Source organism: Bombina bombina, chromosome 1, assembly GCF_027579735.1.
Source record: "Bombina bombina isolate aBomBom1 chromosome 1, aBomBom1.pri, whole genome shotgun sequence".
NCBI lineage: Eukaryota > Metazoa > Chordata > Amphibia > Anura > Bombinatoridae > Bombina > Bombina bombina.
Window position 1 is genome coordinate 505152904 of NC_069499.1, and position 144179 is coordinate 505297082.

Sequence of the window (144179 nt, forward strand, 5' to 3'; positions counted from 1 at the left end):
TCACAACGTTTGCTCCGGATCATCACTGTGTTTCTAAAGCAGTTCGCAATCAATGGGACATTCTACAGACTAACAAGAGCCTATCGAATTGGAGACTTAATCCTCCCCGTATGGCATACAGACGTGCCAGGAATATACGGGATATCTTGGTCAAGACTGACCCGAAGGATTCCTACCAAAAGGATACGTGGCTCAAATCCACTAAGAAAGGATGCTTCAGATGTGGAGACTGTATCAACTGCAATGGGATGCAGATGGGTCCCACCTTTCAACACCCACATCGCAGCAATCGCTATAGGATACAACACAGAGTCACATGCAGCAGCACCTATGTGGTCTATATCCTGATTTGCCTGTGCTCCCTTGTCTATGTAGGGAAAACCATCACAACGTTCCGTGAAAGAATGGCAAATTATAGACATGCCATTAGGGATGCCATCAAAAAGGGCACTTCAGATCAACCAGTGGCACGCCACTTTGCACAACTGAAACATAGTGTCTCTAGTTTGAGGACCATGATCATAGATCATATACCACCTCTAACAAGGGGAGGTGATCGTGGCAGAATCCTACTTCAAAGAGAAACCAAATGGATTTACACTCTTGACACTGTGGAGCCTAGGGGACTTAACATACAACTTGACTATGGCCCCTTTATAGGATAAAGACACAGTTTACAGAAATTGGTCTGTACAATACTAGTCACAAAACAGTGCCTGTCTGTTCTTTTTTTTTGTTTGTTCTTCAACTAACGCCTATCCCTCCTGTATCAGATCAATGTCATTTCTTATTTTTGATTGGCATGTATGATCTGTGGCGTATGAGATTCCAATATTTATCACAGGTTTATATCAAATGTTTAAGCATACCCTGCAACCCAGCAGCTTACGATGTATCATTTCTAGCCTTATATGAAACATGTACTATTTCAAGGATTTAGTGTCTCCTTTGCAAACAGTGCTTTGCTTTTAACATTGATATGGGACTTTTGCAGATCAGCACAGAAACGCATCCACTAGCCTGATATGTCACACAGCAGTGAAAATGCAAATGAGCCATGTGCTACACACAGCTCCGTTACCATGGTTTTCAACTTTTTTGGTGCTAGTTGCACCTATGACAACACACCATGAATCCGGAAGGGGCGTGGCTTCAGTGATGTGCACGTGAACGTGCACACACACAGTTGAACTAAGTTTGCAATCAAGATAGAATGTGTATATAAAGCTGCATTGTCTCATAGTTTTTAACCTGTTTTTCCCTGTGGATGTCAGGCTTTGTCATCTGCCTGAAGGAACTGTTTGAACCATTTGATAAAGGTGCTGCTTGGCACCGAAGCATCATGGGATCGTTTTAATCTTTGAAAAGTCTACAATAAAAGCTGTTTTATTTTTAAATCCAGTGAGTGCTATCTTATTAGTGACTGTTTTTGTATATCTTTGATATCACTCAAATATTTGAGGATTGGAGTGCAGGTCTTTACTTACCAAGTGATAAATATAAGTGATATATATATATATATATATATATATATATTTATATGCACACACACATATATCTATATTTATATGCATAGTATATGTACAGTATGTATATATGTAAATATTTATATGTGTGTACATATGTATTTATATGTGCATTTATTTGCAGACATATTTACTCATAAACACATAAATACATATGTATATATATATATATATATATATATATATATACAGTATATATATATATATATATATATATATATATATATATATATATATATAATGAAAAGTCACCAGTGCTAAACCTACTTATATAGTAATTTGTTATGTGTAGTTTTATGTTGTTGTTATAACCAAAGAAGGGGGTGAAGTTTCTTATTTAAAAGTAATTGATATTAATTGATAGTAATTGATATTCACTCCCTATTCACTCCCTATGATATTGAGTATTGATAGTAATTGATATTCACTCCCTATGGTATAATTTCACCATAACATAATTTGCAAATATAACACAATGTGCAATTGTGCTGCCTAAATATTGATATAGTGTAACCATACAGTCAAGGACTTAAAATACACTATTATTGATCATGTTCCTCCATTGGCAAGAGGAGGTGACAGGAATACTCAATTACTGAGGAGGGAGGCACGTTGGACCTTTGTGTTGGACACCCTAATACCCAACGGATTGAACACCCATCTGGACTGGCAGGTGTGCCTTTAACTAGGTCATAGATTAGCTGTACTGTTCTTCATCCTCTAGCCCTTTGGTTTATGCTGTGCGGGGGTTGCTCTATCTAAACTTGCACCCCCCCTAATTAGTACGGTTATATGATTTTGTATATATTTTGCATATCTTGTATATCTTGCAATTTGGGCCTATTCTTACATGTCTGCTATTTTCTTTTACATACCATGTTGGCTTAACCTTACCTATGTATGATGCTAACAGGTGCCTATTTTGTCCTAGACAGCTGTTATGACCTCTAATATTTGGGTCACCCCTACGAATGGAGAATGTGTATACATATCTTAGCATATATGACCTTTTGATACATATAATGGGCTGTTCTTGCCTGTCTACTAATTTTCTACCTACGTGACAAAATAATAGAAACCCAATGTCTGGTTGTGATGACACATACCCTTGTATGTACATATTTATTGCACAAATAATATACATGGTATGACTATTACGCACACTACTTTGCCTTGCTTTGTTACACACGGGCCCCAATTTTATTACCTTTGCTACTGCAACGAGTAAATACTGCTTATACACGACTGGCTTTCTATTTATAACTTCGTACGCCAGACGGACACAGCCTGACAGCACTTATACCATTGATGCTTTTTAGTATAACATTACACACTCCACATAGTTGACAACACACTATTTGTTGTATTATTATCTGATGATAGGAGTACTTTATTATTATCTTTGGCCCCCAAGACTGGTTTGCCGTGTTTGAATCTCTTAAGGATTGACCGGCTTCGCTATTTGTCTCGCTGCCATGTTGTGCACACCAATTTTGTTTACTAGCGTTACCATGGTAATGGCTCAATTCGTTGGTGAATATTTCCCGTTTTTTTGCATCGTGACTGATCCCATTCCACATGTATAGACAGGCGCTCATCTACTAGCATACTACACTATGACTTATAGGTTGGTTCTCTCCCCTATACTCTCCTGCTTGGTAGCTTATATGATCGCACAATATATTTATATTTAAGTTTCCAACGATATTTATACTGTATTTAAGTTTCCAACGATTCTTATATTTAGGTTTAGCCATTTTGCCTTGTATATCCTATGCTGACCCACTTGCTTAGTCGTTAGGTGAACACTTTCGTGCATGTCTATTTTGTTTAATTTTTCTGTTTAACTTTTCTGCTGCCGTTGCACCGGCCCTTAGACAATACAATATGAATTAGCTGCAATGTACAGAGAAAGGCCTGCTTTTCTATGACATGTAATACGGCTCGTTTCATCTGTTACCTGGCTGGCACATGAATGGATCAGTTCTAGATATCCATTTTGATTGTATATGTGCACATTCTTGTTCTCCTACACTAACATTCTTACTAATGTATAATTAATTATGCTGTGATTACTATGTATCATATGCTTATCTATTATGTATCTTCTCCTGCTGCATCATGTAATGTATATATCTATTTGTTTATTTTTGTAATCATCCACACAAGTTGCTAGGAATGGTGATGTCACTATGTGGGTGGCACCCTACCCTGGAGAGCGTGTGATTGGATGATGGTACTGTTATTAGGGTGTCTGGTGTGGGTTTATGCACATTGATTTTCTGTATGTCTGAGGAAGGGGCTAATCCCCCGAAAACATTCACATCTTAGAAAATAAATTTCTAAAAAGTCCTGGTGAGTGCACCCTCTCTTTTTTACTTGTTCTACCCTTTCTGTTATACCCCAGGCATTGGAATCCTGTTATCTGGAGTGCTTGTGTGTTCTACATGTATGTGTATATATATATATATATATATATATATATATATATATATATATATATATAAAGAAAAGTCACCAGCGCTAAACCTACTTATATAGTAATTTGTTATGTGTAGTTATATGTTGTTGTTATAACCAAAGAAGAGGGTGAAGTTTCTTATTGATATTCACTCCCCAAGGTATAATTTCACCATAACATAATTTGCAAATATAACACAATGTGCAATCGTGCTGCCTAAGTATTGATATAGTGTACCCGTGTCACTATTAAAAGTATTAGGATGAAAGCGAAAATCAAAAATAAACAAATGGCGCACAGATATGTATTGTCTCTTTTTTAAAAAGTCAATACATACTTTGAACTGCTGTTGTCAAATAATTAGTACAGTTCACTTCTAGAGGTAATCCTATTGCAGAAATCATATGATAATAAAGTCTTTCTGCTTACCAGAGCTAACCTAAATCTTATGAGGTAAGTTTCAAGCTTTGGGAGGGAGATGATGGTTAGGTACACCTCAATCGGTCTGATCCAGAGTTTGTCTGTCTTTACTTGGGTCTCAATGGAGTCTGCGTGGTATACTTGTTTGTATCAAATGGAATCTCTGGACTCTTTAATCTTTCATTCCGTGGTGAGAATCTGGCAGTGAGAATCTTGTCTGCCTCCAAAGTATGGAATATGGGGTGGGTAACCCCAATGTAGAAATGTATGGAATGAAAAGAAAGGAGAAATCACATAGCGCAACACTGTATGATAAGAATATTTTTTATTACATTCAATAGGTATTGCACTTACATCCAACAACCTCAATCCGTGATGAGGTAAGACTAAGTTTATCCTTAAATTATCTGAAAAGGGTAACCATTATAGATATACAACTCCTATGTTATGAATTCATAACTTATTCTAGGTTAATCTACACAATACACTTTAACAGAAAATATATACCCATCGAATAGAAGTTAATAACTAAAAACAAGTGCTCTTCACATGCACAATCTGTAGGATAGTATTACATGATAGTGTCAAACAATACTGAGTACAGATTGAATATAAGAGGGACCTGTTATAGTTACACTTTTATGTTATTTTGTTTAAAAAATGTTTACTATATTGAAAATCTTCTGAGGCTTATATATTATATAACCTATACAAATACATAGCAGTAGAAATAAGAGTTCATCTCACATTTCAAAAGAAAGACTAGTATCCCACATAAGACACACGGAATTAGTTGCTACGGCAACAGAGATCAACAAAAACCTCACAAACTAGGGAGCACAGATCCGCACACCAAATAGCAGATTTACAGGCCAAAAGGTATAAACATTAGCTCAACACATAGGTCGCTCAAATATGACCATATAAGACAGGTTTATATGTATAAATATAACACGGGTAACCATAGCAACATCAGGAAACATGTAAGATGCCGTGGGAAAGCGTAACGAGTGACGTCACACGCTTTCAGCAAAAACACGCCCACTTAGCACCTTTTAAAAAGCAAGCCGGATACCCTGTTTGTCCATATCCTCTGACGAAGAAGTACAGCATTACTTCAAAACGTGTAAGGACAAGCTATACTGGGCACTACAGGGACACTACTTTACCGGCAGCACTTCATTTGGTAACCCTTACTGTTCCCTAATACAACGGTTGGAGTTAAATGCTTTATATTGATTTATTTCAAGCTCTATTTTTATTTTAAACACTATCCTGTATGCATGGGGCATAATCAGAGAGTTGTTATTACCCTGTAATTGCAGGCTTTTAAACAGTACTAACACTCATTATCTGCAAAGGTATAGTTATATACATATACCAGATTGACCTTTTTTTTACAACAATAATCTAATTGTCACATAGAGTGACCTATCAACGCTATCAGTAGTATACACCAGTATTATATAGAAGAACAGATACTGGAATATATGGTCCCTCTATATACATACCAAAGACATCTGTGGAAAGCAAAGCCTTTCTTTTACCATCTATACATTATCCTGCTGTTTGACTGAAAAGTACAAATAAGGAAAACACGGGCCATTTATTCTAAAGCTTTAATCTTACCTCATCACAGATTGAGGTTGTTGGATGCATTTTTTTTTGTTCTCTTGATATTCTTGATATTCTTAAGCTAAACATAGGTAGGCTCATATGCTAATTTCTAAGCCCTTGAAGGCCGCCTCTTATCTGAATCAATTTGACAGTTTTTCACAGATAGAGAGCGTTAGTTCATGTGTGTCATATAGATAACATTGTGCTCACACCCGTAGAGTTTCTTATGAGAGGACACTGATTGGCTAAAATGCAAGTCTGTCAAAAAAAAAAAATAACAGTTCTAATGCAAAAATCAGATTTTCTGGAAAAGTTAAAAATTGCATTGGAATTACACAGTAAGAAAACTATTTAAAGGGCACGGTAGAAATCATTATAAAAGTACACTGCATACTCAAAAAAACACTGTAAAATTCTGATTATCCTAGCTTTGTGAAGGAATAATCTAGATTTTATTAAAGAGACAGAGACGAGTATTTTGCTATATATCTTTTCACTTTACTGCAGACAGCATTTTAACGGTCAGTAAATTTAAATAAACAATAAAGACAACAATGAATATAACATAGAAACCAATGAAAACAAGGCTTGAGATGTTATGGATAAAAATGACCAATGAGAGAAGTCCAATAATTCATAAAATGACCAGTAACTGTAAACTCCTCCTATTTGATCTTTGATGCGAAAAATACTCAGAATATTGTTAGAAAAAAATAAAACAAAAGTCCCAGAAACATCAGGATGAAGAAACACAGGAGAACAGAAGAAAAACAAACTTTATTGAAGAATCTTCTAAAACTTGGAACAGATGAAAACTTGCTTGAAGTTGAATCAAGTCTTGGAGATATTGATTGAAGTACTAGTCTAGAAGACTAAGAATGTTCCCGGAAATCCTGAAGAAGAATTTTGTACTAAAACAAAACATGAAAAAATAATATTAATAATTATAATAAAACCTTTAATATAGGGAGGGTAAAATCATAATACAAACATAATAATAATAAAATGTGGAGGGAAAATACTCCCTGTCTCTTTAATAAAATCTAGATTATTCCTTCACAAAGCTAGGATAATCAGAATTTTATTACAAGGACAGAGACTCCTATTTTTCTAGTTTAAAGCAAAGAACTTACGAAACTAAATTAAAGGAATAGAATGAATTGTTTAAAAATAAAATTGTCTAAAAACTGAATCTAATGACCAATCGGCAGCGTTAAGAATGTCTTGAAAGGAAGCAGATTTGGAAAATTCTTTAGAAGCAGAAGCTCCTCTTATTGAATGTGAAGAAAAATTATTGTCAACACCAGCTTGAGTCATAACCCATTTCACCCATCTACTAATGGTAGGAGAAGAAACAGGTAAATGTGGAGGAGCATATGAAATAAGAAGTTGATTATAGGAAGACGATCTAAGAAGAGAACTTCTTTGTTCGTATTCTTTGAGACAAAGAACAACACAAAGCTTAGGATGTTCAAAAAAATAAGGATAAAAAAGTTTTAGTTCTACGAGAAATAGAAAAAATTACACCCTATTGTAAAAAAGACTTAGAATTGAAATCAATAGCCTTAACATCAGAAACTCTTTTACAAGATAAAAGACATAGCAGAGTAGTCAATTTGACTGTAAGCTGTTTGAGAGTTAAACTTTCATTATTGGGCCAAGAATTAAAAAGAGAGATAACTAAATCTACATCCCAAAAGAAAGAATATCTAGAAGAAGGAGGACGTTTAAGACAAATAGATTTTAAAAGTCTACAAATAGTAGGATATTGACCTATAGGAATATTATTAATCAATTCATGTCCAGCAGAAATAGCCGATCTAGCTACATTAATGGATCTATAAGCTAAACCTGATTGAAAAAGCGAAGATAAAAAGTTGATAACTTGATTTAAAGGAGCTGAAATGGGATCCAGGTGTCTAAAATTGCACCAGCAAGGCCATTTAAGCCAGGAGGATAAATAACATTTTTTGGTTCCAGGGGCCCAGGAATCTTGAAGAAGGAGTCTAGCTTCTTCCGATAATCCATTGCCAGACCAGGATCCCCTGAAATCATCCAGGCGATTAGATGACGTTTGTCTTGAAGAATTAGAGGATGGAATTGGCCTAAAGGAACTGTTAAAAGATCTGACTTGGATGGTAGTAGAATTGGATGAAGAAATGATAATTCCAGAAGAAGAGGATACCAAACTTGGGTTTGCCAAAAGGGTGTTATTATTTGAAGAGAAATCTGTTGGCGTTTGACAAACAGCAGTGTCCGGAGAATCATCAAAAATGGGGGAAAAGCATATGCTCCCGAAATCGGCCATTGTTGAAGAAAGGCATCTATTGCTAGAGCCTGAGGATCCGGTCTCCAACTGAAATAAGGAAATATCTGATGATTCAGACGAGAGGCAAAGAGATCTATTGAAAAGGGACCTCTTAGATATTGAATTCTCTGAAAAATTAAAGAAATCAATTTTCAATCGCTGAAGTCTGTAAGGTATCTGGATCCCCAATCTGCCATGTGATTGTTTAAATCCGGAATATATTCTGCTTGAATAGATATATTCTGAGATAAACCGTCGTGAATAAAAAAATTGTTAAATCTGATAAAAATTTTGAAGCAGTACCTCCTAAATGATTGATATAACGAACAGCAGAGACATTGTCCATGCGAAGAAGAATTGTAATAGAATGTTTGTGTTTGACAAAACTCTGAACTGAAAAAGCTCATGCTAGAAGTTCCAAACAATTGATGTGAAGATGTTTCTCTGAAGGAGACCATTTTCCTCCTGTAATCAGAGGATCACATCTTGCACCCCAACCAGATTTGCTTGCATCTGACTCTATTATTAAATCTGTAGAGTTTCCAAAAATTGCTTTCCCGTTCCATGCTTCTATATTTAGGAGCCACCAATTCAATTCTTCTGAAGCTTCCTTGGATAAGGATATTTTGTGTTGATAGGAGAAACCCTGTTGAAGGTAATACATTTTTAATCTTTGGAGAGCTCTGTAATGAAGGGGAGCCGGAAAAATTGCTTGAATAGAAGAGGAAAGAAGTCCTATAATTCTGGCTAGTAGACGAATAGAGAAAAGATCTTTCTTCAGGAGATAACAAATTTCTTTCTTGATTCTTTTGATCTTTTCCATAGGAAGACTGAGAGAAGCTGAAACAGTGTCCACATTGAAACCAAGAAAAATCAAGTTCTGGGAAGGCACCAAAACAGATTTTTTGAAATTGATAATGAAGCCCAAGTTTTGAAGGAAATCCATCGTAAGAGACAAATGATCCTTCAAAACAAAGGGGGATTGATGATGAATAAGAAGAATATCGTCTAAGTATATTATCAGACAGATTCCTCTTTTTCTCAACCAAGCTGTAACTGGTTTTAAAATCTTCATAAAAGCCAATAATGCTGAAGAAAGGCCAAAAGGCAGACAAGAAAACTGCCATAAATTGTCTTTCCAAAGGAATATTAAAAATGTTCTGAAATTTGGATGAATGGGAACTGAGAGGTAAGCATCCTTTAGATCTAGCCTTACAAGCCAATCTTTGTTCTGAAGACAATCCCTTAAAAGATGAATACCTTCCGTCTTGAAATGATTGAAGACTAGGAAATGGTTTAGTTCTCTTAAATTTATGACAGGACGGAGTGAACCTTCTTTCTTTTTTACAAAAAACATGTTGCTGATAAAAGAGCCTTCTGAAGAAGGTGCCATTTCTAGAGCATTCTTTTTTATAAGATCCATAATCTCTGAATCTAAAAGGGATTGATCTTCGGGAGAGAAATTTATTGGAATAGGGCAAGAACTCTGAAAAGGAATTTGAATGAAATCCACTGGAAGGCCGGATACAGCCTGAAGAACCCATGGGTCTGATGTCATTTTTTGCCATTCTGCTAAAAAAAACATAAGTCTGCCACCTATTTCTAGATAGGAAAAATTTGTGGAAATAAAGGTGAGAGAACTTACCTTGGAATGGTCTTCTGGGATTCCTAAAGTTCCTGAAACCCCTGTTGAAGGACTGTTTCTTGATGGGAAGAAACTTGCATGGGATGAGGTGGAAGAGACAGAATTTTGGAAGTGGGACCTGGATACATTCGAATAACGGCTGGAATAGCGGTCCCTGCCTTTTCCAGCCCTGGGGAAAACCTTAGAAGGTTGTGTTTGATAGAAACATTTTCTGGTATTAGTCTTGATTTTATTGAGACTATTAAAAGTATTAACATATGAACTAAGCTGTTGTAAAGCAGCATCTCCAAATAAAAGGCCTTCAGCATTAGGGCCCATTTCAGTGTGGGCAAAATCCGAAATTTTTGGGTATAAACATCTTAAAAGTAGTCTCCTTCTTTGAGTGGAAAGAGATGTATTGGCATCCTCAAGAAAGTAAATTAACCTTTGAATCTATTCTCTAGATACGTATGGATCCAACATGGAATTAGTTGCAATTGCCTCTTCAGACAATTCAAAAAGTTTCATGATGGGGCCTAGAGAATCAATAAGTTTATCCTGACATGATTTTAAGAATCTGTCAGGACCTCTCCTCAAATGTACATTCTTATTACCTAAGAATTTGAGTAAATTTACATTGATATTAGGGGTTAAAAAGGTATTGTGAGGGAGCTCTGGGCGAGGGCATTCAGCTTTTAAAGTATTTTTTGCTTTTGAGGAAAGAGGTCTACAAATATAGAAATCTAAAAAAATTTAAACCCTTTTAGAAGGACTCCATTGAGACGATCTAGGGTGTTCCAGTTCATTAGGGTTCCGTGTAGGGATCCCCAAAATTATCAATAAGCTTTACTTTTTTAGACTTTGGTATGATTCTAGATTTTTTTGTTTTAGGAGAATCATCTGCAGAAGAAGAAATATCATTAAAATTATCTACTGAATCATAAGAAAAATAAATCTTTAGAAAGATCTTCAAAATCAGGATAATATTTTTCAATTTGCATATCTGAAACAACAGAATTATCAGATGAATCAGAAGAAATTAAAAGTTTTCTTTTTCTATTCAATCTCTTTTTTAAATTAATATTATAATCACTTTCAGAGTCTGATGACACATATTTGCGCTGCGAGGCAGGCTGGGAAATATCAGAGCAAAGCTGACGTGATTTAACTCTTTTATAAGGAACATGAGATTTATCATGAGATTTTGATTTCATATTTTTTGACAAATGCTTTGTTTTAGTTGAAGCCTTTCTGGGAATATTATCTCTCAATTCAGTAACAGAGTTAATTGCAGACTGAAATTGAAGCATCTGCTGTTTAAAAGGCTAGAGAGCTATTAATTAAATCTTTAAAATACTTCTCAGAATACTGAGACTTATTATCATCAGACATTTTAAATATATAAATAATTAACCAATTAATCAAATGTAATTAGTTGTATGTACTAAATAAATTTTAAATATAAGAATTTTTTTACTTAGAATTCTCTATAGACTAAATTCAAAAGATTAATGCAGGCATTAAAGCTACCAAAAACCTTAACTAAAATGAATAACTGTATGTTTGTGAAAAGAAACAATCTATGTGAAAAATAAGAGACAAATGTTGCCAATGTATTTACACTACTGCTCCGGACAAAGTCTTAAGTAAAACTGGGAGCGGTAAAGAAGAAACTTTGACTGACAGGGCTACAGGGGGTGGGAAAAAGACATCACGCAACCGGACATTGATGCGCAACAGGGAACAGAAAAAATTAAAGCAACATGAAATAAAGAAAAAATAGACTAAAAAGTATACTAATATAATAAAAGCAGAAGAAAAACTAGAAGAGGGGAGTTATAAAAAACGGAGCCAATAAAGAAATAACTGAAAAAAGTTATAATAACCTGATATGACAATAAAACTAGGAGAATAGGAAAATAAATAAATACTACAGAAAAAAATAAAAATAAAAATAAATAGAGAAATACAAATTATATTTAGAAAAACCAACTATAATAATAAGTAAGAAAAAACTTTTAAACAAAACAAAATTATATAATAATAAAAGAAAATACTCTAAAAATTGAATATATATTTTATTACAGTACAGTAACACAATATACTTATCTCTGTTGAGCAGCAAAGAGAAAAGATGAGGAGTTTACAGTTACTGGTCATTTTATGAATTATTGGACTTCTCTCATTGGTCATTTTTATCCATAACATCTCAAGCCTTGTTTTCATTGGTTTCTATGTTATATTCATTGTTGTCTTTATTGTTTATTTAAATTTATTGTCCGTTAAAATGCTGTCTGCAGTAAAGTGAAAAGATATATAGCAAAATAGGAGTCTCTGTCCTTGTAATAAAATTCAAATTTATATTACAAAATTCAAACGCCTAGATGGGAAGTCGCGCGCTGACTGCAGCACATTTGCGACATGTTTTTTTTCTCCTCCCTCGATCGTCTTCAACCTCGCTAGCCTCACCAGTCCTTATGTTATTAAATAGTAGAGGATAGCAAGGCTGAAGATGCTTGAGGGAGCCTAAAGAAAAAACATATTGCAATGTGCGCTGCAGTCAGCGTGCAACTTGTAATCTAGGCAAAAATGTATTGTTTACCTTATTGCAAAATGAGTTAGTGGGATGAACAGGAGCGTTCCATGGGTGTAGCTGAAATTTATTTGCCAGGTCTGGCGTATTCTCTGAACATTTTCCCCCTGCAGTTCTCACTGTTTTTTTCTCCCAAACGGAAAGGCAGCAAGATTGTGTCAAAATACGCAAAACTCTTATTACCCTAATAGAAAACATGTATACATAAAAAGAGAAGGTATTTTAAGATAGTATTTATAAAAGAAGGTATGCCCTGTCTCAAGTGCTCCAAGCTATGCTAATTTATTTATGGTATTTTGGGAGAGTGAATTTCTATCCAACACATCGTTTGGAGCGAACCTGTTTTAAAAGATATATAGATGATATCTTTATGATATGGCAGGGTGATGAGTCCCCTTTTTTAAGATTTTAAAACCAAATGGGTTAGAATGATACAAATTTGAAATTCACTTTTGAATCGAGTGGGGAAAAGATAGTCTTCCTAGACTTTTTTGTAGAAAACAATTCATTTAACACAAGAACACACTTTAAATCTGTTGATTGTAATAATTATATCCATGCAAAGAGTTGCCACTATGTTAAATGGAAGAAAAATATACTGAAAGGACAGATGTTACGGATAAAGAAAAACTGTTCACAAGATAAAGACTATTTTATGCAGTCCGAGACTATTAAGGACAAATTCATTCAAAGGGGTTACACAAAAATAGAAATAGAGGAAATAAGACAAAATGGGAAATTAAAGTATAGGGAAGAAATTATACACAAAGGTGGAACCCCTAGTACCTTTTATAACTTAGTATAAAAGCAATCATGACATAGTCAGGAAAATACTAAACAAACATTGGGGTACAGATACTCGTCGACTTACGACCTATGCGACTTACGGCCATCCGTACTTACGACTATCGGTCGCACTGAAGAGGCGATACGTGCGCAAAGGCGGTACTTGCAACCATCGGTCGCAAAGGCGGTACTTACGACCATCGGTCGCAAAGGCGGTACTTACGTCCATCGGTCGCGCTGAGGGTGATGCTTATTTGCGTATGTGCGTAAAGGGGCAAGGCAGTGCTTGTGTGCGCAAAGGCGGTACTTACGTCCATCGGTCGCACTGAGGGTGATGCTTATTTGCGTATGTGCGTAAAGGGGCAAGGCAGTGCTTGTGTGCGCAAAGGCGGTACTTACGACCATCGGTCGCAAAGGCGGTACTTACGACCATCGGCAAGACAGTGCTTGTGTGCACAAAGGCGGTGCTTGTGTGTGATGAGAAGTGACTTTAAGCAGCAGCCTTTGTATGGGTCTGACCATGTCGCAGTCCAAAAGGCCGGTACCGTGTAGTGGCAAAGAGGCTACAAAGAAGAGGAAAGCTCTTGATTTGGAGTTAAAAATGAAAGTAATAAAGCAGTATGACGAAGGTAAAAAAGTGAATGCGATTGCCCGTGATATGAAACTGTCGCATTCCACAGTTTCCACAATCATTAAGGACAAGGAACGCATACGTGAAGCTGTAAAAGGTTCCGCACCAATGAAATCAACAATAATAACAAAACAACGTCAAGGGCCCATTCATGAAATGGAGAAATTATTAATGTTGTGGATAGAAGATCAAATACAAAAACGTACACCCATAAGCCTTCTAACAATTCAGATGAAGGCTAAAAGTTTGTTTGAGACTTTAAAGGAGAAAGCTGGTGAGGATTACAAAGAGAATTTCCAGGCAAGCACTGGATGGTTTAAACGTTTTAGAAGAAGATTCAGTCTGCATAATGTGCGGGTTTCAGGAGAAGCAGCAAGTGCAGATTCAGAAGCCGCTGCAAAGTTCATTGACACTTTGGATGAATTAATCCAAGAGGGAGGGTATTTACCTGAACAAATATTCAACGTTGATGAAACGGGTCTGTTCTGGAAACGGATGCCTGAGCGCACATACATTCACCAAGAATCAAAAACCATGCCAGGATTTAAAGCATTCAAGGATCGGGTAAGCTTGTTACTTGGAGGAAACGTTGTTGGTTTTAAGCTTAAGCCATTTCTTATCTATCGCTCAGAAAACCCACGTGCATTTAAAAACATTAATAAGCACACGCTGCCTGTGTATTACCGGTCAAATGCTAAATCGTGGATGACTCAGGCATTGTTCACAGACTGGTTTGTTAACTGTTTCATTCCCCAAGTTCGTGAATATTGCTTAGGGAAAGTAATCCAGTTCAAAATTTTAATGATTTTAGACAACGCACCTGGACATCCACCACACCTGGGTGACCTTAATCCTGATGTAAAAGTGGTTTATATGCCACCTAACACAACACCACTCATTCAACCTATGGACCAAGGGGCAATTGCCACGTTTAAAGCATACTACCTCAGATCTACATTCGCCCAAGCCATAGCTGCTACAGATGCTGATGATGACATAACATTGCGTGATTTTTGGAAAAGTTATAACATTCTTCAGTGCATAAAAAATATTGCAGCAGCGTGGGAGGATGTAACAGAAAAGTGCATGAATGGAATTTGGAAGAAGTGCCTAAAACGATATGTGACCAGATTTGAGAGATTTGAAACAGAGGAAGAGCTCGATGAAATTCGAGAAAACATTGTAAGACTTGCAAACAATCTTGAATTGGAATGTGAAGTGGAAGATGTAGAAGAGCTGTTAGATTATGAGTCAAAAGAACTTTCAAATGAAGATCTAATAGAACTGGAAGCAGAGAGAGTTGCAGAGGAAAATAGGAGAGAGGAAGAAGACAAAGAAGAAGAAGAGCCAGAGAAGAAATTCACTGCAAAGGGGTTGGCTGAAGGCTTTACATTGCTAAATAAAGCTGTCTCCTGTTTTGAAAACATGGACCAGAATGTTGAAAGATTTAACAAGGTTGACCGTCAAATTCAGGAAGCTGTGCGTGGCTATCGTGAAATCTATGAGGAGAAAAAGAAACAAACGCGTCAAACAAAGCTCAGCATGTTTTTTGAAAAGAACACTGCATCTGAAACCCCTCCAGCCTCAACTCACCAAGATGATAATACTGTAACTCTGATGACATAACTGTAAAAGTACAGTAAAAGAAAAATTTAAGTTCAGTTACTTTTCTTAAAAGTTTAAAGTAAAATAAGTGTTAAAGTTCCTGCAAACTACTGTACAGGTACAGTAAATGTTATGTTATTATTTGCATAGTACTACAGGTAGAGTACAAAAAAATGTTATTTTATTACAGTACAGTATAGGTACAGTACAGTAAATGTCAGTACAGTAATAGTATTTGCACAGTAAATGTTATGTTATTATTTGCACAGTACAGGTACAGTACAGTAAAGGTTATTTTATTATTCATACTGTGATGATACTGTATTAGTAAAGGAATTTAATTTAAAACAACTCTGGTGTTATTGTTATTATTAATCATGAAATGTCAGCCCAACACATCACACAATAGACCATATTATTTACATGCCATATATTTTGTCCGACTTACGTCCAAATCGTCTTACGACCGGAAGGTCAGAACGTAACGCGGTCGTAAGTCGACGAGTATCTGTATATTAAAAAGAGATGAAAAACTTAGAGACATAATAGGTGATAGACCACGTATCATTTATAAAAAAGCTAATATTTTAAAGAATAAACTAGCACCCACTGAACTAAAGAGAAAAACTATTTAGATAAAGATCTTTTTGGGACAGAAATAAAAGGCTTCTTTCCTTGTCTTGCCTGTAAAGCGTGTAGGCATTCAGAGAAACAAACTTAATTCCATTCAAACAGCTCAAGTAAAGTGTATGTAATAAAGGATATTATTAGATGTACACATAGGAATATAGTTTATTTGATAAACTGCTCATGTGGCAAACAGTATGTAGGGGAATCGACTAGACCCGTAAGGGAGAGAGTGAGGGAACACATCCTCTCAATAAAAAAAGCCACAGAAGAAAGAAATAAAGACCTCCTAGATCCAAAACACTTTTTAAAATGCCATATATTTTGTCCGACTTACGTCCAAATCGTCTTACGACCGGAAGGTCAGAACGTAACGCGGTCGTAAGTCGACGAGTATCTGTATATTAAAAAGAGATGAAAAACTTAGAGACATAATAGGTGATAGACCACGTATCATTTATAAAAAAGCTAATATTTTAAAGAATAAACTAGCACCCACTGAACTAAAGAGAAAAACTATTTAGATAAAGATCTTTTTGGGACAGAAATAAAAGGCTTCTTTCCTTGTCTTGCCTGTAAAGCGTGTAGGCATTCAGAGAAACAAACTTAATTCCATTCAAACAGCTCAAGTAAAGTGTATGTAATAAAGGATATTATTAGATGTACACATAGGAATATAGTTTATTTGATAAACTGCTCATGTGGCAAACAGTATGTAGGGGAATCGACTAGACCCGTAAGGGAGAGAGTGAGGGAACACATCCTCTCAATAAAAAAAGCCACAGAAGAAAGAAATAAAGACCTCCTAGATCCAAAACACTTTTTAAAATGTAATAATTGTATTTTTTTTTAAATTATACTGCAATTGCAAAACAAAAACCTAATTGAAATTAATCTACGAGTTAGAAACCTTTCACCCAAAAGGTTTAAATATAGAGTTCAGTATATCCCTGTTTTTAAAGTAATTTTTTTTAAAAAGCTGGAAAGAAACTTTATACGTTATTTTAATACAACTTGAACTTATTTATAAGTTTCAGCATATATTTTATTAATGTAAGCCATTTAGAAGCAGTAAACATATTAAAGTCCAAAATCTGCACATACATTTGCCAAAATTAAGATATCTAAAATACTAACTATATTGTATGTATTTCATAGGTATAATTTGAATGTCATTGAATGTCATCAACTTTTATAAAATGTCTTTTTCCCGTTAATATTCAATCCCTCTATAAAAAATATATATTTATTCAACCTATATATGTACATTTAAACTATAGTATTGAGGTGCTTTGGAAACCATTTTAATACTAAAGAATATATTTAACATCACTACATGATCTATTTTTAGAGAAATAGTTTAGAACACATGCACAATTTAAATCCTTTATATATATGTATATACAAAAAATATTTGAAACAAAAGATTTTATGATGTAAACTGCATTGAAACATGTGATTTTAGACATCGCAGTTAAGTATAAACAAGGAGATTGACATCAAGTGTTTAACAAATGACGCCCACAGGGATCTGATTAACGTATGTCAAAGAGAATAAAAGACCAGTGAATACTCCTGTAATCAGACTGCTTGAGAAAGGCTGTGTCCTACAGCTGAAACGCGTAGCAGAGTCACACTGAAGTGAGAAAGGAACGGAGATGCAGTATAACCTTATCCAGGAAGCTCAAGAGGCCAGTATACACCCCTAGGAAGTCACGAGACCGGACCGAGCATTGTGGAAGTTAGACGCCTTCACATCATTCGCATTTGGCGGTCAAAGAGGTCGGGTACAAGAGGGTCTGAGCGTAAGCAAGATAAGGCTTGCTGGGAGTTACTGTTTCCTACAAAGCCATTACCGGTCATTTGCAAAAACATTTGAGAATCATCGTTTGGCCATATATATTCAAACTCACTACAGACACTAAGTGGGTCCTTCTTTGTTTGAAAGACTGTTTGGAAAACGTTTTTAAACACAGACACAAGATGTGCTTGTTTTTTACATGTAGATTGTAACGACTGATGGTACATTCTCTTGTTATTGCTACATTGTTATGAATTGTATTACATTGTTATGAATTTAACTGCAGGAATCTTCTACATTTTGTATTGAGTAAAGGATTATTATTACATATATCTAGTTTGGAAGAATATTATTATTACTTTATAAATATAATCTATAAGTATATCTATTAGAGGTTATGAATTAGAGGTTATATATTTTATTGGTATTCATTGAATGATATATTTGTATTTATATTTCTTATACCCAGCGTGGAACTTTATTATATTACACACATATACTGAGCTTTTAAGACTTTACTTAGGTGTAACAGGCGTACTCAAATACCCCTCCTTTTTTCCACATTTTAAGATAGTATACACTGAAAGCAGAGTAATCTGATTTGTATTGGCTGTAGGCTATTTAACCCCTTAGTGACCACAGCACTTTTCAATTTTCTTACTGTTTGGGACCAGGGCTAGGTTTGTGTTTAGCTGTAATTTTCCTCTTACTCATTTACTGTACCCACACATATTATATACCAGTTTTCTCGCAACATTAAATGGACTTTATAAAGATAACATTATTTTCATCATATCTTATAATTTACTATAAAAAAATGATAAAATATGATGAAAAAATTGAAAAAAAAACACTTTTTCTAATTTTGACCCCCAAAATCTGTTACACATCTACAACCACTAAAAAAAACTTTCATGCTAAACAGTTTCTAAATTTTGTCCTCAGTTTAGAAATACCCAATGCTTGCATGTTTTTTGCTTTTTTTTTTGCAAGTTATAGGGCAATAAGTACTTTGCTATTTCCAAAACATTTTTTTTTTAAAAATTAGTGATAGTTTCATTGTAACACTGATATCTGTCATGAATCCCTGAATAACCCTTTACATTTATATATATATTTTTTGTAGACAATCAAAAGTATTGATTTAGGCCCATTTTGGTATATTTCATGCCACCATTTCACCGACAAATGCGATAAAATAATATTTTTTTTAACTTTTTCACAAACATTTTCACTACGTTTCTCACTAAAATTATTTACAAACAGCTTGTGCAATCATGGCACAAATGGTTGTAAATGCTTCTCTGGGATCCCCTTTGTTCAGAAATAGCAGACATATATGGCTTTCCCATTGCTTTTTGGTAATTAGAAGGTCGCTAAATGCCGCTGGGCACCACACTTGTATTATGCCCAACAGTGAAGGGGTTAATTAGGTAGCTTGCAATGAGCTTGTAGGGTTAATTTTAGCTTTAGTGTAGTGTAGTAGACAACCCAAAGTATTGATCTAAGCCCATTTTGGTATATTTCATGACACTATTTCACCACCAAATGCGATCAAATAAAAAAAAAAACTTTTTCACAGTTTTAGGTTTCTCACTGAAATTATTTACAGTTAGTGCAATCATGGCGAAAATGGTTGTAAATGCTTCTCTGGGAACCCCTTTGTTCAGAAATAGCAGACTTATATGGCTTTGGCATTGCTTTTTGGTAATTAGAAGTCCGCTAAATACCGCTGCGCACCACACTTGCATTATGCCCAGCAGTGAAGGGGTTAATTAGGTAGCTTGTAGGGTTAATTTTAGCTTTAGTGTAGTGTAGTAGACAACCCAAAGTATTGATCTAAGCCTAATTTGGTATATTTCATGCCACCATTTCACTGCCAAATGCGATCAAATAAAGAAAATCATTAACTTTTTCACAATTTTAGGTTTCTCACTGAAATTATTTACAAACAGTATATTCATAGCGAAAATGGTTGTAAATGCTTCTCTGGGTTCTCTTTGTTCAGAAATAGCAGACATATATGGCTTTGGCATTGCTTTTTGGTAATTAGAAGGCCGCTAAATTGAGCTGCGCACCAGACTTGTAGGGTTAATTTTAGCTTTAGTGTAGAGCTCAGCGTCTCACCTGACACATCCCACCCCTGATCCCTTCCTGACCCCTCTCAAACAGTTCCCTTCCCTCCCCCACCCCACAATTGTCACCGCCATCTTAAGTACTGGCAGAAAGTCTGCCAGTACTAAAATAAAAGGCTTTTTTTCCCTCATATATATTCTGCAGTGTAGGATCCCCCCTAAGCCCCCAACCTCCCTGATCCCCCCAAACAGCTCTCTAACCCTCCCCCCTCTACCTATTTGTCACTATCTTGGGTACTGGCAGCTAACTGCCAGTACCCAGTTTGTAACAAAATGTGCTTTTTTCATGGAAAAAATAAACCCCCCATTTTTCTGTAGTGTAGCTGCCTCCCTCAATAAACTTCCCACCCCCCCCCTCCCAGATCCCTTTCCCCAACACTTATTTTCCCCCATTCTCACCCTCCTTCCCCGGAGCCACCATGAGGCTTCTTCACAGTAGCGGTTGTGTGCCCCCGCCTTTTTGTGCACGCTCCCTCTGCCGGCATTCCCGGATCCGGAACTCCTCTGCAGCGATGGGCCGCCTGCCCCCCTCCCTCATATCCCTCCCACACCACCAACAATTGGAACCATCGCTGGCCGCTGCAGAGGGGGCCACAGAGTTTATTAATAAGGGTATTGCACAATGCCTCAACATCGAGGCATCGCTGCAATACCCTGAAAGCATCTGGAAGCGATCACAATATTCTATTAATGTTATATATTTAGATCTATATCTCCCATATTGCCTATGTCTGAGAAAACATTGGGCTAGATAACGAGTTGCGCAAGTGATATCAGGTTTTTGTGCCCATTTGTTCGCAAGTTAAATATCGCTCTTATTAGGAGTTGAAAGTAAATGCAAACACACAAGCACAAACGCAATTTATACTAGAAAGATTACTGCTACTTGAAAGCTCTGGTTAACTTTTATGTGAGGCAAAATGTTGCATAAAACACATCATAAATACATTTAACAGTATAGTTACACTCATATTATCATTGTCTGATAAAAACGAATGCAAAAACAAATAACATAAAAAAGTTATAAGGGCTCAAAGATATGAGGTCTCAGGTCGGTGTTAGATAAAAAAGGCAAGCAAAGGGCTTTAACATAGAGATACTTACCTATACATGTCTATAACACTCGAGCGCAAGCTCAAAATTGCGCTCCACTCTTCATATTGTACTGTAAATATTGTACATTCCAATGTTCTTCACACAGGGGAATATCAAGCTCAAAATTGTAAACTACAAAAGAATATTTAGTAAAGCTCTCCTAAATAAATCTAATAATATTAACTATAGTGCAACCTAGAAAGCTATATATTTGAAAAAACAGAAAAAGAAAGAAGATTCCACAAATAAGTGCAATCTCAAAGTCTAGGATACAAAGCACATATAGAGACAGGACCAGTAAGTTCAGTGCAAAAACAATATATTTGAATATATAATGAACAATGAAATATACAATTTAATGCATTCAACTAACCATTCATACACACACATACATTCTTCATTAAAAGGGGTACCCCAATTAGCAGCAAAAGATTAACTTATTATCGTGGTGCACCACATAAGTCCAGAGACTGTAAATCACAATTGGCACTGGATGTTAAAGCCAAGCACTAAATACATGCAAACAAATGCGTAAGCCAGGTGTAATAAAGCAGGGATTTAAACATTTTGCAATGATTCTTCATGCAAGTTGGTTAGTGCATTAAACTCATGAATAACAGTCCCATCCAAATATCCTGTGCAAGCAGTAGCGTTAATAGCATGCAGTAAAGCAAAGTTCAATAAGATTCCTTTTAGTGTAGCAAAGTTAGTAAAGCACAATCTCTGCCAGAAACACTGCTATGCAGTAAATAGGTATAAATAATATATACGTCTCATTGGTGCATATTTTCTCTCAATGGACAAGAGCCACAGCAAATATAAAGTCACTTGCAGTCCGCAAATAAATGCTTAATAAGCACATCAAAATAATCACAGACAGGTAATCACATATTAGCCGCATCGAGCGGCATACTTGGTTGCAAAGACACCGTGATCCTCATCCGTCTGTGTATATGCAGCATCAGTGGCAAAACGTCCAAATCTTGGTTTCTTGACTTTTGCTTTCAACGGGGTAACTCTTCCTAATAGCGGGCTTGAAGTGTGAGGTAGTGACCTACCCTACCTATACATGTCTATAACACTCGAGCGCAAGCTCAAAATTGCGCTCCACTCTTCATATTGTACTGTAAATATTGTACATTCCAATGTTCTTCAGACAGGGGAATATCAAGCTCAAAATTGTACTCCACTCATCATATAGCCCATTATCTGCATTATATGCTTCCAGCAACAACAACAACAAAAAAACATTGACGGGGCGGAGCTAACCGCCATTCAGAGCAGACGTGTGTAAGTGAAGCTCTGCTGAAAAAACCTGATAATTGTCCCTATTGCAGATTAAATCTGATCATAAAGGTTGGATTTTGAGATACCCACTCTCTGCGAGACTACTTAGAAGAGTTTAGACTTGTTTGTGGAGCACTTTTGGTCAGCTATTTAGCTTTAATAGAGATTGCAGTGAACCCCGGCATAGAATGACTGATAGAGCGTCAGTTGGGCCTATTGACCTCCGGAGGGTCGAGGCTCCGTTCCGGGAGCCAGCTTACTCAAGAACCGCACTCCTGCTGGCATTACTTGTGCCCTACTCTTTGTAGCCTGAAGTTGAATCCCCGCAAGGTCTGCTCTCCGTCAGAAGTGAGCACTTTACCGGCATAGCAGAGGAACACTGACGGATACCCCCCTATACCTGACTACACCTACAGTCACTGCTCCGGAGGGTTGGGGCTCCGCTCCGGAGCAGCTACAGCATTACAACCAACACCTTAGATAGGATTGGGGACAAGACCGGGGTCCGGACTGCAGATACAGCCATGTGGCTCAGAGCCCTATTAAATCTACCACTGCGGGCCGAAGGAGCCCGACACCGGGGACGGGATCATAGGGCAGTTTACAGGGAGATTACACCACCCAGCAGCCCTTACAATACCCCACTCACAGTAGGACAGGAGGAACAGAGGGAGCACAGAGTGGCGCAAACGGCCGTCATCTTAGCTTTGTGGCCTACCGGACACCCAGCCCTCTGCCTTCCTGAATCTGTGGCCGTCATTTCTGCAGATACCCTTGGAAACCTTCCAGCTGGGGCAAAATTGGATGAGACCTACTCTTTACATCTCTATAGAACATATCCTATGCCTTCCACAATCTATTTATGCTACACGCATACATAAGACAGCCCCCCCCCGTTAAATACCCCAAGTGATCTGTGCCACATCTTGCACCTCTCCCTTGCCCCCCCCCCGTTATATACCCAAAGGGATCTGTGCCACATCTTGCACCTCTCCCTTGGGCCAATTTGAGAGCTAACAACATAAGGGTTCTAGCTGAACTGAGTTTAACAACTACCGCTTTACACACTAAGGACTTCCATCATATATATACTAGGTGTGGTGATGTACATACTGCCTTACATCATTGTCATCGGTACTGAGGCTTTTTTGCTCAAAAATCTATGCAATTTGAGGTACTGTCACAGGAACTGTTTATAGCCTAACAAGGGCACCCTACATATTACCTGACCGCCCTAATAAGGTGCCCTTAACTTTTCCATTTGGGACTGGCCACTCAAACTTATTGCTATGTACTGCAGGCATTTGCTACTGTGCAGTCCCATCCCCTACTTGCTGATACCCAGATCCGGGACATATTTACAAAGGCCTGAAGGGTAGAACCTCCACCTCACAGCTGCTGCGCCAGCTTTAATGTCTTTGGGACCTCACCTGAAGTGTAGTGTTATTTAAATGTATTCTCTACCTGGCTTACTGTGAACTGTATTGCTCTCCTGCATATTTTACTTGCATTGGGAAATTTAAGTGCAGATTGTGAGTCTCACTGGTGGAGACTGGTTGTTGTGGGCCCCCTCGTGCCTCCTCCTTTCCGGCCCAGCTTGTCTGGGTTGGTCACTTCCTCTTTCCTTTTCCCCTTCCTTATGGTCATATCCCCCTTTCCCTGAGGCGCGTGGTGGTCCGTAGTGACCGACTTATCTATGATAACTGGTACACTTATTTATATTTGGTGATACTATACGAAAGATGACATAGTTCAACTGCATGGGTGGTTTTCAGCCCCGCTCTCATTTTCATGCTGAATGTTTGTGTATTATATACCCTCTAAATAGATAGGTATAGGCCATTGTATCCCTTACTTCTTGCAGGCTGTGAAAAAGTAACTGTGGTGAAAAGAGGTCCCTATGCCCCGTTCTAAAATGCCGCACACTTCAAGGAGGCATTCCAAAACCCCTACAGTTGTTAAGAAAACAGTCCTGGACCATTTTTCTAAGTGTTCCACTGACCCTGTTCAGGTTGAGAGAATGGGTAGTGATCAGGACTCTCAGGATGAGGGCTTTCAGTCGAGCACCCAATCCACGGCCCATTTGCAACATTACATCACTGAAAACACCTTAAAGAAAATGCTTGCAGCACAGACTAAATCTATTACAACTGAAATTTAACGCAGCTCAGCAGAGCTGCGAAAAGACATTGCTGAGATAGGTGATAGGGTGGATACGCTGGATTGCTACTGACCACTCCAATTTACTCTCTTGTGCCGAGAATTTGTCCAACCAAAAAACTCAACTGGAGCTGAAGCTTGCGGACATGGAAGATAGAGCCAGAAGGAACAATGTTCGCTTTAGAGGTATACCAGAAAGCGTTTCCACAGGCAAGTTAGAAGGATTCCTTAAATCCCTTTTTTCAGAAATGTTGGGCCCACTTGAGGGTAACGCGCATGCCATGGAATGGGCACATAGAGCCCTTAGACCGAGATCTATGTCTTTGGAGAAACCACGGGATGTGGTGGTGTGTTTCCATAACTTTACATTTAAGGATCGCTTGATGCAGGCTGCATTCAGCAAACCTACGCTTTCTGACACTTTCAAGGACGTCCAATTGCTGCCGGACCTATCTGCCCATACTCTGCAACAAAGGAGGCTATACGCTCCCTTGACCATGCAATTAAGGAAGGCCAACATTAAATACAGATGGGGCTTTCCCACTAAGCTCATCATCACAAAGGATAATAAAACACATATTGTATCTTCTCCTTCACTCGGCAGTACCCTCTTGGCAAATTGGGGTATCCTGATTGATCCGGAACAGCAAGGGTCAGTGCCTTCATCTAAGTTAAGGGCATCAGCCCCTGAGTGGTCTCTTAGAGAACATGGGCCTAAGCGACAAAAGTCCAACCTATCGGACCAATCATTAAGACCTCAGGCCCTACCAACCTGAGAAACACTCACACCTCTAAAAGGGACATTTTGACTCTGAGTTATGTTTACAAATTGTTGTGTATTATGCCTGTTATAGTTAGGCTTGTTTATACTGTTTATACTGTTGTGATTTATTTAGGAGAGCGGGGCTGACTTTCTCAGCCTTAATTGCTAGGTTCACACTAGCTCCCCCCTCGATTTAGGTGCCCATACTAGGGTCCCACATAGGTTGACTACTTCCACCAATCCCCCTTCCATCCACACACCCCCTCCCCCTGCTATACCCCACTCCTAACCTTAACTGAGTGCCTACCCCCATCGACCCCACTTTGGTATACATTCCCCCTTTCTTAGTGCTGTGACCTCCTGGAGAACCTATGGTTCACCTCAGATTCCTCACACACAATGTTAGGGGTCTAAACACCATAAGTAAGAGGAGCCTTCCTGCCAGATCCTTGCAACACCACAGAGCGGATGTTGTGCTCCTTCAGGAAACACATCTCCTGGCGTGTGCCCAGCCCACAGTCATCTCTAGGGATTACCCCATTTTTGAAGAAGCCTCATACATTAAAAAAGCTAGGGTTTGGGTAGCTTGGGAAGACTGGGTGAGCGCAGATAAATAGGGTATAGCAGAGATTGTACGACAGTGCCGACATCCAAGGTATGCTTCGCCTTCCGCCCCGGCCGAACAATTTCCCCTTCTTCACCTTATCCCTCTATCTCCCCCCCCTCTTCTTTTTTTTTTCTCTCCCTTCCTCTCTCTGCCCTGTCGTCTCAGCACACAGTTCTTCTAGCATTCAGAACTACAACTACAAGTAAGGATGTATGTTGAAAGGTGTGTTGCCACGACAATTGTAAGAGTTTGTTCTTGTATGGCATTGCTACCTCAATAAAAACTACTCAATAAAAACTATTTAAAAAAAAAAAGGCTAGAGGAGTTACCATTTTGGTACATAAGAGCCTTTGAGCTCATCCATGTATTTAGAGACCCCCAGGCCAGATTTCTTAATTTGATATGCACCCTCGACCATGTCCCATACACTCTAATCTCTGCATACCTCCCGGACACACTTCAGCCTAGGTACTTGAAGAAAATCCTAGGGAAAATAGAACAACTCAAACAGGGCAGAGTGATCCTTGCAAGAGACTTTAATATGGGATGGGATGACAAACTAGACAGGAAGGCTAAGCCTGCCAACTCAAAACACCCTAAGGTAAACCCTGTAAGTGGTCGATTTTGAACTTTAATGACACAGTACGGGTATTTTGATATATGGAGGTCGCTCCACCCCTTGGAGAGAGATTACACCCACTTCTTCTTCATCCACATGCCACCTATTCGAGACTAGACTACAATTTCTCCCACGTGGATACCCTTGATACAGTAAATTTGCCCTCCATCTCTATCTGCCCCTGGTCGGATCACGACCAACTCCTAAATGACATACACTTCTGTGATGCGGCCAGGACCAGGCCTTCTTGGAGACTCCCCCACCACATCCTCTCAGACATCCCTTTTAGGGAAGAACTGAGAAAGGAAATTATGTTTACTATTAAGACAAGTAGGAATCCCCAACTCAGGGATGATATTATTTGGGGGGCGTTTAAGGCCACCATAAGAGGCCTCATCATCAATAAACAAGCGTCCTAGCGGAAACAGGCAGGTCTATCTCTATCACAGGTGTACTGCAAACTAAGGGAACTGGAACAGCAACAGCACACATCTGACACACTAGGCCTGAGAGACAAAATTAAAGAAATTAGGCTCCATATCGGTCAGATTGAGTTTAAAAAGACCCAAGCCAATCTCCTCAAACTTAAACAAACTATGTTTGCCAATGGCAATAAAGCTGATACTGTCCTAGCCAATAGACTTAGGCAGTAGGCAGGTGCCTCTCGAATCCATATTATTAAAAAAGGAGATCAGAGCTTTAGACTTCCACCACAAATAGGCCAGCAATTTAGTGATTACTATTCGCCGCTGTATAACATACGGGATAAAGAGTCCACTACTCCTGCCCTTTCTGAGGCTATAAGCTCCTTTTTAACCTCTCTACAACTTCCCTCCCTTAACACAGACCAAAAAGAGTCCCCTGATAATCCCTTCTCGCTCCAAGAGATAAAACATGTCATCAAAAATTTAAAGCCTCTTAAAGCTCCCGGGCCTGACGGGTATACAGCAATCTTTTATAAAACTTACATCCAGGAACTATCACCGCTGCTTCTCTGTTTCTTTAACCTAGCAAACACTGAAGGCATATTTCGCAAAGAGTTCCTTGAGGCGACCATAATTACGATCCTTAAACCATAAATATATGGCTAGGTAAGCCCCCTAGAATAGCGCACAAAACCCTCCAATATTCAAGAGAACATGGGGGACGGCCTCCTCATCCATAACCCGATTTTTCGAGGCTGGAAAGCTCACGCATATCTCACAATGGGGCGTCAATGACTCCAACAGTAAATGGAGGTCGTTAGAACAAGCCTCGCTACCTCACCAAGTTTCCTTGAAAGACCTTATGTGGACTCCTCCACATTGTAGACGGACCCTAGCAATTGACAATATTATCATAAACATAAAATGGGAACAGCTTAGGCACTATAAACACATAGCGCCCCACCCTTCCCCTATCACCTCTATCTCTGGTCTCCTGACGGGACTACCCGATTCGCATGCAGCCACATGGGCAAGACTGGGTATAGTTAGAGTTGCAGACGTGGTCACCTTCTCAAGCAGACTCATTTACTACACTTGACCAGCTTAGAGCCACAGCCCCGATCCCACCCTACTTAACCTTCAAACATACTAGAGTAACAAGTATACTATCTAGTTGGAGGTTTCAGCCCTCCTCAAATCGCCAACTCACTCTGTGGGAGACTAGGTGGAAGCAGGGGCTCTGACTAGAGAATCCTATGTCCGTCCATTATAACTTAATGGATGGAGCTGCGCCAGATGATAAAGTCTCCCACATTTTAAAATGGGAACAAAACTCAATATATCCATACCTAGTGAAGTCTGGCAGTGTACGTTCACACTCACAAAGCAAGCCCTGCATTGCATCACCATATATCAAACGTACTTTACACTCCTCACCCATTGGTACTATGTCCCGTCCAGATTAGCCAAACTGTCCCCTTAAACCACACCCCTATGTTGGAGGAATTATGGTCAGACAGGCGACATGACTCACATTTGGTGGAGCTGCCCCAAGATTAAGCCACTCTGGAGCGCTTGTTTATCCCTACTTTCCGGTTTAGGGATAGTATTATCTAGAACCCCGGAGATAGCCCTACTCCATATAGGTATGTGTGGGTTGCCTAAGTATCAATGATATTTATGTATTTACCTTTTCTCTGCAGTAAAGCTTTCAATAGCTAGATCCTGGAAAATGCTAAACCCCCCACCATGGTCTAATATTGTTATGCTTATGGCATATATGTACTCAATGGAGAGGAATATCTTCTTTTCCACTGGAAAAGTTGACTTATTTGAAATGATATGGGCTGAGTGGAAATCCAGGTATGACACCCATTGGCTCTCGAGCCTAGATATATAGGGATCTCTACAGCCTGATCTAAGAGAACTTCCCATGACCCTATGCTTATACTTGTCAGGAGTGTTACTACAATTAATTTCAATATTCCCAGATTGACCTAGACAGAACGTGGGCTGACAACTATCTGTTTCCCCCCGATCCTCCCACTATCCCTCTCCCCCCTTCTTCTTACCCCTTCCCCCCCACCCTCAAATGGAACATGTTTATATATTATTTCATATTCTTATTGTTTCTTACCTGTGTTCTGGTGTGTCACTTAGTAATTTTGTGATAGACGTAATGACCTAACCCTGATGCGGGTTACATTACCATTCTTTTGGTTGTTCTTTTTCTTATTTTTTAATTTTTATTATGTTTAATTCTATGTAATGTGTTGAGCACCGTAAGATGCTATGTTACTTATTTACTTTGAAAATCAAATAAAATATATTTTAAAAAAAACAAAAAAACATTGAGGCCAAGATTCTTTGAGACCATATTTCTCATAAATATAGCACCTGATTATGCACAGCTATTATTCAGTTACAGACTATTAGATGCTGCTTACCAAATAATAGTTGCCCTTGACATCTGGTGGCTATTATAGCTGCTTGAGAGCTACTGAACTCATAACAACACTTTTACCTATATTATAAAATATACAGTCAATTATCCTTAACCAATGCTCTCCTAATCCAAGACCGCCATTAATACTAACCCCACTGTCATGATAACCTTAAACATGACTACATTAACCCTTAATGTATTGTCCCAGTGCCCACAAATGAAGTATAGACTATACTAGACGAGTGCAATGCAGTTTTAGTCAACACAGGGATTGGATGCTTTATTTATAAAAAGAACATTTATAAATAGAGAAACTAAACACAAACTACCTCTGCCAATTTCCTTTCAGTAATATTCTGAGACAAATATTTTCCTTTTCAGCAAGAAAAGTTACTCAAGTAAGCTAGCCCTATCTTTGCCTACATGCTTTAAGCTAAAATAACATAGAATGCACAGCATATGATTTCTTAGATTTGAATATTTTCTGTGTAAGTACTGGATTTAACAGATATGATATCATTATATATCATTATTTATTTTTATCCAATGCATGTTCTATAAAACAGTTCCATTAAATTATGAGAAGCAGAGGAACATAATCAACCTGTTCCTTTAAGAAATAACTCACACCACAGGGGCATAAAATATATCTCTCTATACCATCTATCCAAGTTGCAAATACATTTAGTATTATAGATAATGCAGATAAAAAAAATGACAATGACACATACTTTTTAGAACACATTTAGGAGCATTTGTATATAGATGATGTTGAATAATCTAATAGCCTTAGTAAAATTTTAAGAGATGTTACGCTCTCAGGATGTGTAAGGCTCTGTAATGTCATGTTCTTGATAAGGTTTGTGTGTGCACTCACTCTGCAGTAAAAAAAAAAAACAATGATGATGTGATTTAAATTAAAATTATGGTCACAAGGCGTCTGAGTGTCATTTTCCTTTACCATTAACACGTCACCTTGCACATTTGGATGAAACTGGTAAGGTTGAATCTGCAGCAAATATATTATCTTGCACAAATCAGCATTCTGCAGAGAATCTGGTCTGCTAACCATAAATTGACATACAGACAATACAGACACCAAGATAGATAAACAGACAGCACATACTATTGGCGTATAAAATAAAGTAATTGGGGTTTCCTACTACAAGATGTTTCACAAACACCTTTAATTGCAAGGACTATTTTTATTTGTGTGTACACTTGTAATTCCCTTGCAAACCTCATCCCAGCTATCTCTGGAAGAACTAAAAGGAATTCCAATCAGAGAGAAATAAGGAAGGTGGAAGGGCATGACTCGTCCCTGCTTCATGAGCACATTTTTTCTTTGGTGAAACACTGAAAATGTTTTAAAACTTTAAAATAAATCAACTAAACACACGCCTGTTGTTCAAATCAGCCAATAAGATTTCAGTAGCTCTCATCCTATTGGCTAATTTAAAAATGTCAGCCAATAAGAATGCAAGGTACCCCAATAATTCGTGGTACCTTGCATTCAATCTTCAGTGTGCGACCGACAATCGCATGAAGAGGATCTTCCCCGCTGCCAAGGTCCACCGCCGAGGATCCAGGCATCAGGAACACAGCTCCATACCTCCGCTCCTTGCCGCCTTTACTCCGGATGAAGATAGAAGATGATAGATCTGTCTGGAAGCAGACCTTCTCTGCTGGACTTCAGGAACCTATTTTGGGCTTAGGTTTAGGCTTTTTTATTGCCCTTTTTGCCCTTTTTAAGGGAAGTAAAAGGGCTGAATGCCCTTTTAAGGGCAATGCCCATACAAATGCTCCTTTAGGGGCAATGGGTAGTTTAGTTTTTTAGTGCTAGAATTTTTTATTTTGGTGGGTTAGGTGGGTGGGGGGGTTTACTATTAGGGGGTACATAGTATTTTTTAGAGATAAGAGCTGTTTAACTTAGGGCAATGCCCTACAAAAGGCCCTTTTAATGGCTATTGGTAATTTCGATTAGGGGGTGTTTTTATTTTGGGGAGGGCTTTCTTATTTTCATACGGCTAGATTTGGAGTTCGGCGGTAGATGGGTTGCTAACGCCACGCGTGTTTTATGTCTAACGCACGGCATTGTTTGACTCCGGTATTTAGAGTTTAAAACAGACCATCTAACAATGCTCCTAACGCGTGTATGTCACACGCGTAATACTGCCCGCGTAAGACAGTCTCCCATAGAGATCAATGGGAAAGCAAAAAAATAGCTTTTTTCAACTAACACTCGATCTCGCGAGAATACGCACAGCTCGGTCATATGACGCATACCACATCATGCACAACAATAACACGCCGCAAATGTCACAACAACAATCAATCAATAAAGCACACAAGCATTACACATTCACAAGCGGGGGGATTTTTAATAAAATTTAATACGGGGAATACGCATATACTTTAAGATGCGGAAAATCGCAAAATAACAACAAGGAATAAAAAATATATACATACACTAGAAAAATAATCGCATTCAATATCACTATATATTAGGACAAACATACATATACAACACTTCACTAATAACACACCATCGCAAATTCACATTTAAAAAGAATACTATTGGACAATGTTAGAGAAAATGACCACTATGACATCATCGCATTCTACACATTCCACAAATACTGACTCAAAATGAGCATGCGCAAATTCACACAACTAATACACATTGCACTAATATTAATTGCTAATAAAGCACACCTGAACACAATTTACAATGGAAATTGGTACATCATTAAACATTTACACAGGGTATATAATTACCACACAAGCAGGGCTTCTTTGACTGTGTTGCTGGTGGGTCTTTGGAGATTGGAGGTTTAAGATTAGAGAGTTGGTGCATTATTGTGAGTGAGTTAGTGTTAGCGTGAGAGAGTCAGTTGTTAGTGTTATCGTGAGTGAGTTAGTGGGAGTTAGTGGGAGTGGGAGAGAGTCTGTTAGTGGGAGCGTGAGTGAGTTAGTGGGAGTGGGAGTTTTTAGTGAGAGTTGTTAGTGGGAGCGTAAGTTAGTGGTAGTTAGTGAGAGTTAGTGGGAGTGTTTGTTAGTGAGAATTAGTAGTAGTGTGTTAGTGAGAATTAGTAGTAGTGTGAGTTAGCGAGCGAGTGATTTTTCTGTACACGTAACACATTTACACGCAAACACATTCAATACATACATACACTTATCAATAACACTACATACACTCCATACCCCCTACCCCCTCATACTACACTCCATACCCCATTCCCTGTAGTCCCATTCCCTTTCATCCCATTTACTCTTATCCCATACCCCATACCCATCCCATACCCATCACCTAGTTACATTTAGTTTACATATCCTCCTTTTAGTCTTCTTCTTCTTTTGGTTTATTTAAATACTCCTTACCCTCTTTGTTTTTTTACATCCCTCTCACACTTTCAGCACTTTTTTTGTCTTTTTAGTTCTTTATTTTGACCCCCTTTCATTTCATCACACTCACTTTTTTTTATTATTTGGGGTTTAGTTTAGGGAACAGATGGAGTCCAGGCAGGGGAGAGGTAGAGGGGGGAGGAGAGGGAGGGGGACAGGAACAGGGCAGGAAGGGGGGCAGGAAGCGGGGGTGGAAGCGGTGGGTGGACCCAGCCACTTGATTCAAGATGAACAAGTGGCTGGGCCCAGTGGCGGACAGAGTAGGGCTTCACAGTCCGGGAAACAGAGGGCATCGTCACAGGGGAAGGCCAAGGCGACTAGGGAGGCGAGGTTTTCGATGGAGGAGAAGGAGGCCCTCATAGAGGCCTATATGGCCAGGTATAGGAGGCTGCAGCACCAGAAGACTACCCAGACTGACAAGAGGAGGCTCTGGAATGAGATAAGAAATGCAGTCAATGCAGTGGGTGGCCGGAACAGAGATCTTGATTCGATAAAACATCGCTACCGGGACTGTAAGATGGATCTCAAGAAAAAGTTAAGCCTGGAGGCCCGACATGCCGCAGGAACCGGTGGCGGACCTGCCCTGGAAATAGAGTACTGCTGATGGGAGGAAATGTTGCGGCCCAGCATCTCCGAGGTGAAAATAGTCGGTATCGGAGGAATTGATACCGGGAACCTGCCACTCTCATCTGACGGTAAGCTCATTGAACAATAATTTCACATACGAATGTATTTCAAGGGACACTATACGCAAACCTTTACTTTCATGATTGAGGTAGCGAATACAATTTGACAAAACATTCAAATGTACTTATATTACCTAATTTGAATCATTCTTAATATATATTTTAATTAAGAAATAGCCATGCACACGGTGAAACAATCACAGGAGGCAGCTATATTCAGCTAACAATCAGCATCTTATAAGCATATTTAGATATGCTTTTCAGCAAAGAATATCCAGAGAATGAAGCTAATTAGATAAGAAAAGTACATTAGAAAGTTGATAATAAATGTATGCTTCTAAATCATGAAAGATAAAACATTGGGTTTCATGTCCCTTTAAGGATCAGATTAATGCTATAACGTTGTTTACACGCATTCAATTACTTTGCGGTTACATCACTATCTAGGCTATAGGTTAGGTGTGCATTTAAACAGACTGAAAACAAACGCGAAAACATTCAGATTGACCAGAGATATCACAAACACGGTTTTGAAAAAGCGGAAATCGTATTGATTGTTTGTTAGATTTCAAAGTGGATTAATGATTCTGTAATTGTATCGTAAGCTAAGTCATTTAAAGCTTGATTTGCAAATATGCTAATATATACATTTTTTTTTTTTTTTTTAATATACAGAGTCTGGGGAGGAGGCAGCACAAGAAACACAGCCTCATCTATCTCCCCGGGATGAGAGTGGTGGGGAGGAATTTCCACTTCGGAGGGAAGAGGCCCCCCGTGACGAAGAGCGCACGGAAGCTGATGAAGAGGCCCCGGAAGCAGAGGAGGAGCCCGCGGAACCAGAGGACCCTCAAGGACCCGCACCCCGCCGTGCACGGGCACCCCGCCGTGCACGGGTACCCCGCCAAGCACAACAAGAGGAAATAGCGGAGGTGCGGGTTCTACTGGACTACATAGACCAGATGCGTAACTCCCGGATACAAAATATCGAAGGCCGCACTCGAATTCTTGATGGACAAAATCAAATAATTGAAGGACAAAACCAAATAATAAACATACTCAATAGAATCGAACAAGGCCAAAACAGAATCTTTAATCTGCACCAAGAGATGTTCAATTTTTTCCGGGAGGTGCATGCTGGTCTACCTCCTGGTCCGCCTCCTGCTGCTGGGCCTCCTGCTGCTGGGCCTCTTGCTGCTGGGCCTCCTGCTGCTGGGCCATCTCCTCCTGCCGGCCCATCTACTCCTGCCGGCCCATCTACTCCTGCCGGGCCATCTACTCCTGCCGGGCCATCTACTCCTCTTCAGCCATCTCATCATCTTCAGCCATCTCCTCCTCTTCAGCCAGCTTCTCCTCCTCAGCCATCTTCTCCTCCTCAGCCATCTTCTCCTCCTCAGCCATCTTCTCCTCCTCACCTTGGTCGTCCCAGTACTCTTCCTTCCACTCTTCCCACAACATCTCCAAGGAGAACTCTTCGGAGTCGGCAGTTGCCCCTCCCAGAGCCTCAGCCCCGTGGGAAGAGGGGAAGGAAGAGGAAGTAAGTATTTATTTTCATCTTTAATGTTTTTTTTTATTTAATGTGTAATGGATAGGTATGTGATGATGTGGTTTTCATACACTTGTGGACCACACTCTGTATATAATCTACTTCTATGGGACCGGGTCCATGGAGGAAGATTGTTTGCAGAGTGTGGGTTATAAGTGTGTGAAAACCACATCATCACATACCTATCCTTGTTCATGATATTGATTGGTTTCTGTGATGTGATGTCCAAACTGTTTCCCGAATCGCAAACAAAATTACCATTACAATTATCCATGATGGCATATTACTGTTTGAATGCCAATAACACAGCTTAAAGGGACAGTCAGAAAATTATTGATTACAAAGAAAACACTGTATTACGCATTATCAAGTTGGAAACAACAAAACATGGAGAAATACGTGTGACTTATGTGCTTAACCTTGTATCTATGACTAGGAAAAATTACCACTTATTTGTTGTTCTGACATAACAACCTTTTAGATATCAATGATCAATACATGGTAAATAATATGCTGTATGAGCACAAGGTTTTACATATACAAATGCTATCCAAATGCCCTCTAGTGGTCAAATTGTATAATGATTACATGCACTCTTCAAGCTCGAAGAAATGAGCACACGAACCTCATAGGTTTAGCTAGCAAATTTAAATAAACAAAGACAAATGATTAATTGGTGAGAAACCTTTGATATCATTGATATTACAAAATTGACTTTTATAATAATGCAAAACATTATTTGTTTTCTAAACTGTCCCTTTAACAAAATTACATATGCTAACACATATTTGAAGCTTGTTGGTATATCTACATGTACTTGGTCAAAAATTAAATATTGAAATCAGATTTATATTGACGTGTTAAATAAAGTATATTTTGTTAAAGAGACATTATTGTGTTAATTTTTTTTTTTGAAAGACATTTGTTTGAACAATGAATATGGTTTAAAGTCATTTTAGGAGTGGGGGGTGAAAATATGCTAACAATAATATATTTGAAGATTAAACAATGTGGAACTCATACATGATACAAAAATCAACATTTGCATTAAAGAGACAGTATACTATATTTTTAACAGAACTGTATGTAATAGACACTACTACAAACAACAAGATTAACATATACTGATATCAATATTACAAAGCTTCAAACACTTTCAAAGAAAATCGGGTTAGCTCTATTGAAAATATAGATGAACCCCCATTACAACCGTAAAACAAGACAATACCCCATCATTAACATATGAAAAGACCCTTTACACAAACAGGAGAAAGCTGGAGATGGTACTCACATGAAACTCAGAGGCTGGGCGAGGAGTCTGAAAATTAATTACATTTTCTTTGAACAGAAGCAAAATGAAACATGTATTTGTTAAACAATGGACTATCTAACTAGAGACAAAATAAAAAGTTTTGATTTATAATGTGAGTGTCTAATGAACCTTTAATAAAATATACAACAAAATTACATTTAGAAGAAGTCGGCATCATATATTTAACATATGATAAAGCTAAATGCATATTGATTACTTTATTCTAACACAATAGCGCATATTTATTAATTAGATATCTTTAACATTAAAAACAACAGTCATTTTTATGAAAAAGGAACATATTGTTGACAAACATATTAAACAACATGGACTATAGAGATTTGCACTTGCCTCGAAATATCATATGCATGAAAACATTTTGCTTTCGTTCGTTTATTCAACCAGACATCCAGCAAAAGAGAATGTGGTGGTCTTTATCAGCTACGGGTCAACAATGTAACATGATGCAAATAATACATATTCGCAAGGTTTTTAAAATTGGCTGCAGTCACAAACATGTTTAACGTGCACAAACAAATATTGCGGGACTACGTAATCCAATCATACGTTTTTTTACCTTTGCATGTGACGTCTTAACATGGCGCTTCCTTGATCACGTAAGAACGCCATCCAATAAAAGGCACATTCTTGATCACGTAAGAACGCCCAAAAAAAAAGGCGCATCCTTGATCGCGTCAAAACGCCATCCAATAAAAGGCACATTCTTGATCACGTAAGAACGTCAGTCAATACAAGGAATCATTGGACAGCCTGGCAGGTGACGTTTTAAGCAACATGGCGCATCCGAGATAGCTGAAAAACCGCAGCCAATACAAGGACTCAGTTGACAGCTTGGCATATCACTAAAAAACGTATTTATATTTTAGGAACTAGTATGTGTCTAGATTGCTATCTAGGAATGTCACCAAATCATGAATCATCTTTTTGGACTTGACTGTCCCTTGAACTATAGCTATGGTGTATATCTTTAACATTTAAAAGATACACATGAGAAATACATATGCCATTGATGTTTTAAGATATGTTTTGATTGTTTTGGAATAACAATAATGATACATGGATTGATTAAACGTGTCATTTATTCAAGTTTAAATATGGTCAGCCTACCTAAAGCCATATATGGGAGTAGAATTATTTTGTTAACATATTTTTAAAAAATATTAATCATCTAAAATATTTGCATTGCACACAGAGATTTATTTGGTTACACTTTTACAATAAGATAGAATAGAAAATGAAATACATGTGCTGTCAACATTACAATAAGATTGTTTATTAATAAGATTATATGTCCTTGTTCATGTAAAAAGGACAAAAACGCTTTAGAAATGGAAATACATTCATTAACAATTGTGCTCACCATCCCTTAAAGGGACATTATTTTGTTTTTAAAAAGAGGATACACATAGACAATACTATTTCAATAAAATGAACACTTTACAGGGATTATATCATTGTATCAATCCTCAGATCATTTGTTAAAGGTGCATCAATTCATGCAGAGTTTCTAAATACACACATGGATGTGAAAATTGAAATATACATATATACACAAATAACAATCTATATATACATATATAAAAAAATTACTATGCTAATCATAATCATGCAATGATAAAGCTAAGAGAAAAATATATAAAGACAAATAATAAGATTACATTGGAGATGTTAATCTTAAAGTCATTTACAATTGTCTTACATATATGATTTTTAATAAAAAAATATTTTTGGTAGGTCCCTTTAAGGATCAACAAGATAAACTAGAGCTTTAAAAAACATAACATGAAGAATGAGGACAAAGAATCGTGCAATTACATGTCTTTTATTAGTATGTAAGAAAACATCAACAACGTTTAGAAATAATCTTGTACAAATAAGGAATATTTGAGCCATATGACAAGGTAACAGAGTGCATCACAGTCCATGAAGAGAGTTACCAAGGGCCACCATAGCCCCATTGGAGACATATGACAAGGTAACACAGTGCATCACAGTCCATGAAGAGAGTTGCCAAGGGCCACCATAGCCCCATTGGAGACATATGACAAGGTAAAAGAGTGCATCACAGCCCATGAAGAGAGTTGCCAAGGGCCACCATAGCCCCATTGGAGACATATGACAAGGTAAAAGAGTGCATCACAGTCCATGAAGAGAGTTGCCAAGGGCCACCATAGCCCCATTGGAGACATATGACAAGGTAAAAGAGTGCATCACAGTCCATGAAGAGAGTTGCCAAGGGCCACCATAGCCCCATTGGAGACATATGACAAGGTAACACAGTGCATCACAGTCCATGAAGAGAGTTGCCAAGGGCCACCATAGCCCCATTGGAGACATATGACAAGGTAACACAGTGCATCACAGTCCATGAAGAGAGTTGCCAAGGGCCACCATAGCCCCATTGAAGACATATGACAAGGTAAAAGAGTAAATCACAGTCCATGAAGAGAGTTGCCAAGGGCCACCATAGCCCCATTGGAGACATATGACAAGGTAACACAGTGCATCACAGTCCATGAAGAGAGTTGCCAAGGGCCACCATAGCCCCATTGGAGACATATGACAAGGTAACACAGTGCATCACAGTCCATGAAGAGAGTTGCCAAGGGCCACCATAGCCCCATTGGAGACATATGACAAGGTAAACGAGTGCATCACAGTCCATGAAGAGAGTTGCTAAGGGCCACCATAGCCCCATTGGAGACATATGACAAGGTAAAAGAGTGCAACAGGCACAACAATAAACTTTTAAAAAGGCCAACATGTGGACGGAGGATTCTTATCTGCCACCTTGGAGCATCTCCAGATCCTCCACTTACTGGTCATCCTCTTCATTGTCCTGTGCATGTCCAGCTCCAGATTCAGGCCTTGAACTTAATCGCATAATTTCACGCAGAGTCAAGTCCTGAACCCGGAGCTGGGCCTGCATGGTGTCTTTCATCCCTCTCAGGACAGCTGCGTTCCTCAACATGGCCTGCTCTACTCTTGCTATACCTTCTAGCATGAGCCATGCTGAGTCACAGCCTAAAATAAAGAATAAATTAAATATTAATAATAATTACACAACAGACGAAAAAAAATAGAAAAGATACATTGTCATCATAAAGACAAATCATTCTTTACATCAATTAGTTTAAATTTATTCTTTACACATGAATTATGTTATTCAGACAGACCGAAATCATTAAAGGGACAGTTTACTCAAACATGTTGTCCCCTTTAATTGGTTTTAGATGATCCACTTATACAGCTTGAGTGTATAAAATCTTGTTAAAGGATTTACATTGTACTTACATTAGCAATTTAAATATTTTAATTATACTGTGGTAGGCACACCTATCCTTAAACATTTGGGCATTGAGGACAAGCTGTGTAAACATAGCAACCTGAAGAAATTACATTCCCACTGGGTTAGACAAGAGATAATGTATAAACATTTGTACATTAATTGTTGGATCCAAGTAGTTGTGATTGGTATATGTAGTGATATCCAATTAAAGGGACACTGAACCTAAATATTTAATTGACTGATTCAGATAGAGCATGACATTACAAATATTTTAAAATTACACATATTCTTTAAATGTTTGAATTCTATAGCTAGATTTTGAATGCAAGAATGTCGGTTTTTAGGGCAGGCCATATTTATTTATCAACTTTGTTTGTCCCTGCTGGTTGATACATTCATCCAACAATAAAGAAATGATGTCCACAATTATTTTATTTTTTAAAATAATTATAGGCATTTCTTTGTTTTAATAAAGATATCAAGAGAATGAAGAATAATTCATAAGAGTAGTAAATTATAAATTTGATTAACATTGCATGCTCTATTTGAATCACAATAGAAAATATTTTCCTTCAGTGTACCTTTAAGTATCTTATAATGTTGATTTTGAATGATACTTACAGCTGTGCCTGGGAAGGACAATCCGACACCCAGGACAATGAAGGTTGAGACAGGGGGGAGGGATGGGATTGGCTTGGGGAGGGATGGAATTGGCTTGGGGAGGGATGAGCTGATGCTCCGGGGTAGGCCGTACAGCTGGGGAGTGGGGAGTTGGGGTCTGGGCAGCTGTACGGGCCATAATACGGGGAGAGCGGCGAAGGGGGTTGTAGGGGCGTTTTTTGGGAGGGGCAGGAAATTATAAATGGGAAGGGCCGGCAGGGGTCTGGGCATGGGCAGGAGTCTGGGCATGGGCAGTGGTCTGGGCATGGGCAGGGGTCTGGGCATGGGCAGGGGTCTGGGCATGGGCAGGGGTCTGGGCATGGGCAGGGGTCTGGGCATGGGCAGGGGTCTGTGACTGGTCAGGGGACTGGGCAGGGGCGGAAACCAGATGACCAGAAGTGGTGGATCCATCTGAAAATTTAATAAATATATATTAACATCTCATACATCATGAAATCAAATCAACGCATTTCAAATTGATTATGTTTTCAATATACTTAGAAGTGTGTTTGAATTTGTAAACAATTATGAAATGAGGATATGGTATGCATATAGGCACTCAGATGAATATCAATTACTGTCTGTACAATTATAACATTATTATTGTGTTTTGGCCTGGAATATGCATGTGACATAATGATGACATGAATTATACATTTTTAAAAAAAAAAAAAAATTCATGCTGCCTGATATAGAAAGGGGGCAGTAGTTTATTTGAACAGACAAATAATATTCCTTTTTAAAGTGCAAAAGCTGTAGACTTTGAATGTCTTCAATGAAATGATTTCAAATAAAGCAACATGTTGGAAACATGATAGATATATTTCACATACCATTAGACTCCAAGGCAGCCTCTTCCTCCTCCGTCACATATGTTAAATCAATCTCTGTAAAACATAACATGTTGTGTACACGTTAAGAACAGATATTATAACATATGTTACTGTTGTTCAAAGACACACATCAATGTTGCATTAAAGATATACACACCCAAAGTTATGATTTACATCATTTTGATGGAGCATACAAATTACATTAGATTTGTTATTCTCAATGATTCATATTTTCGATGTATTGTTTGTATTAATTTAAAAATCATAAAAGCATAGTACATAGAACATTTAAGATTTCTCATGTGTGTATCACTTGATGACTGTTGTCAAAAATGAACATGGAAACAAACATATGCTATACATCTTCTGAATAACAAATGTGTAGACTAATAAAGTTTTAATTATTAATCTTTCAATATTAAAAGAAAATTAATATATAATCAGAAGAGAAAATTATATGTTTGTTTCAAATGTTATGCTTCATCAGAATCATGCTCATAATATTGATTACCAATACACCTTCAATGACATATAAATGAGTCAATGGACTTACCAGGAGACCGCAAAGGCGGCTCTATGTCACTGCTGGATTCCTGTGGGATCACCACACCAACTCTCTCTATGAATGATATAGATATATATTAGGAAACACATTTGGGATATCACTAAATCACATCTGTTTCGAATTTTAAGATTAATCAACTTGAAAATATGAAGAATAGAGCAGTCATTAAACCAGAAAATGCTTGATTGAATCAAGGGGATTCTGTTAAAAATGATGTATTGAACATATGTTTAATTTCAGACTATATTAGACATCAAACTCATCTCATACGATGCTATTGCATATCTAAATATACCCATTGATCAATGTTCTTAAAAGAATACACACAAACCACATTTTGAAGAGCAGCTGTTGACAAATCTAAACAAACACATGTGGCACATCGAGCCATTTGTGCAATGTACAGTAATCTTGTTTAGGAAACAACACATATTTATCACAATACAAAACCAAATTGATTAGTACAAATATGTAATCATGGTGCTGTTAGAGTATGCTGATATCTATAAAGTAACTCCAACAGTGAATATGTGAATTATATATCAATATTGTTTAATCCAAAGAATGTAAAGATGAATGAATCTATTGTTTATTAAAGGGACACTGACATGATTAATTTAAATCATTGATTTCTCTGTTCAAACTGTTCAAAATGATTTAACATTGACTCCTATTATAATTTGAATGTTGCTACATTTTAATCTTAAAGGCAGATAAGCAATATTGTATTCAATAAATATTGTTTGTTGAAGGTATCCACCAATCATCAATAAAAACCCAGGTTGTTCAACCAAAATTGAGATGCAGATAAACGTACATTCTTGATTTTAAAATACATTTAGCAATAGAATATTTCACATATGATGATAGTATTATATTTAAATGTTTATTAATATTGCATACTCTATCTGAATGACAACATTAATAATTGTAGATCAGTATCCCTTTAATATAAAATTATATTGATTTGACAATGTTGGTGTTAATGAATTCTCTACTCCATATGTTGATGTAATGAATGGGATTGAGCATGCAATTCAAATCTAATATGTTATTTAAGGATATCCGAAGAATTATTTAATTTTCATCTATTAAAGGGACATTACATATAAATATTGAACAATGTGGATTTAGTATGTAATGTTCTGTCCATGTTTCTAAGACAAATGTCAATTAAAATGAGACATACCATACTGTGACAAGCCCTGCCTTAAGGATCCAGCAGCAACATCCATATCTGTAATATATTAAATGAGGATTGCATATCATTAATACAAATCATGCCATGTTTAAAATCTTTACATTATTAGCAAATCAATTTAAAACTATTAATCCTTTGGTAGTCCCATGAGTTAATTGTTTCCTCAATTCAATTCATGATAAATATATCCTGTACTCTTATTTTCAATCAGTTGTGTTGTTTACTGTAGCTTTAATTATTTTTTGGTGTTATTTCATTCTCATCAATTGATGTGCATATGTTATAATTTATTTGGATTCTTCTTTTTTTATTATGTATAATATTGAAAATAAGAATACTGTATTCTTCACATATATAATAATTCACATTTCATTTTGAACAACATGTATAAAGCAATGCCACTTACAGCAAAGCCATGTTAACGTGTATGCGCAATTCCATTTTCGCGATCATTGCGCAATGATTCAAAGCGGGATTACGCATCCGTCATTTGACCAACATGTATAAAGCAATGCCACTTACAGCAAAGCCATGTTAACGTGTATGCGCAATTCCATTTTCGCGATCATTGCGCAATGATTCAAAGCGGAATTACGCATCCGTCATTTGACCAACATGTATAAAGCAATGCCACTTACAGCAAAGCCATGTTCACGTGTATGCGCAATTCCATTTTCGCGATCATTGCGCAATGATTCAAAGCAGAATTGCGCATCCGTCATTTGACCAACATGTATAAAGCAATGCCACTTACAGCAAAGCCATGTTAACGTGTATGCGCAATTCCATTTTCGCGAACATTGCGCAATGATTCAAAGCGGAATTACGCATCCGTCATTTGACCAACATGTATAAAGCAATGCCACTTACAGCAAAGCCATGTTAACGTGTATGCGCAATTCCATTTTCGCTTTGTGACGCATATTCTGTAGAGCGCAAGACACATCATTCTTATTTCATGTGTCACTAATCTAAAATCAGATATCTAAACATCATATGTAGTGTCTGTTGTGAGATCTGTATAGGCTTAGTATCTGACTATATACACATTTTTTGATTAAAAAAAAAATATTAAGATATTATATGAAGTTGGATAATTACCTGGTTCAGATTCTCCATCTCCTCCCAGGCCACCGGACGGAGAAGCAGCTGCCCTGGCCCCCGCGTCAGGACTTTCAGATCCCGCAGCTGGGAGGGAAGAAGAGGAGGCCGAGGATGGCGAGGATCTGAATCTTTTGGGGACCCGGAGATTGAGGAGCTCGCATAAAGTCACCTCATAAGGGAGTAGGTACAGTTTCCGCGGGGCCTCTCTTTTGCCACCTCTTTTACGGGCTTGTACCCAGTCCCTTATGAGGTTGACTTTTTTGGTTAACCGCAACCTCATATCTCCGAATCTCCTCATGATCTGATCCTGGGTCCTCTGGACGTCACACACCAATCTAACCGCATTGGTGATAGACTCCCAGAGGGCCTTCTTAACAGGCGCATCTGTCAACCTCCTCATGTTCCCAAACAGCTGGGGATAAAAGTCCTTGACGGCGTGGACCAGTGCAGCGCTCTCCTCCTTGGTGAACCTGGGAGCTGACATGCCTGCTCGGTTTGATAATATAATATATAAATATATAAATATATATACTACCTGCAGGCATTAGAGAACTGACAAAGATGGCAACGTGTAATGGACTTTTATATGGTGAAGTAAACATGAGATGCACCATGGGACAAGTTATCTGTACATCTGATTGGATAAAAGTTTGAAATATTGTTAGAATGTCTGTGAGACCATCCTGACTCAAGTTGTGTTTGTGTGATGAACTCTGATTGGCCGTTCCTTAATGTTTCATATCTTAGTAACTTCCTTACACATACCTCATGGTGGTGCTGTAACTTCATTTTTCATGTAGACTTATTTGTAACTCATGGGCCTGTCATGCGGATATGTGTGACGCAGATTTAATATCCGTGATCCGTTAAATATTAATGATTAAATTCTCTTTAAAATCTAATACTGTCACATTATTAAATGTTGTAGACATTTATCGGTTTAATAACGGTCTGTTTCTTTAATACAAATACACATTTAATATTGTATGTCTTTATTGTTCATAAAATCCATTTCTTGACTTATTGTGAAGTATTGATATTGCTCTATTAAATGTATTTCATAATGCACATTGATTGTGTGCTATTGCGTGACATTAGACTTTAATGTTTAAAGATGCGTTTCCCACGCAATATTTCTGAATGTTCAAATTCAGGTTATAAGGTCAGTAACTTGGATAATCTGTTTATAAATGTTAAACTACAGGTTTGTTTGTTATTAGTAAATAAACCTCGAGCTTGTATTTGTCTGAAGTGCTCATATATGTTATTGTGCAATGGCGTCTTTATTTTTAAATAGACATTACAAACAAACAATTGTATCAAATGATCTGTAGAGATAGAAAATTGTTTAGACTTTAAAATGTAAATCAATTTATCTTAGTATTTAGATATCCTCAACAGAAGAAATTTAAATGCACATGGTTGAGACAATCACATAAGGCATCTCTGTGCATCCACCAATCTTCATCTACTGAGCCTATCTCGATATGCTTTTCAAGCAAAGTATGTCAAGATAGGAAGAGAAGTAAATACACTCTTTAAATCTCTTAAAGGGACACTGTCCAAACAAATTTAGCGTTGGTGATTCAGATTGAGCATGAAATGTTAATCAACGTTATAATTTAATCCGATTCTCAAATGTTAACAATTATCTTGTTATCTTTCTTTGCAAATCAATAATGATATTTGAGATTACGGACAATTGTTTCAAAAACCTGGGTTGTCCTTGATGATTGTTGGATAAATTAATCCACCACAAAAAACCAAGTTCAGTCCAGAGTACTGAAGCTAATAAATTATCTATTTAATGCCTTATTTTTAAAGTAATGATAGCAACATCACAAGGAGCATTCATAATATGAGACAATTTTTAAAGTTGCTTAAAATAGAATACTCATTCAGAATGTATAAATCATTAATTTTTTAACTGTCTCCCTTTAAGTATATTTTTAGTTCATGTCCCTTTAAATAAACATTTCACAATAATGCTTGAAATATCAGAAACCTAGGCGCCTTCCTTTTGATAAATTAGTATAACATATGAGTCAATAAAATTTAGATTAACTTCTGGATTGTTTTACACACTGACTGAAATATATATTGTAAAGGAGGTATTTCGGAGTCTTCAGCTTAGAGGGACATTAAGCTATATGTTATGTATGCATTTTGGATAAGATTATAATATTTGAACAACTTAATATGTTTTGGTATTCAATCATTAGATTGTAATTATATATATTTTTGGATTAAATACATATCTACATAGGCTATTTTGATGCTGATTGTTGGTTGCACATAGATACCTTATGTAATTGACTAAGATATGTGCATTGTTTTTTTTTTTACAAAGTATATTTAAAGACTGAATGTAATTCTATAGTACTTTCTAAATATGTTTAAATTCTTTTATGAATTATTTAAAAATCAATACACAATATACTTTGTGAATGTCCCTTTAAGGACCAAAACATTTGTAATGTTGATTTAACATTGTCAAAATAAACTAAAGGGGAATGAAAATTATATATAGATATGTGATGTCTAACCCAAGAGGTAAGATTTTAAAAACTACATAATATTATTAACTATAGTTAAATGACTCCACTAGAAAATCAAATCGATTAACCTGCCATCCAATAACTAGCTTGTGAAAAATATAAAGTTAAATGACCTACCATTTATAAATTTAAAAATTTAAATAATTTAGCAAATAATGTTTTGAGATACCTAAGGAAGATACAAGATCTTATAAAATTAATTTTACATTCAACAACACTGTCACTTTAATGTAATTGAACCACTTCCCCTTCTTAAAAGTGAAAAAAATTAATTTTTGTGAAATTGACTACATATCCAAAATTATTTTAACATCTAAGAATTTCAAAAGAAAAGCATCGATGGATCTCACTCCCCAATGAATGTTAAAAAAAGATAGTTTAATGTAATATTCTCTGAATCAGTGGATTTTCAACAATTAATGCATTATTTGATCTTATGCATGTGCTTGTCAAATAGACAACTACCAGTCATGGGAGTCAAATTGATTTTTATTGACAGATTATATGGATATTTATTATAATCTGTTCCAAAGAGTGTATTTAATACTAAACTTTTTATTATTACCATTTTAAAATTTAATAGTTTCTGAACCAAAAATAAAAATATATTCCTGGAAGTCATCAGATGCCAATCTGAAATGTAAAATAAATGTTTACAAAAGTTAATACACACGTAGTCAAAGAATCATAAAATACATTTACAATCATCTTGTGTCTATGCTCTAACTTTGTTCAACATTTTTTAAAGATATTTATTAATTATATTTAAAAAAAAAATATATGATTTTCGAATTATACATAAAAATGTATATCACATTTCAATAATATATATGTTGAACATAAATGTCAGATTTCATGTCCATTCAAATACCTCTATATCAACTATAATATGTATTCCTTTTTATGATTGTGATCCTTAAATATCTAATTATGAAATATGTATGACTAATGTATGTAAGCTACCAATAATCAACATTCTTCCTGTGATTATTAACTAGCATGCATTGGTACACCAACCTGGATAATGCATGGTCTTTGAAAGTCAATTCAGGGCTAAACAGTTGATCTTCAATAGGTGTCTTAATCATCATTTCAAAAATAGAGGACTGAAATCCCATCTAAAAATTAGAAATTCATCTAAGTGTCTGATTGTGACCCCTAAATATCTAATTAAGAACTAAATATGACTAATGTATGGAAGCTACTAATATTCAACATTCTTCCTGTGATTCTTAACTAGCATGCATTGGTACACCAACCTGGATAATGCATGGTCTTTGAAAGTCAATTCAGGGGTAAAAAGTTGATCTTCAATAGGTGTCTTATTCATCATTTCAAAAATAGAGGACTGTGAAATACCATCTAAAAATTTGAAAATCATCTAATTGTCTCCAATAGGATGCCTCAACAGCCTTATTCTATTAAATAGTTGGCACTTACCATGTGAACATGTCTTTGTATGCTTTTCAAGGTCAGCAGATTTGAAAGATAATGCCAGACATGATCCCATTGGTATACTTCAATTTCAATCTTGGCTTTTTCCACTGTCAGTCTGGGCAATCTTCACTGTCAGGCTTCTAATTCTTCCCTTTCAGTCTTTAGATTAAGTCAGCTCCCTAATGGCATAAAAGGTTTATTCAAAATTACTACAAGTGTGTGAATCATTTCTCTAGCCCTCTCCCACCCCCCATTTCATAAGAAATTTCTGTCACTTGCTTACTGTGTAGCATCTTGTGTTATGTTCTATCAAGTGTGAAGATGAGTCATATTGAGCAGAACAAACCTCTAATGTGTGACATTGAACCATAGTCATGCTAGAGGATCCCTTTCTGAGTATTTTCATTTTAAGTAATGTGTAAACTAAATACTAGTTTAGAAAATGTATGCCATATGATGTATTTGTGTACAATTCATGCCAGCAACAGTCCAGACATTTATACTTACCAGCTGATGTCCTCTTTAAAAACCAGGTGGCAAAGACTCGCTACAGGACCCAATGGCCAGAGCATCATCTATATTAATAAATGAAACACATTTTTAGCATTTGATGAACAATCCTAACATGTTTGCACAATTCTCTACTTGTCATTTCCCTACAGTTCACATCTATTGATAATACTCCAGTCTAACTTCTATTCTTTACCGTCTAAAGTTGCGGTTGATGATGTCTGCTCTGACATTGAGCCCCTCGTCCCGGAATTGCCCCTCTAGAACAGGATCATCCTCCTCATCTCTGAGGAGGTTTCTGTCCGGCCGGACGGCCGGCAGCATCCCAGCCCGCTGTGCAATATTATGCAGGACGCTACAGGCTACAACGATCTTAGCCACCTTCTTTGGGTTGTACTGGAGGGCTCCTCCCGACCTGTCCAGGCACCTGAACCTCATCTTCAGGAGCCCGAACATCCGTTCAACCACCGCCCTGGTTCTCTTATGAGCCCTATTGTAGCGCTCCTCAGACACATCAGTCGGGCTACGCAAGGGGGTAATGAGCCAAGGCCGGCTCATGTACCCAGAATCACCTATAAATTATGAACAGAACATAATTCCAACAGAATCCTCAAAATAGTATTTGTAGTACAATAAAAAGTTTTGTACACGATAATCCATTAACAAATGTTTATTTTAACTTTAAAATATCTAGTTCAATATTATTCTCTATCTTCCCATTTCAGCTAAGACATGCTACATATGCGTATTTCTCCTAAATCAAGCCTTGAGCAAAATGCTAACTACATGGTTACATTACATTCTCTATCTGAGCATTTAAGGTAAGACATGCTACATATCTGCATTGAACTAAAAGACATTTGCGGAAAGAGACAATGACATGGTTAAATTGCATTAGCTAATATCTTCCCATTTCAGCTAAGACATGCTACATATGCGTATTTCTCCTAAATCAAGCCTTGTGTAAAATGCTAACTACATGGTTACATTACATTCTCTATCTGAGCATTTAAGGTAAGACATGCTACATATCTGCATTGAACTAAAAGACATTTGCGGAAAGAGACAATGACATGGTTAAATTGCATTAGCTAATATCTTCCCATTTCAGCTAAGACATGCTACATATGCTTATTTCTCCTAAATCAAGCCTTGTGTAAAATGCTAACTACATGGTTACATTACATTCTCTATCTGAGCATTTAAGGTAAGACATGCTACATATCTGCATTGAACTAAAAGACATTTGCGGAAAGAGACAATGACATGGTTAAATTGCATTAGCTAATATCTTCCCATTTCAGCTAAGACATGCTACATATGCGTATTTCTCCTAAATCAAGCCTTGTGTAAAATGCTAACTACATGGTTACATTACATTCTCTATCTGAGCATTTAAGGTAAGACATGCTACATATCTGCATTGAACTAAAAGACATTTGCGGAAAGAGACAATGACATGGTTAAATTGCATTAGCTAATATCTTCCCATTTCAGCTAAGACATGCTACATATGCGTATTTCTCCTAAATCAAGCCTTGTGTAAAATGCTAACTACATGGTTACATTACATTCTCTATCTGAGCATTTAAGGTAAGACATGCTACATATCTGCATTGAACTAAAAGACATTTGCGGAAAGAGACAATGACATGGTTAAATTGCATTAGCTAATATCTTCCCATTTCAGCTAAGACATGCTACATATGCGTATTTCTCCTAAATCAAGCCTTGTGTAAAATGCTAACTACATGGTTACATTACATTCTCTATCTGAGCATTTAAGGTAAGACATGTTACATATTTGCATTGAACTAAAAGACATTTCCGGAAAGAGACAATGACATGGTTAAATTGCATTAGCTAATATCTTCCCATTTCAGCTAAGACATGCTACATATGCGTATTTCTCCTAAATCAAGCCTTGTGTAAAATGCTAACTACATGGTTACATTACATTCTCTATATGAGCATTTAAGGTAAGATATGCTACATATCTGCATTGAACTAAAAGACATTTGCGGAAAGAGACAATGACATGGTTAAATTGCATTAGCTAATATCTTCACATTTCAGCTAAGACATGCTACATATGCGTATTTCTCCTAAATCAAGCCTTGTGTAAAATGCTAACTACATGGTTACATTACATTCTCTATATGAGCATTTAAGGTAAGACATGCTACATATCTGCATTGAACTAAAAGTAGACATTAGCGGGGGGAAAATATATGGTTAAATTGCATCCTATAGCTGAACATTACGCTAACATTTTAAAACTACAGTGGCAATTGTCAAAATAATTAACCATGTTGTGCACAAATACTCACCAACGAGATAACCAGGGGGCATTTGTCTTTCCTCAAATTGTCTCCACAGGGACGACAGAAAGAGGATGCGGGCATCATGACAAGCTCCTCCAAAATTCGCACACACATGCATAATCCTCATCTGTGCGTCACAAACATACTGCACGTTGAGGCTATGAAAATGTTTGCGATTTCTGAAGGGCGAGTCATCAATTGGAGCACGCAGCGCAATGTGGGTACAATCTATGGCTCCCAAGACATTGGGCATTTGAGCAATATCAAAGAATTCCCGCTTCAGGCGCCTCCAATCACCATCATTCTGTGGGAATCCTATGTATTGCTTACTGATACGTACCATGGCGTCCAGAAAGTTATCAAACACCACAGAGAATGTACCTTGAGCCAGGCCATGCATGTACAGTTCTCCGGATTGAAAACTCCCGGAGGCCAGGACGTATAGACAGCTTAGCATCCTACTCATGGCGGGAACAGCAGTCCTTATCCTTATACGTGGCTCCAAATGAGGTTTAAGAAGATCGTAAAGGCCAATGAGCTGTTCGCGATCGAGCCGATACTTATCAAAAACCTCAAAGTCGCTCATGTTTTCCAAGGTAAGTCTCACCCTTTAGACACGAGGACCTCGAACCAGATGACCCCTTCGTCTCAGTCTGAGCCGCCGAGGCTGCCTGATTCGACCAACAGCTAGTTCGCCAATAGCAGCACCAGCAGCGTCTACCATGACATCGTCATCCATCTTTCAAAACAGCGTAACAAGGTAAGCACTTGATCTGATGTGGATCGCAAGTGATGCATTGGCCATGTTGTTTGGGGGATTTATAGTACAATTAGTCCAATGGTAGTGAGTTTGTAATGATTGCTGATTGTATTCACCTGTTTGTATGTGAGCGGCGCGAATGCTTTCACAGTGGGCGTTTATTTGTTGTTTGCTGAAATGTTATTTTCAAACAATGATTCTCAATGTGAAAGTGTCAAATATCACACATACAGTGCATGTTTGTAATGTTTGTTCATATGCGTAATCAATATTTCTTAAACGCGATCTTATAGTAACAAGCACAAGTCCAGGCTAACATGAATGAAAGTGCATAGTTGTGTATAATGTGCATCGAATGTGATCGATCAATGTTGCTGCAATATTGTTTGTAAACGATAAAGTAACAGCTGCCATCTGTAGTATTGTATATATAAGTGATTGCCGAGCTGTAAATATTGTATGCGTCCCTTTCAAATCGCACTAATACTGAATAACTTCCGGCTGTCATCTGTAGTATTGTATATATAAGTGATTGCCGAGATGTCAATATTGTATGCGTCCCTTTCAAATCGCACTAATACTGAATAACTTCCGGCTGTCATCTGTAGTATTGTATATGTAAGTGATTGCCGAGATGTCAATATTGTATGCGTCCCTTTCAAATCGCACTAATACTGAATAACTTCCGGCTGTCATCTGTAGTATTGTATATATAAGTGATTGCCGAGATGTCAATATTGTATGCGTCCCTTTCAAATCGCACTAATACTGAATAACTTCCGGCTGTCATCTGTAGTATTGTATATATAAGTGATTGCCGAGATGTCAATATTGTATGCGTCCCATTCAAATGGCACTAATACTGAAGAACTTCCGGCTGTCATCTGTAGTATTATATATATAAGTGATTTGCGATCTGACAATATTTATTAATTGTCCCATTCAAATCTCCCTAATAATGCTATTCCAAACTGTTATTTACGTATATGTTGTATTGTAGTATTGAGTGTTAAAGTTCCGAAAGGGGCGGTACAGTCGTGAATCTGTGATGTGTATGGTTGAATCTTCTAATGACGTCATGATATTATTAACCTGCCTATGTAGTTCTGAAATCCTCATTGTGTTGTTGTATTGTGCTACATTGTTATTGTGTGCTGAATAAAATCTAAATGTGTGCTTTGTGGTTGCGTGATGGGTGATGCGTGTTATGTACATGTACGTATATATTTTGATTGTGTCCCACATATGCTGACTTCTATATAGCAGTCTGGCATTGTTGTTCCTTCCCATAAAGTGACATCTGTAATCTGGTGTAATGATGTTCTTGTTGTACGTAATTCCTAATGGTTTCTGGTGATGGAATCATGATGTTAAAAGTACAGTAAAATCCATATGTTGTGTTTTGTGATTCCTCTAGAGAATGTAATGTGTTTTTCCCCCATCATTTGAATGCACATGTATGAGTGAATGTTAAAAGTAATGTATGTGCATCCATGAGTGATCATGTGTTAAGCCTATGTAGATATGCTGTTGCTGCAAGCATATGAGTTGAATAACTGAAATGCAATAATAAAGGTAAATGAGAATTGTTTCCCATGTGTAGTGTTTGTGAATCCTGAAAAGTTGACATTATTTTTGTGTCCGTTTAAATGTAATATTTTTAAAACAAAAATGTTGTTACTAGTGATGTTGATTTGTAGTTGATGTAATATAAAAGTCTGAAAGAATTTAATGGTGTTGTGAATATTCAAACAGTAAAATCCATAAATCCACCATAGGGAAATAGTCATTTCTTGATCTATTTATCATAGCTGGGTCTAACGCATGAAATCATGTATTTTCTAGCGCTGGTATTTGGAGTTTTTCTGTCTACGCTATTTGCGTGCGTTAGGGAAATGAGGGTTTCGCATGCACGAGCACGTCTTCCCAATGGAAGTCAATGGAGGCTCTAAAAATTGGTCATTTTTTTTTTCTAAGACTGGTTTTCATCGTAAAGTGAGTGACGTCATGAGCTTTTGTGAAAAAGTAACTAAATCGTGTTCTTTTTGTAATAAATAAATATTTTGTGTATGTCATATGGTGTATATTGTTTGTATGCATCGATGAGTGTATGTTTGTGATAATGTTATTAGTTAGATGTAGGTATATGAGGGTCTTTTGCCGTGTGTCAATGTAAGTCAATGGGAAAATGGATTTGTGTTGTTTTTTTTCAAACACCCGAGATCTCGCAACTTTAATCCTTTGTATTTTGATGAAAAATTATTAAATATGAAAAATAAACATAGTGTAGTGTTTGTATGACTGTAAGTGTAGTTTGTGTAATATTTTTTATTTGATTTGTGGATCTTTTTTTTGTCGGTATATGTTTACTACTGGGTCTGAGGTGTCGGTAGAAATGTGAGCGTTAGGTTTTTTTTGAGTGTCGGTAACTGAACTCTAAATACCGGAGTCCGTAAGAAACCCGCGTTAGGAGCCTCTAACGCTGGTTTTCACGGCTAACGCCGAACTCCAAATCTAGGCCATAGGGATTAGGTATAATTTTTTTTATTTTTTATAATTTTGTTTATTTTTTCTGTAATGTTAGACTTTTTTATTTTTTGTAATTTAATGTTTGTTTTTTTCTTTTAATTGTAATTAAGTAGTAATTTGGGTTAATTTAGGGGGTGTTAGGTTAGGGGGCTTAGTAATTAAATTAGATATTTGTGTTGTGGGGGTTGGTGGTATAGGAGTTAATATATTAATTAGGGTTATTGCCATGTGGGGGTTTGGTAGTTTAGGGGTTAATAGGTTAATTAGTGTTATTGCCATGTGGGGGTTTGGCGGTTTAGGGGTTAATTGGTTAATTAGGTTTATTGCGATGTGGGGGTTGGCAGTTTAAGAGTTAATAGGTTAAATAGGTTTATTGCGATGTGGGGGATGGCAGTTCCGTTTTTTTTGTTATGCTTCATTCGGGCAGATAGTTGTTTATTTTTATTTCTTGCGGGCGGTTGCGTGTTTTTTTTAAGGCTTCATAAAGATAGGTATATAAAGATATATATTTTACAAACAAATAATCATATTACATATTGTACCGTCATTCTTTTTCTTAAACTTACTGTTAATATTTTTTAATTTTTTTATCTATTCATATATAGTTTTATATGTAGTCATTTAATAATGGAATTGGCAGCATTGCTCTGTTTTAAATGTACAAATAAGTAAATCAATAAGGCATAGTTCTGTCCTTAACGGCATGTCCACAACAAAATGTAGCTGCAACGAGCCACTCTAAGCTTCTAGTGACAGCCGATGTTTACATCACATGACAGCCAGCATGGCTAATTACACTAACCTCAATAATACTTTCCAGCACCTGTGTTTATAGTGAGGGTGCAAAACTCCATTTAGGGCCTCACACTCAGGCCCATATTATACTCAGCTCAGATGATTGCAGCACACCAGTAATTCCAATAATCTTTAGATTTATTCAATACATCACCAATAAACAAAACATCAACAACATTTTGTTTATGTAACATGATTAAGGGCTGAAGCCGAAATCGTTGTTGATGTTTTGTCTATTGGAGATGTATTGAATAAATCTGAAGATTATTGGAATTACTGGTGTGCTGCCATCATTTGTTCAGAACTAACCTATCAGGCCAAAATAGACTCATAATGACTCCACCCCAAATAACGTGAACTATGATGTAATGATGTGGGGACCTTTTGATTGGCTAATAACTGTACACAGGTTTAGTTTTAGGATATACAATTGACAGCAATAGTACATAAACTTAGATCACGGCTAACCTTGAGAAAGTCTGCAGCAGCGCAGACAGCTACAAACTAAAAAAACTCACTTTGTGTCAGGACATACTGGAACCATTTGGCTGGATTTCTACTACATCACGGCTGCCAGAAGGACCAACACAAAAGTGGACATTTTGCACGTGGGATGTTTTTAAAACTCTAATGTTTTTTATATCTTGTAAGTGCATATAAAAGCACGTGTTTCTATGGTAATACATTTTGCTATTCTTGAGTCAAGAATGTTATTCTGTTCCTTTGTTTTAAAGTTTTTAGTGTGCTGCACTTTCGCAAGAAAAAAACGCCTCTGAAACTAGCCGAATGCTGCAAGCAGTCGCAAGGTTCTTTTTCCAGTTAGTTGTGTACCCTTCCTTGTCAGAGGAGGTGGGACTGGGAATGCTGGAAGTTTAAAGATTAGCAGAGTGATAAAGGGGATATTTGCTCCTTTCACCACATATGCTCGTATTGCTGGGGCAACATCCACGTTTAGAGTGCAACAAGAGGCAAGTTTTTTTTGGGAACAAAGGAGGATTGGAGGATTGGAGGTTGCTGCTACAGGTAAGGGAATGCACCCACCTGGTTATTGACACTCTTCAATCTTGGCTGCAGAAATATCCAAACCAGTCCGCAGGATAGTTGTTGCAAGTTGATTTAGGGTGGGTTTATAAACCCAATTTGGGGATGGGTTTCTGAGTCTCCTGTTCACTGCCTATGCATATGCCACAGTTATAAAAGATAAGCTGGCAAAAGAGGTTGCTTTAGGGTACATGGTCAGTCCTTTTTCATTGACACCAGTACTCAATTTTGTTGTCTCACCTTTAGGTGTAGTCCCAAAAAAGGATATTTTTTTTCTCAGACTAAGGGGTACTTAGTTAACTACTATATTGACCCTGAGCTTAGTATGGTTTACTATCTGTTGTTCCATGTAGCTTTAGAACTGGTGAAGTCCATTGGAAAAGTGTTGTGGATGGCCAAATTGGACAGAGCCTGTGTTTTAATTGTTTTACAGGTAAGATGTAAGGCTGGCGCTAGAGTCCTCACCCCTCTGCTAAGTACAAGGGATTCCCTCTAGTAACAATCCCAAAAGAATGATAGGTTTCGGCAAAGTGGTGAATTGTACAAGCGCTATTCACAAGGAATAGCTGGGGGATTCCTCCAGGTGGTCTAAGAGTATAATATCATAATAAGAAGCCAGCACCATATATGCTTAAAATTAAATCTATACACAGAGGTTATAAGTATATAAATTTATTGTCTGATATAAACTATAAAATACAATATTAATAATACATGTGTCGACACATTTACATAGAAACTTTAAAAACTGGACGTCCAATTTATCTAATTATAAAAAGTCTCAGGGCACTGTGTTTCTTTTTAAGATATATATCGGTATATATCACACTGCATTTCTTATTTGAGATACTTTGTGTTCCTTCAATGATTCAATTTTAGAGCGGTATATATCACACAGTTGTGTTCCGCGGAACTCTCTAGATATCGCAATGTCTTTGTCTTTCGATTGTAGTCTCTGTTCCAGTTATTCAGCCTCCCTGGGTCTTTTATTCTTGCTTTAGTCTTTTGTGTAGACTTCCCAGCTTTTATCCGTTTGTATCAGCTGTGTTTGATCCAAGCTATTCCTTAGGTAAGACGCAGACTCCTGCACCCTTTCTATATCTTATTTTAAAATTAATATGGTTTCTGGCCAGTTTGAAATGGCTGCCAAACTCATACCACTGATGACATCACAATCTGTGCTGTATCTATGCACTTTGCTGAATAGCACTGACCTGTGTTTTAATTGTTGCCCATTCATCCATCATATTTTCATCTAATGGGTTGATGCTTTGACAGTCCCTACTATATGGATAAATGCCTCCTATGGGGTTAGTCCATTTCTTTTACTTTTTTTGGGTCACGGCTGGATTTGAACCTGGGACTCCTGGTTTTCAGCCTGTTTCTCTTTTCCTGCACCACCAGAGGTATCTGTTTATGTTTGCAGCCTTTTGGAGACCTGTTACCTGCAGTGGATTACTCTCTGGCTCCATCTGCTGGTCAGCTGCAGGTAGTTTTGTAATCAGCTCTGCTATAAAGGGCTGCTTCACTATTCACTTCCTGCCTTGATATTGTGATTGATTTCCTTTGTTTGTGCCTCTGTTCTGCTTCCTGAATTCCTGTCTTGTTGGTGAATTCCTAGCTTCTGAACTCGGCTTGCTGATCATGAGGAAGGTGATTTTTTTTTTTTTGGCACACTATCTGGATGTTTTTTTTCTTGTTGGGTGGTCCACAGTCTATTTAATGTGTTGATCAAAATGACAGAGTTTGAGGTGCAGCTGGCACCCAAGGGCTTTGTAAATGCCTCAAATTTCTCTGCATTAAGATCAATTCTTTGGCTATGCAGTGTCATCTGAGAAGGTTCAGCATATGCTTGAAGCAGTTTGGACAGCTGATTTAATGTGCTGGATCACTATCCAATACCTCCAATCTTTGGTATGCTTTCTTAGTTTTAGCCGGTACCATGATACCCATGGGAAGGATTTTTAATTGGAGACTGGAAATGCCATTAAAGGGTCACAATAAGCATACAGGGAGTGCAGAATTATTAGGCAAGTTGTATTTTTGAGGATTAATTTTATTATTGAACAACAACCATGTTCTCAATGAACCCAAAAAACTCATTAATATCAAAGCTGAATAGTTTTGGAAGAAGTTTTTAGTTTGTTTTTAGTTATAGCTATTTTAGGGGGATATCTGTGTGTGCAGGTGACTATTACTGTGCATAATTATTAGGCAACTTAACAAAAAACAAATATATACCCATTTGAATTATTTATTTTTACCAGTGAAACCAATATAACATCTCAACATTCACAAATATACATTTCTGACATTCAAAAACAAAACAAAAACAAATCAGTGACCAATATAGCCACCTTTCTTTGCAAGGACACTCAAAAGCCTACCATCCATGGATTCTGTCAGTGTTTTGATCTGTTCACCATCAACATTGCGTGCAGCAGCAACCACAGCCTCCCAGACACTGTTCAGAGAGGTGTACTGTTTTCCCTCCTTGTAAATCTCACATTTGATGATGGACCACAGGTTCTCAATGGGGTTCAGATCAGGGGAACAAGGAGGCCATGTCATTAGATTATCTTCTTTTATACCCTTTCTTGCCAGCCACGCTGTGGAGTACTTGGACGCGTGTGATGGAGCATTGTCCTGCATGAAAATCATGTTTTTCTTGAAGGATGCAGACTTCTTCCTGTACCACTGCTTGAAGAAGGTGTCTTCCAGAAACTGGCAGTAGGACTGGGAGTTGAGCTTGACTCCATCCTCAACCCGAAAAGGCCCCACAAGCTCATCTTTGATGATACCAGCCCAAACCAGTACTCCACTTCCACCTTGCTGGTGTCTGAGTCGGACTGGAGCTCTCTGCCCTTTACCAATCCAGCCACGGGCCCATCCATCTGGCCCATCAAGACTCACTCTCATTTCATCAGTCCATAAAACCTTAGAAAAATCAGTCTTGAGATATTTCTTGGCCCAGTCTTGACGTTTCAGCTTGTGTGTCTTGTTCAGTGGTGGTCGTCTTTCAGCCTTTCTTACCTTGGCCATGTCTCTGAGTATTGCACACCTTGTGCTTTTGGGCACTCCAGTGATGTTGCAGCTCTGAAATATGGCCAAACTGGTGGCAAGTGGCATCTTGGCAGCTGCACACGACTTTTCTCAGTTCATGGGCAGTTATTTTGCGCCTTGGTTTTTCCACACGCTCCTTGCGACCCTGTTAACTATTTTGAATGAAACGCTTGATTGTTCGATGATCACGCTTCAGAAGCTTTGCAATTTTAAGAGTGCTGCATCCCTCTGCAAGATATCTCACTATTTTTGACTTTTCTGAGCCTGTCAAGTCCTTCTTTTGACCCATTTTGCCAAAGGAAAGGAAGTTGCCTAATAATTATGCACACCTGATATAGGCTTTGATGTCATTAGACCACACCCCTTCTCCTTACAGAGATGCACATCACCTAATATGCTTAATTGATAGTAGGCTTTCGAGCCTATACAGCTTGGAGTAAGACAACATGCATAAAGAGGATGATGTGGTCAAAATACTCATTTGCCTAATAATTCTGCACTCCCTGTAAGGGTAGAGTGAGAGTGACTGAGGACATGAAGCATGACTTGCTTGTATGTGTGCATGTGGCTGTTGTAATCAGTATCCAACCTTGCCTTGCACCTGTTTACCAATGCAGCTAGGTTATTATTATTATTATTATTATCGGTTATTTGTAGAGCGCCAACAGATTCCGCAGCGCTATAAACAAAGAGGGAGTACAACAAAACAATTATAGGGTAGAGGGCCCTGCCAAGAGTTGCACTGTTGTAGTCAGCTCTTAAGAAGGTGATCTACAAACAGCTGGACTTTTAGGCTTACATGCTAAGAGGGTTCAGGGGATTGCAGTGGAGGAGAGGAACTGGTATTGGGAAAGGTTAGCGTAGGTTGTATGCATCCCTGAACAGTAGAGTCTTTAGGGAGCACTTGAAGCTTTTAAAACTAGAAGAGAGTCTTGTGGAGCGAGGCAGAGAGTTCCACAAGATGGGAGCCAGTCTGGAGTAGTCCTGTAAACGGGAGTGTGATGAGGTGACAAGAGAGGAGGAGAGTAGGAGGTCATGAGCAGAGCGAAGGGGACGGGAGGGAGAGTATCTGGAGACAAGGGGGGAGCAGTGCAGTTGAGGGCTTTGTATGTCAGAGTGAGAGTTTTGTGTTTGATCCTAGAGGCAAGAGGAAGCCAGTGAAGGGATTGGCAGATGAAGAGCGACGTGTAAGGAAGATGAGTCTGGCAGAGGCATTCATTATGGATTGTAAAGGAGCTAGACAGCAGGTGGGGAGACCAGAGAGGACAGAGTTGCCGTAATCAAGGCGGGAAAGAATGAGAGAGTGGATTAAAATCTTAGTTGTGTCTTGTGTAAGGAAGTGTCTAATTTTAGAGATGTTTTTAAGGTGGAAGCGGCAGGCTGTAGCCAAGGACTGAATGTGAGGAGTGAAGGAAAGATCTGAGTCAAATGTGACCCCGAGACATCGGGCATGCGGGGTAGGGGTAATGATGGAGTTGTCGACAGTTACAGAGATATTGGGGATGGAGATTTTGGAAGAAGGGGGGAAAATGAGGAGCTCAGTTTTGGAGAGATTTAGCTTGAGGTAGTGAGAGGACATCCAGGAAGAGATGTGAGAAAGACAGTTAGTGACATGGGTTAGCAAGGAAGGAGATAGTTCTGGTGCAGAGAAGTAGATTTGGGTGTCATCGGCATACAAATGATAATGGAAACCGTGGGACTTAATTAGCGAACCTAGTGATGACGTATAGATTGAGAAGAGAAGGGGACCGAGGACAGAGCCTTGTGGTACTCTGACAGAAAGTGGTGACGGGGCAGAGGAGGCCCCAGAGAAGGCTACATTGAAGGTACGGTTTGACAGGTAGGAAGAGAGCCATGAAAGGGCTGTGTCACAGATGCCGAAGGATTGGAGGGTTTGGAGCAAAAGAGGGTGGTCAACAGTGTCAAAGGCTGCGGACAGATCAAGGAGAATAAGCAGAGAGAAGTGGCCTTTTGATTTAGCTGTAAGAAGGTCGTTGGTGACCTTAACAATAGCTGTCTCTGTGGAGTGATAGGGACGAAATCCAGATTGCAGCGGGTCAAGAAGGGAGTTTAACGTAAGGAAATGGGATAGGCGTGCATATACTAGTTTTTCGAGAAGCTTTGAAGCAAGAGGGAGGAGGGAAATTGGGCGGTAGTTGGATGGGGAGGTAGGATCAAGGGAAGGTTTTTTGAGGATAGGTGTGACCAGTGCATGTTTCATCGATGAGGGAAATGTACCAGTGCTGAGGGAGAGGTTGAAAATGTGTGTTAGTATAGGGGTAAGGTTAGCAGAGAGAGAGGGGAGCAGCTGTGAGGGGATAGGGTCAAGGGGACAGGTAGTGAGGTGAGAGCGCAGTATAAGTGCTGAAACTTCATCCTCAGTAACAGGGGAGAATTAACTAAGTTTCAGGTTATGAGGGTTGTGGTTGAGTGAGAGTATTTGAGGGGGGGAGAGAATGGAATTGTGTTGAGAGCTGATTTCATGTCTGATGGAGTCAATTTTGTTAGTGAAGTGACTGGCAAAGTCTTGAGCTGACAGAGAAGTTGTATTAGGATGTGGGGGAGGGTGGAGGAGAGTATTGAAAGTGGAGAACAGACGTTTTGGGTTTGAAGTACGATTAGAGATAAGAGTAGGTTGCACAGTTATTGAGTTTACCTGGATGAGGAATGGAGTGCTGAGTCCTGGCAGTTTGGTGTAAACTAAGAATTTTTGAATGTTGGAATAGTTCCACATTGTCATGGCCATTTTGCTGGGGAGCATTTAATTGTGCAACTGCATGGTGCTTTCAGTAAATTGCGTGCCTGCCTTTTCCCCAGTGGTCTTGCACTATCTTCTACATTTGGTCCTGCGTTGTCTTCAGTTTAACATTGTGTTTCGGGCTACCATGTTCCTGATTTGAGCATGGTTTAGATGGGACTTTTAATGGGGTTCCTTGCTGTCTCTTTGGCAGCTAGTCGATCCTGGCATCCCATCCCATTGGGGTGGCAGTGGAGATTAGGTAACGGGTAACACTCCTAAACTGGTTGGCGGGTTTGAGTATCAAAGGCATTAAAAAGATGTAGAGTTGTTTGGCTGCTTTATATTTCTTCAACAAGCTTTCTCAGTTCCCAGACTATTCTTTCTTGGTAAGGCAAGTGATGTGGGGATGGGTCGGTGAAGTCAGGCAAGCCAATACCAGAAACCCGCTGCCAATCAGTGGTTGAGGGCTTTGATTGAGGCTCTGCTGTTGTAAGGCTGGTTATGAAGTAGAATTGCTCAGGGCGGCTTTTGCTTCAGCTTTCCATTGGGTGCTGCATTTTAGGGTGCTGGTTGTGCCTGCAAAGATGTCTGTGCATGTTGAGTATGTGAGGAGTAAAGGTTAAGTATGGGACATTTGGGGGAACATACAGTGTCAGATCAGGAGGCCAGGGGAGTGTGGCAAACCTTGCAAGATTTGGGAGAGTCCGCCATTTGGCATTTGGCGTCTGTCTATTGTTTAGTGTGTGAGGATGGAGGAAGTAGCTTTTTGTTTCCTGGGTGCTGAAGTGGGCAGCGGGTAGAGCAAGTCCTGATGTTGATAGGATAGCCTCCATTTTTTTTTAGGGTGGGTGTGACAATGAGCACAATGAAACTAGGCTGGTCTTCTGACAGGATTACAGAGCTTGGCTACTGGCAGTCTCAGAGGTGTAAGTTTTATGTTCTCCTTTTCTTCTTCACTTGAGTTTGTGTGTGTGTGGGGAGAGTTCCCCAATGCTAGTGGAGTTGTTTAGTTTCTGTTTGGTTGGGTTTGAGAGTTGTGGTGCCTTTTTCTGATTTTGTTTTGCAGGCTTAGGTCATGGTCCTTCCATAGTCTTGATAGTTAGGCACTTGTTCATCCACTGGGCATGTTAGTGTGTTCGCTGTTCCATATATCAGATGTGATTACACCCATCCAGGATTTCAATGCTCTAACTTGGAAACTGGGGATAGGCTGTGCTCCCTTCATTGCTGTAGGATGCCAATAGACACTGGGGCAGGACACATGTTGTGGCAATTATTTGTGCTCAGCCCCTGCATTAGTTTTCATCAAGATTATGATTGCAGATTTGATATGATTGAGTGTGTGATTGTCCTGTATGGAGATTGGCTGTTCCAATATTCCAAGGATTAAATGGAGACACATGTTGTATCATATGGCTGCTTTTGGTGTTAGGAAGAAAGTTAACAGAAAGTTGGGTAAGGCTGTGCTGGAACTATCTGGTAATGTGTTTAATCACGGCAACATTATAGCTGGAAACAAGAGCCTATGCCACCCTAATGGGGTACCGATGACTGATGCTGGACTTGATTTGTTTTTCAATAATATTAAGCAGGAGCCTCTTAAGAACAAATGGATCACTTGTGATGTTTAGTCTGCATCATGGCTGTAGTGAGAGAGATGGGAAGTAATGGCTATTAAAGAGGCAGTGACATACTCAGGTGTGTACCTGAGGGTGCTCCTCCGGGTGAGCAGAGGGCCAAAGAGCTCAAGTGAATATCTCTGTCTTCAATGACCTTGCAGCCAGGCTTCACTGATGCCTGGTACTGACCATATTAGCAGGGATTTTTAATTGATGTTATATCCATTTAATAAGATTGACCCATCTTCTTTCAACTTGTGTTTGTGCGTTAAATGTTTGTTATTGTTCTAATTAGATATTGAACAGCAACTGGGGGCTTTCATCCCTTACGCTTTTCATCTATGATGAAAAATAAAGTCATTTCTTTTTGCACCAAAAAGGGCATTTAATATATATATATATATATATATATATATATATATATATATATATATATATATATATATATATATATATATTATTCTTGTGTTGTTTGTCATTGCAAAATAATAGAACTGAGAGTTTTCTTATTAGGCATTTAGCTTCTTCTATAGCACATACCAGTTTCTAAATAAACAGCTTTAGCCTAACCTTTTACTTGCAAAAATAAAACAATATTTTAAGTTCTTTAAACATTGCTCTTTTTTATAAGCATGATCTACCTTTTAAGATTTGATTAAGGCTAACAAATAAAGAGACAAAGTAGTAAAATATCATGTCATCATGTATTTCGAAAAAGCAGCAGTAACACATATTTAAAATATCTATTAAATATTTCCATGAATTTTTTTTGTAAAAGCTGTTTAGATTAAAGTGAAGCTGACAAGAAGCACAACTGACACATAGGTACTGAATTGCTGACTGGATGACAAAGAAAACAAGTTGCTTTACTCAATACAGAAATATAATTGAAAACAAAACAACATATTTTTCAGTGGCATGACCCTTTTAAAATGTGTTGTCATTACAGTGGGTGCACATTTTAATATTAGGATTGGTTATTATATTGTAATGTGTTTTCTGCCCCCAGTTGTACAATCAGCTTATTTGTCTAGTTCTAAATACATTCCAATATCATTATTATTTTCTTCTTTTAATAAAATGCATGTCCCTGTCCTGAATAATCTAACATTTTCTTATCATGCTTGCAATGGTAAGTTTCCCTCCTCCAATACACTGTGGGAGTGACCCTTATAAAAGCCAGTGTGCATTAGTAGCAAGTACCAAAATGGTAAAGTTAGTTTAAATGTAAATTTAAAGGGACGTTAAACACTAAAAAAAATGCTAGATAGAATGCATTCAAACAAAAGATTAGTCTGAGAATACCATGTAGATGTATTTTTTTAAAGTTTCATTAGCTTATTAAATAGTGACAAAATAAATGTAAAGTTTTAAATGTCTATAAAACAATGGGAGCTGCCATGTTGTAACTTAGGTTAACTTCTCTCCTGTGGCCAATTAGGGACAGTTATAAATAGGTCACTAGAGTGTGCAGCCAATGGACATGTGGAATATAACAGTGTTCTGCACTTTCATTTCTAACAGGAACTGAAAAGCTCACAGTTTCAAAATGGAATTACAGGAAAATAAGACAAAATAAATAATGAAAGTATATTGCAGTTTTTTTGTATATTATTATTATTATTATTATTATTATCGGTTATTTGTAGAGCGCCAACAGATTCCACAGCGCACGAATACATACAATGTATTATTTTATATCACCATCTTAAAGTGTTTAATGTCCCTTTAAGCAGCTTTTACTTAACCAAAACTATTTTTCCACATTGCTTAAAGCTGCTATTTCATATGCACAATAGACAGCTTTTCAGCACACTGTTATATATACACACACATTTCTAAAGAATATATTTATCAGCTAGTGGTAGCGTCCTTTAAACAAGTAGTGTTATTTATAACATTTGGACCTAATTTATTTTATCAAATAAAAATTGGAGTTTAACTCTCTTCTTTTGTAATATACTCAATTCTGCTGTTGAATTCATTGTTTATCGCTACACTGCAGATAATGTGTATAATTTATAAGACAGGATTTAATCAACTAATATAGTGACTGACCATAATAGTTCATCAGCAACTAAAAATGAACCTAGGCAGAACAATCCAAAAGTTCAGCAATTTTCCCAGCTTCCTGGCTTGTGGGAACTCTGGTTTTCCTGGGAATAACTGCTATTTTTATACTTTTTATTATACAATTTGTCACAGGGCTGTCTCAGGAGACTATCAACAATCAGTTTCAAACAAATTCCAACCACAAACACTTCCCCACATGTGATTTAGAACATCTGGACTATAAAAGGGTCTCTCCAGCATCTGCCCCACGTCTTACCGTTTGTAATATTGATAAGCACGCACTCATTTCATGATTTTTTTACTGACTGTTTATTTACTCATAAAACTTAGATCAAAATGAAGTTAAATGTTGTGTATATTTATATTAGGGAAAAAAATGATATATTGCAGAAATAACTCCTGATCATATGTTGCTAGAGTTAGTTCTTCATTAAATAACTGACTTTACATGAAGATCAGAAAGTCTAATGATATTAAACCTGTAGCACAATATAGAAAACAAATCTAGTTGCTTTAACATCAGGGCCAGTTGCAACGTCCCTCTAGACACAGACATGCAGGTATAATTTACAGCCTGTTTGCTTAGTACAGTTTGTATTTAAATGAACATATGGTGAAAAGTTAATTCAAACAAAAAGATATAACGCTAAACTGAGTGCGTAACACACAATTAGAAACCACTCTGATTAAACTTCTGGATACACAGGAGGATCGTCAATGAAGACAACCAAGTGATATATTAACTTGACACGGCGGTCACGTAAGTTACTTCACCCGCACCTCAGCACAACAACCCTTCTTTTCTTATTAAAGAATTACCTTATCTTGAAGGCGGAAGACCTCTGCTTCCCATAGGGCAGGCTCACCTTGATGCAGACGGGAGGGCGGCTACGCTAGAAAGCACAACCGCCAAACTCTCTCCAGCTCCGGTACAGCTACATGCGAGTGCGAGACTTACTGGTCAGACGTGACGTAAGCGATTCCTCTACCAATCCTCGTTTCCACTTGGTGGGTGTTCAGTATCCAATCCGGGCTCTTGGTCAGAACTATGCTCCTCTAAATGCCGATATTCACTGGGACTTAAGAAAGAGAGCTCCTCAACTCCTGGCAAGTGAATAAAGAAAAAATGTAGGCAAAGTCCCAGGAATGAATATATAAAAAATCCAAGTTTATTTAAACATAGCTAAAACATGAAAAAGATAAAGGGTAAAAAACATAGAACAGTCTAACGCGTTTCGGCTAGCTTTTGCCGTAATCATAGACCATGTCTACTGTGTCTTTACAGAACCTTAAATACGTGTCTAATTACATGTTTGTCTGTATCAGCTGAATACTTAACCCTTACATGCTTGTGGAGCTAACACCTCGCTGCAGTGAACTAGATAGAGATTGTCTTATACCTCTATTCAAATTTATAAAATTTACACAATGTATAGAGATACATATAAATAAACAAATATGATAAACACTTATAGAATCTTAAAGATAGATATAACGCCCAACAACTGAAATAAAAATGTTGAACACTTCTTTGAACTTACACAATTTACATATCCTCTAGTGCCATTATTGCATATAATGAATCAAATGCACATTACTTTATTCTGACATAGCATAAACTTATACATCAATAGACACTTTGAAAATAAAATAGAGAAAATCCCCCCTTTTTTCACCAAAAGGTACTTATCTCTATTAAGTAGTGATATTGTGAAAAAAATATATATATAATTAGTAATGCTTAGCTAAATCATTCTTGAGGGACCAATGATAAATATATACATAGATTATGGATAGAGTACACCATATATACATAGGATGGGGTAAACCCAAAGACTAAGCCAAAGACTGAAGACTACAACCTAAGGAACTATTTGGTATACATACATATATATACATACTGGTGTAACGGTAATAATAATAATTATTCTTAATAAAATAAAGAGTTATACACACCGATTAATATATATATATATATATATATATATATATATATATACATCAATTACAAAGAATACTCCGTTAGATACATTTTCTTACTCCCAGAAATTAACGAGATCAAACTCTGAGTTGTATCCATTGGGGATTTGGGTTTTAAGTCTAAAAATCCAATAGACTTCCTGTCTACCTAGTATTAGAGACCTATCTCCTCCTCTAGGTGGAGTTTTAATGGCTTCTATTATATTCCAGCTAAATGAGTGAACTGATTGATGATGGACTTCAATAAAGTGTCTACTCAGCTCAGAGCAGGGGACCTTGTTTCTGATGTCACCTAGATGTTCTCTTATACGCGTCCTCACATCACGTGTAGTGAGTCCCACGTATTGACCCCTGCACAGATTACACTCAGCCAGATAGACCACATAGCTAGAACTACAGTTATGACATCCTTGTATATAAAAAGTTTCACCAGTTGTGTAAGATCTGAAAGTACTCAAGACATTATGGTATTCACAGGCCTTACAGCGGCTACTGCCGCATTTATAGCTACCATTATGTTTAAGCCAGGAACTATCATTAGTATGTATTTGTGTGTTTTTTAATACACTAGGTGAAAGTGAATTGGCAAGTGTATCATTTTTATTGTAGACAAACCTACATCCATCACCAACAATCTCCTTCAGTACTTCATCCCCATACAATATAGGGAGGTATTTTTTCACAATGTTGCAAATATCATTGTACTGATTTGAATACTTGGTAATGAATGTAGGTCTGTCATCAGTCTTAACTTCTTTTTTGGGATGCAGTAAATCTTCTCTTTTATATTTATCAACTTCATTTTTAATTTTGGCTACCTCTTTTTTACAGTAACCTCTCGCAATTAGTCTATCTGCCAACTCCTTACTTTCCTTGATGTAGTCATCATTCTTAGAACAATTACGTTTCACTCTCATCATCTGTCCTTTAATAATGCCTTTAAAGACATGTTTCGGATGCCCACTGGTAGCATAAAGTAATGCATTTCCAGCTATAGGTTTACGATATAATGTTGTGTTTACACAATTATATTTAAGGTCTCCAAGCAATGTTACATCTAGAAAGTTAATTTCTATTTTATTCCAGTCTTTAGTAAAACTTAATCCCATTTTATTAGTATTTAGATGTTTGACAAATTCATTGGCTGTAATTTCATCTGCCTCCCAGACTATTATAAGATCGTCAATAAATCTATTATACTGGATTATATATTTACGAAAGGGGTTGGCATCTCCATAGATGAAGATTTCTTCGAACCATCCCATTACTAAATTTGCGTATGAGGGCACAAATTTCGCCCCCATCGCAGGGGGACAACAGAAAACTCAAACAGAACAAACTGTTATGGAGAAAAAACAGGAAAGATATCCCCTAAGAGAAAACAAAAACAAAAGCAATCAAAAGTATTTTTAAATACAGTAATCAATATATCCACTTATAGTCTGAGCGAGACCGAATGTAAAGTCCTAAGTTATGGACTTAATTTTTGTCCATCTAAAGATTTCATTCTCTTTCAGACTATTCTGGACACAAATAAATTTGCTAGATCCCTCACATTGAAGAAACATTTCTTTAAAGAGAATAGAACCGTAAAATCCTACACCACTCAGGGAAATGCTATCGAAAGTAACAGGATAAATGATATTACTTTTCAGGATCTTTGTGCACGTAATGATCTTGAACAGCTTCTATCTGAAGGTGAACCAACTTCAATAAGTGAAGAGAATAAAGATAAACATGTGGGCTTTAGATGTAAATCTAATTTTTATCCTCTGCAGTCCAGAGGTAAACAACTTGAATTGTTCCAGAAAAGGGTAGTTGAAGGTTTAACTGAGTTACATCAACAGAAAACAGGAAAAATGAACAAAACTAATAACCTCACTAAAAAAGAAAGAGAAGCACTGGTAGCCCTAGAGAAAAATGACAATATTGTGATAAAACGTGCTGATAAGGGCAGCAGCATAGTGGTCTGTGACAAGACTTGGTATATAGCTGAAGCTTATAGACAATTGGACGACACAAATGTCTATGAGAAAGTTAGTTATAACCCCTGCATAGACTTTCAGAGACAATTGTTTAAAGTGTTGAGTGAAGGTAGAAGAAATGGATTCATTGATCAATCTACTTTTGAATATTTATATGTCGAATACCCAAGGACGGCTGCATTCTATCACCTACCAAAGACACATAAAGGGTTAGAAAATATCAAAGGGAGACCCATAGTGTCGGGCAATGGCTCCCTTTTGGAACACCTGTCTGAATGGGTTGATGATATACTGCAGCCGTTCGTTCTTAAACTAAACAGCTATGTAAAAGATACCACCCATATACTTAATATCTTTAAAAATTACACATGGAAGGAAAACTATAGTTGGCTCACTATAGACGCCATATCATTATATTCTTCAATACCACATTCTATTGGCTTACAAGCCATAGAATATTATCTGGATAAAAATGGTGAATTTAGTGCTGACTTTAAAAACTATGTACTAAAGATTATTAAATTTCTTCTTGAACATAATAGTTTTATCTTTGGAAATGAGCATTTCATACAAAGACAAGGGACTGCGATGGGGGCGAAATTTGCGCCCTCATACGCAAATTTAGTAATGGGATGGTTCGAAGAAATCTTCATCTATGGAGACGCAAACCCCTTTCGTAAATATATAATCCAGTATAATAGATTTATTGTCGATCTTATAATAGTCTGGGAGGCAGATGAAATTACAGCCAATGAATTTGTCAAACATCTAAATACTAATAAAATGGGATTAAGTTTTACTAAAGACTGGAATAAAATAGAAATTAACTTTCTAGATGTAACATTGCATGGAGACCTTAAATATAATTGTGTAAACACAACATTATATCGTAAACCTATAGCTGGAAATGCATTACTTTATGCTACCAGTGGGCATCCGAAACATGTCTTTAAAGGCATTATTAAAGGACAGATGATGAGAGTGAAACGCAATTGTTCTAAGAATGATGACTACATCAAGGAAAGTAAGGAGTTGGCAGATAGACTAATTGCGAGAGGTTACTGTAAAAAAGAGGTAGCCAAAATTAAAAATGAAGTTGATAAATATAAAAGAGAAGATTTACTGCATCCCAAAAAAGAAGTTAAGACTGATGACAGACCTACATTCATTACCAAGTATTCAAATCAGTACAATGATATTTGCAACATTGTGAAAAAATACCTCCCTATATTGTATGGGGATGAAGTACTGAAGGAGATTGTTGGTGATGGATGTAGGTTTGTCTACAATAAAAATGATACACTTGCCAATTCACTTTCACCTAGTGTATTAAAAAACACACAAATACATACTAATGATAGTTCCTGGCTTAAACATAATGGTAGCTATAAATGCGGCAGTAGCCGCTGTAAGGCCTGTGAATACCATAATGTCTTGAGTACTTTCAGATCTTACACAACTGGTGAAACTTTTTATATACAAGGATGTCATAACTGTAGTTCTAGCTATGTGGTCTATCTGGCTGAGTGTAATCTGTGCAGGGGTCAATACGTGGGACTCACTACACGTGATGTGAGGACACGTATAAGAGAACATCTAGGTGACATCAGAAACAAGGTCCCCTGCTCTGAGCTGAGTAGACACTTTATTGAAGTCCATCATCAATCAGTTCGCTCATTTAGCTGGAACATAATAGAAGCCATTAAAACTCCACCTAGAGGAGGAGATAGGTCTCTAATACTAGGTAGACAGGAAGTCTATTGGCGTTTTAGACGTAAAACCCAAATCCCCAATGGATACAACTCAGAGTTTGATCTCGTTAATTTCTGGGAGTAAGAAAATGTATCTAACGGAGTATTATTTGTAATTGATTTATACATCTATATATATATATATATATATTAATCTGTGTGTATAACTCTTTATTTTATTAAGAATAATTATTATTATTACCGTTACACCAGTATGTATATATATGTATGTATACCAAATAGTTCCTTAGGTTGTAGTCTTCAGTCTATGGCTTAGTCTTTGGGTTTACCCCATCCTATGTATATGTGGTGTACTCTATCCATAATCTATGTATATATTTATCATTGGTCCCTCAAGAATGATTTAGCTAAGCATTACTAATTATATATATATTTTTTTCACAATATCACTACTTAATAGAGATAAGTACCTTTTGGTGAAAAAAGGGGGGATTTTCTCTATTTTATTTTCAAAGTGTCTATTGATATATAAGTTTATGCTATGTCAGGATAAAGTAATGTGCATTTGATTCATTATATGCAATAATGGCACAAGAGGATATGTAAATTGTGTAAGTTCAAAGAAGTGTTCAACATTTTTATTTCAGTTGTTGGGCGTTATATCTATCTTTAAGATTCTATAAGTGTTTATCATATTTGTTTATTTATATGTATCTCTATACATTGTGTAAATGTTATATATTTGAATAGAGGTATAAGACAATCTCTATCTAGTTCACTGCAGCGAGGTGTTAGCTCCACAAGCATGTAAGGGTTAAGTATTCAGCTGATACAGACAAACATGTAATTAGACACGTATTTAAGGTTCTGTAAAGACACAGTAGACATGGTCTATGATTACGGCAAAAGCTAGCCGAAACGCGTTAGACTGTTCTATGTTTTTTACCCTTTATCTTTATCATGTTTTAGGTATGTTTAAATAAACTTGGATTTTTTATATATTCATTCCTGGGACTTTGCCTACATTTTTTCTTTAATGAAAAGTTAATTGTAACATTGAGTAATGCTAAAGCTATTTCAGACAAAATATTTGGTAACAAATACTAGAAGGAAATGACATTTAATTATAATTAGAAAAACGTATTAAAGAACATCTTCCGAGGTATAACGCTTACATCCCAACACCACTAATGTAATTAAATCCTAAAGCCTGAATCCCTTCTATAATTAACCCCATCCTGCTGGACCCCATCTTAGATAACCCCATAACAATACTATGACCTTTACCCACAGCATTAACTCTATACCAACCCTCTGATACACAATACTCCCCTAGCATTCAAGGGAGCTGACCTAACACTTTTAAAGGGGTATGATACTCATATGCTAAATCACTTGAAAGTGATGCAGCATAAGCAATGTTCTCCCCAGGACCTATTTAATAGGCTGATTTTTTTTTTTCAATGTTGGTTGCACAAATTATCATTAAACATTTTGGATCAGATTACAAGTAGAGTGCTAATTAGCACTTCCGCTAAAGTGATAACTGCACTAGCAGTAAACCCCTTTTGCACTTGTCGGGTTTTCACTGGTATTATAAATTGAAAGTAAAAAGTTATAGCTCCAGCAATAATCCAACAAGTGCAACAAGCTGAACTTACACTATCACAAGCAATAACCCATTCCCCTATAGAAGTCAATGGAGGAAAAAAAGTGGAGAAAAACCCTAACACCCTACTTATGCAAATAACCCCTAAATTACACTATTAACCCCTAAACCATGAGCCCCCAATGCAAAGTAACACACTACACTATTAATCCCTAAACCGCCAGCCCACTAACAATCTAAACCCGACTCCAACACCCCCTAAGTTAAAGGGACATTATACAATAGAATTTTCTTTGCATAAATTATTTGTAGATGATCCATTTATATAGCCCATACAGTTTTTTATGGATAGTTCTGCTTATTTTTAAATAACATTGCTCTGATTTTCAGACTCCTAACCAAGCCCCAAAGTTTTAGGAGAATACCGACGTATACCTACTCCTGCTTGCTTCTGTTTGTGTAAAGGGTCTTTTCATATGCAAAGGAAGGGGGAGGGGGGAGTGCCTGCTATTTCCCATATGCAGTGGGTGTTCCAGTAACCTTTTAAACAGAGCTAAACTGGAAGCTTCTAAGTAAGTTTTTAAAAGGTTTTATAATGGATTTTTATATCAGTATCTGTGCATATTATTCTTTATTGTAGTGTCTATTACATGCAGGTATATGAAAATTGATGTATACTGTCTCTTTTATTTCCAAAATAGACTAACTTTACTTTTACCAACAATAAAAGAAACTACCTTTAATACAATCAAATAAAAATCTAATCTTACCTTTAAAAAAAAAACTACCATTACTATTAAAGAACTACCATTACCAAACAAAAGAAAAACCTTACATTACTTAATAAAAAAAACTTAACAATACTTAAAAAAAACCGAACATTACAAAATATAACACACACTAACATTACAAAAAATAACAAATAAATTACCAGAAATAAAAAAAGTTATGCCTATTCTAAAAATTCAAAAATAAACAAACACCCCAAAATAAAAAGCTATTCTAAAACTAAACTACAAATAGCCCTTTTTTATGGCATTACCCTAAAGTGATAAAACTCTTTTTGTGAAAAAAAAAAAAGCTACCCCTTTTAACATTAACTCCCCCCCCCTCCAAAAAAAAAAAAAACTATCTAAAAAAACTCTCTCTAAAAAGTTTGGCTGGGCATTGCCCTTAAAAAAAAACATTTTCAGCCAAACACGCCAAAACAAAAAACACCTAACACTAAACCGCAAGATGGTACTCACCAAAGATGATGGCAGTGGCATCTTCATCCTAGCGGTGGTCCTACTTCATCCCGGCAGGGGGGGGCCGTCCATCTTTTTATCTTCATCTAGGTGGCAGTCTTCATCCATCTTCAGAGATTCAACATGGAGGTCCTCTTCATGCGGTCACCAAACACACACTGAATTTTGAATGCAAGGTACCCGTTTTATAATAGCGTACCCTTGCATTCCTTTTGGCTAATTTTCATGTTCAAATTCAAATCAGCCAAAAGAACTTGCATTCCTATTGGCTCACTGTCAGAAAGAAGGGTACAGTTGGGGTCTATTTGTGAACACTTAGGATAAAACTGCTGTGGTTGTACCCTCAATGGGTTGTAAGTACACCTTAAGGAACCAATATGTACAATTAAGGGGTGAATAAGGTAAAAATATGTTTCCAACTGTCAAAGGGTTCATGTCTGTACCCTTTAAATCCCCTTAAAAAGGTACAAACACTTGTGTGACTAAAAGGTTGAGGGGTTGGGTGGTTCAAGGCTGCCAAACCCTGCAAATCCATATATTTTGTGCACCTCAATTATTCAATGAACACAACTGGCAGTCACCAAAAATGAATTAAACAGACATGTTGTACAGCAAAATAATTAATGTTCAATGGTTGTTGGTAATATGCAAGAAGTGGGCAAGGCAACAAAAAATACATAACAACCCATATCTTCAATGACACTGTGTTGCTGGTTCTAAATAGCCACAAGTACTTAACATTTGAATCTTTATATTTAAAGCATCAAGATGATAACTCTTAAACATAAAGCAAACATATTAACTTAAATTACAAGGAAAACATTTTGTTTTACATTCTATAAAATAAACAAGAGCTGTTCAAGAACCTGTTTTAAAAAAATAATTGGACATTGTGTAACATGCCATAGTGTCATCTATTGGTTGAAAGTCCCTTGACATGTGTAACAAAGCTCCATCTATTGGTAGAATGTTCATCACCAAAATGTGTACTGGGGAAATAGACTAATTTGCATATATTTTGCATAGGGTGACAATTCAATGTATGGTTGTGAGTTTTATCGTTTATCCCTCCCCTGAATCCCCCTTCCTTTTGTTAGAGTTATATTTTATTATTTATTTTTTTATATATGTTTTTTTTTAGTAATTCCTGTAACAGTCTTAGGTTCTGCTATTTGGTTACACTATCCAAATGTATCAAATGAATGTCAGTGTAGTAACTGTAATACTGTCTGAGCAAGTACACATTAGGTGAATGCATATTTGAATGTTATATAATACATTTGACGGAACAGCATTTATAATGTGCTGTGTTGAGTACAAATTTGCCATCATGCGGTACAAAGGGCTCGTCACTGGGGCAGAACCCTTAAAAGGCCAAATTTTGCACAATTTTTAAGGATACATTATGGCACCATAGCAAAGTCCAATGGCCAATCTAATCACCAAAGATACATATTTGCCTTTGAAAGATATTATCTGCAAGGGTACCAATACATACCCATGCTAAAGGGTATAGCGGGTGTACCCCTAAAGGTACAATTTTTGCAATTTTTTTCTGACAGTGCTAATTTTCATGTTCAAATTCAAATCAGTAGACCAATAGAATTAAAGATTTTTTTAACCCCACAGTTGAAACCTTTGTTAGGTTTATGCAGAAGGATGTGTCTGCATTACTTAAAAAGTTGGATTTAACTTTTGCACCATTGGGCTCAAACCTAACAAGGGAGGAGAAGGATGCTCTTGGTAAGCTTAAAGAAAATAAAAATATCACTATCAAAAATACGGACAAGGGCAGGGAAGTGGTTGTTTTAGATATAGAATATTATGTGCAAGGTACAAGAAATACTTCACCAGCTCTCTGATGGAGGGATATATGAGATCTCGGAACAAAACCCTTTACCTGCTATACAAAAAGAGATTAAGGCTATTCTTGATAGAGCCCAAAACAATGGCATTATTAGTAAGTCTGTTTATGATTTTCTATGGAAAAAACACCCAGTTACATGTGTGTTCTATACGTTACCTAAAATCCATAAGGATATGAAACCCCCCAGGGCGACCCATGGTGGCGTATACTGAACCAGTATTCTCTAATATTTCAATTTTTGTGGATAGAATTTTATTTCCTATGGTTATAATCCAAAAATCTTTTATGAAAGATACTAGTGACTTTCTGGAAAAATTGAAAGAGGTTAATGTTGAGGAAATTTTTATTATTTTCTCTCTTGACATGGTTAGTTTGTACACATCTATTTCCCCACAAAGCTGGATTGGCTTTTCCTGGAAAATAATGAACAATATAATTTGTAACAATGTGATTTATTTTGATGACCTTTTGAGACTGATGCTCTACTGTAATTACTTTATTTTTCAGGACACCTACTACATGCAGAAAAGGGGTACAGCTATGGGCTCCAATGTTGCCCTCTCATATGCCAATCTCTTCATGAGTGACTTTGAAGGAAAATACATCTATGATAACACTATATTTAAAAACAATTGTAAGCTATGGCTACGTTACATAGATGATATCTTTGGCGTATGGGGGGCACATTGGAGTAGTTGCTTCAGTTTGTAGATATAGGTAATTCTGCAGTGACTAGTCTAAAATTTACCCTTACCTATTCTATTCAAGAAATTCATTTTCTGGACACTACAGTGTATAAACTGGACAACATGCTAGTTACTGACCTGTACATTAAGCCCACTGATAGGAACACCCTTTTAAGGTATGATAGTTTCTACACAGATAATGTTTTTAAATCAATACCTAAGAGTCCACTATTACTTACACAAAGAATTATGAAGGATAAAAGCAAACTTCCATCTAGATGCAATGAGGGAAAAAAATTGTGGAGAGAGGTTACCCTGGTGACATGATTGCACAAATTAATTGTGTAATGAATCAAGAGTATCTGGGATTCAAAATATAAAAATGATAGACTAGTATTTTCTAGTGAATACAGTAATTAAAGTAGATCCATTTATAGGATCATCAGGAAACATGGGTACCTTTTGTCCCAGTACAATCCAGATGTTAAAACACCCATAACATAATAACGAAGGGTATGAAATTGTAGGGATAATCTAGTGAGGGCTGATGTTGGTACAAATAAGAAGCCTTCTATCAATTACTTGACTACTCCCAATAAAGGCTGTTACCCTTGCCTTCACTGTATACAATGCAATTAAATCATTTAAAGGTAAATACTTGGCACAAAATGATAAGAGAAAACAACTCACAATAAATGGTTTATATACATGTCAGACAGGGTATGCAATTTACTTACTTTTTTGTTAAAATCGGACATTCAGTTAGCCAATTACGCTTCCGGGTCATAGACCACATACCCTAATTGAGAAGGGGTGGGTATAGAGAGCTTAAGCTAAAGCAAAAGGAAGTATGGTGGATTAAGTTTTTAAGCACTCTCCATCCAAACGGTCTGATTAAAGATTATGATTTGCATTTTGTTTTTATAGAATAATATTCTTTTCTTGATTGTAATGTTGTTATCTTACCACTAGATGTCACTTGTATGAATTGGTTACTAAAAATTTATGTCCAGCAAGTCTGGGGTTAAAACACCTGAGTTTAAATCAGTGATTTGATTGGTTAAGATAAACTATTTAAATGTGCTTGTACACCTTTATAGCTATGCATGATTAAGGACCATGTAAAAAAAAAAATTAAACATTATCCCTATGAAAATAAAAACAAAACAAAATAAAAACATCCCCTAATCTAAACTAGACTACCAATAGCCCTTAAAGGGACACTGTACCCAAAATTTTTCTTTTGTGATTCAGATAGAGCACGCAATTTTAAGCAACTTTCTAATTTACTCCTATTATCAAATTTTCTTCATTCTCTTGGTATCTTTATTTGAAATGCAAGAATGTAAGTTTAGATGCCGGACCATTTTTGGTGAACAACCTGGGTTGTCCTTGCTGATTGGTGGATAAATTCATCCACCAATAAAAAAGTGCTGTCCAGAGTACTGAAACCAAAAATAAGCTTAGATGCCTTCTTTTTCAAATAATGATAGCAAGAGAACGAAGAAAAATTGATAATAGGAGTAAATTAGAAAGTTGCTTAAAATTGCATGCTCTTGAGGAGGAGTGGTTTCCGGAGGAGGAGCTAACTGCACACACCTGTGTGTGATTACCTTCCAGTCCTGCAGCTGCTGGTGGAGTTTCTCGTGCCAAACCCAGGGACCTGGGTAGCTTCTTGGATAGCCTGTATCAACGCTCCTGGAACCAGACAGTGGACAGACATCCCACTGTGCTGACATTATTAGTCAGCTTGCAAAAAGCCTATACCTTGGGCTTCCTCTTTTTATATATATTAGAACTTGTGATATAACTTCAAAGAGGAACAGAGTGCCTCCCTCCCCCACCGGTGCTGCGTGGGAGGTTGAGGCTATCTTTATACACTCTCTCTGCTATATTGATAAACTGCCTTGAACCTGGCCCTAATTACCTGCAGGATAACAGCAGATTCTCTCCATACCCTTTCCTCCCCCACCGGTGCTGCGTGGGAGGATAAGGCTATTTACATATATCAACACTGCTGCACTAACAAAGGACCTGATGTTTTTTTCCTGACTCCTGCCCTGAGTACCCACAGCAGCGCGGCAGACCCCCCACATACCTTCCTCTCCCCCACCGAAGTTGCGAGGGAGACAGAAATCATCCGTGAGACTGAGCTGAAGTGTGGTGGCGGAGCCGCATCTTCAAGCAGGGAGCGATAAGTACTCGAAGCGGCTCTGCTCGGTGCCGGACTGAAAGCTTGCTGGAGAATCCCCCCTCCCCCACCGGTGCTGCGTGGGAGGTCGGGGCTGTGTGTAGCTAGCCTGGCAGTTGCCGCTGAGATCTCCCTGTGCAGCGCCTCTGCATATCTCTGCTCTGGTTCCTCGAGACGCTGTGGGTAAGCGCTAAATTAGGAGGTGCTCAATCTGGGAGCATGTTTTTCTCTCTTCACCTTTTTTTTGGGGATACCAACCAGAGCTGCATGTCCTGGGGAACACTGTATGGATCCTGGTAAAAATGCTATGGAAGATGGCTGTATAATTAACCCCTCTAATAGGTATCAGCAATTTTGGCATTTTCTCATATTGAAGGCTCTTTCTGCCCACCTACCTGGCTATTAGTTGAACGCTGATGCATAGAATGACCCAGGTAAGGTGATGAGCTGCATACATACAAGAACTGGCTGAAATTTATTAACTATATAAAGGAACTTTTTTTTTTTTTTTTTTCATTGGCTCCTTATATGATTCTTTTTTCTGCATATGATTTGTTTGGCACATTTAATTTTATTTAACTATATTACTTGTCGCTACAATTTTTGTCATATCAATGTATTGAGCAAATCTAGGCAAAAATGTTAATGCTTAAGAATGTGTAAAATGTGCATAGTATGTAAAAAGACATTGTACTTTCTCCTCTAAAAAGTGAAACATTCTCAGGGGAGAGAGAAGGGAGAGGAGAAGGGGAGGAAAAAAAAAAAAATCAAAGGTTATTGAGTGTGAATAAGGAATTAATAATTCAATACCAGAGAAATTTACTATAACCTTTTTCAGGATATATTACCCATTATTACTGCTTGGAGGGAAGGGCTATATAGAGATAAAAGATCCTCAGTTATATTATCTAATAACTCTTTCCTAAGAATAAATCTCCTACGTTCCCTGAAAATAAAATACTATCCCTTACTATTGGACAGGGAGAAAGTTTATATAGAAATATAAAGATCATTAGTTAAAACTACCTTATAAATTTTCTTTAAAGAAGAGATATTTTAACTTCTCTGAAAATAAAATACAAATGAAACTGACTGAACCAGGATATAACTAGGTCACTGTGAATATGTTTGCTTACCTATAAAATATACTGTATATAATTGCTGGAATAATATTTTCTTGGATATAAATCTAATTAAGAAATTGCTGTTGCTGCTTTCAGAGATACCATTTCCTTTATTGTGTCTTTTGAAGATTAGCAACAGTAAGACAATTAACAAATTGGCATAAAATTGCCTAACATTAATAACGTCCCTGATCTCTGCATCCCTGGCTGGATCAAAATAACACGATTTAATTCACAGTTTATTACTTTTCCTTTCTTTCCTTTTTTTTTTTTTTTTTTTTTTTTTTTTTCTTTTCCCTCACTTGGTCACAATAGTGCACATCCCTATCCTCACTTGTCTATTTGAGAACGCTTCACCTTCTCAAACTTAACTCTAAAATTAAGTTCACTCCCTGTATTGATCTTCACTTAGATAAATTGCCTCACTTCAATTTTTTTTAATTCTCTTTTCTTTTCTGGCACATGGATAAATTCCTTCACACCTCACCCCGGAATATTTCTCCAGCCATGGCAGCAAGACAGAGAGACAGAAAATTGAAGGGTAATCAGGAGCCTCCCACAGAAGCGCAACCAACTATGTTAAATGTACCAGTTGTACAAGAAGTAACCAATATTCACAGCTTAGTCGCTAGTATATCTGATGCGCTCTCTCCTAAATTTGAGGCTCTTAGAGCTGAAATCAAACAAGATTTTCTTTCTCTGACACAAGAGGTTCGTCAATTCTCCAATAGGCTGCAGGAAGCCGAACAAAGAGTTTCGGACCTGGAAGATCTAACAATAACGCATAGTTCTAATCTAGAAGGTATAAATAATAACGTACAGAAAATTCAAAACAGATTAGAAGATCTAGAAAATCGTTCCAGAAGAAATAATATAAGAATTATAGGCCTTCCGGAAGAACAACAATATGACAATCTTGTTAATTTTATATCAGAAACCTTGCCTACAATTTTAAAGATGCCATCTACCCTATATCCCATCCCAGTGGAGAGAGCGCACAGACTTGGTCTACCTCGCTCAGGCAATAAAGATAGAACTAGGCCTAGGCCTGTTATCGCTAGAATATTAAATTTTCAAGACAAACTTACCTTATTCCAGCATTATCGCAAACAACAGCCTGTTAAGGCTGGAGACGCTACAATCCTTATGTTTCAAGATTTCTCTGCTGACACTGCAGCAGGGAGAAGGGAGCTTGCTCCTATTTGTTCCAAATTGATACAAAAAGGGTACCAGGCAACCATAATGTACCCCTGCAAATTAAAGGTTAAAGTTGGGGAAGTCACACACTTCTTTGAAGAAGCTCAACTGGCTGAGAGCTTCTATAACACACTGGGTTCCTAAGCTTAATAACAGCAATATTGAATATCTGATTATTAGACTGAGTGTAAGCTATAGGTTTTTGCTTATGGGAAAGACCGTGTCTCTTCTAGACGTGAGTCCTAGGACCCAACCCCCACCTGTGCGGAGAAAATTTAGGTGTCTAATTTTAAATTATTATTATTATTTTATTTTATTTTATTATTATTATTATTATTATTTTTTTTTTTTTTTTTTTTTAATTTATTTTATTTATTTATTTATTTATTTTTTCTCTTTCTCTCTTCTCTTTCTCCCTTCTTAATGTATAAATGAATATGCTGAATAAAAATTGTAAAATAGTATCTTGGAATGTAGGTGGTATATCTACCCCTATAAAGAGAAAAGCAATCCTTAATCACCTGCAAAAGATCCAGACTGACATAGGTTTTATTCAAGAAACCCATTTATCAGCTGAAGAATCTTTAAAACTTAAATCAACATGGGTAAAAGAAATCTATTTTGCACCTAGTGTTAAGAGGAAAAGGGGGGTAGCAATTCTAATAGGAAAGAAAATTGATACCGAAGTCACACATTTTGAGGCTGACATCGGGGGGAGATATGTACTACTGAAAATAAAGATTGCCCAGAAGATGTATACATTATGTAATACATACGGCCCTAATGTATTTGATCCAAAATTTTGGAACACTTTGCAGACCAAATTATTATCCTTCACGGAAGGCTCTTTAATTATCGGAGGAGATTACAATATGGCACCACAATGCCCGATCGATAGGCTAAGACATAATGTCAAACAGTTAAAACAAAAAAAAGATAATCTAGAGGGTAAGATGTTTAAAAAAATAATGCAGAACTTAGCACTGCGGGATATCTGGAGACAGCAAAATCCTTCTACTCAAAATTTTACCTGTCTTTCCAAGGCGCATAAGACGCTCTCCAGAATCGACATTTTTCTAATTGATGAACGTATGGTGATGAGAGGGGTAAAAACAGATATAGGACCAATATTTCTTTCAGATCATGCACCGATTGTACTTGAGTTTCAGCTTTCACATTTGTATTCTGCTGCAACACGTTTCTTTTTTCCCTACTATCTGACGACTGAGGTAAAATTCAAGAACTGGCTTATAAATAGATATAAGGAATTTGTACATTTTAATAAAGACTATTTAAACCGCCCTGAAGTATTTTGGGACACTGCAAAAGCAGTAATGAGAGGCGAAATAATTTCATATAGCTCAGCCCTGCATAAGAAAATTCGATCTAGAGAAAGAGAATCATGCCAATGTTTAACTAACACTTATAATCATTATCTGCTTGACAAAACCCCCTTAAATTGAGCAAAATACGTTAAAGCAAAAAATGAAAGGGATACTTTTGTTTTACTGCAAGAAACTCAAAAGGAATTAAAAATGCAGGCTAAGCTATATAAATATGGTAATAAATCAGGTAAGATGCTGGCCAAATTAATAAAAAATGAGAAAAAACAACCAATCATAGACAAATTGTATAATAAAGGTCTTCAGCTTTCTAAAGCCGAAGACATACTAGCTGCATTTAATGAATATTACCAGGAATTATATTCATTTAAAACAAGTGATACGCATACATCTGATGACTTTTGGAGAGATATCACGTATCCTACTGTCACATCAGAAATGGCTGATAGCCTCAATGTCCCTATTTCCATAGAAGAAATAGAGAAAGTAATATCCAAGCTTGCCTCAAATAAAGCAGCAGGTCCAGATGGCTTGCCTAGTGAATTCTATAAGATCCTGATTGGTGAAGCCACCCCACATCTTTGCACGCTCTTTAACAGCTTCTTTATTAGTGGTAAAATGATCCCCTCTTCATTTACCAATTCTTACACAACTTTGATATTAAAAGGCGGAAAAAACCCTGAATACAAGGAATCCTACAGACCAATTGCACTGTTAAATTCAGATTACAAAATTCTTACTGCAATTCTAGCATCTAGACTTCAAAGACCCCTCTCAGAAATTATACATACTGATCAAGCAGGTTTTCTAAATAACCGCAACTCAGCCTCAAAAATTAGGGAAGCCCTATTGGTGACAGAATATTTTGAGGTACTATCTAATTTAACTAGCGGGGGGGAGGACATACCTGACCTTGCTATTATTTCCTTAGATGCTGAAAAAGCCTTTGATTCAATATTTTACGAACATATCAAAACATCGTTAAGACAATTTGGCATCAGAGGTAATTTTCTTGAATTTATCGAAAATCTATATAAACACCCATCTACAAGATTGATAGTGAATAACAACATTTCCCCCTCTATCTTGTTAGGTAGAGGAACAAGGCAGGGCTGTCCTCTTTCCCCGCTCTTATTTAATATTTCCATTGAACCTCTGGCAATTAAAATACGCCATCATTTGGATGGTATAAAAATTCGTAACTGCGAAATAAAAATCGGTCTGTATGCTGATGATCTGCTGCTTTATTTGGCTAACACCAAACTGAACTTACCAAAACTTTTTCAGATCTTGGAACAATTTGGTACATTCTCTGGATACAAAGTAAATATGACAAAATCAGAGATAGTGTGGCTCAGGAAAAATAAAACTTCAATATTAGAAACTCCTTTTCGCCAAGTAAAAGATTCTTTTAAATATCTAGGGATTCATATTCCGACAAGGTCCGTAGATCTCTATACATTGAATATACCCCCAGTAGTAAAAATGATCAAAGAAAAGCTTTTGTTATGGCAAAATCTCCCAATATCACTTTCTGGAAGGATTGCCCTTTTTAAAATGGCTCTTCTTCCAAAACTTTTATATATACTTCAAAATACACCAATAATTCTATTAGGTAAGGATATACGTTCAATCAATACTTCACTTATACAGTTCTTATGGCAGAATAAGAGGTCAAAGATATCTCTTATGAAACTTTCAATACCAAGAAAGGATGGTGGTCTTGCCTTACCAGACATAAGGCTATATAACCTCTCCTTTCTGGCTCGTGTCGTAACAGACTGGATCTCATCTAATAACTATGTCTTGAATAATTATCTCGAGACCAGTGTCTGCTACCCATATTCTCTATCTGCATTAATACACTTAGTACCTAAAGAAATCCCCTCAGAAATTAAACGATTTAAAACAATTCTTAACCCACTTAAAGCTTGGCACAAGATAGTAACCTTTCTTTCAATTAATAATAGTGCTACCTGTCTTTTGCCTATAATAGGTAACCCTATTTTTCAATCAGGATTGCATTCCGAAGTCTTTAGGAAATGGCATAATCGGGGGTTAACCAAGGTATACCAAATAATTGATAAAGAGAGAAAATATATCAAAACATTCCAGGAATTAAAAAGAGATTTTGATTTGCCCAATAAAGACTTCTTTGCGTATTTGCAATTAAGGCATTTTGCACAGGACCTAGTTAAGAAAGCTGGTTGGGAATGGGGACTAGGTAAACTCGATGATTGGCTTGCTCTAACAAGAAATGGTCATATGTCAATTGCACCATGTTATCACCTTCTGGGTACAAATAAAGGAGAACCGGTACTGGCAAAGATTGCCCTCTACTGGAATACAGCAATCCCTCAGAGTAATATTGAGTCTAAAACTATTCAATTGTCAATTAAAAAAATTGCACAAGTAACGCTCTCTGCAACTTGGAGGGAGGCACATGTTAAGCTCCTTCATGGGGCATATTTTACCCCCGAGAGAGGTTTCAAATGTGTGAATGTAGGGTTTAATAAATGTCCTAAATGTTCGTATCAGGCAGCTGATTTAATACATATGTTTTGGTATTGTCCAAAGATTAAAAATCTCTGGGCTAGGCTCGAATACTGGCTAAAAAAGGTGCTTAAGATAGGCTATGTCTCTTTGACAATATATCAGATAATACTCTGCCTTAAGGAAGAGCCTGGTAAGCAAACTGATGAAAAAAAAATAATCTCCGCTATTCTTGCTACCAGGTATTTAATCTGTAAGAAGTGGAAAAGTCATGCAATGCCAAGCATTACTGAAATTAAAAACTGCATGAAAAAACAATGCATTTTAGACCAGAGAAACGCGGATATAAATAATGAACAAGACATTAAAAGGTTCTTTGATAAATGGGCTGCCTTCTTAAAAATCTTTCCGGCTGCAGAAATAGATTATATAATCTTCCCCTTTAGAAATACAGAAATTGTTCTATTAGGGAACTGGTAAAGCTTCAGGAGGAAGAAAGTGATGGTAATTTTTTTTTTTGTTTGTTTTTTTTTTTTTTTTTTTTTTTGTTATGTTTTCTCTTCGCATGGGGGGGGGGGGAACAAGGGGGGGGGTTATACTGAAAATCAAAAACTCCAAGCATTGTAGGAAAATAAAATGTTTGTGTTCATTAATGTGATGATTAGCCTAAATTTAACTACATGTATAAATGAACATAGTACTATGTTGTCAAATTTATTGTATCTTTTGATTATGCCATGTTTTCAAAATGGTTGATATTGTTTTTGGACAGTGACTTGGATTGGGTTCAGTGTCCCTTTAAAAGTGCCTTTTTTAGGGCATTGCCCTAAGTTAAACAGCTCTTTTACGTTTAAAAAATACTATGTCCCCCCAACAGTAAAACCCCCCCAAAATAAAAAAACCTAAACTACCCATTGTCCCTAAAGGGCATTTGTATGGCATTGCCCATAAAAGGGCATTCAGCTCTTTTACAAGCCCATTAAATCCCTAATCTTAAAAATTTAAAAAAATAAATAAAAATAAAATAAAATCCTAAATCTAACCCCCAAATAGGTACTCACCATTCCTGAAGTCTGGCGGAGAAGTTCTTCTTCCAGACGGCGCCATCATCTTCTTTCTTCATCTGAAGCAAAGGCGGTGCGGAGCTGAGGTGCAGAGCTGGCTTCCTGATGCACGGATCCTCAGCGGCAGTCCTCAGCAGCAGTTCTCAGCAGCAGTCTTCAGCGGCGGTGGTCCAAATCATCGTAGAGGTTCCTTTTCATGTGATTGTCCGTCCGCCGCACACTGAAGATTAAATGCAAGGTACCCCATATTTATTTGGTTACCTTGCATTCCTATTGGCTGAAATTTTGAAATCAGCCAATAGGATGAGAGCTACTGAAAGCTTATTGACTGATTTGAACAGCCAATAGGATTTCAGTAGCTCTAATCCTATTGGCTGATTTTAAAATTTCAGCCAATAGGAATGCAAGTTACCTCAAATTGAATGTGGTACCTTGCATTCAATTTTCAGTGTACGCTGGAGATCGGATGAAGAAGAGCCTCCATGCCGCTGAGGATCACTGCCGCTGAGGACTGGCGCTGAGGACAGCCGCTCCCGATCCGTGCATCGGGGAAGACCGCTCCGCACCTCTGCTCCATGCCACCTTTGCTCTGGATGAAGATAGAAGATGATGGAGCTGCCTGGAAGACGACCTTCACCACTGGGCTTTAGGAATGGTAAGTACCGATTTGGGGCTTAGATTTAGGGGGTTTTTTTATTTTGATTTTTAAGATTAGGGATTTAATGGGCTTTAAAAGAGCTGATTGCCCTTTTAAGGGCAATGTCCATACAAATGGGTAGCTTAGGTTTTTTATTTTGGGGGGTTGGTTGGGTTGGGGGGTTTTACTGTTAGGCGGTAATTGGTAATGTTTTTAAGTAAAAGAGCTATTTAACTTAGGGCAATGCCATTCAAAAGGCCCTTTTAAGGGCTATTGGTAGTTTAGTATATTTTGGGGGGATTTTTTATTTTTATAGGGTTATTAGTTTAGGTTTAATTTTTTTTATTTTGGATAGCTTTGTTTATTTTTTCTGTAATTTTACTTTTTTTATTTTTTGTAACTTAAGCTTGGGGGTTTGTATTTTTTAAACATAGACTGCCCTCTGGGCAGGCTTATTGCCTAGTGGGTAATAAAGGTTTTATCTATCTTTTTAAACAATACACATTTTAGAGTACACTGTCCCTTTAAATTAAAAGCAGAGCATAAAAAGATATTTTCTCTTAGCTACACTAAATTAGTTAATGAGCTGAAGAAAGCTGACGTCTTACATAAATACAACCAGCTCAACCACCATATAGAAGGGCACTTTATTTTGAATGCTGAAACAAAATAGGGGTTTTTCTCACTAGGGCAATAAAAAAAACTTAAAACCTTTGTTCATAAACTAAACATCCTGGAAGTAATTAATACTCAGGACAGCAGAGGTATCCATGATATCTTTCATAGATACTTTAAATTTCTATATAATATCCTACAAACGTCTGAACATGACAGAAATCCCTCCGCCTACATCTCTGAGGTAGACATGTTAGCCCTGTCCCCAGAAAAGGCAGAAACATTAGAAGATAACATCACCTCTCAGGAAGTCTATTCAAACTTTCAAAACAATTTTTGGCCCCACATTTTCTGAAGCTATATAACTTAATTAAAATGGGAAATACATATTTGTCTGATTTTTAACATCATATATCATAGCTAAGCCGAATAAAGACCCTGCAGTCCTGGGGAATTGGTAACCAATTTCTCTATTAAATACTGAATTCTAAAATCTTAGCCACCCGCATAAATGTAATACTTCGTCAAATAGTGCAAGAGGACCACACAGGCTTTGTACCACACTTTAGGCTCAATCACATATGCGGCATCTCCTGCAAAAGCTATTTTTATACGGATGTAGCGATCACATATACAGTGCCATATACAAATGCAGCACGTATATTTTACCCGTCGGCCAATGTTTTTACTCCCATAAACTAACATAGAACCATTATCGCAAGTCGGAATCACATATTTAGCGCAAGGATTTACGTGGCGAAAATAGAGAAATTTTACTCCCTATTTACCTTGCCACACATAGGCAGGTGCAGTATATGAGCACCGTAACTCCCTGGAAGTCTTAACAAACATGCAACGCATGTGCAATATGTACCTCTCAACCGCCATCCCCCTCACCGCTGTAACTTAAAAATGTATTAATCCCTAATCCGCCAACCCCTAAATTGCAAAGTATCTGATAAAGTTATTAACCCCTAATCTGCCACCCACACAAAACGCAAAGTATCTAACTAGACTATTAACCCCTAATCTACCAAAGCCCCACAACGCAATCTACCTATTAACCCCTAATCCACCAACCCCCCACAACGCAATCTACCAATTAACACTATTAACCCCTAATCCGCCAACCCCCCACAACGCAATCTACCTAATTAACCTATTAACCCCTAAACCGCCATCCCCCTACAACGCAAAGTATTAATCTAATCACTAAGCCCCCTAACCTAACACCCCCTAAGTTAACACCAATTACATAAAATAAAAAAAGACTATCTCCCTAAAAGATTAATTCAAAATTACCAAAATAAAAAAAAATAATTTAACATTAAAATAAAAAATCCTAACATTACATTTAAAAAAACAATAACCTAAGATTAAATTAAAATAAAAAATCTAATATTACAAAAAATAAAAAAATCTAAGATTACAGGAAAAAATAAACAAAATTATCTAAAATAGAAAAATGTAAACCAAATATAATACCCCTAAAAAAACAAAAAAGCCACCCCAAAATAAAAGCACCCCCTAATCTAACACTAAACTATCAATAGCCCTTAAAAGGGCCTTATAAAAATAATAGTTAACCCCTAAAAGTAAAACCCCCCACCCACCCAAGTCCCCAAAATAAAAAAGACCTAACTCTAAAAAAATCTAATCTACTCATTGCCCCTAAAGGGGCATTTGTATGGGCATTGCCCTTAAAATGGCAATCGGCTCTTTTGCGGCCCATTAGAAAAAAAAAGCCCTAGTCTAAAAAAAAAAAACACCCCAAAAAATAAAAAAACTAACACTAACTCCAAAAAATTTACTCACCGTTCCTGAAGTCCGAACATCCATCTTCTTCCAGGCGGAGAAAAGTCTAAATCCAGGCGGATTCATCTTCATCCATCGGGAAACCATCTTCTTTCTTCTTGCTGGAGGTGCAGAACGGTCTTCCAATGTGCGGATCTGGAGCGGTGGTCCAATGGAGGCGGTCATCAGCGACGTGGAGGTCTTCTTCATGCGATCGTCCACCACACTAAAGATTAAATGCAAGGTACCCTTTTTTTTTTTTTTTTTTTACAATTTTTATTGAAGTTGGGAGGAAATAAAAAATACAGATTTCGTCCATTAAATAATAATTACATCGTAAACAATAATTGCATGACAGCAAGTAAAATATAGAAACGAACAAGCAGTGAGAGACAACTGTTATGTCTTAAAATGGTGTGGAAAGAGGTTTAAGACGAACTAAAATGGAACTTCCTTTTTTATTATATCTTATTACTAATGTTCCCCACATTGATACAAGAGAGGCTCTTTAATCTAGTAAGGGTGGGATGTGGGGGGAGGCTTTTGGCTTGGCCACACATGGGCCAAGGTATGTGGGGAGGGGGGAGTACAGCGGACAAAAGCCGCTTAGAATAGAGGGAAATAATGGGGGGCAGTGTCTTTTAAGTTAGCTACAGAGAATACGGCTATATTGTGAGACAATGGTTTTTAAATTTATGACCTGAATTATTTAGAAAGGTAGCTAAATAGGATCATATCTATACCTCCTAACCTAAATACAGTTAATAATATATATATAAAAAAGACAAATCTGAGATAAATTTTTTTAGAACAGGCTGCAAAGTGTAATAGAATACTGTGCTGAATTACATATCTTTAGCTATAAAAGTTTCCTCAATAAAATGTACCGACTATTCAATGACTTTCATAGCTAATACATATAGAGGCCTATTTATCAAGCCATCAACCGCAAATACGCTGGAATTCCGCAGCGTAATTGTGGCAAGCTTGATTCCCTTTATTTATCAAACCCTACAGACCGGCAAGTTGAAATCTGTGACGTAACATACGATCCGCCGGTCTCAGTCCGACACAGATCGATGCTTACGTCACTACAGATGTTCCAAATGCAAAGTTGGCACTATCTGACTACTTTTGCAAGTTATCAAATACCTAACAGGTACGCTCGCCACTATTCCGGCCCAGCATACCTGGAGGCGGCAGATGCCATAGGAATCAATGGGAGTCTGAAAGCAGCGAAAGCTCATGTTCGCTGCTGCCCGATATCCCATTGATTCCTATGGGAGAATAAAAGTTATGTTTACACCTAACACCCTAACATAACCCCCGAGTCTAAACACCCCTAATTTGCCGCCCCCTACACCGCCGCCACCTACATAATCTTAACCCCTAATCTGCTGCCCCGACACCGCCGCCACCTACATAATGTTATTAACCCCTAATCTGCCGCCCTGACACCGCCGCCACCTACATTATACTTATTAACCCCTAATCTGCCGCCCCCTACACCGCCGCCACCTACATTATACTTATTAACCCCTAATCTGCCACCCGACACTGCCGCCACCTAATAAAGTTATTAACCCCTATCCTGCCGCTCCCGGAGCCCGCTGCAACTAAATAAATGTATTATCCCCTAAACCCCTGGCCTCCCACATCACTAGCACTTACTAAACCTATTAACCCCTAAACCGCCAGCCCCCCACATCGCTATAAACTAAATTAAACTATTAACCCCTAAACCTAACAACCCGCTAACTTTATATTAAATATTAACTCATCCCTATCTTATAATAAATTTAAACTTACCTTTAGATTTAAATTAAACTACAGGGAGTGCAGAATTATTAGGCAAATTGTATTTTTGAGGATTAATTTTATTATTGAACAACAACCATGTTCTGAATAGTTTTGGAAGTAGTTTTTAGTTTGTTTTTAGTTATAGCTATTTTAGGGGGATATCTGTGTGTGCAGGTGACTATTACTGTGCATAATTATTAGGCAACTTAACAAAAAACAAATATATACCCATTTCAATTATTTATTTTTACCAGTGAAACCAATATAACATCTCAACATTCACAAATATACATTTCTGACATTCAAAAACAAAACAAAAACAAATCAGTGACCAATATAGCCACCTTTCTTTGCAAGGACACTCAAAAGCCTGCCATCCATGGATTCTGTCAGTGTTTTGATCTGTTCACCATCAACATTGCGTGCAGCAGCAACCACAGCCTCCCAGACACTGTTCAGAGAGGTGTACTGTTTTCCCTCCTTGTAAATCTCACATTTGATGATGGACCACAGGTTCTCAATGGGGTTCAGATCAGGTGAACAAGGAGGCCATGTCATTAGATTTTCTTCTTTTATACCCTTTCTTGCCAGCCACGCTGTGGAGTACTTGGACGCGTGTGATGGAGCATTGTCCTGCATGAAAATCATGTTTTTCTTGAAGGATGCAGACTTCTTCCTGTACCACTGCTTGAAGAAGGTGTCTTCCAGAAACTGGCAGTAGGACTGGGAGTTGAGCTTGACTCCATCCTCAACCCGAAAAGGCCCCACAAGCTCATCTTTGATGATACCAGCCCAAACCAGTACTCCACCTCCACCTTGCTGGCATCTGAGTCGGACTGGAGCTCTCTGCCCTTTACCAATCCAGCCACGGGCCCATCCATCTGGCCCATCAAGACTCACTCTCATTTCATCAGTCCATAAAACCTTAGAAAAATCAGTCTTGAGATATTTCTTGGCCCAGTCTTGACGTTTCAGCTTGTGTGTCTTGTTCAGTGGTGGTCGTCTTTCAGCCTTTCTTACCTTGGCCATGTCTCTGAGTATTGCACACCTTGTGCTTTTGGGCACTCCAGTGATGTTGCAGCTCTGAAATATGGCCAAACTGGTGGCAAGTGGCATCTTGGCAGCTGCATGCTTGACTTTTCTCAGTTCATGGGCAGTTATTTTGCGCCTTGGTTTTTCCACACGCTTCTTGCGACCCTGTTGACTATTTTGAATGAAACGCTTGATTGTTCGATGATCACGCTTCAGAAGCTTTGCAATTTTAAGAGTGCTGCATCCCTCTGCAAGATATCTCACTATTTTTGACTTTTCTGAGCCTGTCAAGTCCTTCTTTTGACCCATTTTGCCAAAGGAAAGGAAGTTGCCTAATAATTATGCACACCTGATATAGGGTGTTGATGTCATTAGACCACACCCCTTCTCATTACAGAGATGCACATCACCTAATATGCTTAATTGGTAGTAGGCTTTCGAGCCTATACAGCTTGGAGTAAGACAACATGCATAAAGAGGATGATGTGGTCAAAATACTCATTTGCCTAATAATTCTGCACTCCCTGTATATTAAACTAATAATTAATCTACCCTAACTGTTATACTAAATTACATTAAACTATATTAAACTAATAATCTACCCTAACTGTTATACTATAATTACATTAAACTACAAATTAAATTAACTATATTATATAGTTAGACACCTAACCCTACTCAAATAATTTAAATCTAAAGTAAAAAATTTACTGTTACAAAAAACAAACAATAAGTTACACAAAATAAAAAAGAAATGATCAAAGATTTAAACTAATTACACCTAATCTAAGGGCCCTATGAAAATAAAAAAGCCCCCCCAAAATAAAAAAAAATCCTAGCCTACAATAAACTATAAATAGCCCTTAAAAGGGCCTTTTGCTGGGCATTGCCCCAAAGAAATCAGCTCTTTTACCTGTAAATAAAAAATACAAATACCCCCCAACAGTAAAACCCACCACCCACACAACCAACCCCCCAAATAAAAACCTAACTCAAAAAACCTAAGCTCCCCATTGCCCTCAAAAGGGCATTTGTATGGGCCTTGCCCTTAAAAGGGCATTTAGCTCTATTGCAGCCCAAAACCCTAATCTAAAAATAAAACCCACCCAATACACCCTTAAAAAATCCTAACACTAACCCCTGAAGATTCACTTACATTTTTGAAGATCCGACATCCATCCTCCAAGAAGCCGGCAGAAGTCTTCATCCAAGCCCGCAGAAGTCTTCACCCAGACGGCATCTTCTATCTTCATCCATCCAGCGCGGAGCAGCTCCATCTTCAAGACATCCGACGTGGAGCATCCTCTTCTTACGACGTCTTCTTCCTGAATGAAGGTTCCTTTAAATGACGTCATCCAAGACGGCGTCCCTTAGATTCCAATTGGCTGATAGAATTCTATCAGCCAATCGGAATTAAGGTTGAAAAAATCCTATTGGCTGTTGCAATCAGCCAATAGGATTGAGCTTGCATTCTATTGGCTGATTGGAATAGCCAATAGAATGCAAGCTCAATCCTATTGGCTGATTGCAACAGCCAATAGGATTTTTTTCAACCTTAATTCCAATTGGCTAATAGAATTCTATCAGCCAATCGGAATCTAAGGGACGCCATCTTGGATGATATAATTTAAAGGAACATTCATTCGGAAAGAAGACGTCGTAAGAAGAGGATGCTCCACGTCGGATGTCTTGAAGATGGAGCCGCTCCGTGCCGGATGGATGAAGATAGAAGATGCCGTCTGGGTGAAGACTTCTATGGGCTTGGATGAAGACTTCGGCCATTTGGATGAAGACTTCTGCCGGTTTCTTGGAGGATGGATGTCAGATCTTCAAAACTATAAGTGAATCTTCAGGGGTTAGTGTTATGATTGTTTAAGGGTGTATTGGGTGGCTTTTATTTTTAGATTAGGTTTTTGGGCTGCAATTGAGCTAAATGCCCTTTTAAGGGCAATGCCCAAATGTCCTTTTCAGGGCAATGGGGTGCTTAGGTTTTTTGAGTTAGGTTTTTATTTGGGGGGTTGGTTGTGTGGGTGGTGGGTTTTACTGTTGGGGGGTTGTTTGTATTTTTTATTTACAGGTAAAAGAGCTTATTTCTTTGGGGCAATGCCCCGCAAAAGGCCCTTTTAAGGGCTATTTGTAGTTTATTGTAGGCTAGGGGTTTTTTTTATTTTGGGGGGCTTTTTATTTTCATAGGGCCCTTAGATTAGGTGTAATTAGTTTAAATCTTTGATAATTTCTTTTTTATTTTGTGTAACTTAGTTGTTAGTTTTTTGTAACTTAGCAATGTTTTAGTATAGATTTAAATAATTTGAGTAGGGTTAGGTGTTTAAATATATAATATAGTTAATTTAATTTGTAGTTTAATGTAATTTTAGTATAATAGGGTAGATTAATTATTAGTTTAATATAGTTTAATGTAATTTTAGTCTAATAGTTAGGGTAGGTTATTTAATAATTTAATATAGTTTAATTTAATTCTAAAGGTAAGTTTAAATTTATTATAAGATAGGGATAAATTAATATTTAATGTACAGTTAGCGGGTTGTTAGGTTTATGGGTTAATAGGTTAATTTAGTTTATGGCGATGTGGGGGGCTGGCGGTTTAGGGGTTCATAACATAGTAACATAGTAGATGAGGTTGAATAAAGACCGAAGTCCATCGAGTTCAACCTATACAAATCTAAAATATATACAAAAAGCTCCAGTTAAGCTTAAATAATCCCACTAAAAGGTGACCCATTTAAAACTAGCAATCATATCCATGAATTTTGTTTATAGACAGAAATGTATCCAAAAATGTTTTAAATGTATCTAGGGTATTGGCATTCACTACCTCCTTTGGTAATGAGTTCCACACTTTTATTGCTCTTACAGTGAAAAAACGTTTCCGTTGCAGGAGATTAAATCTCCTTTCCTCCAACCTTAAATTGTGACCTCTGGTCACAAACAATTTTCTTGGAATAAACAGAGCTTCTGCCATATCTGTATATGGGCCTTGAATATATTTATATAAAGTAATCATGTCACCTCTTAAGCGCCTTTTTTCTAAAGAAAACAGACCCAGTTTGGCTAGCCTCTCCTCATAGGTTAAATTCTCCAATCCCCTTATTAGCTTTGTGGCCCTTCTCTGGATTTTTTCTAGTTCTGCAATATCCTTTTTTTGCGATTGGTCCCCAGAACTGCACTCCATACTCAAGGTGAGGTCTTACCAGGGCTTTATAAAGTGACAGAATTATGCTTTCCTCCCTTGAGTCAATGCCTCTTTTAATACATGCTAGTATCTTATTAGCCTTTGAAGCTGCTGCCCTGCATTGTGCACCCATCTTTAGCTTGTTATCTATTACTACCCCCAAATCCCTTTCCTCCTGTGTTTGGCTAAGTCTTGTCCCATTTAAATAATACGTTGCCTGCTTATTTTTACTTCCAAAATGTAGAACCTTGCATTTTCCCGTATTAAATCTAATTTTCCATTTACCTGCCCATACTTCTAATTTTTGCAGGTCCCTTTGTAACGAAAGTTCATCCTGCTCTGACCTAATAACCTTACTTAACTTAGTATCATCTGCAAAAATAGAGATGTCGCTATTTAATCCTAGCTCCAAGTCATTTATAAAAATATTAAAAAGAATAGGGCCTAGCACTGATCCCTGGGGTACTCCGCTGATTACCTTTGTCCAATCTGAGTATGATCCATTTACTACTACTCGTTGCTCCCTATCTTTTATCCAGTTATTTATCCACAAACTAACATTTTCAGTTATTCCCAGTCTCCTAATTTTGTGCATTAATCTCTCATGTGGCACTTTATCAAACGCCTTTGCAAAATCTAAGTATATCACATCAACTGATTCCCCTTTATCTATATTTTTACTCACTTCCTCATAGAATCTAATTAGATTAGTTTGACATGATCTATTTCTCCTAAAACCATGTTGATTAGAACTCATAATCTTGTTTACACGAATATGCTCATCAATATAATCCCTTATAATCCCTTCAAATATCTTCCCCACTATTGATGTCAGACTAACTGGTCTATAGCTTCCTGGATCATCCCTACTTCCCTTTTTGAAGAATGGCACCACATCAGCTTTACGCCAATCCTTGGGTACCATAACTTTATTTAGTTGCAGCGGGGTCTGGGAGCGGCGGGATAGGGGTTAAACAGTTTAGTATAGTGGCGGTGTTTAGTGACAGGGTACAAATAAAGCTGGGAAAAAGCCGAATAGCAGCTAGATCGATGACTGTTAGTTAACAACAGTCCGCTGCTCATCGCCCCATACTTGATGCGTGGCTTTTTGACAGCTTTTTTGTTAAATTTGGAGATCGTATTCAGGTTAGCGGCCGCGATGTTAGATGATGTCAGGCGAGCGTATTGGTGCCGTCGAATTCAGCACAGTTGACGGCTTGATAAATAGGCCTCATAGTAGGAACCAGATTCCGTAAACATATGACTCAACAATAGGGAAATATATTTGTGCTCTATACAAACGGCAATACGACATATTTTACTGAGACACATAAAGCATAAAATATTGTTCAGGCTATGAGTCTAAAATGTTACCTAATATTTTAGCTAATATCAAACAGGAGTAAAGCATGTATCAGCAGTGATAAACCAAACCTCCAAATAGAACCAAGTGAATGCTACAAAACGTGTTAAAGGGAATATTATTATATGAATTAAAAAGAAAGAAAGGGCTGGGCTAAATCAGTGAGGTGCTAAGCCATCGAAAAATATGTGCCAAACCTAGGTGGAACCTTGTTTAGAGTACGAATTATGGGGGAGTGGAGGGCTAAGTATGAGACAGGGAGGTCTCTGTCCATCCCAATATATGTACTATGTATAATCTAAGAGACTATATGAGACATGGAAAAAGGGGGGCTGTGTGCGTGGCAGCAGGGTGACAGGCCCTCCGGGCACAGGTCAGACTAACGTCTTCATGTATCTGGTCCCTTGAAATAAAAATTCCCTGAGATGTTAAGGAGGGGTCAGAGTGAGTCCAGGTGTGGAGTATATGTTATAAGTATACAGTTAGTATGTATGAGCTGGTCAACACCTAGATACACCCATCTGTCCAAGATTACTGCAAATGAAAAACATAATAACTAACAACGAGAGTGCACTATATAAACAGCTCACTACTAGAGGGTCCATATAGATATGTCATTATGAAGTACAGTACATGGTATATGTTCCACCATAATAATGGCCAGTATGTTAATTGTTATTAAGCCTTATTAGCGGGGGAAAGAAGTAATTATACACTGTGGATGAGAGTTTGAATCAGTGAGTGTGTCGGCATGGTAAGGAAAGCAATACAATATCAGCAGCCTTGATAAACAAATATGCCAGTCACAAGATTATATGAAATAGCAGATAAAAATTAGCTCAGATTTAAAAGAGATTGGAAGCTATCAATTGAGTGTATATAGAGTGCCTGAATGGGGCAGCCTTATATAGTATGGTGGGCGAGAACTGCTATTGTCTATTTCACTTGATTCGTTAGTGCAACTACCAAAATAAAAGCTCATCATCTCGCAATAATGTGTAAGAAAAATTGATACGCAACCTGATTTTAGCAGGGACTGATCGAGATGGAGTTACATATATACAAGATGTGGCGGTCAAAATATCCCAATGCTCTCATTGGGGATGCCATGAGTAAAAGTAGAATATGTAATTGGCCAATGATGTTATATGGAACTGATATTATACTAAGCATAATAAGTATATGTGGATAACCACGTAATGGATATATAACAATATGTAAGACATAAAAGCTGGACCTACCGTACCCACCCAACTATTAACAGTGTGAGTCAAAAGGATGTTACTATGTCCAGAGGAGCCAAGCAATTGATAGTGGATTATAAATATGCATAGTTGTAATCATCCTAGTAAGGAACATACAGAAGCCCTCTGTAAGGTCACCGTGATAATGATAATAATACCAACTTCTTCTACAAAACTCTACAAAACTCATGTGTAGTGACGGCCATGTGGCTGTGAACATTTCAAATATTAATAAGAATGAACTGTATATAATGATCAGCATACAACATAGATAGCAATTAGGTAATCTTTGGCTATGCAACATTACAATCTAGTCATAAGGAGAGATATGACAATATATAACTAATATCTCCAATGTGAAACAAAAGCTGGTGTAAAAATAGAATTGTGTGTTGAAACAGAAAACTGGGTATGCTTTTTTAAGTTATGGCTTTATCCTTTCACTCAGGCTGTGGAGTCATTCCGTTTCTCTATTCCACACCTTGAACAAGGAACATCAGGTAAGGGTTTGCCAGTCTGCAATCGCTAATCTCATTTGTAAAGAGCCTGGCGGCAAATACAAGATCAGTGGGATCCATGAAGAGGCTTATGTAGCGAACTGCTACAGTTCTAACCTGACCGAGGTGGGAGCATGCAGCGACTGTCTTTGGATTCACTGAGCATTTCGGGACGCAGGTCATCCCAAGTCCCCTCTCGACCGGCCGCATCTCATGGGAGCTGATCGTAAGTGTCACATGATAGCTTGGTGCAGCTCTCGGTAAGGATTCTCTGATTTCCAGACATGATGAGTTCAGTCCAGTAGGCTCATCTGTTCCGGTATCATGACCTCCCCCAAGCTTTCTGACCGGTCTCTTGAGATCAAGGCTGGTTCCTGTGCTTCTACCCCCTTCGGGTCGCCATCACTTTCTGCTCTCAGGGTCTGAATGAGGGAAGCAAGTTTAGGAGGGCCGTGGCAGTAGATTCCATGTTGAAGTAGTATTATCCAACACTTTTCTTGAATGTTAGCGCCACTCAATGTTCAGTGAGATAAGAGTTCTGACAGTATGATACAGCCCGGTAAGCACAGCAAATTAGATGCCGTTTTACCCGGCCAGTGGTCAAAACGGGGCGGAGGTGTTAGAAAGGTGACTTAGGCCGCCAGCTTATTTCTCGATCAGTTTGGGTCTTCTGGCAGTGGGATCATGAAAATATATCAATACCATCCAACTCCACAGCCTCCCCTCAGCTTATCTGCAGGTCCATGTTGAAGGATATCACATAAATATCGAGATATTAAGTGGATTATTTAATTTGCCTCAGGAGCTACTGAAAGGAATGTCCGATCATGGCTGCGCCTTAGACACGCCCCCGCAAAGTACCTCTTTTATATTAGGTAACCTTGCATTCCTATTAGCTGAAAATTTCAAATCAGCCAATAGGATGAGAGCTACTTAAATATTTTTTTTCTGTAATCTTAGATATTTTTTTTTTTTGTAATATTAGATTTTTTTTATTATTTAATCTTAGTTTTTTTTATATGTAAAGATAGGATTTTTTAATTGTTATTCATTTTTAAAGTTAATATTTTTTATTTTATGTAATTGTAGTTCATAAGCTGCCATAAGTCACTGGTGACTCCAGAAATTTCTATTCTCATTCTTTCTCATTCTTTCTCATTCTCTCTCATTCTCTCTCATTCTCTCTCATTCTCTCTCATTCTCTCTCATTCTCTCTCATTCTCTCTCTCTCTCTCTCTCTCTCTCTCCTACTATCATACCCATTTGTTATAGCTAACAGTCTCTCTTCTCTCTCTCTCTCTTTATTGGGGTTTATAAATAAAATAGGAAAAAACTTAAAAACACACTTAAGTACCGATTGTAGTCAGCTTGGCTTGACGTGACGATGTCACGTGATAATATGAATTAATTCAACAGACATGGTATGGTAGTTTAAATGGAGTATGGTATTGGTTTGCTTACTCAGTTATGTAAGAGGTTAGCTGAGTTTCTAGACACACACACTTGCATATCACAGTCTAAATATTTCTCTTATGCTCTATAATGTGTAAGTAATTCACCAAAATATTTGTTCATTGGAGTGTGCCGACATCCGCTACTTTCTGTGTGTAAAATACTTTTGTGAACCCCAAATTAAGCAAAATGGTTTTTCATTAAATTAGATGTATTACCAGCTTTAACCATCTACAGATTATAAGAGGGCAGTTATTAAGTACAATATTAATTTGCTCAGTAGTCTGAGAGGTTAACTGTGTCTCTGTTCCCACACACATACGTATTTCAGTCTGAATATTTAATAATAATGTAGTTTCTCGAATACACTGTTATATAGTCGTAATTCACAAGACTGGCTGTGTATTAGGGTGTGCTAATGTTAGCTGCTTAATAGATATAATAGATTTAAATATATCTGCATTTAGACAGACACGAACTCCATTCAGTTCGGTGTAATACCAGTTATGACCCTCTACAGTTCTGAAAAGGTAGATTCTGAGTATAATACTTATTTACCTGCTCAATTGTGTGAGAGGTTAGCTGTGTCTGTATTTACACATACCCATGTATCAAAGTTTAAATATTAAACAGTGTTGCAATGCCACAAATACACGGTTGTGTAACCGTAATTCACAAGACTGTTTGTACATTAGCGTGTGCCGACATTTGCTACTTTTTGTTTGTGATATATTTGTGTATATCTCAATTAGTAAACACAAGCGTTTTGCGTGAGGTTAGGTATACTAACTAAGCTAACAGCTGTGACCGTTACCTGCCTGAGAGAATAATATACTCTCAAGCGTTCTCAAGCACTAGGTTAGTTAATAAAACATAATTACTAGTAACTCTTTACTAGCCAGATAAGCGTTGATATTTGAGCATAAATAGCCATCAGTAGAATCTGGATAGATACAGTGAAAAGACTACAGTAATTTCAATCGGTAGCTTAAGGCTTACTAAAAACACAGGAGCTCCTAGGACTCCTCACCATTGCCCTAACGTCCCTGACATGTTTCGCCACGTAACGTGGCTTTTTCAAAGGTGAACGCGCCGCGCTGTAGTCGGCTATTTAAGGCTGCTGATCGTCACACCCCCAATGGGCGTATCGTTGCCATTTGACCTATCGATGTGAGGTGTAAACATTCGTCATAGATAGGTAAATTTAGTGGGTTTTCGTCGATAAAGTTTTAACTGTTTCTTAGCCATCAAAAAGGATTGGGCATAATTGTTAAATTGAGCTGTTGAAAATTGAAAATAGAGTTGAAAACAGAGAGTCTGTATTGCTGTCTTCCAAAGTCTCCATAAAATCTGTATAATTAAGTACTTTTACCTTTACTATTATTATCTACAAGATGCTAACTTGGTAAGATTGCATAGGATTTTATACTATACTCGTATTAGTTCTTTGTCTCCATACACTACATGGGATTAAAGGTAAATAAAAGATAGTTCGGCTTGGATTAGATTGCTACTGTCGTAACCATGTTGGTGTATTGTATATGAAAACAACAGAGTAACATTACAGTGTATGATTATCCCGTATCATGTAACTCTGAGTTATTACCTTCCTCGTATGCTTAACTGCTATGCTTTAATACGTTACTGGAATCACTTTTATATTCCAAGTTCGCAAGATAGCTTTAAAAAGATTCTATAGTGGTAGATCAAATTCTAGTGATGGAACATCTACCCATCAGTGGTCTGATGAGGAAACATCCACACTGGAAATGATGGAATCTCTATTATCTGAAAATAACCCAGAGGAAGAATCGGAATCAGAGTCATCCAAAGAAACAAAATGGAGGGACAAGATATCAAACAAATCCACTTTCATGCCTAAACTCAATCAATGCTCTCAACTTCAGACATTTACAGATGTGGTATGTGACCAAATAACTAAATTATCAGATACACAAACTAAACACAACTTGTCACAAGAAGAACAGAAAGCACTATATGAGATAAAAAACTGGGATGACGTCATCATTCGTAACTCAGACAAGGGAGGCAATATTGTACTATGGCCAATTAACATGTATAAACAAGAGACGGACAGACAACTCAAAGATACCTCTTGCTATAAAAAATTGGGGTTTAATCCCAACAAAATATTCCTTCAAGAATACATGAATATTTTAAATATGGCAAAATACGACAATATCATTACAAATAAAGAATTCCAGTTTTTGAAAGTGAATGATCCAACAGTGGCAACCTTTTACTTGATCCCTAAAATTCATAAAAATAAAAATCATCCACCTGGAGTCCAATTGTTTCAGGTATCAACAGCCTGACTGAAAAAGCCAGCAGATATATAGATTTCAGATTAAGAAACTTTCTTCCCCAACTACCATCATATGTACAGGACACAACTGATGTTCTTATCCAACTAGATAATGTACATTTATCATCGACAACATGGCTATTCACGGCCGATGTGGAATCTTATATACATGCATCAAACATGAACTGGGAATTCAAGCTGTTAAATGGTTTCTATCAATGGGTTCAGAAGAAAACCCTGCTCACGATGACTTTGTTCTGCAATTATTAAAGTTCATTCTCACACATAACTTCTTTACATTTAACAATGGTTTTTACCTCCAAACTGGGGTACCGCGATGGGTACTGCCTGTACTCCACCTATGCCAATCTCTTTCTAGGCTGGTGGGAGCACAAATATGTTTTCTCAGATGACAACACTGACAACCTAAACAAAATCCCATTATGGATTTGTTACATTGATGACGTGCTCTTCTTTTGGGAAGGCACCAAAAATGAATTAGATACATTTATGGCAAAGCTGAATTCTAACAATATTAACATCAAACTTACATATGAAGCTGATCAGACAAAAATCAACTTTCTTGATCTTCAAATAAAAACTGCAACAGGCACTTTAGCAATGGATGTTCACACGAAAAAGTACAGCTACAATAGCTTACTTCATAGTACAAGCTCACATGCTCCTAACACAATTAAAGCTCTACCAGGGGGAGAATTTCTCGAATGAGACGCAATTGTTCCACTGAGGACAATTACAAACAGAGAGCTAAAGAGGTTACCGAAAGACTGATATCCAGAGGATACAGTCGGAGATCCATTAAAAAAGCAGAATCTAAAGCTAGAAATACATCCAGACGGGACCTACTAAAAAAGAAAAAGAAACCTCAACAAGATCAAATTAGATTCATTTCTACTTAGAATCCAAGGAGCACCCAAATTGTGAATATCCTACAAAACAACTGGCACATACTAACCTCTGACCCGATTTTATCACGAATCATGGGAGACAGGGTCCATACGGATACAGAAGAACTCGTAATCTTAAGGACCTAATCAGTCCCAGCCATCTACAAGGTCCAAAAACCAAGGGAGCATTCAAACAAGGCTCATTCAAATGTGGTACTTGTAGTACATGCAGTTTCATGATCAAGAAGGAAGAAATCTGTGATCGATTCAACAAAAGGCATAAGATTAAATCTTACATCAATTGCCATACAGAGGGTGTAATTTATGCCCTTCAATGTAAATGTAATATGATCTATGTTGGGATGACAACGGGAAAATCAGAACAAGACTTCAAGAACATCTGAGGAACATCAAAAATGCTGCTAAAGATGCACAGGAGGGTAAAAATGTGACTTCAGTAGCACGTCATTTTCTGAAGCGTCACAATTCAAAACAATCGGATCTCAAATGCTTTGGTATTGAAAAGAAAGAGTTGGGCATCAGAGGTGCAAATTTGGAAAATATGTTACTCCAAGCAGAGAGCAAATGGATTTTTCTATTAAATACTGTCCAACCCTATGGACTAAATGAATTCAATAACTTTGTCTCTTTTCTATAAGAACTTAGTGTAAACACCCTGTTATAGTAAAGATAAAGCTTTTCTCAAAAAATTACTATCAAATTATGTAGATAAAATGTGCTTTTTCAATATCACCTCGAACAACAAAGGGGTGACTATTGAATTAGCAGAAAGTCCAGAATTGGACTCCCTTCTCTTCCCTTCAAGATATAAAATTAAACGTTATTCACATTGCTTCACTCTTTTAATTTAATCTCACACAGTATCATCCTCATAGAATTGGTGTACATAATTCTTTATTTAAATTGTAAACTAGGGTTTTTTTGTCACTTCATTTTTTAATTTTATTAATGTTATTTCTTAGTTGTTTGACTTTATACACTAGTAGATCTAGCCTTAGATACCCAAATACAAATATTAATTCACATTTTTTATGCACTTAACGTATGCACTATTAATCACGTTTGAATAACTAATATGTCATACACTAGCATTAGTTAAGATAACTTACAAAAAGTCACGTTCAAATCAAAGATTTAGATTAATTATCACTCACTTATGTATCCCAATTTTGATAGGGAGTTTATAACTTTGGAATATAAAAGTGATTCCAGTAACGTATTAAAGCATAGCAGTTAAGCATACGAGGAAGGTAATAATCAGAGTTACATGATACGGGATAATCATACACTGTAATGTTACTCTGTTGTTTCATATACAATACACCAACATGGTTACGACAGTAGCAATCTAATCCAAGCCGAACTATCTTTTATTTACCTTTAATCCCATGTAGTGTATGGAGACAAAGAACTAATACGAGTATAGTATAAAATCCTATGCAATCTTACCAAGTTAGCATCTTGTAGATAATAATAGTAAAGGTAAAAGTACTTAATTATACAGATTTATGGAGACTTTGGAAGACAGCAATACAGACTCTCTGTTTTCAACTCTATTTTCAATTTTCAACAGCTCAATTTAACAATTATGCCCAATCCTTTTTGATGGCTAAGAAACAGTTAAAACTTTATCGACGAAAACCCACTAAAATTTACCTATCTATGACGAATGTTTACACCTCACATCGATAGGTCAAATGGCAACGATACGCCCATTGGGGTGTGTGACGATCAGCAGCCTTAAATAGCCGACTACAGCGCGGCGCGTTCACCTTTGAAAAAGCCACGTTACGTGGCGAAACATGTCAGGGACGTTAGGGCAATGGTGAGGAGTCCTAGGAGCTCCTGTGTTTTTAGTAAGCCTTAAGCTACCGATTGAAATTACTGTAGTCTTTTCACTGTATCTATCCAGATTCTACTGATGGCTATTTATGCTCAAATATCAACGCTTATCTGGCTAGTAAAGAGTTACTAGTAATTATGTTTTATTAACTAACCTAGTGCTTGAGAACGCTTGAGAGTATTATTCTCTCAGGCAGGTAACGGTCACAGCTGTTAGCTTAGTTAGTATACCTAACCTCACGCAAAACGCTTGTGTTTACTAATTGAGATATACACAAATATATCACAAACAAAAAGTAGCAAATGTCGGCACACGCTAATGTACAAACAGTCTTGTGAATTACGGTTACACAACCGTGTATTTGTGGCATTGCAACACTGTTTAATATTTAAACTTTGATACATGGGTATGTGTAAATACAGACACAGCTAACCTCTCACACAATTGAGCAGGTAAATAAGTATTATACTCAGAATCTACCTTTTCAGAACTGTAGAGGGTCATAACTGGTATTACACCGAACTGAATGGAGTTCGTGTCTGTCTAAATGCAGATATATTTAAATCTATTATATCTATTAAGCAGCTAACATTAGCACACCCTAATACACAGCCAGTCTTGTGAATTACGACTATATAACAGTGTATTCGAGAAACTACATTATTATTAAATATTCAGACTGAAATACGTATGTGTGTGGGAACAGAGACACAGTTAACCTCTCAGACTACTGAGCAAATTAATATTGTACTTAATAACTGCCCTCTTATAATCTGTAGATGGTTAAAGCTGGTAATACATCTAATTTAATGAAAAACCATTTTGCTTAATTTGGGGTTCACAAAGTATTTTACACACAGAAAGTAGCGGATGTCGGCACACTCCAATGAACAAATATTTTGGTGAATTACTTACACATTATAGAGCATAAGAGAAATATTTAGACTGTGATATGCAAGTGTGTGTGTCTAGAAACTCAGCTAACCTCTTACATAACTGAGTAAGCAAACCAATACCATACTCCATTTAAACTACCATACCATGTCTGTTGAATTAATTCATATTATCACGTGACATCGTCACGTCAAGCCAAGCTGACTACAATCTCGGTACTTAAGGTGTTTTTAAGTTTTTTCCTTTTTATTTATAAACCCCAATAAAGAGAGAGAGAGAGAAGAGAGACTGTTAGCTATAACAAATGGGTATGATAGTAGGAGAGAGAGAGAGAGAGAGAGAGAGAGAGAGAGAATGAGAGAGAATGAGAGAGAATGAGAGAGAATGAGAGAGAATGAGAGAGAATGAGAGAGAATGAGAAAGAATGAGAAAGAATGAGAATAGAAATTTCTGGAGTCACCAGTGACTTATGGCAGCTTATGAACTACAATTACATAAAATAAAAAATATTAACTTTAAAAATGAATAACAATTAAAAAATCCTATCTTTACATATAAAAAAAAACTAAGATTAAATAATAAAAAAAATCTAATATTACAAAAAAAAAAAATATCTAAGATTACAGAAAAAAAATATTTAAGTAGCTCTCATCCTATTGGCTGATTTGAAATTTTCAGCTAATAGGAATGCAAGGTTACCTAATATAAAGAGGTACTTTGCGGGGCGTGTCTAAGGCGCAGCCATGATCGGACATTCCTTTCAGTAGCTCCTGAGGCAAATTAAATAATCCACTTAATATCTCGATATTTATGTGATATCCTTCAACATGGACCTGCAGATAAGCTGAGGGGAGGCTGTGGAGTTGGATGGTATTGATATATTTTCATGATCCCACTGCCAGAAGACCCAAACTGATCGAGAAATAAGCTGGCGGCCTAAGTCACCTTTCTAACACCTCCGCCCCGTTTTGACCACTGGCCGGGTAAAACGGCATCTAATTTGCTGTGCTTACCGGGCTGTATCATACTGTCAGAACTCTTATCTCACTGAACATTGAGTGGCGCTAACATTCAAGAAAAGTGTTGGATAATACTACTTCAACATGGAATCTACTGCCACGGCCCTCCTAAACTTGCTTCCCTCATTCAGACCTGAGAGCAGAAAGTGATGGCGACCGAAGGGGGTAGAAGCACAGGAACCAGCCTTGATCTCAAGAGACCGGTCAGAAAGCTTGGGGGAGGTCATGATACCGGAACAGATGAGCCTACTGGACTGAACTCATCATGTCTGGAAATCAGAGAATCCTTACCGAGAGCTGCACCAAGCTATCATGTGACACTTACGATCAGCTCCCATGAGATGCGGCCGGTCGAGAGGGGACTTGGGATGACCTGCGTCCGAAATGCTCAGTGAATCCAAAGACAGTCGCTGCATGCTCCCACCTCGGTCAGGTTAGAACTGTAGCAGTTCGCTACATAAGCCTCTTCATGGATCCCACTGATCTTGTATTTGCCGCCAGGCTCTTTACAAATGAGATTAGCGATTGCAGATGGCAAACCCTTACCTGATGTTCCTTGTTCAAGGTGTGGAATAGAGAACGGAATGACTCCACAGCCTGAGTGAAAGGATAAAGCCATAACTTAAAAAAGCATACCCAGTTTTCTGTTTCAACACACAATTCTATTTTTACACCAGCTTTTGTTTCACATTGGAGATATTAGTTATATATTGTCATATCTCTCCTTATGACTAGATTGTAATGTTGCATAGCCAAAGATTACCTAATTGCTATCTATGTTGTATGCTGATCATTATATACAGTTCATTCTTATTAATATTTGAAATGTTCACAGCCACATGGCCGTCACTACACATGAGTTTTGTAGAGTTTTGTAGAAGAAGTTGGTATTATTATCATTATCACGGTGACCTTACAGAGGGCTTCTGTATGTTCCTTACTAGGATGATTACAACTATGCATATTTATAATCCACTATCAATTGCTTGGCTCCTCTGGACATAGTAACATCCTTTTGACTCACACTGTTAATAGTTGGGTGGGTACGGTAGGTCCAGCTTTTATGTCTTACATATTGTTATATATCCATTACGTGGTTATCCACATATACTTATTATGCTTAGTATAATATCAGTTCCATATAACTCATTGGCCAATTACATATTCTACTTTTACTCATGGCATCCCCAATGAGAGCATTGGGATATTTTGACCGCCACATCTTGTATATATGTAACTCCATCTCGATCAGTCCCTGCTAAAATCAGGTTGCGTATCAATTTTTCTTACACATTATTGCGAGATGATGAGCTTTTATTTTGGTAGTTGCACTAACGAATCAAGTGAAATAGACAATAGCAGTTCTCGCCCACCATACTATATAAGGCTGCCCCATTCAGGCACTCTAATACACTCAATTGATAGCTTCCAATCTCTTTTAAATCTGAGCTAATTTTTATCTGCTATTTCAATAATCTTGTGACTGGCATATTTGTTTATCAAGGCTGCTGATATTGTATTGTTTCCTTACCATGCCGACACACTCATGATTCAAACTCTCATCCACAGTGTATAATTACTTCTTTCCCCCGCTAATAAGGCTTAATAACAATTAACATACTGGCCATTTTATGGTGGAACATATACCATGTACTGTACTTCATAATGACATATCTATATGGACCCTCTAGTAGTGAGCTGTTTATATAGTGCACTCTCGTTGTTAGTTATTATGTTTTTCATTTGCAGTAATCTTGGACAGATGGGTGTATCTAGGTGTTGACCAGCTCATACATACTAACTGTATACTTATAAACATATACTCCACACTGGACTCACTCTGACCCCTCCTTAACATCTCAGGGAATTTTTATTTCAAGGGACCAGATACATGAAGACGTTAGTCTGACCTGTGCCCGGAGGGCCTGTCACCCTGCTGCCACGCACACAGCCCCCCTTTTTCCATGTCTCATATAGTCTCTTAGATTATACATAGTACATATATTGGGATGGACAGAGACCTCCCTGTCTCATACTTAGCCCTCCACTCCCCCATAATTCGTACTCTTAAACAAGGTTCCACTAGGTTTGGCACATATTTTTCGATGGCTTAGCACCTCACTGATTTAGCCCAGCCTTTCTTTCTTTTTAATTCATATATAATATTCCCTTTAAACACGTTTTGTAGCATTCACTTGGTTCTATTTGGAGGTTTGGTTTATCACTGCTGATACATGCTTTACTCCTGTTTGATATTAGCTAAAATATTAGGTAACATTTTAGACTCATAGCCTGAACAATATTTTATTGCTTTATGTGTCTCAGTAAAATATGTCGTATTGCCGTTTGTATAGAGCACAAATATATTTCCCTATTGTTGAGTCATATGTTTACGGAATCTGGTTCCTACTATGAGGCCTATTTATCAAGCCGTCAACTGTGCTGAATTCGACGGCACCAATACGCTCGCTGACATCATCTAACATCGCGGCCGCTAACCTGAATACGATCTCCAAATTTAAAAAAAAGCTGTCAAAAGCCACGCATCAAGTATGGGGCGATGAGCAGCGGACTGTTGTTAACTAACAGTCATCGATCTAGCTGCTATTCGGCTTTTTCCCAGCTTTATTTGTACCCTGTCACTAAACACCGCCACTATACTAAACTGTTTAACCCCTATCCGCCGCTCCCAGACCCGCTGCAACTAAATAAAGTTATGGTACCCAAGGATTGGCGTAAAGCTGATGTGGTGCCATTCTTCAAAAAGGGAAGTAGGGATGATCCAGGAAGCTATAGACCAGTTAGTCTGACATCAATAGTGGGGAAGATATTTGAAGGGATTATAAGGGATTATATTGATGAGCTATTCGTGTAAACAAGATTATGAGTTCTAATCAACATGGTTTTAGGAGAAATAGATCATGTCAAACTAATCTAATTAGATTCTATGAGGAAGTGAGTAAAAATATAGATAAAGGGGAATCAGTTGATGTGATATACTTAGATTTTGCAAAGGCGTTTGATAAAGTGCCATGAGAGATTAATGCACAAAATTAGGAGACTGGGAATAACTGAAAATGTTAGTTTGTGGATAAATAACTGGATAAAAGATAGGGAGCAACGAGTAGTAGTAAATGGATCATACTCAGATTGGACAAAGGTAATCAGCGGAGTACCCCAGGGATCAGTGCTAGGCCCTATTCTTTTTAATATTTTTATAAATGACTTGGAGCTAGGATTAAATAGCGACATCTCTATTTTTGCAGATGATACTAAGTTAAGTAAGGTTATTAGGTCAGAGCAGGATGAACTTTCGTTACAAAGGGACTGCAAAAATTAGAAGTATGGGCAGGTAAATGGAAAATTAGATTTAATACGGGAAAATGCAAGGTTCTACATTTTGGAAGTAAAATAAGCAGGCAACGTATTATTTAAATGGGACAAGACTTAGCCAAACACAGGAGGAAAGGGATTTGGGGGGTAGTAATAGATAACAAGCTAAAGATGGGTGCACAATGCAGGGCAGCAGCTTCAAAGGCTAATAAGATACTAGCATGTATTAAAAGAGGCATTGACTCAAGGGAGGAAAGCATAATTCTGTCACTTTATAAAGCCCTGGTAAGACCTCACCTTGAGTATGGAGTGCAGTTCTGGGGACCAATCGCAAAAAAAGGATATTGCAGAACTAGAAAAAATCCAGAGAAGGGCCACAAAGCTAATAAGGGGATTGGAGAATTTAACTATGAGGAGAGGCTAGCCAAATGGGTCTGTTTTCTTTAGAAAAAAGGCGCTTAAGAGGTGACATGATTACTTTATATAAATATATTCAAGGCCCATATACAGATATGGCAGAAGCTCTGTTTATTCCAAGAAAATTGTTTGTGACCAGAGGTCACAATTTAAGGTTGGAGGAAAGGAGATTTAATCTCCTGCAACGGAAACGTTTTTTCACTGTAAGAGCAATAAAAGTGTGGAAACTCATTACCAAAGGAGGTAGTGAATGCCAATACCCTAGATACATTTAAAACATTTTTGGATACATTTCTGTCTATAAACAAAATTCATGGATATGATTGCTAGTTTTAAATGGGTCACCTTTTAGTGGGATTATTTAAGCTTAACTGGAGCTTTTTGTATATATTTTAGATTTGTATAGGTTGAACTCGATGGACTTCGGTCTTTATTCAACCTCATCTACTATGTTACTATGTTATGAACCCCTAAAACCGCCAGCCCCCACATCGCCATAAACTAAAATTAACCTATTAACCCAAACCTAACAACCCGCTAACTGACATTAAATATTAATTTATCCCTATCTTATAATAAATTTAAACTTACCTTTAGAATTAAATTAAACTATATTAAACTAATAATTAATCTACCCTAACTGTTATACTAAATTACATTAAACTATATTAAACTAATAATCTACCCTAACTGTTATACTATAATTACATTAAACTACAAATTAAATTAACTATATTATATAGTTAGACACCTAACCCTACTCAAATAATTTAAATCTAAAGTAAAAAATTTACTGTTACAAAAAACAAACAATAAGTTACACAAAATAAAAAAGAAATGATCAAAGATTTAAACTAATTACACCTAATCTAAGGGCCCTATGAAAATAAAAAAGCCCCCCCAAAATAAAAAAAAATCCTAGCCTACAATAAACTATAAATAGCCCTTAAAAGGGCCTTTTGCTGGGCATTGCCCCAAAGAAATCAGCTCTTTTACCTGTAAATAAAAAATACAAATACCCCCCAACAGTAAAACCCACCACCCACACAACCAACCCCCCAAATAAAAACCTAACTCAAAAAACCTAAGCTCCCCATTGCCCTCAAAAGGGCATTTGTATGGGCCTTGCCCTTAAAAGGGCATTTAGCTCTATTGCAGCCCAAAACCCTAATCTAAAAATAAAACCCACCCAATACACCCTTAAAAAATCCTAACACTAACCCCTGAAGATTCACTTACATTTTTGAAGATCCGACATCCATCCTCCAAGAAGCCGGCAGAAGTCTTCATCCAAGCCCGCAGAAGTCTTCACCCAGACGGCATCTTCTATCTTCATCCATCCAGCGCGGAGCAGCTCCATCTTCAAGACATCCGACGTGGAGCATCCTCTTCTTACGACGTCTTCTTCCTGAATGAAGGTTCCTTTAAATGACGTCATCCAAGACGGCGTCCCTTAGATTCCAATTGGCTGATAGAATTCTATCAGCCAATCGGAATTAAGGTTGAAAAAATCCTATTGGCTGTTGCAATCAGCCAATAGGATTGAGGTTGCATTCTATTGGCTGATTGGAATAGCCAATAGGATGAAAGCTCAATCCTATTGGCTGATTGCAACAGCCAATAGGATTTTTTTCAACCTTAATTCCAATTGGCTAATAGAATTCTATCAGCCAATCGGAATCTAAGGGACGCCATCTTGGATGATATAATTTAAAGGAACATTCATTCGGAAAGAAGACGTCGTAAGAAGAGGATGCTCCACGTCGGATGTCTTGAAGATGGAGCCGCTCCGTGCCGGATGGATGAAGATAGAAGATGCCGTCTGGGTGAAGACTTCTATGGGCTTGGATGAAGACTTCGGCCATTTGGATGAAGACTTCTGCCGGTTTCTTGGAGGATGGATGTCAGATCTTCAAAACTATAAGTGAATCTTCAGGGGTTAGTGTTATGATTGTTTAAGGGTGTATTGGGTGGCTTTTATTTTTAGATTAGGTTTTTGGGCTGCAATTGAGCTAAATGCCCTTTTAAGGGCAATGCCCAAATGTCCTTTTCAGGGCAATGGGGTGCTTAGGTTTTTTGAGTTAGGTTTTTATTTGGGGGGTTGGTTGTGTGGGTGGTGGGTTTTACTGTTGGGGGGTTGTTTGTATTTTTTATTTACAGGTAAAAGAGCTTATTTCTTTGGGGCAATGCCCCGCAAAAGGCCCTTTTAAGGGCTATTTGTAGTTTATTGTAGGCTAGGGGTTTTTTTTATTTTGGGGGGCTTTTTATTTTCATAGGGCCCTTAGATTAGGTGTAATTAGTTTAAATCTTTGATAATTTCTTTTTTATTTTGTGTAACTTAGTTGTTAGTTTTTTGTAACTTAGCAATGTTTTAGTATAGATTTAAATAATTTGAGTAGGGTTAGGTGTTTAAATATATAATATAGTTAATTTAATTTGTAGTTTAATGTAATTTTAGTATAATAGGGTAGATTAATTATTAGTTTAATATAGTTTAATGTAATTTTAGTCTAATAGTTAGGGTAGGTTATTTAATAATTTAATATAGTTTAATTTAATTCTAAAGGTAAGTTTAAATTTATTATAAGATAGGGATAAATTAATATTTAATGTACAGTTAGCGGGTTGTTAGGTTTATGGGTTAATAGGTTAATTTAGTTTATGGCGATGTGGGGGGCTGGCGGTTTAGGGGTTCATAACATAGTAACATAGTAGATGAGGTTGAATAAAGACCGAAGTCCATCGAGTTCAACCTATACAAATCTAAAATATATACAAAAAGCTCCAGTTAAGCTTAAATAATCCCACTAAAAGGTGACCCATTTAAAACTAGCAATCATATCCATGAATTTTGTTTATAGACAGAAATGTATCCAAAAATGTTTTAAATGTATCTAGGGTATTGGCATTCACTACCTCCTTTGGTAATGAGTTCCACACTTTTATTGCTCTTACAGTGAAAAAACGTTTCCGTTGCAGGAGATTAAATCTCCTTTCCTCCAACCTTAAATTGTGACCTCTGGTCACAAACAATTTTCTTGGAATAAACAGAGCTTCTGCCATATCTGTATATGGGCCTTGAATATATTTATATAAAGTAATCATGTCACCTCTTAAGCGCCTTTTTTCTAAAGAAAACAGACCCAGTTTGGCTAGCCTCTCCTCATAGGTTAAATTCTCCAATCCCCTTATTAGCTTTGTGGCCCTTCTCTGGATTTTTTCTAGTTCTGCAATATCCTTTTTTTGCGATTGGTCCCCAGAACTGCACTCCATACTCAAGGTGAGGTCTTACCAGGGCTTTATAAAGTGACAGAATTATGCTTTCCTCCCTTGAGTCAATGCCTCTTTTAATACATGCTAGTATCTTATTAGCCTTTGAAGCTGCTGCCCTGCATTGTGCACCCATCTTTAGCTTGTTATCTATTACTACCCCCAAATCCCTTTCCTCCTGTGTTTGGCTAAGTCTTGTCCCATTTAAATAATACGTTGCCTGCTTATTTTTACTTCCAAAATGTAGAACCTTGCATTTTCCCGTATTAAATCTAATTTTCCATTTACCTGCCCATACTTCTAATTTTTGCAGGTCCCTTTGTAACGAAAGTTCATCCTGCTCTGACCTAATAACCTTACTTAACTTAGTATCATCTGCAAAAATAGAGATGTCGCTATTTAATCCTAGCTCCAAGTCATTTATAAAAATATTAAAAAGAATAGGGCCTAGCACTGATCCCTGGGGTACTCCGCTGATTACCTTTGTCCAATCTGAGTATGATCCATTTACTACTACTCGTTGCTCCCTATCTTTTATCCAGTTATTTATCCACAAACTAACATTTTCAGTTATTCCCAGTCTCCTAATTTTGTGCATTAATCTCTCATGTGGCACTTTATCAAACGCCTTTGCAAAATCTAAGTATATCACATCAACTGATTCCCCTTTATCTATATTTTTACTCACTTCCTCATAGAATCTAATTAGATTAGTTTGACATGATCTATTTCTCCTAAAACCATGTTGATTAGAACTCATAATCTTGTTTACACGAATATGCTCATCAATATAATCCCTTATAATCCCTTCAAATATCTTCCCCACTATTGATGTCAGACTAACTGGTCTATAGCTTCCTGGATCATCCCTACTTCCCTTTTTGAAGAATGGCACCACATCAGCTTTACGCCAATCCTTGGGTACCATAACTTTATTTAGTTGCAGCGGGGTCTGGGAGCGGCGGGATAGGGGTTAAACAGTTTAGTATAGTGGCGGTGTTTAGTGACAGGGTACAAATAAAGCTGGGAAAAAGCCGAATAGCAGCTAGATCGATGACTGTTAGTTAACAACAGTCCGCTGCTCATCGCCCCATACTTGATGCGTGGCTTTTTGACAGCTTTTTTGTTAAATTTGGAGATCGTATTCAGGTTAGCGGCCGCGATGTTAGATGATGTCAGGCGAGCGTATTGGTGCCGTCGAATTCAGCACAGTTGACGGCTTGATAAATAGGCCTCATAGTAGGAACCAGATTCCGTAAACATATGACTCAACAATAGGGAAATATATTTGTGCTCTATACAAACGGCAATACGACATATTTTACTGAGACACATAAAGCATAAAATATTGTTCAGGCTATGAGTCTAAAATGTTACCTAATATTTTAGCTAATATCAAACAGGAGTAAAGCATGTATCAGCAGTGATAAACCAAACCTCCAAATAGAACCAAGTGAATGCTACAAAACGTGTTAAAGGGAATATTATTATATGAATTAAAAAGAAAGAAAGGGCTGGGCTAAATCAGTGAGGTGCTAAGCCATCGAAAAATATGTGCCAAACCTAGGTGGAACCTTGTTTAGAGTACGAATTATGGGGGAGTGGAGGGCTAAGTATGAGACAGGGAGGTCTCTGTCCATCCCAATATATGTACTATGTATAATCTAAGAGACTATATGAGACATGGAAAAAGGGGGGCTGTGTGCGTGGCAGCAGGGTGACAGGCCCTCCGGGCACAGGTCAGACTAACGTCTTCATGTATCTGGTCCCTTGAAATAAAAATTCCCTGAGATGTTAAGGAGGGGTCAGAGTGAGTCCAGGTGTGGAGTATATGTTATAAGTATACAGTTAGTATGTATGAGCTGGTCAACACCTAGATACACCCATCTGTCCAAGATTACTGCAAATGAAAAACATAATAACTAACAACGAGAGTGCACTATATAAACAGCTCACTACTAGAGGGTCCATATAGATATGTCATTATGAAGTACAGTACATGGTATATGTTCCACCATAATAATGGCCAGTATGTTAATTGTTATTAAGCCTTATTAGCGGGGGAAAGAAGTAATTATACACTGTGGATGAGAGTTTGAATCAGTGAGTGTGTCGGCATGGTAAGGAAAGCAATACAATATCAGCAGCCTTGATAAACAAATATGCCAGTCACAAGATTATATGAAATAGCAGATAAAAATTAGCTCAGATTTAAAAGAGATTGGAAGCTATCAATTGAGTGTATATAGAGTGCCTGAATGGGGCAGCCTTATATAGTATGGTGGGCGAGAACTGCTATTGTCTATTTCACTTGATTCGTTAGTGCAACTACCAAAATAAAAGCTCATCATCTCGCAATAATGTGTAAGAAAAATTGATACGCAACCTGATTTTAGCAGGGACTGATCGAGATGGAGTTACATATATACAAGATGTGGCGGTCAAAATATCCCAATGCTCTCATTGGGGATGCCATGAGTAAAAGTAGAATATGTAATTGGCCAATGATGTTATATGGAACTGATATTATACTAAGCATAATAAGTATATGTGGATAACCACGTAATGGATATATAACAATATGTAAGACATAAAAGCTGGACCTACCGTACCCACCCAACTATTAACAGTGTGAGTCAAAAGGATGTTACTATGTCCAGAGGAGCCAAGCAATTGATAGTGGATTATAAATATGCATAGTTGTAATCATCCTAGTAAGGAACATACAGAAGCCCTCTGTAAGGTCACCGTGATAATGATAATAATACCAACTTCTTCTACAAAACTCTACAAAACTCATGTGTAGTGACGGCCATGTGGCTGTGAACATTTCAAATATTAATAAGAATGAACTGTATATAATGATCAGCATACAACATAGATAGCAATTAGGTAATCTTTGGCTATGCAACATTACAATCTAGTCATAAGGAGAGATATGACAATATATAACTAATATCTCCAATGTGAAACAAAAGCTGGTGTAAAAATAGAATTGTGTGTTGAAACAGAAAACTGGGTATGCTTTTTTAAGTTATGGCTTTATCCTTTCACTCAGGCTGTGGAGTCATTCCGTTTCTCTATTCCACACCTTGAACAAGGAACATCAGGTAAGGGTTTGCCAGTCTGCAATCGCTAATCTCATTTGTAAAGAGCCTGGCGGCAAATACAAGATCAGTGGGATCCATGAAGAGGCTTATGTAGCGAACTGCTACAGTTCTAACCTGACCGAGGTGGGAGCATGCAGCGACTGTCTTTGGATTCACTGAGCATTTCGGGACGCAGGTCATCCCAAGTCCCCTCTCGACCGGCCGCATCTCATGGGAGCTGATCGTAAGTGTCACATGATAGCTTGGTGCAGCTCTCGGTAAGGATTCTCTGATTTCCAGACATGATGAGTTCAGTCCAGTAGGCTCATCTGTTCCGGTATCATGACCTCCCCCAAGCTTTCTGACCGGTCTCTTGAGATCAAGGCTGGTTCCTGTGCTTCTACCCCCTTCGGGTCGCCATCACTTTCTGCTCTCAGGGTCTGAATGAGGGAAGCAAGTTTAGGAGGGCCGTGGCAGTAGATTCCATGTTGAAGTAGTATTATCCAACACTTTTCTTGAATGTTAGCGCCACTCAATGTTCAGTGAGATAAGAGTTCTGACAGTATGATACAGCCCGGTAAGCACAGCAAATTAGATGCCGTTTTACCCGGCCAGTGGTCAAAACGGGGCGGAGGTGTTAGAAAGGTGACTTAGGCCGCCAGCTTATTTCTCGATCAGTTTGGGTCTTCTGGCAGTGGGATCATGAAAATATATCAATACCATCCAACTCCACAGCCTCCCCTCAGCTTATCTGCAGGTCCATGTTGAAGGATATCACATAAATATCGAGATATTAAGTGGATTATTTAATTTGCCTCAGGAGCTACTGAAAGGAATGTCCGATCATGGCTGCGCCTTAGACACGCCCCCGCAAAGTACCTCTTTTATATTAGGTAACCTTGCATTCCTATTAGCTGAAAATTTCAAATCAGCCAATAGGATGAGAGCTACTTAAATATTTTTTTTCTGTAATCTTAGATATTTTTTTTTTTTGTAATATTAGATTTTTTTTATTATTTAATCTTAGTTTTTTTTATATGTAAAGATAGGATTTTTTAATTGTTATTCATTTTTAAAGTTAATATTTTTTATTTTATGTAATTGTAGTTCATAAGCTGCCATAAGTCACTGGTGACTCCAGAAATTTCTATTCTCATTCTTTCTCATTCTTTCTCATTCTCTCTCATTCTCTCTCATTCTCTCTCATTCTCTCTCATTCTCTCTCATTCTCTCTCATTCTCTCTCTCTCTCTCTCTCTCTCTCTCCTACTATCATACCCATTTGTTATAGCTAACAGTCTCTCTTCTCTCTCTCTCTCTTTATTGGGGTTTATAAATAAAATAGGAAAAAACTTAAAAACACACTTAAGTACCGATTGTAGTCAGCTTGGCTTGACGTGACGATGTCACGTGATAATATGAATTAATTCAACAGACATGGTATGGTAGTTTAAATGGAGTATGGTATTGGTTTGCTTACTCAGTTATGTAAGAGGTTAGCTGAGTTTCTAGACACACACACTTGCATATCACAGTCTAAATATTTCTCTTATGCTCTATAATGTGTAAGTAATTCACCAAAATATTTGTTCATTGGAGTGTGCCGACATCCGCTACTTTCTGTGTGTAAAATACTTTTGTGAACCCCAAATTAAGCAAAATGGTTTTTCATTAAATTAGATGTATTACCAGCTTTAACCATCTACAGATTATAAGAGGGCAGTTATTAAGTACAATATTAATTTGCTCAGTAGTCTGAGAGGTTAACTGTGTCTCTGTTCCCACACACATACGTATTTCAGTCTGAATATTTAATAATAATGTAGTTTCTCGAATACACTGTTATATAGTCGTAATTCACAAGACTGGCTGTGTATTAGGGTGTGCTAATGTTAGCTGCTTAATAGATATAATAGATTTAAATATATCTGCATTTAGACAGACACGAACTCCATTCAGTTCGGTGTAATACCAGTTATGACCCTCTACAGTTCTGAAAAGGTAGATTCTGAGTATAATACTTATTTACCTGCTCAATTGTGTGAGAGGTTAGCTGTGTCTGTATTTACACATACCCATGTATCAAAGTTTAAATATTAAACAGTGTTGCAATGCCACAAATACACGGTTGTGTAACCGTAATTCACAAGACTGTTTGTACATTAGCGTGTGCCGACATTTGCTACTTTTTGTTTGTGATATATTTGTGTATATCTCAATTAGTAAACACAAGCGTTTTGCGTGAGGTTAGGTATACTAACTAAGCTAACAGCTGTGACCGTTACCTGCCTGAGAGAATAATATACTCTCAAGCGTTCTCAAGCACTAGGTTAGTTAATAAAACATAATTACTAGTAACTCTTTACTAGCCAGATAAGCGTTGATATTTGAGCATAAATAGCCATCAGTAGAATCTGGATAGATACAGTGAAAAGACTACAGTAATTTCAATCGGTAGCTTAAGGCTTACTAAAAACACAGGAGCTCCTAGGACTCCTCACCATTGCCCTAACGTCCCTGACATGTTTCGCCACGTAACGTGGCTTTTTCAAAGGTGAACGCGCCGCGCTGTAGTCGGCTATTTAAGGCTGCTGATCGTCACACCCCCAATGGGCGTATCGTTGCCATTTGACCTATCGATGTGAGGTGTAAACATTCGTCATAGATAGGTAAATTTAGTGGGTTTTCGTCGATAAAGTTTTAACTGTTTCTTAGCCATCAAAAAGGATTGGGCATAATTGTTAAATTGAGCTGTTGAAAATTGAAAATAGAGTTGAAAACAGAGAGTCTGTATTGCTGTCTTCCAAAGTCTCCATAAAATCTGTATAATTAAGTACTTTTACCTTTACTATTATTATCTACAAGATGCTAACTTGGTAAGATTGCATAGGATTTTATACTATACTCGTATTAGTTCTTTGTCTCCATACACTACATGGGATTAAAGGTAAATAAAAGATAGTTCGGCTTGGATTAGATTGCTACTGTCGTAACCATGTTGGTGTATTGTATATGAAAACAACAGAGTAACATTACAGTGTATGATTATCCCGTATCATGTAACTCTGAGTTATTACCTTCCTCGTATGCTTAACTGCTATGCTTTAATACGTTACTGGAATCACTTTTATATTCCAAAGTTATAAACTCCCTATCAAAATTGGGATACATAAGTGAGTGATAATTAATCTAAATCTTTGAATTTGAACGTGACTTTTTGTGTAAGTTATCTTAACTAATGCTAGTGTATGACATATTAGTTATTCAAACGTGATTAATAGTGCATACGTTAAGTGCATATAAAAAATGTGAATTAATATTTTGTATTTGGGTATCTAAGGCTAGATCTACTAGTGTATAAAGTCAAACAACTAAGAAATAACATTAATAAAATTAAAAAATGAAGTGACAAAAAAACCCTAGTTTACAATTTAAATAAAGAATTATGTACACCAATTCTATGAGGATGATACTGTGTGAGATTAAATTAAAAGAGTGAAGCAATGTGAATAACGTTTAATTTTATATCTTGAAGGGAAGAGAAGGGAGTCCAATTCTGGACTTTCTGCTAATTCAATAGTCACCCCTTTGTTGTTCGAGGTGATATTGAAAAAGCACATTTTATCTACATAATTTGATAGTAATTTAGTTTGAGAAAAGCTTTATCTTTACTATAACAGGGTGTTTACACTAAGTTCTTATAGAAAAGAGACAAAGTTATTGAATTCATTTAGTCCATAGGGTTGGACAGTATTTAATAGAAAAATCCATTTGCTCTCTGCTTGGAGTAACATATTTTCCAAATTTGCACCTCTGATGCCCAACTCTTTCTTTTCAATACCAAAGCATTTGAGATCCGATTGTTTTGAATTGTGACGCTTCAGAAAATGACGTGCTACTGAAGTCACATTTTTACCCTCCTGTGCATCTTTAGCAGCATTTTTGATGTTCCTCAGATGTTCTTGAAGTCTTGTTCTGATTTTCCTCGTTGTCATCCCAACATAGATCATATTACATTTACATTGAAGGGCATAAATTACACCCTCTGTATGGCAATTGATGTAAGATTTAATCTTATGCCTTTTGTTGAATCGATCACAGATTTCTTCCTTCTTGATCATGAAACTGCATGTACTACAAGTACCACATTTGAATGAGCCTTGTTTGAATGCTCCCTTGGTTTTTGGACCTTGTAGATGGCTGGGACTGATTAGGTCCTTAAGATTACGAGTTCTTCTGTATCCCGTATGGACCCTGTCTCCCATGATTCGTGATAAAATCGGGTCAGAGGTTAGTATGTGCCAGTTGTTTTGTAGGATATTCACAATTTGGGTGCTCCTTGGATTCTAAGTAGAAATGAATCTAATTTGATCTTGTTGAGGTTTCTTTTTCTTTTTTAGTAGGTCCCGTCTGGATGTATTTCTAGCTTTAGATTCTGCTTTTTTAATGGATCTCCGACTGTATCCTCTGGATATCAGTCTTTCGGTAACCTCTTTAGCTCTCTGTTTGTAATTGTCCTCAGTGGAACAATTGCGTCTCATTCTGAGAAATTCTCCCCCTGGTAGAGCTTTAATTGTGTTAGGAGCATGTGAGCTTGTACTATGAAGTAAGCTATTGGTAGCTGTACTTTTTCGGTGAACATCCATTGCTAAAGTGCCTGTTGCAGTTTTTATGATTTGAAGATCAAGAAAGTTGATTTTTGTCTGATCAGCTTCATATGTAAGTTTGATGTTAATATTGTTAGAATTCAGCTTTGCCATAAATGTATCTAATTCATTTTTGGTGCCTTCCCAAAAGAAGAGCACGTCATCAATGTAACAAATCCATAATGGGATTTTGTTTAGGTTGTCAGTGTTGTCATCTGAGAAAACATATTTGTGCTCCCACCAGCCTAGAAAGAGATTGGCATAGGTGGGAGTACAGGCAGTACCCATCGCGGTACCCCTAGTTTGGAGGTAAAAACCATTGTTAAATGTAAAGAAGTTATGTGTGAGAATGAACTTTAATAATTGCAGAACAAAGTCATCGTGAGCAGGGTTTTCTTCTGAACCCATTGATAGAAACCATTTAACAGCTTGAATTCCCAGTTCATGTTTGATGCATGTATATAATGATTCCACATCGGCCGTGAATAGCCATGTTGTCGATGATAAATGTACATTATCTAGTTGGATAAGAACATCAGTTGTGTCCTGTACATATGATGGTAGTTGGGGAAGAAAGTTTCTTAATCTGAAATCTATATATCTGCTGGCTTTTTCAGTCAGGCTGTTGATACCTGAAACAATTGGACGTCCAGGTGGATGATTTTTATTTTTATGAATTTTAGGGATCAAGTAAAAGGTTGCCACTGTTGGATCATTCACTTTCAAAAACTGGAATTCTTTATTTGTAATGATATTGTCGTATTTTGCCATATTTAAAATATTCATGTATTCTTGAAGGAATATTTTGTTGGGATTAAACCCCAATTTTTTATAGCAAGAGGTATCTTTGAGTTGTCTGTCCGTCTCTTGTTTATACATGTTAATTGGCCATAGTACAATATTGCCTCCCTTGTCTGAGTTACGAATGATGACGTCATCCCAGTTTTTTATCTCATATAGTGCTTTCTGTTCTTCTTGTGACAAGTTGTGTTTAGTTTGTGTATCTGATAATTTAGTTATTTGGTCACATACCACATCTGTAAATGTCTGAAGTTGAGAGCATTGATTGAGTTTAGGCATGAAAGTGGATTTGTTTGATATCTTGTCCCTCCATTTTGTTTCTTTGGATGACTCTGATTCCGATTCTTCCTCTGGGTTATTTTCAGATAATAGAGATTCCATCATTTCCAGTGTGGATGTTTCCTCATCAGACCACTGATGGGTAGATGTTCCATCACTAGAATTTGATCTACCACTATAGAATCTTTTTAAAGCTATCTTGCGAACTTGGAATATAAAAGTGATTCCAGTAACGTATTAAAGCATAGCAGTTAAGCATACGAGGAAGGTAATAACTCAGAGTTACATGATACGGGATAATCATACACTGTAATGTTACTCTGTTGTTTTCATATACAATACACCAACATGGTTACGACAGTAGCAATCTAATCCAAGCCGAACTATCTTTTATTTACCTTTAATCCCATGTAGTGTATGGAGACAAAGAACTAATACGAGTATAGTATAAAATCCTATGCAATCTTACCAAGTTAGCATCTTGTAGATAATAATAGTAAAGGTAAAAGTACTTAATTATACAGATTTTATGGAGACTTTGGAAGACAGCAATACAGACTCTCTGTTTTCAACTCTATTTTCAATTTTCAACAGCTCAATTTAACAATTATGCCCAATCCTTTTTGATGGCTAAGAAACAGTTAAAATTTTATCAACGAAAACCCACTAAATTTACCTATCTATGACGAATGTTTACACCTCACATCGATAGGTCAAATGGCAACGATACGCCCATTGGGGGTGTGACGATCAGCAGCCTTAAATAGCCGACTACAGCGCGGCGCGTTCACCTTTGAAAAAGCCACGTTACGTGGCGAAACATGTCAGGGACGTTAGGGCAATGGTGAGGAGTCCTAGGAGCTCCTGTGTTTTTAGTAAGCCTTAAGCTACCGATTGAAATTACTGTAGTCTTTTCACTGTATCTATCCAGATTCTACTGATGGCTATTTATGCTCAAATATCAACGCTTATCTGGCTAGTAAAGAGTTACTAGTAATTATGTTTTATTAACTAACCTAGTGCTTGAGAACGCTTGAGAGTATATTATTCTCTCAGGCAGGTAACGGTCACAGCTGTTAGCTTAGTTAGTATACCTAACCTCACGCAAAACGCTTGTGTTTACTAATTGAGATATACACAAATATATCACAAACAAAAAGTAGCAAATGTCGGCACACGCTAATGTACAAACAGTCTTGTGAATTACGGTTACACAACCGTGTATTTGTGGCATTGCAACACTGTTTAATATTTAAACTTTGATACATGGGTATGTATAAATACAGACACAGCTAACCTCTCACACAATTGAGCAGGTAAATAAGTATTATACTCAGAATCTACCTTTTCAGAACTGTAGAGGGTCATAACTGGTATTACACCGAACTGAATGGAGTTCGTGTCTGTCTAAATGCAGATATATTTAAATCTATTATATCTATTAAGCAGCTAACATTAGCACACCCTAATACACAGCCAGTCTTGTGAATTACAACTATATAACAGTGTATTCGAGAAACTACATTATTATTAAATATTCAGACTGAAATACGTATGTGTGTGGGAACAGAGACACAGTTAACCTCTCAGACTACTGAGCAAATTAATATTGTACTTAATAACTGCCCTCTTATAATCTGTAGATGGTTAAAGCTGGTAATACATCTAATTTAATGAAAAACCATTTTGCTTAATTTGGGGTTCACAAAAGTATTTTACACACAGAAAGTAGCGGATGTCGGCACACTCCAATGAACAAATATTTTGGTGAATTACTTACACATTATAGAGCATAAGAGAAATATTTAGACTGTGATATGCAAGTGTGTGTGTCTAGAAACTCAGCTAACCTCTTACATAACTGAGTAAGCAAACCAATACCATACTCAGAATCTGTTATGAGAACATGGGCAAGATTTAGTTCTTTACTAAACTTATTCAGTCAGAACGCATTTGCAGCACACGTGCATAAGTGAGATAGGTTGATAACTCAGCCATCAATTCAATAGTATAACTTTTAGGTATTGTGGAAGACAAATGTGGCAATACCAGCAAATGTTACTATAATAATATTTGAACTAAAGTTTTTTACAAACATACTAACTACCTTCTCATCACTAGAGACCTTGAATCACAGATACTCTATACATTATACTTGCATATAATCTATACTCATTCCAAGTGTAAAAACATATATGTTTATTTAACTGAATATAAGCAAGTAAACCAATTGCAACACAAATTGCACATAAGAGTGTCTGTTGAATTAATTCATATTATCACGTGACATCGTCACGTCAAGCCAAGCTGACTACAATCGGTACTTAAGTGTGTTTTTAAGTTTTTTCCTATTTTATTTATAAACCCCAATAAAAGTTAAATTTTAATTATAGCTTAGTGTGTGTCTCCTCAATCCTTGGATGTCATTTTTGATTTGCTCACATCAGTCTTACCTTATAAGTGACCTGTGAGTGCTTTCAAGTGTATTATTTTCCTCTTTGTTCCAGTAATTAACAGTATACACATAGCACCAAACTTAGCCATTTAGTTGGCTGATAATACATAAGGCCTTAACAAATTGGCCAGATATTAAATAAATCAGGTCCTATCTATATCTGTAGTGCCATTGGTAACTTTTTTCACAAACCTATTATACAACCATTGGCTTTGTACAAACATGTTTTTACTTCCTGGGATCACATGGCTATGAAGGAACTGTCCTGCTATGTCCCGGTATAAGGTGCGTCCAAAAGGCCAGGAGTAAAGCACACTATCTATAATAATTTACAGAGACAATTAGGGTAATATGCAAAGAAAATTTAATTTATTTATGTGATCATAAATATATAAAATGTAACATATATGTAAACAGGTATGTAAACAAATATGTAACTACTGTGTGTAAACAAATATGTGACATACTGTGTGTAGTCACATATTTGTTTATATACATGTTTACATATATGTTGAATTTTATATATTTATGATCAAATTAATTAAATTTTCTTTGCATATTACCCTAATTGTCTCTCACCTAGATTACAAGTTTTGAGCGCTATAGAGAAATTAACGAACGCAACAAAAGTTACATTATTTAATTTCCTATAGCGCTGCCATTACAAGTTTTCAACCATACGCCTTTTGCGTGCGATATGGTTGCATTGAGCTCCATACCGCACACAATCAGAGCACTGCTGAGACGTGCTAGTGCACAATTTCCCCATAGACATCAATGGGGAGAGCGTGTTAGAAAAAAACCCTGTGATCGCGGAAACAAAACTTCCATAACGCAGCCCTATTGATGTTTAAGGGAAAATAAAAATACAGTTTAAACCTAGCACCCTAACATAAACCCTATGTCTAAACACCCCAAATCTGCTGCCCCCAACATTGCTGATGCCTGCCTACATTAATTAACCCCTAATCTTCCACTCCCGATATCGATGCCACTATACTACATTTATTAACCCCTAAACCGCCAGCCCCCCACAACAAGCGAAATTAAACTATATTAACCTCTAACCCTAACGTAACCCTAACCCTAACACCTCCTAACTTTAACATAATAAAAATATAGTTAAATTAAATTTACAATTATTAACTAAATAAACCTATTATCCCCTAAACCGCCAGCCCCCTCCCACATCGCAACAATCTAACTTAAACTATATTAACCCCTAAACCTAACCCTAACCCCCCTAACTTTAACATAATTAAATTATATCTAAATTAAATTTACAATTATTAACTAAACTAAATACATACTTACCTGTAAAATAAAACTATTATTTATATTGTATCTAGATTAGGTTTTATTTTTATTTCACAGATAAGTTTGTATTTATTTTAACTAGGTAGACTAGTTAGTAACGCACAAAATAAAAAAAAACTATCTAAAAAACCTAAGCTACCCATTGCCTGGAAAAGGGCATTTGTATGGGCATTTACTTACAGTTTTTGAAGTCCCGTTTTTTTTTTAGATTAGGGTTTGGGCAATGTAAAAGAGCAAAAATTTATTCTGGCAAATAAATTGGCTAAAGTCATCCTCACAATAATACACGGAGATCAGGTGGGTTTTTTTTTTAGGGAGGGAAGGCCCCGACAACACAAGGAGGTTGCTCCACATACTCACGGAAGCTAAAAGAAAAGAGGTCCCCCTCCTTGCCCTGTCGTTGGATGCAGAGAAGGCCTTCGACAGGGTCAGGTGGGATTACCTGTGGAAAATTTTGGAGGTGTTCCAGATGCCTAGAGCATTTATGGTGGCAGTTCAGGCTTTGTATTCATGTCCCACTGCTAGAGTAAGAGGTATCGGCTTTATTTCAGACAAGTTTGCAATAACAAACGGTACTCACCAGTGATGCCCCTTGTCGCCATTGCTATTCGCGCTTGCTGTAGAACCCTTAGAACAAGCAATTAGGAAGGCAGATAATATTAAAGGGATAGAGATTGGTAAATCCCAACATAAAATCGGTTTGTTTGCAGATGACATCACGCTACTACTAACATCCCTAGAACTTCATTTCTGGCAGTAATCTTTTAAAAAAATTTGGTGATATTAGTTACTACAAAATGAATGTAGCCAAGACGAAGGTCTTGCATTTAATATTTTGAAGGAAGATCTAGGGTATTTCCAAAGCAGATACAAATTTAACTGGTCTGAAGACTATATTAAACATTTAGGTGTCTTTCTAGACCCAGATAGACCCAGATATCTCTTCAGTAATAACTAAAAACTTTGCAGATAGACTTCCCTAGTTTCGAACCCTATTAGACTCATGGGAGTTTGCTGAAATCTCATGGACAGGTAGAATTGCTTCCATTAAGATGTCCTTTCTCCCAAAGATTACTTACTTGTTTAGAAGCATCCCATTTCAGGTTCCTAGAACTATACTTAACAAATTGCAAAGGTATGATTACTATGTATATTTGGAAAGGTAAAAAAACCTGCACTTCTAGACATATTCTCCAGAAATCAATCAGAAAAGGATGACTTGCCCTACCAAATCTGATTTTTTTACCACGATGCAGCACACCTTTCTCAAATTTTAGCTTGGGGCAACATTACAAATCACCCTAGGTGGCAGGATGTAGAATTGGCTTTTATACCTTGTTCTATACAGTTATCGGATCTGATCTGGGTTCCAACTCATTACAGAATGTGTATAAGAATTGATCACCCTATACTGCTAGATAATTTAAACTTATGGGATAAAATTAAACATCTTTATAATGTAGCTCCTCATCCTTCACTGATCCATTCTGTTCGGAGCATAATAAGTTGCATGCTGGAAACTCACAGCTCTTTTTGGGATAGTCTGAGCTCCCTGCGGGTCAGGGACCTTTATGATAATGGTAGATGGTTGAGCACACAATTATTTATAGAAAAATTTACAGTCCTCCCGAAATATCAATTTGAGGTATTCCGATTTTTCAGCTTACTAAGACTTTGGGGCTTCCAACAAGAGGGCCTGAGAGAATTAACAAGATCGGAGGGCTTCCTGATTAGAGGGAGGACAGGTGGAATTTTGTCTTTTAACTACTACACTATAACTGATGTTCAGATAGAACTTATTTCTAATCCTCAAAAGGCTTGGGAGAAAGATCTTGGCTTTTCAGTGGACACCAGTTACTGGAATAAGGAACTAGCTTTTGCCAGGAAAGCTCTACACAGCGTATCTCTTAGGGAGTGGCACTACAAGGTTGGCGTAAGATGACACTTGGTACCAACACGCTTACATAACATTTTTCAAAACACATCACCTTTGTGTTTGAGAAACTGTTGCCAGTTAGGTTCATGGGTGCATATTTGGTGGGAGTGCCCTAGATTCAGACCATTTTGGAGAGAGTGTTGCTAGGAGATTTGAATTTTAACATCCCTCGAACACCTGAGCTAGGCCTACTACACTTGTTCTTTCAAAGATAATATTACCTAGGAAATTGTTTCTCACTTATTTTTTGACGTTGGCTAAACTGATTATAGCGAGAGAGAGGAAACAATCTATGCCACCCACAATCCTGGCAGTTATAACCCAAATGAGATATATCCAAAAAAATGGAAGAATATGTTTACAGAATTATGGATAAGCTCCATGTTCACTATGAAGTTTGGTCTCAATGAAATTAAATGTTCTAAGATTAACCATGATTATCCCCTTTCGTGCATAGTTATGTTCATCAGTCTAAACATTCCCCCCTCTTTATCCTCTCCCTTTTTTTTCCTCTCATATGCCCTAATTCTTCACTATTAGGGTTCTTCAAACACAGGACTCATTCAGTTATTAAAGATTGCTACGGGTTCTTTATATGTATTATTAAGATAAGTCATAAACTATATAAAGTTAATTTCTCTATGTCTCAAATTTTGGCAGAAATAATATGTGACACAGGTATTAAAGGGACAGTAAACCTAAAAAATAATGTTATATAATTCTGCACATAGTGCAGAATTATATAACATTATTTTACTGCTATAGTTATAAAACCCTTTTTTCCCTTTTAATATTTTAAAAACATGCCGCTTTTAGAGACCCGCTCTCTGCTCTCTGCTGAGCGGGTCTGTTTTTTTTAGTCAGCGCATCGGGCCAGCTGTATAGTCACAGCCTGACCCGACCGTGCCATAAGACTAAGTGCAGCTCGCTCCTGCTCTGTCTGACAGCAGGAGCGAGCTTCACTTTATGTTATGGCGCGGTCGGGCCGGGCTGTGACTATACAGCTGGTCCGATGTGCTGACTAAAAAAAACAGACCCGCTCAGCAGAGAGCAGAGAGCGGGTCTGTAAAAGCGGCATGTTTTTAAAATATTAAAAGGGAAAAAAGGGTTTTATAACAATAGCAGTAAAATAATGTTATATAATTCTGCACTATGTGTAGAATTATATAACATTATTTTTAGGTTTACTGACACTTTAATCTGTACGGTAATTAAGGTTATCATTCTAATAGGTAAAATACAATTTTACTTATATTTCTGTTAATTATGGTTATATTGTTATTTTGAGAGAAGCAGTTGTGATGTTTATATGCACTAAATTAAACAAAAATAAGGTACAGAATAAGAACAACTATTATGAGTGAGTTATCTATAGTTTTTATTGCCTGTTAATTAAGGTATAGTGAATCTCCAAGAGGAAAAATCACTATAGAAATTGTACTCACTATACAACTGTATACCCTACTTGTAATGTATTTCTTTTTATGTTTCCTTGTTATTACATGTATAACTCTGTTACCTTAATAAAAATTATTGAAGAAAAAAAACAAAACATAATTTATGTAAGAACTTACCTGATAAATTAATTTATTTCATGGTGGCGAGAGTCCATGAGCTAGATAATGATGGGATATACATTCCTACCAGGTGGGGGCAAAGTTTCCCAAACCTCAAATGCCTATAAATACACCTCCCACCTCACTCATACCTCAGTTTAACCTATAGCCAAGTTAGTGAGGTGTATGAGGAGTAAAAGCATAAAAAAGAGGAACAGGATAAATAGTTTGCTTTATACAAAAAAATAACCCCCAAAAATAAGTGGGTCTCGTGGACTCTCGCCACCATGAAATAAATGAATTTATCAGGTAAGTTCTTACATAAGTTATGTTTTCTTTCATATAGGTGGAGAGAGTCCACGAGCTAGTTACTGATGGGATATAATACCCAAGATATGGAAGTCTATGAGTAACTATAGAGGGAGAGATAAAATAAAAACAGCTATTTCCGCTGAGAAATGAAATCCAAAAAATAATTGTTTTCTTAAAAATAAAAAAAAATAAAAAATCATTGGCACTAGAATCAAACTGATAAAATAACCTTTCTACCAAAAGCTGCTTCCGAAAAAGAAAAAACATAAAAATGGTAAAATGTATTAAATGTATGCAAAGAAGACCAAGTGGTTGCTTTGCAGATTTGATCAACTGAAGCTTCATTCTTGAAAACCCAAGATGTGGCAACTGATCTTGTAGAATTAACTGTTATTCTCTGAGGCGGAGACTGCCCTGCCTCCAAATAAGCTTTGTGAATAAGACGTTTCAATCAAGATGCCAAAGAAATGGCAGAGGCTTTCTGATCTTTTCTGGAACCAGAAAAAATAACAAATAGACTAGAAGTCTTTCTGAAATATTAAGTAGCCTCAACATAATATTTCAAAGATCTTACCACATCCAAAGAATTTAAAGACTTTTCAAGAATATGCTTAGGATAAGGACACAAGGAAGGAACAATCATTTCCCTATTGATGTTATTAGAATTCACAACTTTAGGCAAATATTTAAACGAAGTCCGCAAAACAGCTTTATCTTGATGGAAAATCAGATAAGGAGACTAGCAAGAGAGAACAGACGTTTCAGAAACTCTTCTAGCAGAAGAGATAGCCAAGAGAAATAACACTTTCCAAGAAAGTAGTTTAATGTCCAAAGAATGCATATGCTCAAAAGGAGGAGCCTGCAAAGTCTTTAATACCAAATTTAGACTCCAAGGAAGAGAGATATATTAATTAACAGGTTTGATACGAGTCAAAGCCTGTACAAAACAGTGAACATCAGGAAGATTAGCAATCTTTCTGTGAAATAAAACAGAAAGAGCAGAGATTTGTCCTTTCAAAGTATTGGCAGACAAACCTTTATCCAAACCATCCTGAAGAAACTGTAGAATCCTAGGAATTCTAAAAGAATGCCAAGAATAGTCATGAGTAGAACACCATGAAATATAGGTTTTCCAAACCTTGTGATATATTTTCCTTGAAACAGGCTTATGAGTCTGTATCATAGTGTTAATCACTCTATAATTAAGGACTAAGCATTCAATTTCCATGCCTTCAAATTTAGAGATTTGAGATCCGGATGAAAAAACAGGCCTTGAGACAGAAGGTCTGGTCTTAGAGGAAGTGACCAAGGTTAGCAACTAGACATTCAGACAAGGTCCAGATATCAGAACCTGTGAGGCCATGATGGTGCTATCAGAAACACATAAGATTGTTCCATTATGGGACATACGCTGGGTGGGCATCTGAGACAGCAGCAACGGCACTGAGCTCCGTCTTTGCATGCAAAGATTTAGGACTAAACATCTGAATCCAATAGCCCACCCAATATATCCTTGGTGGGAGATATCCACTCTCCACCCAGAGTTGACAGAGCGAGGAGCTAAAACTCTGGCTCCATCACTGAGAAGCCAACCAGTGAAAAGTGCAGTGTTGTGCGGCCCACGATTTTGGCCGCAACATAGCTTGGCCACTAAAATCAATGGCCGGAGGTGAGACCAGAGGGTTTGGAGGACATTAATCGTATACCTTATTCAGGAGACCCCTACTAAGAGGCCTTGATAAAGTCACCCCTCTGACATACTACGAGACACGAATAGGCCGCAGATAGCCACGCGGTACTTTAGACCGCACCCACGCACAATCATAGGCCATAGAAGAGCCTCCACACACTGCCCCAGCCATTATATAAAGAGGCAGCAATCCTATTAATTCATTAATTATTAATTGCACGATAAGGCACGAGGATTCTGGGTGCACGTGGTGAGTTATTCACCTTTTTTTTTTCTTCTCTTTTTCACGACGTATGGATAAATTCCTTCACATTCACTCCCGCACTCCTTCGCCAGTCATGGCGGCCAAGCAGAGAGAGAAGAGGACAAAAGTCACTGCTGAACCACCCACAGATATTTCCTTGTCTGCAGCAAACATATCACCGATAAATGAGGTAATTAATATACAAGTCTTAGTGTCTAGTATCTCAGAGACTTTAACCCCAAAATTTGATGCTTTAAGGTCAGAGATCAAGCAAGATATTACTCTATTAATGCAAGAGATAAAATTGTTTGCAAATAGGTTAGACGAAGCTGAACAGAGAGTATCTGATTTAGAAGACCTTACTACAGCTCACGGGTCTAACCTAGAAACCAATAATGTAATTATCTCCAAAATGCAGAGTAAAATTGAAGACCTCGAAAATCGCACAAGGAGGAATAATATTCACATTTTAGGGATACCGGAGGGGAGACATTCGGAAGATTTAAGCTCATTTATCCCAGAAGTATTAGTACAGCTCCTTAAAATCCCTCCTAGTCACCCACAGATAGTTGTTGAGAGGATACACAGAATGGGGAAATTTCTAGCTGATAAGCAAGGGGCTAGTAGACCCAGACCAATAATAGCGAAGCTACTTAATTTTCAGGATAAGGTCACAATACTCCAATATTTTTGAAAAAAACAGCCCATTACTTTTAAAGAAAATAAAGTTTTCTTATTCCAGGATTACTCAGCTGAAACAGCTGCTAAAAGAAGGATTCTGGCTCCAATGTGTACGAAATTCATTCAACAGGGTTATCAGGCCCTAATTATATATCCCTCTAAACTAAAAATACATGCTAGAGGAGAAGTTAATTTTTTCGATAATCCACAAGAGGCAGAAACATTTCTGCGACAATTGAACTCATGTGTAGCATAATTAATACTGTTTAAATTTGTGACATAATTAGAAGTGTATGAAAGAATGGGTAGAATTCCCCCTGTTTTTCTTGATCCTTTTTTTTTTTTTTTCTCTCTCTCTCTCTTCCCCCTGTCGACAGGTGAATGACTAATCCAGTGGCCAATTTTAAAATAGTTTCATGGAACGTGGGGGGCATTTCAACTCCCATTAAAAGGAAATCAATCCTGACTCATCTGAGGCGACTTGAATCAGACATAGCTTTCCTACAGGAAACACACCTAAGCCTGGAGGAAACCCTGAAGCTCAAAATGGGATGGGTGAAAGAAGTTTATGGGTCACCCGGTAAGGGTAGGAGAAGAGGGGTAGCCATACTGATGGGGAAAAGGATAAATGCAGAATTCATACATGCTGTATCAGATCCAGAGGGGAGATTTATGTTCTTAAAGATTAAAATTGACAATTCAATTTTTTCACTCTGTAACATATATGCACCTAATATTATTGACCCAGAATTCTGGATTCAGCTGCAAGCTAAAATCCTTTCTTTTATGGAAGGTTACTTAATTCTTGGAGGAGACTTCAATATGGCCCCTCATTGCCCCTTAGATAGATTAAGGGAAAATGTGAAACAAAAAAAAGAATAAAAAAGACAACTTAGAAACCAAATTATTGGCTAAAATCAAGCAGAATCTAAATATTAGAGATATATGGAAGATCCAGAATCCTGATGCTAGGGAATTTACGTGTTTATCTAAAGCACACAAAACAATGTCAAGAATCTATTTTTTCTTGATTGATGAAAGGTTGTGCACAACTAAGGTAAGAGCAAAAATATTACCTATCTTTCTTTCAAATCATGGACCAATTTCTCTGGACTTCCATTTGGAATTCTCTAAACCAAAATTTTCACGGTTCTACGTCCCCTAGTTCTTAGCATCAGACTCCAAATTTAAGACTCAGCTGAAGATTAAATTCAATGATTACATACATTGCAATCAGGAATATCGAGACCGCCCTGTGATTTTTTGGGAAGCTGCAAAAGCGGTTCTGAGAGGTGAGATTATTGCTTACATTGCAATGAGAAATAAGAAATTAAAATTAAGAGAGCGAAAGCTAAATAACTCATAATTCATATAACCGTCTTCTTATGATTAAAAACCTGGTTAACTGGGCAAAATATATTCGAGCTAAAAATGACAAGGATACTTTTACAATCTATAGAGAATCCCAAAAGGACTTAAAACTGCAATCTAAACTATACAAATATGGGAATAAATCTGGGAAATTACTTGCCAAATTGGTAAAGAGTGACAAAAAGTCGTCATTTATTGAGAAACTTTATTCAGATGGGAAGCTTCTCAAGGAGAATGAAGACATATATAAGGAAATGGCTAAATACTATCAAGACATATATACCTCTAGAGATTCAGACCCGTCACAAGCAGAGGCTTTTTGGAGTAAAATCTGTTGCCCTAAAGTATCTGAAGAAGTTATAGAGACTATTAACGCCCCGATTATAGCGGAAGAAATAGAGAAAGTGATCTCTGAATCCGCAATGAACAAGGCAACAGGGCCGGATGGTTTACCAAATTAATTTTACAAGATCTTGTCATCAGAAACTGCACCTTACCTCTGCAATCTAAATAATGCTATGTATACTAAGGGAGAACCGGTGCCGAAATCTTTCTCAGCTTCATTTACAACCCTCATTCTTAAAGGGGGGAAAGACCCAGCACTTAGAGAGTCTTATAAGCCAATAGCTTTATTAAATGCAGATTATAAGATTTTTATGTCTATCTTGGCAAAAAGATTGCAGGGGATATTGCCTAACATTATAAATAAAGATCAAGCAGGTTTTTTAAATTCCCGAAACTCTTCAGCAAAAATTAGGGAGGTATTGGTGGTAACAGATTATTTTTACAATGTAGAGCGGACAGGGAGGGGAGAGAGGGGCAAACTCCTGATTTAGCTATTGTGACGATTGATGCTGAGAAAGCATTTGACTCAATCCAGCATGATCATCTCTTTTCCTCATTGGGACAGTTTGGATTCAAAGGATGTTTCCTTAATTTTATCAAAAATTTGTACAGTCATCCTCACACCAAAATAATAGTTAATAATACAGTGTCCTCACAAATTACCCTCAATAGGGGAACTCAGCAGGGGTGTCCTCTCTCTCCTCTCCTCTTTAATCTTTCTATCAAACCACTAGCAATCGGGATCAGATCACAATTAGAAGGAATTGTTATAGGTAAACAAGAGATGAAATTAGCCTTATATGCGGATGACATACTTATTTATCTATCAAATACTAAAAACAACATACCTAAGCTCTTGCAAATTATTAATCAATTTGGGTCATTCTCTGGCTATAAAATAAATGCTACGAAGTCAGAGTTGTTATGGCTCCGGAAAAATAAGAACTCATTTCTTAACAGCCCATTTAAATATCTAGGGATCTTAATACCTAGTAATCCAAATGATCTGTACAATCTTAACATTCCCCCAATTTTGACAAAAATTAAAGATAAACTTAGATGCTGGGAAAATTTACCACTTTCTATCTCGGGACAGATAGCTTTATTTAAAATGGTCCTTCTCCCTAAATTATTGTATGTGTTACAGAATACTGCATTAATACTCTTAGAAAGGGACATTCGAGCTTTAAACAGCATGCTTAGAGGGTTTATATGGCAGAAGAGGAAACCCAGGATAGCCCTGAGTAAATTAACACAGGCCAAAGTATTTGGAGGTTTTGCGTTACCTGACATACGACTTTATAATTTGGCTTTTCTAGCACGAATTGTTGCAGATTGGCTCTTTAGTAAAAATGATGTCTTGAATAATGTGTTGGAGGAGAGTGTTTGCGATCCATATCTCCCATGTGCATTGCTGCACTGTGACCCAAAAGGACTGCCAACTAGAATTAAGAGAATTAAAATGATTTCTAACCCATTGAATGCATGGTGGAGGATAGGGAAGCTTCTCTCCATAAACTGCAAGGTCTCTAATTATCTCCCCCTTATGGGGAATCCATTATTTCAAGTTGGGTTGGACTCATCAATTTTTAAGAACTGGCAATCAGTAGGGCTGAACAGGATTACACAATTCATTGATGAGGGAAAAAAATGTATCAAAACATTTGAAGAAATTAAGAATAGCTTTAATCTCTCTAATAGGGAGTTCTTTGCCTACCTGCAAGTGAGGCATTATGCCCTAGAGCTAATGAGGGAGGTAAAGTGGCAATGGGAACTAGGCGGTCTAGAGGATTGGTTCATGTTATTTAAGAAAAGTCGTATGTCCATTTCTTACTGTTATTATCTTCTAGGAGCTGGGAAAGGGAGACAAACTCTCGAGAAAATTGCTCAAGATTGGAGCTTAATTCTGGATCAGGATAATATTGATCATAAATTCATACAAAAGTCCATACATAAAGTGGCACAGGCTACCCTCTCAGCAATATGGAGAGAAGCGCATCTCAAATTGTTACACAAATTTCACTATACTCCGGCGAAAGGCCACAAGCTTCAGAATATGAATTTCCATAAATGCCCCAAATGTTCTTTGGTTGCGGCAGATCTCCTGCATATGCTCTTCAACTGCCCTCTGATTAGACAATTCTGGCGTAAATTAGAATATTGGATGAACTCCTCCCTCAAGATCTCCCCTCTGGAACTGTCGGCAAGTTTGATTATGTTTTGTTTTGTAAACCAGCAAGAACAACAGCCAAATGAAAAAATAATAAGTGTATCTATCTTGGCAGCTAGGTATTTAATTTTTAAAAAATGGAAGACTAGAGAAACACCTAGTGTGGTAGAGATAAAAAACTATCTTAAAAAGCAATGCATCTTAGAACAGCGAGACACCAATATAAACGATGAATCTGATATCAAAACATTTTTTGGTAAATGGGCATCATTTATTAAGTCTCTCCCGAATACAGAGATAGAGTATATCATTTTCCCCTTTCAAAATACAGAACTGGTACTTTTAGGGATATGGTAAATAGATCTGGTAGATCTGGATGAGTGACAGGGGAAGAGGGGGAGAAAATCTTCGCCTTTTTTTTTTTTTTTTTTTTTCTTCTTTTACTTTCTCCCTGTTTTGGTTTGTTTGGTTTCGTTTTGATTTTTAATTTTTGTTCTGTTTCTCCCCAGGTTGGTTTAGGAACTAAAAATGTTTTAGTGATATACTTTAGATATTAGAGGGTTTAATGGGATCAGACGTGAGTCAGATCACGATAATATTATACCTAATTTATTTCCTGTTTTTTTTGACGATCTAATATCTGCAATGTTAAGTACATTAATATTATAACAATGTAGATATAATTTGTGATTAACGATTGTTTTGTTGAAGGTGTGCCTTGCATGGCATAAACATTAGGTTGGAATTTTGTGATGTTGAATATGTATATATATATATGCTGAAACAATAATAAAAAAAAAAAGAGGCAGCAATCCTAAAAGCAAACCCAAGGGGGATACGATTTTCCATCACAGTGTGACATCAATCAGAACACTTCAGTGAAGGGAGAAAGGGGCCTAAAACACGCACCTAGCTGGACAGCGGGAAAACAAGATAGAGGGATTTATACATCTTAAGACTTATTTCTTGCTGGCTAGAAAACATCAACTCCTCAACTGCATAGGAATAGAATCCAAGGCTTCCAACTCTGCTCACAATAGTAGCAGAGTCATGATGGAGTGAAAAACCACAGACTGCCCCTGAAACCCCCCCCACACACACACACACACACACACATCTGTGCCTCAGTCCACTATAACTTTAGTTAAGCACGCTTTGGCTTGCAAAAACAAAAACTGCCACATTTCTACTAAACAGACACCACGCTTTGGTGCACAACCTCTGCATGTAAAAATATTATACATTGTATAATAAGAAAACAGATAAAATGGCCAGCAAGCAATGCCAACAAGACAAAAAGCTCAAACAACAGGCAGAGATACACACATCATCTGCAATAACTATGGAAACGGCAGATCCCTCGCCACAAGAGACACACCCAATAGTCTCCCAGCTATCAGCATTATTCCTGCCAAAAATAGAACAGCTGTAGACGGGTCTGGATGCTCTCACATCTAACTTCAAGGTATTCTCCACGAGATTGTCGACTGTGGAACAAAAAGTGGCAGACATGGGGACACAGCAAAGAGAAGCCACAACCAACATTGCACAACTGCAGAGACAAAATAAAGTCCTTCAGGAAAAGCTTGAAGACCTGGAAATCAAGTCCAGGTAAAATAACATTTGAGAGGTGGGCCTCCCTGAGTCAGTCCCGGGCTCAGCTCTGTTAGACTTTGCCGAAAAGATTCTGCCAGGCCTACTACACATCCCATACTCTGATATGTCCTGTCTGGTAGAAAGGGCCCATAGGATAGGGCCCCAGCAGCAAAAATCAGACCAGAAGATGCCGTCAAGACAGATCATGATCAAATATCTAAGTTTCAAAGAAAAAACTGCACTCTTAAAAGCGTATAGACAAGCACCAGAACTGATCTACAAGGGCAAGAAGATTAATCTATTCCAGTACTACTCGGCTGAAGTAGCGAAGAAGCGCAGAGAATTTTCTCCTTACTGTAAGGAACTTCTGGAGAGGGGAGAATCTGTCTCTTTACTTTACCCAGCACAACTAAAGATGCAAACAGCACAAGGCCCAAAATTCTTCGACTCGAGTCACTCGACCAAGCAACTTCAAGCCTTCCTGAGGTTACAGAATCTAAGGAATCATAGCCAGAGAGATGCAGATAGGATTGAAGAAGATAAGAGCTGAAGATAAAAATCTCAGATCGATGTCCTGCTCTGTATGAGCCATTACCTTAAACAGATAAACTTTCCATGCAAAGGACTAAGGACTCTACTTTTCTTCCTTATCCGTTGCTCACTGTAGCAATGGAGAAACATATCCTTTGCAGAAAGGGTGGTGGTGAGATTTTAGCACTGTTGCTAAGGTTGAATTGCACTTGATTATTATTGTTTACATTTGTTTTATTCTTGTTTGTTGTCCAAGTATTGCTACTCTGATTGATCTGTCCTTGAAAGGACTGGTTGGATACTGTTTAGACTAGCAAACATACCATGGGACTTCCCCAGGGTGTCAAACTGTAAGTACTCCTACTACACAACATACTGGAGAACATAGGTCAGAAATCCCAGATTACTCACATACATATCAGGTAATATACATTGAAGTTATTACTGCTCAATTTGCCAAATATTGGGATACGTCTAGTTTCTTGGAATGTGGGGGGATCACATCAACAATTAAAAGAAAAGCCATCTTAAAATACTTGAACTCCAAAAAAGCTGATATAACTATATTAGAAGAAACGCACCTAAAACCTAACTAACATCAGAAATTAAAACAAGGATGGGTGGGGGAGGTGATCTATACACCCAATTACACCCAAATTACATAGAAACTAGGAAACAGAATTAAAAGGCAAATGCCCAAAATGCTCAAAACCCAAGGCAGACTTACTCCATATGATATGGAACTCTCCTAAACTGCACAAATTCTGGGGGATGGTAAATCATTGGTTGAAAAAGATAAATATTCAGATACCTACCTTTATGCCACAGGCTATACTTTTTTGAGTTGCCAACACCTTAAAAAAACAAACACACTATTCACACATAACGTCATACTAATTGGTTGTAAGGCGATGCCCCCACCCTAACCCAATTAAAAAGATAAATACACCAGCAATTGCTGTACGAGCAGGCAGATACAATGGGAACCTACAGACAAGAACAAATTGTTTCATGAAAAAATGGGAAACTTACTTGCTGACACTAGAGGAAACCCAACAATCACAAAATCTGTATCCCATCAGAAACACTGACTACATTTTGAATGCTCAATTGAGGGGAGAATGGCAACTCAATTTTAAGGGTGACACCCGCTAAACTAGGCTAGCCGAGAGGGCACATAGGTTAGGCAGCCGACACCCTGGGGACCTAACAGAAGACTTTGGAGTGACAAATCAATTAGTTCAGTTTATTGTATAAAAAATTAAAACTTTAAGGACATACAGGAATACAGAAATACTATGGAAAATGTGATATAATAATATCTACTTGCTTGTTCTCTTACATGTATATTCAGATACCAATGTTGATGGAACAATAACTTGATCTACTGTCATGTATTGTATATCCTTTGCATAAATAAAGAATAAATAAAAAAAAAAAGATTGTTCCATTATGATCTTTGATATCACTCTTGGAAAAAGAACCAGAGGTGGAATGAAAGCAGGTTGGTAAAACCATGGAACTGCTAGAGCATCCATCAATTCCGCCTGAGGATCCCTGTACCTGGAGAGGTATCTGGGAAGTTTCTTGCTTAGACAAGAGGCCATCAGATCTATGTCTGGAAGACCCCACATCTGCACGATCTGATAGAACTGATCTGGATGGAGAGACCACTCCCCCGGATGTAGAATCTGATGGCTGATATAATCCATTTCCCAATTGTCTACACCTGGTATATGAATCTCAGTGATTAGACAAGAGTTGGAATCCGACGAAGAAAGTATTAGAGAGACACTTTTTTCATTGCTAGGGGACTGTGAGTCCCCCCCTTGATGATTGACATATGCCACTGTTGTGACGTGTCTGTTTGAAACCGATTATAAGGTTCTCTCATTAATAGAGGCCAAGCCCTGAAAACGAGCTCTGAAAATAGCACAGAGTTCTAATATTGATTGGTAACCTCGCCTCTAGAGGATTCTAAACTCCTTGTGCTGTCAGAGACCCCTGGACAGCTCCCCAACCAGTAAGACTTGCATCTATTGTGATCACAGTCCAGGTAGGATGAACAAAGGAGGCCCCTTGAACAATAAGGTGATTGTTAAGATTTAAGTATATCAATTGTGATATCTGAGTATAATCCCTGCACCATTGGTGCAAGATGCAAAGCTGTAGAGGTCTCATATGAAAACAAACAAAATGGATCGCGTCCGATGCTGCAAACATGAGACCTAAAACTTCCATGCACATAGCCACTGAAGGAAATAAGAGACTGAAGGTTTAGACAAGCTAAAACTAATCTCAAATGTCTCTTTTCTGTTATGGATAGAGTCATGGACACTGAATCTATCTGGAAACCTAAAAAGGTGACCTTTGTCTGAGGAATCAAGAAACTTTTTGGTAAATTCATCCTCCAAACATGTATTTGAAGAAACAACAGAAATTGTTTTGTGTGAGATTCTGCTAAATGAAAAAATTGAGCTAGTACCAAGATATCGTCCCAATAAGGAAACACTGCAATACCCTGCTCTCTGATTACAGATAGAAGGGCACCTAGAACTATTGAGAATATTCTTGGTGCTGCTGCAATGCCAAACGGAAAAGTGACAAATTGGTAATTCTTGTTTAGAAAAGAGAATCTTTCAGAAATCGATAGTGATCTGGATGAATCAGATTGGGAAGGTAAGCTTCCTGTAAGTCTATTGTGGACATGAAGTGACCTTGCTGAACAAAAGAATAGTCCTTATAGTCACCATCTTGAAAGTTGGGGCTCTTACAAAGTGATTTAAAGTTTTCAGATCCAAAATTGGTAAAATGAATAGATTTGAATAAAAACCTCAATCCTTGTTCCTGCTGTAGAACTGGGATAATTACCCCTGAAAGTTCTAGATCTGAAACACATTTCAGAAAGGCTTGAGCTTTTACTGGGTTTTTTTATACATGGGTAAGAAACTCTTTGAAATAGCTTTAGTCTGCCCCCTACCAGAAGAACTGGTTTCAGGGCCGCACCTTCATGTAGGTTTAGGGGCAGGATTTGGTTTCTTATAAGGCTTGGATTTATTCCAATTCTGAGATGGTCTCCAATTAGAGCCAGAGGCCTTAGGGGAAGGAGTGGTTTTCTGTTCTCTATTCTGACAAAAGGAACAAAAAAAGATTAGGAGCTTTACACCTGGTATATTGTCTTGGGGCAGAAAAACTCCCTTACCCCCAATAAACGGATTCATAAAGTGCTGCATGAAAGCTCTCTAAGTGTTTTCTGAGAACACTGAATGAGCTGGGGGCGGAGTTTATCACTGCAATTTTGGGGGGGAAATTTTAATTTTTGACGCAAAAAAAACCGGCGCAAAATGATGACACGTCACGCTATGACCAAAATAGCCTCAACACATGCGCGACATGCAAAGCTGTAGTGGATTTCTAATACACCTATGACTCTAAAAAGCAGGTAAGAATTTTGATTGTGTATACAAAAAAACTAAATGTACCTAAATAAAGCCTAATGGATACTTCTTTTATAGCTACAAAAAATGTAATTATCAACATGAGACATAATACTTAGCATCCTAATTTATAAAAAAAATTGCTAGCTCCAAAAAAGACCCTGTATGTTTCACAGACTCTACCAACCTTGATAAATATTTAGCCACAAATATAGTCGTTAAAAACTTAAAAAGTGCCCAATCCATAGCTGAGAGTGTCTTAGATAATAAAAGTATATACTTACCGTGTAAGACACCATCCACATATAGCAGACAGCCAAAGCAGTACTGAAACATATCAGCAGAGGTAATGGTACAAGAGTATATTGTCAATCTATAAAGGGAGGCAGCAGATGAATCCCTGTGACCGATTTAGCCGATAAGAGCCTTATGAAAAGCTTTCCCATAGGCGAAAACATGGTATTATCAGGCAATACTCCCTTCACATCCCTCAGACAAACACTGCACTTAAAGAGGAACTGGGCTTCAAAATGCTTAGAAGTGCCTTTCACTGAAGAAAACAAGCACATCTTGCTTCACCACCTCCTAAGGAGGCAAAGTTTTTAAAAACTGAGGTATGAGTGAGGTGGGAGTTGTATTTATATGCATTTGAGGTTTGGGAAACTTTGCCCCCTCCTGGTAGGAATGTATATCCCATCAGTAACTAGATCATAGACTCTCGCCACCTATATGAAAGAAATATTAATATATTCAGTCTTAAAACTCAATGCCCTAAAAATGAACATAATATTCTAAAGGAACGAGCATCAAAAACTTTGACTGGCACCGTTCAAAATTGACTACAAAATCTGCCCGATTTGACCGAGATTGTATAAAATCAGCTTTAGCAATGGGGAGTAATATTTGCTTCTGAATAGGTAGATCTAATTGTTTAATAAAAAAACTTCCATTACTTTTGTGTTGAGCTGAGGCCAATTAAAAGAAAAAATCTGTCTGCAATCAATAGACAATTGAGAGTCAGTGATGTTATTGTCCCAAAAGTTAACTTCGGCCCAGAGTTGATTTACTTTAGGACATCTCCGGAAAAAAAAGTCAACGAAGGGCCAGATTACAAGTGGAGCGCTAAATATTGCTTTTTGGGCCCCACTAATGTGCGCTGGTATTACAAGTTAACAGCAATGTGAACGAGAGCTTGCGTTCGCGTTGCTGGGAACCATTGCGCTCATGAAAGTGCGCTTTCCTAGGCTCCAATGCAAAGTCACTTAGAGTACAACACGTGAACATGGGGCAACTGCAGATACCACCATATACAGAAACATCAATGTCCATAGCACCTTTACTTTGAAGAAAACTTGTCTTTATTCAAGCATCTTACAGAAAGGCACACAAAAAGAAAACAAGCAATGTTTTGGGTTAGTCACCCTTAATCATGCTAATCCACAGTACCTGTGTACTGCTCCTTATATACCCATTCTATTAACCCTTTACCTCCTGGTTACATTCAATAAATTCAACATTCCCACCTAGTGGTCAGACTATACATACTTAAACATTTTGTTTCATCATCAATGTTGCCATGCCGATTGAATGCCTTATATATATTTAGTACTTTTTAGAAAAACACAGACATATATATTTCCCTATTAAGGTCCTTAGGGGTCATTGCCTCCAATCTATGGATTCAAATAGATTCCTTACACTTAAGCAACAGTTCCCTGTTGCCCCCTCTCCCTAATGAGCCCACACTATCAATTATCTGCCATCTTAATTGCGATATATTATGCCCTGCTTCTAAAAAATGGCAGGCAACAGGCGCCTTTTTATCACTGCAACTGATATTTGATCTGTTTTGGCTAAATCTGTCCCTGATCTTTCTAACCATCTCCCCTATATAAATCATGGAACATGGACATTTTATTAACTATACAACAAAAGAGGATTTACAGTGTAATAATCCTTTATCCTAT